Source organism: Cinclus cinclus, chromosome 6 (assembly GCF_963662255.1).
Source record: "Cinclus cinclus chromosome 6, bCinCin1.1, whole genome shotgun sequence".
In the NCBI taxonomy this organism is placed as follows: Eukaryota; Metazoa; Chordata; class Aves; order Passeriformes; family Cinclidae; genus Cinclus; species Cinclus cinclus.
This window is the reverse complement of record NC_085051.1, coordinates 55,697,124-55,818,813: the sequence shown is the minus strand read 5'-3', so window position 1 is coordinate 55,818,813 and position 121,690 is coordinate 55,697,124. Positions and strand designations below refer to the sequence as shown.

Below are 121,690 nucleotides of genomic sequence, written 5' to 3'. Positions count from 1 at the left end.
AGAAGCATCAGATTTGCCCCATCCCTTCAGGTCCAAAATGTTATTGTTATTTCTCCTTGGAAAGCCTGAGGAAGCTGAGCTGTTCACTCACACACAGAGGCACCAGCCTGACAAGGAAAACACTTCAGCTGTCTTCCACTAGCCCTGCGTTACAGTCACTGTGCCTGCAAAATTCAAGTTAAATCTTATTTTAAAAGGTGCAGGAAAGTTCCGAAAAGAAAGCTAAAAGGAGGACAGCCACAGAGGAATGCTTGAACTTTGTTCACAAACAGAAAGAAGAATTCTAATAAAGTTCTCAAAGGCCAAATAAAAGTTCTAAAGCTTTAAATCAGAAATACAACTTGTATTTTTTGCTTCAGTAAAAGCACCAGTCTTAGAATTCTCCCCCTCTTGTGGGGACAACAGATGAGCAAGGAATTTCAAGGATATGGATGAGGAAACAGATTACTGGTAACACCAAGCCCATCAGAAGCAAATGATAAATGACTTTATATTCAAAAGCAGTTTCTCATATCACCCATAATCATATCAAAAGTTTCTCTACACACAAATAATAATTGTGTATCATTCTCCACATGACAAGGCTGAACCCTTTCCCAGAAAGAAATAGCACATTTACCAACCATTCCAAGGTATAAACTGCACAATTTGCTGTTTATCTCATCCTCTCTCTAGGCTGAAATTTATTTTCTCTAATAAAACCTTGATTATAAAGCATCCAAGATTAAAGACCAGATCATTTTGCCATTGCTAGCCAAAAGTCTTTTACGAGAATTCAGGCAAAGGTTCTGATGGGTTTGATGAAGATTTACACATGTGCTGTCCAATCTTTAGTTATTGTTAAATAAACCTTTTAGCAGTGCCAAAAGCAAACTTAAAAAACAGGCTTGGATCTCATTGTCTAATTAGGAAGATCCTTCTTAAAGCTGAAGGTCTTATTAAAGAAGTGTAAATCTATATCACCAACTTCAATGGGAAAACTACTTCAGAACTGTAAAAGCAAAACCTGAGATCTTTTATCAATGAGAGATTTGGAATTTCAAAAGTCAAGTCAAGAGACCTCCAGTAACCTAAATTTGGTTTGAATCAGGTTACACCAATTGCTCTGATGCTTAGAAGAGACAATTAACCTTTTATTAGTATATTTATTTGTGGAATTTCCCAAAAACCTTTAAACACCAATTTCTTAATATATGTTTTAAAATACTCCTTCTGCTCTCAGTACAGCAATCCTATTCTAACAAGATTCTTAAGCCAAAGACCTAAAATACAGCACACTTCCATCATTTTCTCTGTATTCACAAATATTTTAAAACCCCAAGCCTACTGGAAGATCACTTAATCTGCATAAACTGAGAGACTTTAAGAACAAATTTACACTGGAACCAAAATTAAAACTCTCGATAATTTAATTATCTCTTTTCTCTCACAGAGGCTTTTTTTCATAAATCAGAGACTATCAATTGCAGACCTTTGACAACATTTACAATAATAAATATTTCATTCAATATAGCACGTACCTGATTGACACTGAATGGGGTTTCTGCTCTTTATAAATGCTCTGACAGCATTACATGTCAGCAAGATTTTCTTATAGCAATTCTGGATTTGTTTTCCTTCTTTCCTTTATCTCTGATTCTAAAGCAGCTGTGCCCACCACCACTTAGTCATCAGATCTCAAATATGAATCTTTCCAAAGCAGTGTGGTGCCTGCTCATCAGTGTAAGGTTACAGGGATACTATCTGTGTTTCCTTTCCCTCTGAAGGCAAGACCTAAACAGAAGTTCCTCCTCCTCCTTTCTGACATAACAAGCCTCTGAATTTGTTGTTCACTGCAGTTAAGGCTCTTACATGATGGAATCATTTCACAAGCCAAGCATTCTCATATGTAGCAGAGAAAGGTGAAGTTTAATTAACCAGTGATTTCTGGCACCAAACACTGAGGTTTTTAAAAGGCTAAATAAAACTTTTTGTATCTTTGTCACAGGAAAACGTGAAGTATAATTAACATTTGCTCTGAAGCAGCAACGTACTCATCTTAGACATTTTGGGTAGCACAATAAATAAACTCCTTTGGCTTTGTTTTTTAAATACCAGATGCACAAACACAGACAAGGGGGGGGGGTATTTTTCTTTAATGTAACTATGTTCATTTGCAAGAAAAGCAAATAAACTGGAACCCATTTGGGACAATATCTTTGTTTTACTGCATGTTATGGTTTAACCCCAGCCTGCAACTAAGCACCACACAGCCACTCACACACTTCCCCTCAGTGAAACGGGGGAGACAATTGGAAGAGTAAAGTGAAAAAATTTGTGGGTTGAAATAAAAACAGTTGAATAGGTAAGGCAAAAGTCTCCCACACGAGCAAAGCAAAACAAGGAATTCATTCATCACTTCCCATGGGCAGGCAGGAAAGGAGGGCTACATCACATCTAACAGTGACTGGAGAAGACAAATGCCATCATTCCAAAACGCCCCTGTGCTTCCTTCTTCTTCCCCCAGTTTTATATGCTGAGCATGACACCCTGTGGTCTGGAATATAACTTTGGCCAGCTGAGATCAGCTGTCCTGGCTGTGTCCCTTCCTGGCTTCCTGTGCAGCCCCAGTTTCCTCACTGGTGAGGTGTTGAGAAGCTTGGACTCTGTGCAAGCACTGTCCAGTGGTTATAAAATCATCCCCTCTGTTATCAACACTGTTTCCAGCACAAATTCAATACACAGCCCCATACGAGCTGCTATGAAGAAAATTAACTCCACCCCAGCCCAAACCATCACAATCTCTACTTCTTATGGCATATCATTTACATCATGCTCAGGTCCTACACATCATCATCATTACCCACCGTCCTCACTCACACTCTTTGATATATTTCACACATAACATTCCCTTAGCCCATGGACCACCCCTGTGAAATGTCTGTACAATGCCTGTAAAAGACCACAGGAATCCACAAAATGCCCAATAGGTTCATTCAGCCCATGATTTTGTGCTCCATTTGGTATGGTGCTCACTCGGGACATGAGAGGTGCTGTGTTGTGGGAGTTACCAGACACCAAAGGCATCTCAGGTTGGGTGTCTGTCCTCCACTGCTTCTGGTGGCTCCAGCTGTAGCAACACCCATAACATGCAACTCAAGTAATGGATTACAGCAATTTAAAGGTATTTCCACTACCATTTCCAGTCCTGATCCCTTTGAGTGGGGTTTTATGGTTTAAAATTGCAACAGACTCCTCCCTCCACTCCTGTGCTCCAGCTTGTACTTATCCACAAACTGCAATCACTTAGGGCTGGACCTGCTCCAAGTGGAAGTGCTCCAGCATGGTCTCATGAACTGATGCTTCAAGATGTACCTTCTCCAGCACAAATTCAGAGCATAGCCCATGCTAGCCTGCTATGAAGAAAAATAGCTCTACCCTAGCCAAAACCAGCATACTGAGTTAGCAATTACCAAAAAATCACACAAAACCAAACCAAACTTAAAACCAAAACAACACAAAAAATTCTAAGATTTAACACAGTCATCTGGGTCAATTTCTCAGTTATACATTGCAATGTCTTTCAAAATCCTTGATTAGTTGCTAAACATTAATTTAATTCACTCAAGAGAAATTAATATGCTTATGAATTTGCTTGGATAAAGCCTCATGTTATTATTAATCCTTGCATTTTGGATGCCAAAACACCTTCAAGTCTACACAACTTTCCAAAACTACTTGTCAAAATTAGGAGCTGTAACAGCTCTACCCCCTTTGCTATCAATATCTTCTCTGCAAGCACAGCCAGAACCAGACTAAGGTAATATCATTGTCACTCAGTCAGCCCTTCTTATAATTACTTTTTGCTAATGCAATTTTTCTCAATATCAAATTTGTCTCTACCTTGTTTTTCTGTACTTTCCTTAAACCTCCTTGTTTCCTCACATCACTATTTTGCAGGTCCAAACACTGCTGTTTTGAATTTGTATTTCCTTTTTTTTTAACAGATAAAGTCTTTCACAAGCTAGAGGGGATTTAAATGCTAGTGCTTTTGGATGATTAGTTCTTATATGGACTGTGACCCGTGTCTATGTAATCCTATTTATGTCTGTTTAAGGACAAGGTCATGTTCCCTGCCAGATAGCAAAGATTTTCTGCTAAACACTATAGAACTGCACTTTAGATTTTTGCATATAAAAGGGCTGATGCAGCCCCTCAACAATCTGTCCCAGACCCTGGTCCTGTAAGTCTTTTACTTGAGATACCTGGGAACCAAATAAGCTTTGGGAGCAGCATGAAGGGGTTACCTGTGGGTTGCATCATTCCATTCAGATCTCCACTCACTTAGGAGCCACAACTACTTTGGGTAATATAAACAAAACCCTTCAATCAAGGAAAATTTAGATTGTTTTAAAAATGTTATGTGTTACATAACCAAATGGAATGAAGAGTATCTAAGTAAATGATCAGGAACAGATAGCAGACAAAGAAAAATAAATCATGATCTCTTCTGTCTCTTTTATATACATAATGTAAATTAGTATTTCCTAAAACAATATAAAATGAAGGCCTTAATTAATGTATTTTCTACCTGGGGCTTTTGAGGGGGGAGTTGTCAAGATGGGAGTTTCCACACCTTCCTTGCAGACATGGGGAGCAGGTACGAAGAGCCTTGAGGCAACACACAAGAAAAAAAATCATCCAAATCAGATTTAGTTCAGGATGTTACACTCCCCTGTGTGTCCAGGTACATGAAGGAAAATACATTAGTGCCAATGGATTCAAAAAGCAGATCCTTTAGACAAAGGTGGTGTAGAGAATAAAATGGGTACTTGACAATGCAGGCTCATCTCTGATGACTGAGTTGTCCCAGACAGAAAAATTTACTTATGTCATTATCACCTAAAATTACTGAAGGCTGAGCAGCTCCTGGGACCACAGGACACACTGTGCCCATTCCATGATGTGTACTGTCCATATAATCCCCAGAAAAGCACTAAGTTTTCTCCTCAGCACTCCCACTATATTTAGCACCAGGTCTCACAGTCACGACTTGGCTGTCCAGCAAATTCACGCTATGTAAGCAATTTGAAGGGTGGCTTAACTTGAGGACTCACTTAACAAAGAACATTTTTACCACCTCTCACACGTTTTAGAGGTGTTATAGTAAAAAGGATCACTCTGAAGGAGGAGTGAAGAAGCAGGGCCAGAGCAGAACTGAAGAAAGAAACTTCCCAAATGCTGTTCATCACTGGTTCACAATCCTGTTCATTACAGGTTCTTACTTAGCTCATTAAATTCCTGTGGCATTTTTCCTTAAGGACACTTGCTCATAGCTGTAAAATGGCTCCACGTTTTCTCACATTTCCATAAAATTATGCAGATTTTAAGGAAAAGAAGGATCAAGATTACATTTGGAGAAATAAATAACACAACTATGCCTAAAAGAATTTGAAGGAAACTACTCATCTCTGTGTTGCTTTGTGCAGTTATATTCTCCTCATTCCCTGTGAGTACCCAGTGAGTGAATACCTTGTTTTGTTACCACAGGTTCTACCCCAGTACCACACAGAAGAAAACAGCTGAAGTTTAAAATTCTTTAATATTAAATTAAAGAATTACAACATTCATTAGGATTGCAACACTCATTAGGATTGAAGATTGCTGCAGTATTTTATTAACTTCTCAATTAGTTGCAAGTCATTGGCTGAGAATGTGGAACTTGTGTTTCTCGATTCTGCACGACTTTCTCTTCCTCCAATTTACCCTAAATTCATATTCAACATAGGTTATTTTGAATTCAAGCTGGTTTTTAAATGTGGAAAACTTGGGTTTCCAGACACTCAACATGGATCTAAAACATCTATATAAATCATAAATGAAAAACCCAGTACTCTCCATATCACATATAGAGTACAGGGTACTAAAATAGGAGGCTTGGTCTCTTGGGTCCAAAGGATATTCCCCCACCCCCACCACCACCACCACCACCACTGCTCAAACTCCCTTCTGCCCTCTTTTAAATCTTTCCAGACACAGCTCCCAGCCATGGCTCATGGCTTTACAGCAGATTCTATCTTCCCTTGGTCTCCTGTATGTAGACAGATCAGTCCTGAAGTACCAATTAAATTAATACATTATAATAAACTATTACAAACAAATACTGCTTTTCTTCTGAGATCTTAGCTTACTGGCAGGTGTTATGGAGGAGGCAACTCTGCTGCCTCAAAATCAAAAGCAAACTTTGTTTCTCCAGCTTTTCTGCTCCCAGAGAAATTGGGGCATAGAGGTGACAGAAACTAAGCCCTTTTATACAAACATTTCAAACATAAGCTGTTTATTGCCAATGCAGAACCATGGTCAGGTCATGGGGAAGAACTTTTTTCCCTCCTGTCCGGGAAATTAATATTTATTTCCTTTTCCTCCTTTCCACCTACCTCATATACCCTCCAGGGTCCCAACCTGCTACTTTATCCCTGAAGAAATTCCTCCCCATACACTGCAGGACTAATGATTCATTTCCCACCTATCCTACAGTTACACTAGTCAAAAGTACTTTTTGAGGAGGCTTTTAGTCATTCCTCTTCATTTAATTTAGTTGCATTTAGTCTACTAGACAAGTTTAAGAAATAAACCCCAAAAACCTACATTATAGCAAAGGAGTCCTTGGAGAAGGCTGCTCTTTCCATAAAGCCACAAAAAACCAGCAGAGAGAATTAACAGCCTTACAGACAGCTGACAGGTTATACAGAACGTGAACCATGCAATTCCAGAAGTTAACAGCTAATGTCATATGCCTGTTCATGAGATCTGCTCCATCTAGACTTGCAAATGATTGCTGCCTCCTCTGTTTGCAATGAGTTTACCAGAAATGAGACTATGGGAGGGGAGAGAATAGTTGGGCAGGACAGATAAGGCTTGCTGGAGTAAAGCAGTCACTAATGAAGTGGTTTTGGCATGGGGGTGAAATGTAGCTGGTCACACTCACTGCTCTTCAGTAGTTCTTCAACAGACATCCAGAGCAGCTGCTCTGAATTCAGCCTCTCTTACAAAAGAACAAACATACTCAAGTAAGCTGAAATACATTTTCTGTCCACAGCAGGTAACCCAAATCTAACTAGCAAAGCAAAGTTCAAACACAGAAGATGATGCCACAGAACAAGAGAAGAGAGTTACAAAGGTACTTGGAGTGGCTGAGAGGTTCCCAAAGTTTTTACAGCAATTGAAGCTACTAAACTTTGGTTTTTGATCTTTGTAGGTACTTAAGGACAGCCTGCCACCTGAAAGATCACAGTGGTGAGCTACTGTTTCTCTTTTGAATGTCACCACAAAGAGGTAGATAAAGAACCTGGCAGATCTAACCAGGTATCTTTTTCATATACAGTTTTCTAAATCAGATCTCATTTGGCAGCAAGTCTAGTTCAATTTTCCCTCAAAATCAATGTCCTCGATGGCAGCAGCTACTGACAGAGGTTGGTTTGGACACCTGCTCCTGTCTGACAGTTTTCTGCCATCAGCAGCAGCAGTGTCTCTCTCTTGCCTTCTCAGGACCACACGGTCCTTCCCTGTCCCTCATCCTGGCCTGGAGCTCCCCTGATCCAGAAGAATCCACTTCAGCTTGGGAATTTCACAGGAAGCTCTCCCAGAAAAAGAAGAGGGAGGGAGAGAGGGGTGTGTTTTCTCCAGAATCACTAGGAATTTAGGCAAAGTCCTCAATGTAAATAGGCTTTAAATGTAATAGAACATTCTAGAGACAATATGCTGCCAATATACTAGCAGAGAACGTGTCACCTATTACTTTGCCAAAGGAAACAGAAGATACACAGCACATAAATGAACTCTGACCAGGGTGAACTCAGTTCCAATCTACCATAGTTTAAATCCAAATGCTCATTAAACCATTTTTTGATGAGTGTTTATGGTCTAGCTGTTCTAAGCCCATGCTTCTATACTGTGTGGGGTCAGTCATCTCTCTCTGGCTGTTTATTTGCAGAATGCATGTAAACCACTTGTTCTCTGATCAGGGAAATAATAATTTAGAAGTTCATTTTATTATTCCAGAAATATTTTTTTACAAAAGCTCCAAGCAATTTTTGTTCTTCTCTCAGGTTCATACTAGAAGCTCTCCTCTTTTTAGTTGACTCTTTCCTTGCTTATTTTGATCACCCACCCACTCACAAGGAGATCAACAGTTCCAGGTTTTACTGGCATTCAGAGTGGTCTCTGAAGTAGCTTCCCATGTTCCAATTATAGTTAAACAAAGGGGCTCACCATTGTTCCCACTTTCTGCTAGAATGGAAAGCAACCAGAACACCCATCAGCTTAAAGAGATTTTTAACAAGAAGAATGTAGAAAGCAAGATGCAACAATGGCTAGTTTTCAAAGGGCAGCTTCCATCTGAGATTCCAATAATGCAGAGTGCACTTGAAAGGATTGGGGCCTGGACACATAAAATCAACACCTAAGAATGAGAGAAACCTGACATTTTAACCCTAATCTCTTTCTGACACTTTCCTCATGTACAAGATGAAGAGCAGAGCTCTGAGGGATCCTCACATGAAGCAAGTAGGCAGGAAGAAAGTCAGGAAAGGATATTCACAGAATCCACAGGGCTGTGAATACTGAACACAGCAGAAGCTGCAGTCACTTACTTCTGCTGCACCAGTGACAAATGTCATAAAAAAGATGTCAAAAACTAGAAATGGTTGGTGCAGTTGAATGCAAACATCATTTCTACTTATGCCTCAATGCTATTTTATCTTGAATAGCCAAAAAAATAATGAACATTAGAGATATATCACTAATTAATTTTCTATTTTGTCAATCTCTGCCTGGGCACTATTGTGAAGAGATGTAGTAATAGTAATGGTAGGAATTAGGAAAGAATAGAATAATCTCTCAAGAGTGGTCCATGCCTGAACAAATTTTACACATAAAATAATGATTCTATTCTATTATTCTATACAGATTACATCTATCTAGTATGCAAACTAAAACCATGTAGCTAATACACCTCTTTTGAGAGATTTAGAGGGGGAAAAACCCCAGAGTTGTGCACATACAAAAACACAGTCAAAAGAAACAAGATAAGATATATGCAGTCTAAGGCTAGTGGGAAACTGCCAAGAAGACAACATCAGAGCCTGATGCCTGATGAGATCTCAAATAGATTAGGGGAGAAATATGAGGATGAAAGGCACAGATTTTCTTTTTGGTGATTCTGTGCATGAACTAGAAAACAAAACTCTCAGTTTTCTCAGCTCACTGTTACATGTGATGGAGCCCAGCTCTCCTGGGACAGCTGAACACCTGCCAGACTATGGGAATCAATGAAGTTTGCTTGTTTTGCTTTACTTGTGTGGGTGTCTCTTGCTTTCCCTATCAAACTGTCTTTATCTGAACCCACAGGTTTTCTCACTACTACTTTTCTGATTCTCTCCCCATCCCACCAGCTGGGGGGAAGAAAGAGTGAGCATGTGGGGATGTTCTGGCTGCAATTAAACCCCAGTTCTGCTGAGATTTCAGCAGGTGCAGGAACCGGGAGATCTCTCTTTGGTGCAGGAACTGGGAGATCTCTCTTTGTCACAGCTGACTTTCTGTTGGTGCTGTGCACTTGTCACAAATCCAAACAGGACCCACACCAGGGCTCAGATGCCTCAGGGACATTCTCACAAGCCAAGGTGGCAGATCTTCCCTACAAACACTTCCAAAGGCACCAGCCTGTCTTTGGCAGATACCCCTCGAGACTGATGACTATTACATGAGTACCAGAGTGAACTGATGAATATTCCTGGTTAATCCACTCTCTTTCAAACCCTAAACTCTATTTTTTTTTTTTTTGAGTGCGCTCAGCACTGAAAGAAGAGCCTGTAATTCTGGAGCAGACAGATTTCTATACAATTTATTTGCTCAAATTATTCCTGCCAGTGTCTTCTGCACTCTTGGAAGAAGGAGAAAGGGCTTGCACAATGCAGGATCCTTTTGTGTAATTCACATAGTTAGTTTCTAGTTGATATTTAAACTATTTCTTGCACATGCATTATATATTCTGCATCACTGACTAGCAAATTGCCTTCAGCATCTAATTTGTTAAATGGTTTCCACTGTCAGGAGAATGTTCCAACTGTAATAGTGATATTTTAACCTGTAAAAAAAAAGATTAGACTAAAACATCTTAGTAAATAACATGAACTACCCAATAACATCAAAAATTGAAGATGTACAAAGGCTATCCAATTACTTGGGAAACTTCTAAATTTTCAGGTAACAGAACTCATTTTCTGCTTGAATGAGTAATCAAGGAAATATAATTTTCTTTTATATTGATCATGGTATAAGGCATAGCCTAAGGACAGGAGCATAAAATGGTCTATTACATTTTCTTTATTAGTGTTGGAAAAATCATTTTCAAAACTATTTCAGTGATTCTTTTCCGGGAATGTGACCTCCTTTCTATATATTTTTATGACCTGCCTCTAAATTCTTAGCTGCGTGAAGCTGTTACTGGTGGAAGGGCATGGTCTCTCTGAGAAGTCGTGTCCTTGCTGAAGTCAGTGGAATTCTTGCCATTTAAATTCACCAGGGCCGGGATTACTACTTCCATATGGGATTAAAATGAAGGAAAACCAGCATTCAAAACCCAGAATCATCCCAAGACTCCATCGCCCAAGCTTTTCTTGCATTCTGTGCCAGCATGCTGTAGTGAACCACTGAACATGAATTCTTCCCCAGCAATAATAATAGCAGTGGTATGAAAGCAGTGAGACTGTTAGTAAAATAATTTTTAATAAAAGATCAAAGTTGTTTTTAATTAAACTTGCAAAATTGTTCTTAGTTCATTTTTTAAACTCTCGCTAAACCAACTCCTGATTGCTTTTTAAAGGAGCAAGATAGTTCTTGTGACTCCTCTCTTACAAACAGTTCTTTTGTTCAGTTCCTGCAGTGTATTCTATCTCTTTTTGTGACAAAACTCATTCTTTCAGGTTGCAGAAGTAGTCTCTTAAAAACTCCTTAAGCTACCATCATTCGAACAGAGAGCCAGCTTGCATTAACTAGAGCACCCAAAACCTGTTTAATAAGGTTTTAAAGAGGGTCTTAAGAGACCTTAATGATTCACTGTAATAGCAATGTAGAGGAAAAAAGGTACCTGGCTCTTTTTTTTCCTCATCTTGCTATTTCTTCAAGTGCTCTTTTGGCCAAGTGCAGCTCATCAGTGACTGCTTCCAACATATGCTGTCTTCATCTTTTCCTATTTCATAGCCTGTGGAGCCTTGATCTGTTTTCAATCTGACCACCTTTCCAGATACTTCTTTTTCTCTAGCCCTCTAAAATCCTTCCAAAACACTTAGAGCTCTGCTGTGATTATTTTTCTCCAAAATACATTTACTAAATAAAGGAAATAAATCAGAAATTGCATTCAAGCATTCAAATTGTGAACAAGGACCCAAGTTCCCCAAGCTAGTGATTTTGTCAGACAGATCCATGGTGTAATTAATCCAATAAGCTGTTTATTGCGGAAGGAACAGGATGGGGCAAATCTGCAAATGATTATCTAAATTTTGTGAAATATGTAGGTGCTGAAAGAAATAGCTGTACCTACTGATTTGCTTGAAGCACCTGTGGTCAAATGGTAACATCTTGTTCCAGCTAATACCGATTTGGGTTAAAATGTTAAAACTGCATCAGCTGCTAACTTTTGTGCATTGCTCTAACTTGGGTAACTTTGTGCTCAGCCATCTGACTTAAGAAAAAACTGTAAAAAACTGCCTTGGTGCCTCTGTGCTAGCAATCTGCAGCAATATCCTCTACCTGATCAGTAAAATAGGACTGCTGTACTTAATGTTCAGATTGTAAATTGAGGCTGTAGCTGTGGATTTGACAGCACCCTTTCACTGAGCTCTTCCTGAAGGTTTCTCAGCACCATGGAGAGTTTTGAGGTTCTGAGAAACTTTCAGCAATGAAACAAGCTTGTTTCCCTCTGCCTCTCTCAGGCTGATTAAATTTCCTCTGGTACTTGTTTCAACTCTAGTCACCAGATTTTTCATCTGAAGTTTGCTTCAAGGAAACTTGCATTAATATATGGAACATATTGTTGCCTTTACTAGTACTTTGTGGCCCAATATTGTATCTGAAGTACTTGCAGAATAAATTTACAGATTTCTGTACCCTGCAGGAAAAGTTTGTAGTGGAAAGGGGGATACATATTTGTATTTTTAATGTTAAATAACGAGTATTCATCTCAATGGATTATGTTTCTGCTCATTCAGTTATTGCACGGCATGCCATGGAATCACAGCAACAGAGACAAGATTGCAACCTCCTGATAACAGTAATTCAACATCCTAAGATAGGACGAATCAATCACACTGAATTTTGCGTGTGAACTTGAAGATTTACACTGACTTTCCCTGTAGGTTAGATATGCAATTAGTAGTGGCAGGCAGAGTCTGGTCTTGTTCATTAAGGTGTTATACTTTTTCCAGAAGAACCCAGAGCACTGATAAACTCAACTTGCTTGTCTTCAGCTTCCACCACATTTCTTCTACTTTGTGTTCTGCACAAATCATAACAGTACACAGCCAAATCTTTCCATTGTTGTAGCCAAGGTTACTAAGAAATCAGCAATCTTTTTAGAATCTATCTTTTAGAAATCTGTTAAGAATCCCCTTTCCTTTAAGGCATATTTTCTCAGATTCCATGTACAAAGACACAGATGGTGTTTTCTGTATCTATAAGAAATGTCATCACAGCTCTAATCCCAAAACATTACACAAGAAACAGAAATGCCTCAATTCTATTTGATTATTCAATTAAATTAAGAACTGTACCTAGGCATAAAGAATATAATCAGATGTTTCTTTATACTCTGTACAGCAGCAAAGCAAACAGACAAGATGGATACTGCCAGAAGAATCCTGAAATCAACCTAAGCACCACATGTATTTATTTCTTGTCTTCTCACAGACCACATGTAACATCCCAGAGGAAATGGATGTATGTGATTGGAGGAAACATTGGAAAAATTAATAGGCAAGAGAAATTAGAAGAATCATAAATAATAATTAAAAGAAGCACTAAGGGAAAGAACATAATGAAAGGAAATAGTAACTTCCCAAGTTATTTGCTCACTGGGCTCTTCTTCTGCCTTGTTAAAATCTGTCACTTCTCCGTGGAAGTGTTGAGTATTTTTAAAGCCCTGGGAAATCTGAGAGCTTTAGAAATCTGAGCCTTAAGAGCTGGTCCCTTCCTGCTTTATTCCCAGTGTTACTGCCTCATCAAGGCTAAATAAAGTTCAAATTAGTCAGCAGGGTGTCAGGGCTGCTATTGCCAGAATTAGACAGTGCCTTTAACACAGCCTACTATTCTTACTTTTCAGTCTTGTTCTCTCATTTCAGTTTTGTTCTTGTATGCAAATTTTCTTCTTCGAGCTTTCTTTTCCCAGCATTTTGAATTTTTGAAGTACGTCTGGTGCTTTACACGTTCTCAGAGTGCTGTGGTAGGGATGTCACTGTTATCATAGGTATCAGGTTAGTGATGGATTTTTTTTTTTTTTTTTAGAAAAACTGAATAATGTAGGTCATCTGGTCCAACTTCACTGCTTAAAGCAGTTACATTGGGTTGCTCAGCACAGTCAAATTTTGAGTATCTCCAAAGAGGTTCCAGAACCCCTCTGGGATACTTGTAACAGTTCTGGTTGGGTCTCATGATGAATTTTTCTCTTTATATCTGATTGGAGTTTGTCATGTTGCAATTTTTTCTGTTGCTTCTTATCCTTTCCATATTCACATGAATGTCTAGCTGTGTTCTCTAGTGGGTGACCATAGATGCATTTGAATTGAAAAGATCATTCCTTTCTCCAGGCTGAACAAATTCCTGCCCAGCTGGCTTTTCTTCATGCACCAAGACCAGGTTGGATGGGGCTCTGAGCAGCCTGGTCTAGTGGAAAGTGTCCCTGCCCATCATTGGAATTAGAAGATCTTGAATGTCTCTTCCAATCCAACTCATTCCAGGATTCTGTGATCATTTGCTCCATCCTTTTAATCATCTTGGTGACTATTTGCTGGGCTCAGTGTAGGGTCACTACAGGGCTGCAGCAATTCCTCAGTTCTCTCTGGTATACTGGACACTGGTTCCTTTGTGTCTTCCCTCTTTCGGGCTGTTCACCTCTAAGAGCATTTACAAACTATGTTCCTTGTAAACAAATCCATGCAGGAAATGCTATCATGGAAGCTTTTTGCCACCACTGATAATATTTCAACAGGGTAGTGCAGAGGATGCTCTGCAGAAGGGTCAGTCTGTGTGAGCCTGCATCCAGCTTTTGCTCACAAAACTGGGCAGCTCAGTGACTGAGGGATTACAACACTTGCCAGCTAACTAAAAATTTCTTACCTGAGACTATATTTCATGAGGCAATTTGGTAGTCATTTACTTTCTGATGCTCATGAGAAGCCAAGTGAGAATGCTGTCCTGCAAAAACTCTGGATAAAATAACTGTGCTCTGCCTTTAAAAATCTGCATTTACAAGGTGGGCTAGAGAATATCCAAACTACTCTTGTATTGCTCTAGAAGTCATGGAGTTCAGGAACAGTGGACTGCTGTAGTGAGGAAAATCAATTACCCATTATTTCATTTATTCTCCCTCAAAACAGTAATCATTTCATCAAATTGTTTGCCTGTACTATATATCCAAAACAGCTTTAGCAAGTGCAAGTTCCAGGGACATGTAACTGTGACAACCTGGTACTTCACACAGCCCTCACCACCAAGAAGCTCCAACCTCTCTGATGCCAAGGCCAGTTGGTTTCCAGTAGGTCTGTATGAACCTCTCATGCGCAGTTCAGACAAACCCCAAGGAAAATAAAACCATTCACAATGTTGCAGGCTGGCTGTCCAACATTTAATACTATAGGCAGTATCTTCCTGGTTACCAACAACTTACACTGCACATTCTGAAGATAATTTTTTTTAATTAAGGGACAGCAGACATTATGTTAATTTATGTAGGAGTGCATTTTATTCACCATTTTCACAGAAAAGTGGCCATGAGTTGTTTTTAATATGAAACTTTTGGGAACAACAGCAAATGCAGTAGATTAAATGGCAAAAATATTTCTAAATGTCTTATCTCTAGCATGGTTTCATCAAATTTATATTACATAATTACTCATCTGTTTGTTTCATAATAGAGTGTGGAAGAGGAGACAAAGAACTCAAAGAAATCATTGAGAAAAATGTTATTTAAGTACTTTCAGGAAAAATATAATTAGTTAAAGGATCTATCAGTGCTCTGATAGAACTAAAATAAAATCAGTGACATTTCACCAACTGGGAACATTATTATTCTAGACTCACAAAATATTTTTTAAAGAGACCTTCTTAATTTAAGGCAAAGAGATTCCATTACATGCTTATGTCTATCCCTTCCCTAATGTAAGGAATATATAATTTGAGAGCAAAAAGTATCTCAACTGACCTAATGATTGTATTCTATAAAATGTTTTTAACCCAGAAACTGCAAGGAAAGGGAATAAAATATTTTTAAGGACACTATAGGAAAGTAACAAGGGGTAAAAATTGAGGGTAGGAAAGGAAAGAAAGGGAATTTCCTGACTTCTAAGAAAAAACAAGAAGACTGAATCATTTTCTATGAAAGGAACTAACTTATTGCAATATTTTTATCAAGGGTTTTCAGGAAAAATTAAGCCATCATACCTTTTCTTCATAATCCGTGAAATTTCACTATAGATTAATTTAGTCTGTTGTTATGCAGGGTCAGTCCAAAAAACTAGTAGGGTAGACAAGTGGAGACTAAGGATTTTTAACAGAATCATGTATCATGCAGGATATATTGCTTTCAGATTTATCAGAAAGGCTGAAGAGCAGCAGGGATCTGCCACATCTGTGTACAGTCGTTACGTTCAATCCAAATCTCATATATGGAGACAAAGCAAATAAGGACTGCTGTAGAAGGTATAAAGGAAGGCTGAAAAGGAAGAAATCTTCACTGAAGTAAATATCTCATATTCTACCCAAAGCCTGCCTTTAGTTTTTCTCAACAACACAGGGTTATGAAACAGGTCAAACCTGCCCACTGCTCATATGCAAATCCTGTAAACAAGTGGAAGTTTGTTCTTCCAAAGTTCGGGGTCCCGACTCTGCTCCTCAACAGGCCCACAGGTCCTGTTCCTCAGGACCACAAACTCCTCCAGGGCACAGTCACTACAGCCCAGGCTGCTGCACTCAACTTCTGATGAGCTTATTTGTGCATGTGAGCACCAGGTGCAGTAACACTTCTCCTCTGGCAGTAGCTGCACCAAGAAGTTGTCCTTGACACTCTCCAGGAGTCTCCTGGATTGCTCACAGCCCTCCCAGCAGACAACTTGGAAGATTGAAACCCTCACCAGGATGAGAGCTTGGGAGCAAGATGCTGCTGTCGCTGAAAGAAGAGAACCGAAAGGGTGTAGAGGAGGATCCCTCTGCAGATACCCTTGTGAGGCCCCCTTGGTATTCTCTCTGAGATAAGAAAAAAGTACTTCGAAATGACTAATGCTAGAAAAATGTAGAACCCTTGATATCTTTCTAGGAGATTATTGGTCAGAACTGATTCTTTATAATTGGTTGTTTTTACACAAAGAACACTGTATCTTATGGGTTTACTTTTGATCCTCCCAAAACATATAAATAGTACATTTAATACCCCATGTATTTGGATTCCTGCATGACTACCCTTCACAGAATAAAGCCTGTGGAAAAGTCTGAGTGGTTTCCCAGTCTTTTCATATCTGCTGAAGGTCCCTGTAAGTGAAGATGAAATCACAACAGAGCTAATTGTGCTTACAAACCTTGCAGCTGAAACCTGCCCGTGAAGAGGGGGGCAGAGAAAAAGCTACACTGCAGGTCATAGCCCTGGAGCAGACCCCAGGCATAAGGTGTCCTCTGTTGTTCTGCTATTTGATTTGTGAACACCAAATCAAATCTCAACCTGTTCCTGGCTGCTCCTCAGACACAGCAGTACACCTATTTACAGGTATTTCCCTGTTGCTTCCAAAATGTTGGTGTTTCCTGGCTCCATTCTGACACTTGGGAGCACATGTGCTTTCCCTGCCAAATCTGATTTAAAGGTCTGCTTCTAAGTCCAGCAGGGAGGTTGTAACCAGGTGGCAGGGGGTTGGCCTCTTCTCCTAGGTAACAAGTGATAGGACAAGGAAAGAGCTTCAAGTTGCACCAGGAGAGATTTCAGCTGGACACAAGGAAAAATTTCTTCCCCAGAAGGGTTATCAAGCACTGAAGAACAGGCTGTCCAGGGAAGTGATGGAGTCACTATCCCTGGAGGAATTTAAAAGACATAGGGCACTTGGGGACATGTATCTTTTACACTTGCTCCAGGGACACAACTAGCATTTTGTTTCATTTACAGCTTTGTGGGGGTCTGCCCACTTTGTGCAGAGAGCCCCTGGCACCTCATTTCTCAGAAGGGTTTGCACTTGGTGTGATGATGCCCTAGACCCACTGTACTGGGCAGGACAAAGGCTAGGGCTTCCAGCAGGGTGATGTCACTCTGATGGCTATGACATCACTGGGGACCGCTCACAATGGGAGCTGTCAGCAGGGCCATCATCATCTTGTCAGCCAGGAAATGAGGCTCTGGTGGTTGTGACATCATCCAGGATGGGGCACAATGGGACCTGTCACCAGGGGTACCCACAGGCAGCCTCAGCCCCACTGCAACTGGACTTGGGCAACTGGCAAGTTGTCATGCAGGGGAAAGGCTGGGATGGACGGGGGACCAGGGTGATGCCCAGGGGTACTTCTAACCCAGAGGGAGAGCTGAGTGCCCAGAGAGACTTTGAGATTGTGCTGGGTGCCCTCAACTCCATACTCCCTCCCACCCTGCTGAGCCCCCTTTCCTCTCACCTCCTTCAGGCCATGTCCTTGCTAACAACGCTGTTTCTGCTTCTGCTGGCTGTCCAGCCTGTCCTGAAGGATAACCCAAACGACCTGGCCATAGCCAGGAAGATGCTGGAGCGTGAGGTGTATCTGCATGAGGAGATGATTCGCCTGCTCCAGGAGATTGAACAGAGCACAGAGGAAGACACACTCCTTTCCACATTGCACTGGCAGTGTCTGTTTTGGACAGCCCTAGCAGCCCTGGTCCTGGTCACTGTGGTCCTCTGGCCATCCAGGCCAGGGATTCTTCATGAGCCTCCTCAATTAATCACAGCCTGCTGTTCTGGTCTCCCACAGAATGTCTCTGAGTTTGAAATCAAGCTGATATTTGGTGAGCAAAATGCTTCCAGGAGCTGGAAGCAAGAAAGTGTTGTCAAAGGCCTCTAGTCCATGGATCTTTGAATCATTTGTGCACCTTCACAAGGTTAAATAGATCTGTGCAGAGCCAGAAGGCACAAGTTTCTATGTGGTGGCAGTGGCAATCTGCCAACAGACTCCTCTTTGGAATAATACAACCCTATGGATGCCTCTCTTTTTACAAGTGTCATCATGGCGTCATCTCTTTCCCATCTCTGCAGTCTCCCCATCTCTACTGTCATAATGTATGTGTGAACCTGGAGATTTTCACTTTTCAAGGGATATCATTATATGAGGAAAAACACTTGTGAAACCCAGGGTGGGTATTTAGGCACACAGAAGTATCAGCATTGCAGACTATGAGCAATGCAGATCTGGGACTCCAGTGTAGTTTTCTGCTGGCTTTTGGCACATTGTTCTGCAGGCATGGCATTGCCACTTCCAGCAAAGCCAGAATGATTCCACAGGGACCAATGTGGAGATCTGTAGAGCTGCAGCTCCTGGTTACAGCAATGCTTTTGGGCAGCAGGAGATGAACTGCAGGAGGTGGCAGCAAGGATGTAGCCACGCTGCACATCAGGCTGCTCTCATGCTGGCTCAGGTCAGGATGTGCCCAGCGAGGTTTCCACTCATCACCTCAGAATGGTGCCTCAAGGAAGCTGCCCCCAGCTCCTCTTGCAGCCCTAAAAAGGTGCTGTCAGACTCAAGAATGTGGGGATTTGCTCTTCTCTTACCTCCTCTTTTTCCTCAGGCCCTCAGAAGCAGGATGATGCTTCAAGACGATGAAAGAAAAGGGTTTGGACTGCTGTGTAAATAAAGAGCTACCTACTGGAAACCTGAATTAAGGGTTTTCATTAAGAAATCTTCATGAAGAAATCTTCACAAAGAAATTTTCCCTAAGGGAGAGTGCTGCTGTAATGAGAAAGTATCTTAAAGGACAACCTGACTAGTGCAGGGTATAACAGATGTCTGCAACACCAAACAGCAAGAAACCTAGGCAAAAATCCCAGGCTGTGTTAATCCATCCCTTTAACACCTTTAACCTTGCTGCTGGAAAAGGATCAGATTCCTTTTCCACCCCAGAATACACATCTCAATGGAGATATTTTGGTTTTGAGACAGAATGTGCACTGTGGGTACAGGACTGTTTGTGAGCAAACTCAAATGTTGGTAACAGCCTTTCCAAAGACAGCAGATCCATTCCCCTGCTCAGATTTAATGTGGAATCTTGTCCAGCATCTCCAGCTCCATAGCCCTGGTGCAGATGTGGGAGCAACCCATGAAGGGGTGCTGTGACCCAGGAGGGACTGCTGCAGCTCATGAAGTGGTGCTGTGACCCATGAAGGGGTGCTGCAGCTCATGAAGTGGTGCTGTAACCCAGGAAGGGATGCTGCAGCTCATGAAGGGATGCTGCCTGCTCCTGGCAGCAAGTTGCCATGGCTACAAGGTGAGGTGCTTTGGAGGGAAAAAGGAAAAGATGAACTCTGGCAGGCCTGCCAGTTTGCAGCCTGCCCTGGGAGCTGCCGTGATGCCTTGTGTGGACAGGACAAGAGTAGAAGCTCTAATTCCTCAAAATGCCACTGCACATGTCAGGGCTCCCAGCTTTGCTGTCAGATGCAAATTGAGAAGAGGAAAAAATTATTAATTCAAACCTGATTAGTTCATTTTCTCATTCCTCACATACACTCCTCAGCCTTTCAAGCTTAATTAAAAAGAGGCAGAAAGATTATGCTGGCAAGGAGAACCCACAGCATCCTCCTCACAGCAAACACCAGATTTTGTGCTACAAACAGGGGAAAACAGCCTGTGCGTCATGAGACAGCAAAGCGTCTGCTCCTTCCTTATGCTGGGTGTCCAAACCTTGTGCTGCTGATCTTCAGTGACACATATTCAAGACTATCATACTTTGGTTTTGTTTGTTTGTTGTTTGTCTAGAGTTTTGTGTTTGTTTTGGTTTTTTATTAATATTGCATTTTAGAATATTTTGAGTCCTCAATAGTATTCCCCCTCCAGGGGAGTGGAATACTAAAAAAAAATTCTGCACTTGAAAGAGTGGTTATGGACTGAAACAGCCTCTCCAGGGAAATGGCTGAGTCACCATCCTTGGAAGCATTCAAAGAATGAGTAGACATAGCACTTCACAAAATGGATTAATGGGCACAATTATATTTGGTTTAAGGCTGGCCCTGATAATCTTGGAGGTCTTTTCCAACCTTAAGGATTCCATGATTTTATGACTGGCTTGTGCTTACATCAGTTGACAGCGCGGCTGGCCATGTCCTGACTTGTTTGCTTTTGAAAATTCTTTGGCCATGCCTTCACTGCAGGACTAGCTATTCCTGCTCCCCAGAAGTCCTTCCTAGGGGCACATTCTGGGAATGGCCAGTTTTCCCCAGATCTATGATAAAGGATAATGGAGAAAATATTATTTTCTAGAAAAAGGTATATGGTTCTCTATGCCCTAGTTTTCAAACTCATGTAACTGCAGCACTTAAAATCCTATTGGAAATTATTTATACAGTAAAATTGCAGAAGAGTTATGTATCCACAGTTCAAACGGAATATTAAAAGTCTGTGTTTGGGAACTTACTATGAATCCTAAGGGAAATGGCATTTTAAATTGGACAGATCCATCTTGCAAATTTCTGGAATATTCATTGCCACAGAACTATTGTATCTTTTTTCTTGGCATTTTTTGTCTTAATTTGTCAATAATCTGTGGCTCATAAATGTAGCCAACCAAGGTAAGATCAGAATTTTAAGTAAGTTAGGGGGTTCTTTTCTTTTCCTCTTAATGTGAAATTTTGAAGAATTAAACCTTGGGAAATATTTTACCTGTCTCTGTAAAAATATTACTGTTCCATGCAGTATTTTGCATGGTCAGTACAGCCTCATGTCTGTCAGCAGGACTAAACTACATCAAGGCATTGCTTCTCAGGCTGTGAAGGTGGTCATGATCAACTAACACCAACTACCAGCTTCACTCAGAAAAACAGCAATTATTTTCTCCTGGCTATTAACTACTGCATGTTACTTTGTGTTTCTAAGGGAAAGATTGTGACTTTGTGCATTTTTGCTCAATCTTTTTATGACTCCTAAATACACCAGTATTCCCACAATGCAATTTTCATAAAGGTACTGTTTTCTTGCAAGTTGTGCATCTCCAAAGAGGATAAAAACCCTTTTACATTTCTCAGTATTTGTATGGGGTTTTTTTTGTTTGTTTGTTTCATTTTGTTTTGTTTGTTTTATTTGAGAAAACCAGAACAGTTTGCTCCTGTCTGTGGCAAGGTTGATACCTGTTCTTTGTGTTCCTTCCTGAAGGATTGGTTTCAGGTCCTGCATCATCCAGTACCCCAATAACTTTCTAACCAGGAAGTATTTGAGCACTAAAACCCAACAACAGTGGGAAGTCACCTACTTTTAAACTTGAGAAGAGCAAGTACTTTGCCCTTGATAAGTACTTCCTTGAACATCAACTAGTAGGAGTCCAAGGTGTCATAAATTAATGCTATTTTTCTCACAAGGAAAAAAGGGCATCATGCTTTCCTTTTATTGCTAAATAACATAGTTCTTCACAATGAGGTAGCCAACTGATAGCAATTAGGAGAGATCAATGAGAAGAATTTGCTACCTTTTCATTGTATCACTTGTTCAATGAAGCCAGCTGCTGATGCTTGTTCCTTTACTGTATTTCTCTTCTAAAGCTACACTTCAGCTTCTCTACTAACTTTAGGTTTAATTTCCTGAATAGTCAATGCCTTTTAAAGAGCATAGTGCTGCTCTTCCCCAGCCAATGTTCTTTTCAAGGTATTGTGAATCACAGAGCTAGAAAAGGCAGATGTGCAGGAAAAGCAACACATTTTGCTGTCCTACTTATGGCTCAAGTCAGAGAATAAAAGTAATGAACAGGATATAATGCAATATGGGACTCATTGTCACTCAACAGCAAACTCCTTTCATTATTTACAAAAAGCTTTAATGTACTTATGGGTATAAAAAGTGAGTGGCAAGCTAACAAAGGAGTTATTTTGTACCTCTGAGATGCCATTGATTACTCTGACCTGGAGCAGCTGGTGAGAATGTATTTTCTAGGAACATTTCACCCGCTGGAAATTACTGGACAGGAACATGTCAGCTGCAGTGAGGAATCCATGCACATAATGCTTCAAAAGTTTTCCTAGAACCTTTTATTTCAGCACAAAAAATGTGTACCATGGATAGCCTACCAGCATTGCCATTTTTTTCAGCTAGAGTTCACCTCTGGCAAGAAGTGAGACATATTGCTTCAAATTTATAGAGGAGATACTACTGGTTTCTTGGAGGAGCTGCTGACTCTCATCACACCTCCTGAGATCTTGGTTCCAGACTCCACAGGTACAAGAAGATTTGGAATGCTAACCCACAGCTAAATCCCTTGTGCACTCTTAGGAAGCACTGGCCTCAGGTGGGAGTTGGCACTAATAGCTGAGAGATGATGAGGAGCATGTTTTCACATTTCCATTCAGCTGTTACTGCCTACGAGTGTGTTTACTGTCACTGCAAAGCTGGAGCATGAGCCTTTAAATTCACCTGTGACTTAACTTGTATGACACTCACAGCTGGCTATCACAAGTCACCCCCTCAATTTCCAAGCTTCTAGACTTCAAAACCCCACAGCAAGGAGCATGTGCTCAGTCCTTGTCACCCTGAAGAATCATTATTTCAGCTGAAAGTCAATTGCATCCAGTGACAGAAATAAACTCTACATCTGCAGGCATTTTTGAGCTGGGCACAAAAATTCCCTCGTTATCTATTAAGTGAGTGGTGGATCTGACCAGAGACAATAACAAAAGCATATCCTCTCTGGACAGAGTTGTTCAATGGACAAAGGTTTCTTTCCTTTGGCAGTACAGAAGAGCACAGCTATGAAAACTACCACAAGCAAGTCACTGCAATGCTTCCCCTCATAATCTCTGCAAATAAAGAGGGACTTGAATACCCTCACCTTTATTAGCAGAAATCCCAGCAGATCCTCTTGTCATTAACGTCATGTAAGAGGATAACCTGCCTCTGGCTTCTCAGATTCTTCTAAGGCTATTGCTGCTCTTCTTTTCCTCCCTCTACAGGGATATCAAGAATAAAATATGAATGAGCACTCTTCAGAACAAAATTGGCTGAAAATGACAGCTAGGGATAAGCAAATATCAAGAAAAAAAAATTGCACATCTCTTAGATATTTATTGGCTTCTCATGGTTAGGAAAGCTGAATTAAGTTAGGAAAACTTATCAAGGAATAATTACTTTTTTTTATAATGAGCTGCAGCATAGCCTGCGTGTGAGGCCTAGAATATCTTTGTAGCCTAGATCTTCCCAAAGATAATGAATATTCTTATATTGGACATGAGACTATATATAACAGTCCATAGTAGTTATTTTTTAATTAAAATATTTGACAATGCATGTTAATATACTGCTTTGGTTAGTGTTGTGAGTTTAACATTGTTTTAATTTCATCTCCTTAGAGGAAACGGGAAATTAAACTGTTCATATATTGTTCTCACAGTCACTTCTATTAGTCAGAGGTAATCCATTAATATTTTGGTAGCATAACAGTCCTTAAATGCACATGATACCACTCAATATCAAATTATGAGGTATCCATACTCTGAAAATATTTGAAAGACTATTCTTATATACCTCCTGTGCTGCATTCCATGGTGTAGCCTGGCTCTAACCAGTACCATCCTGTCACATTTTCTCTTCATGTGTCCTGCTCTTAGAGGCTGCCAGCATTATTTGTGTTGATGTACCACTCCAGGGGAAGGGAAAGGGGCAAGAGAGGCTGTGATCAGGTAAAGAATCAAAAAGAAAGGCAGGGTTCCAGTGCCTCCAGTCCAACCTCATGGTGCAGCTTCCAATGCAGCATGAAGTCCCCAGGAAGGGTCCCAGACTTCTACTGAAAGGGAGTCTCTAACCCACCATCATCTGCTCTGAACCACCACTGAAACCTGCCTAGTGGCACTGTGACACTGTCTGAAAGAATAAAAATGTCACTGATTATTAGTGGCACCACATATTACTGTCTGGCTTTTTTTTTCCTCTGCCTTTAGCTAGAGTTAAGATTGAAGCATGAGAGACAGGATTTTTGTGTTTGGGCTTAGTTGTTTATTAATTTTTAATTACAGTATAGTGAGTTTTACAGTACTTTTAGCTGACAAGCTAAAAATGACAAAATGGAGCTGTATTGTGTTCGTTACACGGTCTTTTAAGACCTAACTATCTAATTAAAAACTAACATCTGTATTATTTATACTTTTGACCCAATGACCAAACACCTGTGACACACACTGCGAGATTTTCTATCTAACCAAAAACTATTACCTGAAATCAAGAAGAAAGAACAAGAAGGAAGAAAAGCCAACGCCCAAGAACCTCCATCTTGTCCCATATCTATCATTATATTCTAAAACTCCAAATTTCAAACCCTTCACCATGTGATATTACATACTTCTACTCAAACTACACACCAGTGATTCCAACTCCATCACCCAATTTTGGAAGCTTTCTCCAAGGCCTCAAGTCAAAAGCAGTGTTCTCTTGGGGGTCAGTGTCAGAAAGCACAGAAAGTTCAAAACTCCCAGGCTTCAGGGTTCCAACAACTGATTATGATTATTACTCATGGCATTTAAGATACTTATCACAGGAAAAGCTTGGATGATCCACATCTTGTCACTCCAGGGGTAACCCTACTCCAAATCCCATTATTGTGCCAATTCCTCAGCCACTTCCTGCAGCCCCATAGCATCTGCACTGGGGCTGAGTGAGGCCTGAGCTCTGTCCTATCTCCCAGCAGACACATCATGGGTGAGCTGGATCCAGACAGGTTCTGATGGCTCCCCTTCATTTGGAGCACTACCTGTAACCACTTGGTGCAACTGAATTGCTAACAACTGTAATAGCAATAAAAATTATCAATAAAAGGTCAGGAATTATTTGTTACTGCAGGGAATTGCATCAGTTACAAGTTGTCAAATCTCTCCCTGCAAAAGCAGCATGAGCACAAGCTACTTGCAACCTCAAGGCTTTGTTCCTTTTTTTCCTAAGGGTTTTTCCCTTTAGGAAAAAAAAAATGCCAATTAACTCAACTCTGTTAACTGTGGCATGCAGCAATTTATTGAAGAATGAGCTTAGGAAAAAAGACTGCACAATTTAGTACCTGTAACCAGATACAGGAAAAAATGGGTTTATAACCTTCACACAAAAACTAAATTTAGTTTACTGACTGCCAGAAGTAGTCATAGCAAGGAAGGATCACTCCATGCAGGAACCTTTTCCCATACTTTTTCTTGGACATCAATTATTGATCAACATTAAAAACAAGATATCTTTCTAAGTAGAACTTTATTCTGTACTACGTATTAAGTCACGTGTTATGACTCATAAATTATGTTTTTAAATACACTTTCAGGATGAAGGAATGGTCTATATTTCTTAGGAGAGACAGAGAATTTGTGGAAGAAACAAGAAGCTATCATGCTTAGCTCAGGACTGCTCAGATCTGATATTTGCAAACATTAAGAAATTTTGCACAAATGGCCCACAGCTCCACTTTACATGGAAGACATCTGAACAACAACTTCTACAGAAGTAGAACACTCCATCACACTGATGGTGGTTCTTTCTAGATTTTACAGTATTGGCCAACTAAATAGGAAATCATGCCTAAGTTTTCCATTGCAAATCACTTCTGGTCCAAGAAAATATTTAGGCAAATCACATAGAAAAATAAGACTGTTCACTGTAACAAACTCCAAGTAAATATATGATTCAGCAACACACAAAAATATATTTTGCCATCACATATTGAAATTAGATGTAATGCAATACCATTAAGGAAAGGATGTGATAAAAAGCAAGTAAGTGTCTATCAGACAGTTTTAGAGGCACAGAACAATACAATAATATTGTTACATTAAGTGTTTCTTTTCCAAGCTTCATGTTATTATCTGTTTGAGAGGGGCAGTTTTTCCAGGCAAAATGTATTTCTCACTGATAATTTTAGCTTTAAATTGGAAATTACCTTTTTTTTTTTTTAAAGAATAACAATAATATTAGCTGTAGGAAGTCCTCATAAGTGTGTTAAGGGATTTTAACACACCATGAAACCTTCCACTTCTCCTGACAACACTCTCCTGAATGGTCCCAATGCCTGTATACGATATCTCCAGTTTCCTGTGCCAGTGCAACCAACAAGAACTCCAAGGATGCCATTTCTAGCTGCTCCTCCTGTTGTCATGGAAACAGGTGTCAAAAGCAGGTACTTTTAAACTAATCACAGTTTCATGTAAAAAAATTAGAAACTGTGACTGTGTATGAGTGTTCCCCTCCTCTATTTTTTTTATACAATATTTAATAGATGTTTTCCCTCCACTGATTATTTGCTATACTTTGGGTGCACTCATTGGAGTGAGAGCTAATGAGCTCCAATCCATGCATGTGTGAGGTGCTAGGTACAGTCTCCAGGTAACAAATTACCAGTCCTTATCATATCTTTGTATAATTGATGTAGTATGAACCTACTAGAGCTACTGCAATTGTTTTGAACTTCTAATGTATTTTAGCACATTATTGAACCCAAAATCCAATCAGTCACTCCTAGTTATTTCCAGGCTGCTTTTTTATGAAGTAAGTCCAGTGTCATACCATAATAGATTGGTGTGACAATCTTGGCATGACAATATGACAGTCATACCATAATAGATTGGTATGGCAATCTTTCCTCACTTGCTGAATAGCTGAAACTCACTTTTTTTGGATCAGGGTCCCACCAGCCTCCGCCAGTCTGGTAATATCCACTGGCCAATGGAAAGAAGAGCAACTGTAGATGATCCATAATTTTTTTGGCCCAAAAGGCAACACTGGTCCCAGTTTCAAAAACAAATGTGCTTCTCTGTGGGATCCTTTTCAATAAGCTGATCTAGCAGAGGAGACAACCAGCTAGGCAGAAAGAAAAACAGTGAAATTCTGACTTCTGTGATGATATACAAATTTAATCTGGGGGACTGTGGGTGTGAAATTGTCCATCTTAATGTAGCTACATACCTATGAAGAGCATGATTAATTTGCAGAAAACCCAAAATCACAAGGTGAAATGAAGCATCTGAATTACTAAGTGGGCTGGCACAATCCATATAACAGGAGCACATAATCATGGCTTAGCATCAGAAATAAGAGGTGTGCCACTGGAAATGCAGGATATCTAAAACAGGAAGGACACAAGCAACCTAATTCATAGGTAAAATTCTTATTTGCCAGAAGAACTAACCAGGTTTTCATGCAGACACCATTATTTCTCTACCTGATACCTGCCCAATCACACAGTTTCACCTGACAAAATATGAGGATTATGAGACCCACAGGAAAATGTCAGAGACCTCCTAGATGTGATGAAGGCAGTACCAGCTAAACAAGAAACCATCACATCTTGTTGAATACAGGCTCTAGAAATGTCTTCCACAGATAAAAACTTTTGGTGAGACCCTTACACTGAGCAGTATCTTCCTTAAACAACCTGGACAGTCAGAGGAGAGAATTGCCACTGGACTGAGGTACAATAACATAACAGACAACAGAAACTGTGTAAGTTCACAACAAATAATCTGCATAGCAAGAGGTAAACTCCTTAATATCTTGCTCAAACCTCTCCAGATGCTGCAGGAAGTGTGCAGTTACAATAAACTGCCTTCTGTAAAAGAACTAAGTCCTACTTCTTCAAAAAACATAAGACTTTGTTTCTCATGAATTGGGCTCTTTGGATGAATAGTAAAAGAGAAGTATTAAGCAAGTTATAATTTGGGGGTAAATGAGGAGATAATTTCTGGCATTCAGGTTGCTGCTAGGGAAAGTCTGCAATGCAGATTGCAATGCTTTAAAAGCCCAATGACAAAAACCCAGAAGAGGTATAATTAATAATAATTTTTCACTATCATGACTACAACTAATCTTACAGAAGGCCCAAATGATGATTTTTGCCCCCACTTCACCAAGTCTCTGAAGAATCTGTAATCCCTAATGCAGCATATCAATATTTATTTTATAGCTCTCCCTCTGAAGGCAGTGTGTTTTTAGCAGCCAGACAGACTATTCATTACATGCTGTGCTGGTGGCTGTCCCACAGCGTGGGCAGGAGCCTCTCCCATGGCAGCTCTGAGGGAAGGGGAGGCTGCTGGCCCTGCACCACACCTGAACAGTCCTGACCAGGCCCATCAGGGGCTGCAGCCCCTCCCCAAACCGAGTTATGCTCAAACATGTCCCCAGTCCAATCTCTGGCCAGTGTCCTGGACAGGCCATGGAGCTGTGCCATACACATTTTAGCTTGTCCCCAGCCTGCCTTTGTCCCTGGATCCTGGATGGACTTTGGATCCATGGACTAGCCCTGTCAATAACCCTGTCTCCGTTTGCTCCAGAAGTGAGTTTGGACCCTGGATTTGGTTCATTACTTGCCTGGTCTGGGACTGTTGATGAACTCTGTTATCATCATCCATCTCTGTCCACCACATTCAGAAAGGACATGAAGACATGAAGACATTCTTCTTACAAAGACAGGCTGAGAGAGCTGGGATTATCCAGCCTGGAGAAGGCTCCAGGGTGAATTTCGAGCATATTCCAGTACCTAAACGATGTATTAAAAATAAGGAAGGGTGACCTTTTACACAGACAGATCATTATAGGATAGGGGGCAATAGTTTTAAACTAAAGAGAAGAGATTTAGATTAGGTTAGGAAGGAATTCTTTACTCAGAGGGTGGTGAAGCACTAGAACAGGTTGCCCAGAGAAGCTGTGGATGCCCTAACCCTGGATTCAAAGGTTGGATGGGGCTTTGAGCAACCTGGTCTAGAAAAAGTTGTCCCTGCCCATTGCAGGGGGTTTGGGACAGGATTTCTTTAAGGTCTCTTCCAACCCAAACCATTCTGGGATTCTAAGTTCAGCCATCAGTGAGGACACTGACCAGACTGGAATCACCCTCTGCTCTTGGCTCACCTTTCCTTATGGAGCAACCAGCACTTGCTGCTCCCTGACAATTATTTTGCAGTGCCCAAAAATGTATTTAGTTTTAAATTTTCCTTCTGCCTTTATTCTACCCATAGAAAAACAGAAAATAATTAATTAAATGATATTATTTTGTTTCCTTTTTTAAGAACAACGGGACAATACATGAGATAATTTTACAACAGGACCTTCATAAAGTATGTACCCTGTTTTTCAGACTTAGCACAAACCAAGGAGTCATAGGGACTGAACTAGTAGTCAGTAGAACTGAGGCTGAAACCTAAAAGATGAGAAAGACAAAAAAGAAATCTTTTGTCTTCATCCAGACAGGCAGGAGTACTGTAGCACACAGACACAGGCGATTATCTCACCAGCTGTAGAGGCTTTAGCTGCCTGCACAAAAGGAGCTCTTTATTAGCAAATGAGATAAATACACTTAGGTTTTGCAAATAAAGCCGTAGGACCAGACTAATGCTGGGAGCAGCCTTACACCATCCTTTCCTGTTCAGTGCCCGCGGATGATGCAGGGCAAGTTTCTCTTCTCTGTTACCAGAGCTCCCCTTTGTGTCGAGCATTTGAATAACAGCTTTAGCAGCACAATTTCCTGAGATCTACCTCGGGTCCAGTCTCTCAGGTTCTGGCACGCAAGGGCCATGTGATCACTAAACATAGTGTACAGTGGAGCATATTTATTATATGTTGGAGTGCAAACGCAGTACTGAAATACTCTGATAGAAAAGTGTGTAACCTATTTTATTCTTATAGCTATAGGAGGGGTTCTGAGGAGAAAACCAAAGGCAGGTTACCTGGCAAGAAAACCACTCTATTGTCGATTCTCAGTCTAAAGATCTCACAACAGGTATTGGGAAACCGCTTTGCCTTTTACCATTTTTTATTTTACCAGGTTAATTCCATGAATGGTTTTGATACTAGGGCAAATGGCAGAATAAACAGATCCACGAAACTGTTGTTCAAGTTAATGGAAACTAAATATTCATAATGCAGGCTTGAGTGGCAGGTTGTTGAACTCAGTCTAACATGTTTCCCTTTTGTTTTGAATGGTGTAGAGGACTCTCCAAATAAGCCATAGGATATCTAGACTCTTCCAAGAGAGACTCCTGACAATATTACCACTTGCAGGACACAGCACTGGAAATATTTCTTGAAGAGCAATGGTTTGCAAGGAAGAGACCGATACTGGAGAACTCACATTCCTTTCTCTAAATAACTGGCTCTCTCCAAGTAGAATTGGGAGCAGGGCAAAATTCCTGGGCAAAATTCTGTCTGGACCAGCCAGTTCCACTCCTGAAGCTCAGGGAAGCATGTGCTTTGCTGGGAATACTGCCACTGTCTGAATGTCTTCAGCATGTGCTGTCACTGCCACTTGTCATGAGAGAGTGGGGGAAGGTTCCGTTCATACCCATTGCTCCCTCAGAAGTGGAAGCAAAAGCACTGCCTTTTACCAAGAGAGTCCTTCAGGACTGTTTAAACACAGCTGTTAGTGTTTTGTGTAAAGGCACAGAGACAGTGAGCTTGTGACATTTGTTACACAGCTTAAAATGTCCTTTCTGCTCTGTGCAGATTTTCAGCTTGTGTTGACCTTAACCATTACCAAATGCAGTATCTACCATACCTGTGCAGTCAGGGACATATTCAGAAAGTCTAAAACTACATTTGAAGTGATTGCTTTCAGCTGGCCTCTCGACTTTCAGAGGGCTCAGCCCATAGAGAATAACCTATGGACATAGCTGACAAGTAACCCCCCTCTAGACCTCACAGAAATTAAAGAAGTTCTTAGTGAAATTTATATTTCTTCAGGAAAGAAGGACTGATTCCTGCTCTTGCTGAGTGAGGAGCATTTACTTTGAACTTGTGGTATAACCAAAATGTTTCTCACTATTTAAGAAAAGATGACTAATTCTTCTTAAGAGTTATTTAACAAGAATAGAAATGCTGTGTGCATGCAGAACACTCTGTAAAAGTTTAAAAAAATCCTGAGCAACTTACTTTCCTCCAAGTTTCATTTGCCTTGGCTGGCAGCTACTATTACTGTTTGTTTGCTTTTTTTTCCCCACTGGGTCAAGTACCTACATTGTGACGTTTGTATCACTGTACCACAGACGTTGCATCACCTGTGATAACAGAAGTCACTGACAGTCACAGAACAAATGACAAGATTCCCACCCACTTCAGTGGGCTGGGATGTCACAGCGTGTTTCATCACAACACCACAGCAGGAACAGCACTATCCTAGGATCCTGCCATAGCAGAGTGAAACCCAAAACAAAACAAGGGACTTTTTAGTCTGTTATCTTGGTCAAAGCTTGAATAGTTGGCCCAAGAATTGGGTTTGGTGTGGGTACTCCTCGCATCACTCAGCTCTTTATTTGTTAATTTCTTAACCTGCCACAAGGAAGTATTTGAGATCTGCTAATTCTGGTGCATGGGACAATTTGTTTTTATGTCAGTATTGTCATGAGCAGTGTTTGCTGGCACCCAGACAGAGCCACCCACTACACCTGTGTAATGCTGTTCACTCTAAGCCAGTCTGTTCAGCTTTAAACCCAAATTCATCTTGCAGTCAAGGTGCCTGGTTTCCAGCCCAAGCTCAGAAGAACACGTTTATGTCATGGTGATATTTGGGACAATCAGAAAGAAAGCCTGAGCTCATCCAGCTGCTCAGCACACGCTCTGCCACATGTACCCTGTAGTGCAGTTTGGCAGGACACCAGCAGCCCACCAGACTCCATTCCCTACCTCCCAGAGCTTTCAGGAGAAGTCGTTTGGCCAATGGCAAGCAGACAAATTGGCCAATTCTCCTTCACAGAAGCCCTCTGTTATAACATGATATAAATCTTCCAGGTCTAAGCCTGCATGGGTACTGGTGGGAAATAGCCAGGATAAAAGCCAAGCACCATATCCCAGCTGTTTTTACAGCTGATTGAGCAGCACTGAGGTGATTGAAAATGGTAAATCACAGAGACTAAAAGGAAGTGTGAGTGTATGTTGGTGTTTGTAAGCAACCTTAGCTCTAACTGGATGTTTTTCCCCTCGTAAAAATCACACTTAAAGAAGAGATCATAAACATCACACTGAGAGCTACAAGCATCCTTCTTACATTTAAAAGGTAATTGAGGAATGTTTCACACTGGGTGCAGTGAGGTGGGGAAGGAGCTTTAAGATGCCAGAATACAATCTGAGGGCAGTGAAGGTACACACACACCTCCTCTTGCCTGGACTCTTGCCTGCAACCACACAGACCCCTGACCTCTCAGGATGCACAAAGCTTCTCCATATGCAACAAAGAGAAAGCACCCCAAATGAATCCTTTCCTGTGTGATAAGCACCTGAGGTTATTGACAGATTGGTCAATTCAATTCCAGCATAGATTCACTTTTATCTTGAATATATGCTGCTTCAGCTGCAGCTGTGAGAGATATCAATGCCATAGGAGTGGAAAGGCTTCCCCCAACTCCCAGTAATCCAGCCCTGATGTACAGCAGTAGCACAGCTGACTAAGCTGAGTTTAAAGAGCTTAAGTCTGTTACTGGTTCAAATCAAAAAGTTATCTATATAAAATCAACTGAAATATATATGTTAATAATGCCACTGACAGACTTCTTTTCAACAAAATCTATTGTCTCAGCCTGGGTGAGGATGGTGGTTTCTCTTTATAGGATAACCAATTATTATGTTTTGTACTTTTCACTCTTAAAATACCATTAAAGTTGCTAACATCAATGATGATGATCAATAATGTCACACCTCAAGAGAAATCCATGGATTAGGGGATGGAGACATGATGACACACAGATTTCCTGAATCAACATTCACAGAATTACCCTCACTGATTTCAACAGCACTTGGATCCAGCTAGGCCAGAATTGCTTGAGAGGGACTTTGGACAAAAAACACATTACAAAGTGTTTTCCCAAACCAGAAAAGTATTCCTTTACAAGCAACAAAAACAGAAGGACCCATGTTCCATCCAACAGATTCTGGGATGCTCCCCTTCTCACTGAACTGTGGATCTCCATGGAAAGCAGGAGATGGAACAGTACTGCAGCCATACCTGGGAAGGTGACATGGGGGCACAAACCACCCCACAGAGTAACAAATGGCTGTAGAAGCAAAGGTCTTTCCTCCACTCCATCCTCAAGGCCTGATCCTTTGAACTCACAGCCTTTTTTGGGCTCCCATGACTGTGGATGCAGATTGTGAGCTTAATATTTTTTCCAAAGCTGAGGAAAAGAAATAAGAAATTTTCTTCACTGTTCTAAGTCTCAGTATGTTTTGTGCCCCCTGCCATCCAGAAACACCAGATAGTAAGCACATTTCAAATTAAACTGCTCTAAACTGTGGCAGCATCTCAGACCAAACTGCTTATCCCTATTCTGACATCCCACCATGAATGTCCAGAGTCAACGCTTGCACTGGTGTCGATGTTACACTGCAGGAGACCTCTCAGGGCACAATCTGATTGCCTTGCTGACTTGTTGCTACAATATTGTCCTTGCTGATCCTGTATGATCCTCCAGAATCTGCCTTCCAATCCTACATTGCTCTCTCTGGCAGGCACAAGGGACACCAGCAACATCCCAGAGTGGCACAGCTCCTCTTGGAAGGATTATTCATTTTTTTCTCATGCCTTCTAGGCCATAAAGAGGTATCACAGGCCAAGAAGCCTTCTCTCCGCTGACCTCACCATATTTCCATTCCACTGCAAGTCTACAGGCTCTGAATCTTCCTCTGGCCCAGGCAGCACCAGTCACTGTCTCTGTCTCAGGAACACTTTGGAGCACAGGCTCATCACATTTTTATCTGCAAAACACTGGGGCTTCAGAACAGAATTACTACATATGCAAGCATCTGCACTGGAGTGCTCGGGCTACAGATGTCCAAAATCCAAATCTTCAACACAACAGAGAGGACCAGAAAGGTCTTTATTGAGCTTCTTGTCAGCTATGGCTGACAAAGGACAAGCCAGTACCACTGCCTTGCTAGATTATTTAAAGGTTTGGAAACAGGAGTAAAGGATGGACTGTTTCATGGGACAGACTTCCTAACAAGATCTCCATCTGGTTTATGAATCAGGAAGCTCAAAGCAGACATGAGCAAGCCTTACTGTTCTTTTGAGAAATCTTTCTCCCAGAGATGTGCAGGACAGGCACTAGAGCTCTTCAGATTTTTGAGATCAAATCACTGGAATCACTGTTTTTCTTCGCTGATGCAGCTGAGCATGAGGGAAGAGACATACTCCACAGCTTCAGGGCAAACATTAGCAGTGTGTGTCTGAACAATGTGCCTCACCAGGCTCTGCCTCATTTATTAATGGAGCAGTTCTTGGTGCAAATACCAAATTACTCAGCTCTTAGGCAAAAGAAGGGAGAAGTCCTCCTTAGGCACACACTGTTAACTAAAAAATTTTAGCCAAAGAGAATTAGGAGGAGGTGGAAATGTCAAGGCAGTTAATCACAGCTCCATTGCTTCAGTTTGTATTCTGCTTTAGGCAATCATTATTTCCTTCTTTCTCAGCTACCTTATCTGAAAAATGTGGTAATACACAACTCACAGGCAGGTTGGGACAGCGAATTAGGCTTTTGTTTACTGCATGGGGTGCCCCAACATGCTGTAGAAGCATTAGGAATGGTTACTATGTGAGAAAGGCAGCTACTTAGAAAAAGTGTGACACAAAATTCTTTAAACTGTTACCAAGACCGTATGCAGGATCCCTAGGAGGTCATTGGGAACTGTTGGATTTCTGTGTGAAGGTAAGATGATATAGGTAAAGGAAGCTTAGCTGGAAGAATAAGAAAAACAGCCCATGGAAAATTCACTCAACTACATACAAATTTGTGTCATTGGCATAGTAACACAAGTTGGAATTCAGAGATAATCTGAACTGTTATTGCTGTCTTTAGAGTGGCAGATAAACAATGGTCAATACAAAACCCCTGCATGGTAGGCAAGTGATCAGCAAGCTGGAGACAGGGTCAGGAAAGCATTTGAGAGGTCTGTTACTGCAACTTTGTGGGGCACAACCAGCTCTACCTCCCTGACAGAAATACTTACAATGAAAGTACTCTTCATAGGTTTCACAGAAAAAAAAGTTTGTTGGAGTTAAATCTGTGTTTTAAAATTATTTGGTTAATTTGTATGCCTTTGCACTGAAATGGACAAAGAGCACTCCAATTATCTGTTCTGCTGGTTCAGCCACCAGACCAGGAACCATGAGGAAGCCAGAGAGGAAACATCATCCTAACCCAGGAGAGCAACTTCTGTAGTGACTGTCCAACAGCTGGCTGTGTCACCACCTTCTTACTTCAGTGATGGAACACATGATATGGCTAAACAGACTAGGAGACAACTACACTCAGGAAACACTTCATGATGGAACAAATCAGAGCTCAAGCCACCTACTGTTTCATCAACACAGCTTAGCTATGTTCCAAAGACTCTACATTGAGATCAATCTCAAGCCTCACGTCAAAGTTCAGTCATCCTCTGACCAAAGGGAGAGTGGACCAATAGCATGTGTTTAAATGTGTCACTGTTACCCAGTAACAAAGTTGTGTCCCTCATCATAACAGATAAAGGTACATTCTTGGGTAATGTCATTAGTTGTTCAGTGGGACATCTTTAAGCACAAAAAAATTCCCCATAAACATTTGAAGTATCAAAGTATAACACTGGTTTTCTGGTGTGCTCCTAAGAACAGATTTCCTCAAAAACCCTTTTCTGATCAAGGTTTATAAAACTAATCTAACTTGTCTGTTCCTCCCCTTTACTAGAAACAATATCCTACCCTAGCCATCCCACCTCATGAGTAAAGCAAAGCTAGAAGTTCTTCCTCTCTTTGATGGTTTGAGATCAGTTTCTTATGACAAATCACAGGTTCTGGGGCCCTGTCATCAGAGGCACAGCTGTTGGCTCACCAGTAACACTGCAAGTCTTTCTGGAATGTATTTTGCAGCCTTCAGGGTTTTTTTAAAGAGCAAGCTTCATAACTTTTGACATGTTGGGTAAGAGGGGGTGGATGCAAAGGTAAACAGTCACACTGTGGGAGTTGCCAAATCAAACCCAGGGATCCTGGCAGGGAGGTGAGGGGAGGGAGAACGACTGCTGGAGCAACACTCAGAGCAGAGAGTTTACTCTTACACTGAGGCTTCAGCCTATTCCAAAGTAACTGTTTTTATCTCTCTTTATCCTAACAACCACTAAGTAGTAAGCCTGCCTTGATAATGAATGCAAAAAATATTGATTTTGCTGTCAACTTTGTAAATATTTTCACAATATTTGTCTCCTTCACACTGTGTTTCTCTGAGAGTTCCTATACGTGAATAGGAACTTTAACTTTTTTACTGCATTTCAGGGCTGGATATGGCTCTGAGCTAGGCAGAAAGATCTGTTCTGCCATTTCTCATCACATAATCCCTTTTCTATTCCTTTCCCTCTCATTTTCCAGCATTTTGATCACAGGATGAAAATTAAGAATAAATGTTAAAGAACATATTCTTACTTAGAGACATGATGGACACAACTTCTGAGGAAAAATCCCATCTTGACTGCCACATCAGACAAGTTAGAAATACAAAAGGATTTCCTGCTCTGAAAAAAGAAAGTTAGTCTGATTTTCTGGCATAAGTGTATTTAAAATTCATGAGTCTGTCCCTCCTGAAAATTAGAATCTGGATCAAAACTAAAGAAGTAATAGAGGAAGTATTGTTTGGAAGTATTCTTGGTTCCTTTACTGCAATAAATTTGGGTAATATTCAAAGTTTTATCTGTCATCCTGATATAGGTATTATTCAAAAGCTGAGGCATTAGGAAAAGCAAGAAGGGAGATTTATTGCTCACACACACATGTAAATCATGCAAGTTAGCAGCTCTGGGTAGGAATCTCCAGCTCCTGATGGCTACAGTGTCTTCTGCTCACTCTGCAAGTGAAGTCACCTGAATATTTTAAACAAAAGGGTTTTCTTATTTTTCTTCTCCTGCCTGATATTTTTACACTGCAATCCTGAGTGTTAGGTCTATTTTTGGCAAAAGTTGTTTTTGTGAGCTTTTCCTTAGCCTTAAGTCCTTAGCTGAAGGAGTTCATATTTTGTGGTGTTTTTTTTTTTTTTCTTAACACTGGGTCATTTCCCCCTCCAAGAGTTCATTCAGGCCTCTGATAAAGGCAACAGAAGAAATAACTAAGGCACAGAATCTTAAGCAGCCTAGAAAAATCCCTCCTCTTTTGTGTAATCTTAGTTTTGCCTGTATAATACTGCCAGTGCCTGTTGCTGCATTCCAGGAAATACAGGGAATACCTAATGAAGGAAAAAAAGAAGTTTCTTCTAGCTTTTTTTTTTATTTATTCCTATGGAATTTCTTATTTAACATGTAAAAACTTTAAACTACAATGTTTTCTCTCTTTTTCAAGTCACTCCTAAAGAAAAATTTCTGAGCTTTTATCCTACAATTACAATATGTTGGTAATTTAATCATTCAAGGTAGCAATCTCTAGCCTCAATGGAAAAAAAAAAAGAAAGCTGAAAAAAACAGAAAAGATATCACTTTTTAGTGTACAAAAGGAAACTCGGATAAGTTTTGAATTATGTACGGTTTATATTCCCCTCCTAAAATGCCAAAGAAGCAACCTTAAAACCTCTGAAACAGAAAGGCTGTATATTTCTATCCTTGCAGTTCTGTGCCCCAGATGGAAGCTGCAAGACCTGCATTTCTCCCTTCTCAAAATCCAAGAGCTCTCCAAATCCCTTTGTGAGCTGATTACATTATGGAGTAGAAGGATTGAAAGTTTTCTCAGCAAACTCTTTGGAACAGATACTTTATTTTTTCCAAACCTATGCATTTTAAAAAACAAAAGTCTGCGTGAAAGCACTTCACACAGGCCTTTTAAGCCTCAAATTCTCAGCAGGAACACTGCTGTTCTAACATCCAGTCCTGATTCTCCATAGCTTGATGATTTGCAGTGACATTATCCCATTTCTTTGCTGTACTGCCAACATTTGGCAGATGTTGCTAAGTCCCAAAACAGTAAGCACTGATATACTGGAGGAACAGGAATGTGCTAGTATTCCCCAACAGCAATCTAACACTGTGTGGTCAGCCCAGCATCAATCCCCATCTGACAGTTCTCTGCCCCAGAACTTTACCACCAGTTTCTTGAGTCATGGACCTGCTCTCTAACTGTGTGCTAGACGGTAGCAGGGAACACTGATGAGTTCCTTAACAGTTCTCTGGGTCACAGCATTATCTTGCCTGGGCAAGTTTGTCTCAGTCATATTTAACTGTTTTTTCCATCCCGAGCTCTGGCTGGATGCTAATCACTTATTTGCCATACCTGTGAGAAAACCACCGACAACCAACTCTCCAAGAAAGGTCCTAAAACACATGCACTGTGTGCAGAGTAAGGAAAAGCACTGGTTATGCAAATAACAGTATCTGTGCACAACTGCATGGATCTGACAGGAAACTATCACCTTCACCAGTTTTAATGGGATTACTTAGTGCAAATACATTCCCTGGAGGCCACTGTTAGGAACCTGTTTCTCACTCTTGAGAACTTCTATTAATTTAGGCCACAAAAAAATCCCACCCTCTTCTTCATTGCTCTCTTTCCAGTCAGCCACTAGTTTGGCAACCTTATGACAAATGTGCTGAAATCCTAAAAACTGAAATTACTTATTTTTATGCAAGTAAGAACGAGGGATGCTTTACAAAGGCATGTAGCAAGAGGACAAGGGGGAATGGCTTCGAGCTGAAAAATGGGTAGATTTAGATACTGGGAAGAAGTTCTTTGCTGTGAGGGTGATGAGGCACTGGCACAGGTTGCCCAGAGAAGTTGTGGATGCCTCATCCCTGGGAGTGTCCAAGGCCAAGCTGGACAGGGCTTGGAGCAACCTGCTCCGGTGGAAGGTGTCCCTGCCCACGGCTAGGGGTTGAAACTAGGTAACTTTTAAGTCCCTTCCAACCTAAACCATTCTATGAATCTGCGATTTTACTCCTAACTTCCACTCTTGGCGTAAAGCGTTACGAGAACCACAAGACAAGAAACACAGATTATCCCTACGCCGATGCGGGATTTTCCTATGAATTCGCTGAGCGCAGCCCAGCACCCTTCACCCTCAGCTCCTTCTGGGGCTGCCCTCTCCCTCCCGCCGGCCCCGCTTTCCGTGGAGCGGGGGCCGGGCAGGCCCGGGAGCGCTGCCTGCCTCGGAGACGTTCTGAAGGCCGCGTGTGACCTCGGCGCCGCTTCCCGCGCTCCGGCCGGGCCGCGGGGGGAGCGGAAGCGGCGCCCGCGCTGAGGGAGCCGCGGGACGGGGCGGGACGGGGCGGGACGGGGGCAGCGCTTGCGCGGCGGGGCCGGGGCTGGGGCCGCCGAAAGTTCAGGGACACGTGGGGCGGGAGTGGGGCAGGAGTAGGGACAGCGCATCCCACAGACGGTCCGGGAGCTCGCTGTGCTCGGCTCTGCAGGCCCGCTGCTCGCCCGTTCTCCAGCCCTCGCCATGGCCCCCGCCGAGATCCTCAGCGGCAAGATTGTCTCCGGGTACGTAGCGGGGCCGCCCTTCCCGCAGCGCTCGGCCGGGTTCCCTGGGACGGGAAAGTCTGGGAGCCGCGGGGCTTTTGCCTTTCGGGAAGGCGCCGGGGAGCTGAGGGATACCCTGGGTGTCCCCCGGGTGTGCTGGCAGCGGGATGGGGCTGTGGGGGGCTTTCACTCTGGCTCTGTGGACGAAGCAGGTTTGGAGACACCCTAAAGCATTTTCAATACGTTGCAGCCAAAGCTCGCTTCTTCCTGGCTGTAAACTGGGATGAGATGAGAGCCCAGGCAGGTGTGAAGCCACCGGCTGACCTACAGCTTCTGTGCTTGTAAACTGGCCTCTTGGAATGCTTTATGAGCAGGAGTTGGGAATATGTGCTTTAGGTATGGGCTCTGTTTTCATACTCTACAAGTATTGGCTGTTCCTCTTTAAAGCAAAATAAGTTTATCTGCATGGTGGATAACACGTAGCTGAATTTTCACGGGTGTTCTGCCAAAGCTATTGAAAAGATTTGGGAGACCTTGAAGGAGAAAGGTGTATTCCTGTACTTCAAACAGCATTTACTTAGCTGGCAAGCCCTGGGTATAGGTGAACATACGTTGTGTCTTTTAATTTGTTTGTTTTTCCTGCTGCCACTCAACATACACATTTGATAAGAAAGCCAAATAAATTTCCCTAATCCAGGGGGAAAATGCAGTGTAATGGTTCTGTTATACTCTGTGGACGTAGGGTTTGGTTAGGTAGGTTCATTGGGTATCTCCTGTTGATGTAATCAGGGAATTCAGACAGAAAGGTTGCATTTGGAAAGGTATAAAGTAATCTCAGCAAAGCAGTTAGTCCTTCTCTTAACTATTGCTGCGTATGACACATCTACATCTAACCAACGGTGGAGCAGTTCTGAAAAGTAGGCCTAAAATGCCTTAAATCTGAATATCCATGAGGAAAGAATGCTTGCATGTCTTCTACCTGGTAATTTTGGAGCTAGTACCAGCTGTGTGTTGCAGTCTCTCAGTCTTACATGCTTCATTCCACCTGATCCTTTTGGCAGTGTTGGGGCCCGCACACTGTGCAAAGCCTGTGCTTACTGCTGGTGGGACTTCATGATTTGCCTGTTGTAGGGTTTCTTTCCTGTCACAGAAAGTCACCCTGAAGTGCATAGATCCTGGAAAGATGCCAGTCTGGGTACAATTATCATTCACATTAAAACTTCTAGCTTCCTTTGCATGGCATGTTGCTTTTCTTACTTAGTTTTAAAGTTATAGAGGTGATTTTTTTTATTATTTCTGTTTGTTTTCTGTACTATAGTAGCAGATATAAACTAGCAGTTCTCAGAGGATATTCATGATGTGCAAATACCTGGAAAGAGGCATGAGCTTTTAATAGGCGCATACAGGAGAAATGTTTGATTAGCTTCCAATAAATCTCTTAAGGTGTTTGGCTGAAGTCTGTTGTCCAGAGTCATCAAATCTTGACCTGAAGACATCACAAAGTGCAAAAACAGTTGCAGTTGTTCAGCTGTCCTTCAGTTCCTTTATTTGTGCTGTATTTATGTTCAATATAGCAAAAGCATCACCTGCTCCCCGTGGGCCTTGGGTAGTTCTGCCTTTTTCTATTGGAGTACTTGAAGGAGTCATGAGGAATTGGGCTGGCTACCCTGAAGACAGCTGTCCCTTTCTTCCAGACCCCTAGAGAAGTACTAGTCCAAAGGATTCTCACTGTCTAGAATTCACCTCCAGGCCAAGAGTCTGGCAGCAGCAGAAGTGATAGGCATGTGGTTTTTCTAGGAATTTTCAACGGAACTGCCTGTTGTAGAAAGGGAATGTCCCTGACTTTACATCAACTGCAGAACCTTTTCTGTTACTGTCTTGTAGGGGGTGGATTTTGTTACTTTACCCTTTAATCAAGAAAAATGTTTATTTGTAAGTCAGTCAAATATTGACAGATGAGTTGAATCAAGCAAGTAGTGTTCCAGCTATTTAGTGCTGGGTTTCTGTGTGTGTTTTAAATCAAAGCTCATAAATATTGTGAACTTTCTCCTCCGGCCACCAAGCACCCCTTCCTCAAAATAGATGAAAAATAATACCTAATTTACAATCATGCCAGCTATTTAAACAAAAAATCAGGTAGATACTGGCATTCTTATTCTTGTGAAACATGTAAAGGGAATAAACACTTTGAGAGAGTTTCCGTCCCTCTATAAATAAGGGAAACTTGAGGTGACTAAGCTAGTTCACCCCTTTGGAAAGCTCAGAAGAGGTACAATGGAAAATTGACATTCTCAGTGGCTTTAAGTATTACCTGTGAGGATGGAAAATGTGGTTAAGCTGGGCATGGGAAGGAGACCACAGCAGACATTGTTTTCTCTGTAGGATTTTGGTGTTGATGTTAATGCATCAACATGAAAATGCATCTAAGTCAGCTTCTGTCAGTACAAACAAGAAGCCTGCACAGTTTGTGAAATATATTAAATATTGGATGGGTTCTGCATCAATCTGAGCTGGCTGAGTTGGCTCAGAGTAGCTTTCCTCTACTTCTCTGAGTGGCTGTTTAGTAATTCTGCGTTAGATTTTGCTCCAAGTTAAATTTGCCTCATTGGCAAATGAGTTACAAAATATGAGTTATTGTATAACAGTACAGTAAACAAATGACTAATGGGAGGAAGAGAAGCAGTGCTTTAAGTGTGCAGGATATGGTGGGTTTAAGGTAATAAAAATACAGTATTCTCCACCTTTTATTGCTGGTATTCCCTGAAAAAAAATCAATCTCTGTTTCTGTGTCTAAAGAGATAATCAGAGCAAAATATGGTAGTGGCTCTTCTTTACAGTTTATGTCCACTGCAGTGAGCTGTGTGTTTAGGCTTTGCCATGTGAAAGAGCCCAGGTTTGGAAACCTCTGGCTTGGCCCAAATTGTTTGGTAGGACCAGGAGTGGACCAACATTTCTGCTCTGGAAGAGTGGCTGTTGAGTTGTGATGGCCGGGTAGAGTTAGCACCCCTCAGAGCCCCTAGGGGTGGGCCAGGTAGTGCTTTGGGTTTAGAGTGCTCAATAGACTGGTCATCAGGCTGAACTTAAAACTGGAGGTAACAGTGCAGTAAACAACTCCTCAGCCTTTTCAGTCTGGGCCTTATATAGTTTGTGGTTGTTTTTTTGTTTGTTTGTTTTTTGTTTTGTTTTGGGAGGGGTTGTTTTTCGTTGTTTTGGTTTTTTTTTTTTTTTTGGTGGTCCTGTTGTAACTCCAGGAAAATCTAGTCTGAAATGGAAAAAAATTCCCTGATCTCTGAGCTCTCTTTTACCAGATCCTACTCACAGTGTTTCAGGCTTGCACTGAAGGGTCCCATGCTGTGGATGGGCTGAGTTAAAGTGAACTTCCAGTGCTATTGGGTGGCCCCAAAAATGAACAAGAACCCCTTGTGCTCAGTGCTGGGCAGACACAGTTTTAAAAACTGGGACCCTGCTCTGAAGAGTTGATAAGAGAGGAGAAGACATTGTCTGGTGGACAACAGGGCTACAGATCTGTGATCTGTGCACATCAGCACCAGCTTACAGGGAAGGCAAAGAACCTGTGGGGACTGCCATGTCCTCTTTGTGGAATGATTAAAATCTCAATATCATTCCTTCAGAAGGCAAGCTTTGTAGATAGGGCCTAGAATATTGTCTGGAGTGCTTGCAGCCACCCAAAGGTGGATTGAGTCCTTACCTATTGCTCTTGTGTTTTCCTCTTATTAAATCACCTGATAGTAGGGTATTAAATGCAGTATCCATTTTGGGAAGCAGATAGATGTTGCAGCAACATAGATATTGCAGCATGGGAACATGGTATCATAACTCCTGTTTGGGGCAAACTCTTGTAAGTTTTAAAGATTCAGCTTTGTGTTAAACTCGAATTTTCTGTTGTCAGTCACAGTTGCAAAGTGCCTCAGTTGCTGCCTGTCTCTCAGACCCACCTTGGAATGAAATTATGGACATGATGAAAAAGCATCTAAAAAAGCAGAAATGGCTCTGTGTATTTATCTGGTCTGAAGAGAGTTCATGCTTGTATTTGTGCTGATAAATGAGTGTAGCCTCAGCCAGGCTCTTGCACTGTGTATCCTTTCAATAAATACCTGTTTTATTCCTTTTGCTCTGCCTAGTCTCTGTTCCAGGTCAGCCTTTCCAGGCATTAACACAACTTAAAAGGTGGTTAAAAACCCTGTGAGTGTGGAAGTGGTAGAAAGTAGCAGGCATTTTTTTTCTAGGAGATAATGACAGTGTGCCAGGAGCATACAGCAGTGGAGCATGAGACAAGAGGGTGGGAGACATGTGAACTGATTCCAGCTGTAAATGATGTCTTTCTGCAACTGGAGCCATATGTTGAATTGCCAGCAGTGTTCAGATGGTCTTTCCCAAGGTATTTCCTATCCCAGTGCCACTCACTGAGCCAACCTGTGACTTCCCTCAGAAGAGGCTCCTCTGTGCCTCCTTTGGGTGCAAGTGGGATGTTCTGTGACATTCTTCTTTGCAGCCCCCTCACAGCATGTTAAGATAATGCAGTTGTCCTGAGCTAGGACGTGGTGCCATGGTGGTTTGGAGATGGGAAAGCTTGTTTTTGCACATTATGGTGTTGGTCATGGGAGCAATGGGAGGTGAGCAGTGGCAGTGCTGCAGGCTGTAAGAAGGAATGGCTGCAGGGACAGCAGCTCTGAGCAGGATGATACAGAATCTGGGAAGGACCATCAGCCTCATGCAGCTGTTGCTGCAGGGCTGTAGCAGGAGCATTTCTGCTGCATGTTTATGAAACCTTTGGAGACTCTGTGATCCAGGCAGTAAAGCCAAACCCTCCCCTCTGGGGACGGGTGTCTTCTGGAGCATCACTGTCTCCGAGGAGGTGTTTGCCAGGTCCTGTGTTTGGCACTGTTTGCATAAACCTTGGACCCTGTTACTCACAGAAGGGACAGAAACACAGTGTGGTGCCATCTTCAGTGTGGTGCTGTGTGTCCTCACCAGCTGAGCACTGTGTCCATAATCCCACAGGAGGGTGTGGGGTTCTGCTGACGTGGGAGCCATGTTCTCTGCATTTCCAGCAGAGCTGAAAGAGTGTGGCTTGTCCTTTGTTTAATTTCTGGGAAATCCACTTAATAAATTTAAATTCAGCTCACTATTGCAGTCTACAGAAAGAAATTCTAACAAGTTCTTTAATCTTTGGAGCTGGCTGTTGCATTGTATGCTTAGAACCATGTGCTGTCCTTAACCTTTGTGGACCCTGGACTTTTGTTTACTGCATGAGTTTGTTTGTGGAAGGGCACATGGGCACAGGAGGGGGCATAGAGTCAGAGAAAAGGCTTTTGGGGAAGCAGCTGCATAGAATTGAAAATTTTTACTTAAAAGAGTAAAAAAACACCAAAATTTAAGAGTTTTCATACAGCTAGTAAAAAGTGGTATTGATTTATCAATATGAACTTTTATCTTTGGGAAGGCCTGAGGTCCACAATAGAATTTTGCAGACTATATAAGTAAATAGCTGTTAGTTTGCAAAGGTTATTTTTTTGGCCTTTGTAAGTCTGTGGAGTTAAAACAAAGTTTTCTTTTTTCTTGAATTTTCTCTCAAATTTTGCCCCTGTGGTTTCTGTGACCACTGGAGAACAGTGGTACCCAACGCTAGATGGCTGTCTAACAAGTGATTTCTTCATTCAAGGCTCCTAAAGAAAAGTGCACTAACAGCACCACATTTGTATGTTTGTGGGTGTTACCTTTCTTCTGGAGTTGAAGGGGAAGTAACCTAGTGCCTAATTACAAAAAATGACAACAATGTAATGTGTGAATAGTTGTGGCTGCTGGAGGTAAAAGCACACCACAGCCCTGCTTCACCGAGGAAATTGGGTGGACTCCTTTCACTTCAGCTGAGAAGACTGGAATCAAAGTAATACCTAAACCTGGGACCCTTTCTAATATTTCATGTTTGTTTGCATTTCTTTTTGTTTGCTGGCGACAAACCAGTGGTGCCTTTTCCTTACTGGAACACCAGAGACCTCAGAAATAGTTCCCTTGGAAAGTTGCCCACAGCCCCCGCTCAGAGGCTACATGCAGGGGGTTTCTGATGCTCCTTGAGATTGTTGTGCTGTTATTAGAGGCTGCTCATGAGCCAGCTCAGGTACCTCCCTAGGGGCTTACAGCTGGACTGTAAGGAGAGGCAGTTGGGATTTTGCTACCCAGCAGATGAATTTTTGTCACTTAAGCACAAAGAATTGCTGGGGTGAGGTTTGCTATGAGACTGTTCTCCGAACTCATCAGCTGGTCTTCATGTCAAGTCTTCTACAGAGGTGACAGGTGAAGGAAGGCTCAGAACTACTGTTTCTTAAGTAAGGCTCTAAACAGTTGCTTCTGCTGAAGTTTGTTAAGAGGCTTTGAACCACTTGGCTAGATGCAAACACCTATAAATACTCTGAACCCACTCCTCAGGTGCAGCAGAGCTCTGACCATGTGATTCAGGATACAGCAGGAGAGATGCATGATTTGGGATGTAGCTGGAGGCTGTGGCTCCCTCTGAGATGAGACTTAAAATAGCCTTAGGGCTGCTTCTAGCTGGGCCAGCTGCAGCTGTCCCCTGGGATCAGTGCTGCTGGGTCGAGAGCTGTGTGCTGCTCCCATTTCTCTGTCTTCCTGCCTCTGGCACTTCTAATTTGGAGCCCATAGTTGCAGGGTAGAGTTGCCTCACTGGCTTTCAGTTTTCCTGGAGTTTCCCTCTGTGCAGGCATAACAGGCTCCCATCTGGCATCATCTATGTACCCTGTCCCTGTACCCTTGCTGTTCACATTTTTAATGGACTGGCACCAACAGTGCCTGCTCCAGTCTGGGAAGTGTGGTCCCACTTGGGACGTAGCAGACCTGGTGATGCTGATCTGAGGGTGGATGAGCACAAGGAGACCTGTGTTTTAAACAGAAGGGTGTTTGGTGCAGGGTAGATTTGCTGAGTGTGGTGGTAGCACCTTCTCATCTCTGAGAAAGGGGGTGTGACACGGGATGGAGATCACATGGAGGACAGACCTGTCAAGCCTCTCATGTCCTGGCTTTTGGTTCTGAGTGTCTCTTACATTTGCAGTGCAGTGCCACAGCCTCTTTTCAGTGCCATGAGCCCCTGAGGTGGACAGAACTGGCCAGTTCTTTCAGAATCCTGACTGCCGGTGGTGAGGAGATGGAGCAGTTGGGCCTGGCACCTTCCCTGGTGAAGGATTATGTGTGTGGAGCCAGAGTGGCTGAGAAATTAGAGAGGAGTGCAAGGCTGGGGAGAGGTGGTAACGGTGGCTTTCAAGCTGTCTGTGCCCAATTTTAGTGCTGGGTATTTGTTATTAAAACATTCCATGGTAAACTGGGTGTGAGTTCACATCTGAACTAGAACAACTAATCAATGCTCTGTTTCAAAGTTGTGTTTTTTTCAGTTGTATCCTTAAACTTGCCTTTGCTGAAGGGTTGACCTGAGCTGTGTACAAGGGTTTGGTGACTTTTCTTCATGTCTGTCCACCTCCCATTCTCATCCCTGCTTTACCTTTGGGTACCTGCTGCTTGTTTAGTTATTTCCCAGAATTTTGCCATTGTATATCCATAATCCTTTACCAGGACAGCTTGTGTGACAGTGACGACTGGTGCCTCTGGGATTCAGGTAATTTTATTACAGCATAGGTGGAAAGAGGATTTCCTTTTGGGAAAGAAGTTTGAAATCCCAGGAGTTTCCATTTTTGGAGCTTGTTGTTGTTGTTTGTTTTTTGGTTGTTTTTTGTTTGTTTGTTTTGGTGGGGTTTTTTTGTTTGTTTGTTTTTTGGGGTTTTTTGTTTGTTTGTTAGGTTGGGTTTTTTTACCCTTGTGTCCTGTGAGAGCATGAAGAAGCACAAATGTGGACTTTAAAAAAAAAAATTATTTAAATAAGTTAGAATGAACCTGGTTGCAGAGTGTCTTAGTGATTTATGGACATCAGTCTTATTTGGAGATTGCTGGGAGCTGTGTACTTGTACAAGCATAAGTACTTGTTTGCCAGTCTGCCCATGTGTCACCTTTACAGTTCCTGACTATATCAGAACAACTCCATCACTGTATCAGAATTGAGCCCTGTGATTAACTTCTACCTTGTATTTGTTTTCCTTTTCCCCGCCCCCTCTTCAGACAAGTGAGAGACAGACTAAAGCAGCAAGTTGTTGAGATGACTGAGAAATTTCCAGGCTTCAGACCAGGACTTGCCATTTTGCAGGTATTGTTTTCTCTAATGACAATTACAGAAAATACAAGTTGCTTTGCAGTGGTAGGGACACAGCTGATGAGCTTCATCAAAGCTGCCTTGTAGTTGGTAGCATTTTATTAGGAACAGTGTTCTCTGTGGGATGGTAACACAGTCCTGTTATGTCTTTTCTCCAAGTGTCAGGGTCCAAATTTTTTTATTATTTTTCAGTTGTTTTATTTCTTTTTTCAGACCCTGTTCTCTGTTGGAGTGCTATGTTTGTGAAATGGTGAAATCAAGCTGTTTGCCTATTAAGAGCAAGCAGTGCTTGCAGACTCCATTCCAAATTGCTGCACTTGAGTGAGCCCTGAATTTTGGCAGCTTTCAGAGATGTGTTTCTACCAGAAATCCTCCACATGGGATGTTTATTAGGTGATTTGGTCTGCTGTTATGTCAAAACATGGACAGAAAAGAGGAGCAGAGGAGGGGAGGGAACCCAAACAAAACTAAAGCTACCTTTGGCCAAGATGACTTTGAGTGCAAGGGATGGAACAACATCCTGTTGCTGAATTGGATAACTCTCAGAAGTGAGCAAGTGTTAAAGTCTACACAGAAAGGCTTGCAGAAGTAAAAAGCACATGTCAAGTATGGGGGTTTCACCTGTTTGGCAGAATTTTTTTCCTTTGCAGCTATAAAAAATGGTAACTCTTTGTGCTTAGGACAAAAGGTGACTAGCAGTAGCAAGTGTCATGCTACAGGAAGGAACTGTGTGTCCACGAAGGATAGAGGGAATCTAAGTGGCTGCTTAGAGAAGTGACTTTTGTCCTTATTCATTATTTTATGCTCCTGCAGAGCCTTTGGTGCCTGTCTATGGATTCCAGTGCTAATGCCACGATACCACACAAAGGCCATGCTCCTCTCAAATGCCAGCAACAAATCTGTGCTTGTGTTTCTGGTTTTCCTTTCTGTTAGCTTTAAGCAGATTGTCTGCAGATGCCTAGAAGGAAGGAAGGAGGATCTAAAAATTTAGTCATGCTTTGATGAAAGCTGCTGTACTGTTGACCTCATAAACCGTCTTCAAAAATTGCTGTCTTGTGGAATTACTGGATTGTTTTCATGGTGGGCCTTTATTCAGTGCTGGATTGTCTCAGAGTCCTTTACAACCTGTTTTCTCTTTGGCTTTCTGACACTTCTGTAAGCTGCCAAACAGTCTGGGCTTGGAGTTCATCTCCTAATACTGATATTTGCAGCTGTCTTTTCCAGTGAAGTCAGGACAATGAGCTGTTTCTTATTTGTAGCACACCATACATTATGTGCTCTGCTCTTGGGAGGTATCTGGTGTCCTCTGAGCTCAAAGAATAAGTCAGTTAATCTTTATTTTTTGTCCTGTAGTCAGTAATTCCTTATTCACAAAACATATGTTTGCTGACATCTCCTGCTTCTCTGCCCTGTATGAAGCAAACTTTTTCCTAAACCCAGCAGACTTTACAGGGGAGACAGCCCCTTTATCTGTACCTGGGGAGGAAGAACCAATGTGTTCTGGGTGATCAGGTAATGCAGTTACCTCTGCGGCTTGTAGTCTATGTGAGAACCAGGGATGGCTCCCAGGTAACAGGATTTCAAGAGCTTGCTTATCAGCTTTTCCTTATTTGACACCTATTTTCTTAAAATTGGAAGGAGTACTACCTTTAACAAAACACTGGATGATGCAAGTGGTCTCCTGAAATGCAGTTGTACTGTGAGCACCCAGTACTGCCAAAATCTGCAGGCATTTGTTCCATTTGCTGCTTTCGCTTTGTGCATCACTTTGTCTTCGTTTTGTTTGTTTTTTTTTTTTTTGGCAGGAAAATTATCAAGGTTCAAAACAGCAGTGGAAGAAATGTCTCCATCAAAGCACATATGTACATAAAATTAAGATTCCTAGCTTTCAAAGAGGCCCACTGTTTCTGAAAGCCTTAGTCAGATAATTGAATGTTATCAGCACCTGCTGATCATGTTAATTAGCTAAGGATTTAATTTTCTCAGATCAGAAGGCGTGCAATATTTTCTGCTTTGGAGACCACTGTACTTTTAAGGTTTTTCAACAGGTGCAAATGGTGTTTGTGCAGGAGATCAGACAACTTATCTTCAGCTGCCTTGTACTTGAAAGAGCTTTCCTGTTAGCTCCAGCTGCTTATGTCCTCTATCAATGTGTTTTACAGTAATTCAGGAATACCTCTGTCTCCTTGATGTAGATCCAAGGAAGCTGATGGTTAAGCCTATGTCAGCCTGTGTCTGGGTCTCTCTATTCTGTGCTGTAATTCAACTATCTTTTCATTCTTAGGTTGGAAATCGGGATGATTCAAACCTCTACATTAATATGAAGCTGAAGGCTGCTGCTGAGGTAATGCCTGGACTTCAGGACTACTTTTACCCTCCTGCAGTTGGTCAGATCTGAATATGAAAAACCAGACACAAATCAATAGTTTTGTCTAAGCTTTGCCAGTATTGGAGAAAGCAGTGCTGGCCTGAGTCTCAGTTGCAAGAATGTAGTGTAAGTGTGTAACCTGAGAGTCAAGTGGGGTTCTCTAGTCATAGCAGTGTGGGTTGGTGGCGCTTTTTGTGTGATCATCACAGATTACATTTGTCTGAAGTGTTATGTCTTTCCTGATCAGTGGCCTTGTCCTTATCTTCCCTGAATGTCTTGTACCTGCAGTTGCCTTGTGCTTGTCACAAGTAGAACATTACATCTGAACACCGATGAGTGCCTTTTTCCCTGGGTGATACCTGGCATTTGAAGACAGTGTGCTGTCAAGCAAAGTTGATATTGTTCATGTCAAAAGGTGAATAGAACAGTTAAAGGACAGACTTAGTAGGCAAAGCACTAATCTTTCTTTGATGGTATTTCTAAATCGTAGGACACAAAGCTTTAGGAACAGGAGATAGACTTGGGAAATGTGGCAGAATGCAGATGTGATTTAGCTGGATAGAGAGATTAGCTAGATCAATTGGATGTCAATTCAGAAATCAGATGATTTGTTGTTATTCTTATTTGCAGATTGGGATCAGTGCCAACCACATAAAATTGCCAAACACAGCAACAGAAGCTGATGTAAGTAATATAGCCAGTGATGAAAAAACACATAACTTCGGTGTTGAGCTCAAGATACCTCTGCCCTGTCATTGTATAAAAAAGGACTACTTGTCTATTGATACTAACTCACGCAAAAAGAATTGGAGTCGTCTGAGGTGTTTTTGTGTTTTTTTAAAGAAAACTAAAACACTACAATGTAACATTTGGAGACTTTAGGAGTTATTTTTTTTAAATAAAAAATGTAAGTGGTTTATACTTTCTGGTGGAAAAAACTAAATATGAAGTTTTTATCTTTTAATCCAGATAGGATTATGTTTTTTCCTTTGCATCAGTTGTATTTCAGTTCATCAGCCATTCGTTTTTTGGTGTTTGTTATTGTAGGTACTGAAGTGCATTGCCTCTTTGAATGCAGACCCAGCTGTTCATGGCTTTATAGTGCAGCTGCCTCTTGACTCCAATAAACCCATCAACACAGAAAAAATAACCAATGCTGTTGCACCTGAGAAGGATGTGGATGGGTAAACTGACTTTACCCCTGGAGAGCATGACAGCTGCTCCAGAAGGAAACCTTTTTTCTTTATTTTCTCTTGAACAGTGAGGCTGGGTATCTTACTTGGCCTTTATTCTTTCAAAAAACAGCTTAAGTAGCATCAATGCTGGGAAACTCTCTAGAGGGGACCTTGGAGACTGCTTTATTCCGTGTACGCCAAAGGGATGCATGGAACTTATCAGGCAGACAGGTAAGGAGGTTTTCATACATGATTCATGAGTGCAGTAGTCTTCAATAAGAGTAGAAATTACACACATTGCAAGGCTCTGCTTCACAACTTCTGCTGAGATATCACATTTCATCTCTGCTGTCTTAGAGAGTAAAAGGACTAGGTTGAAATGGTCTTTCCTTCCTCCCTCCCTGCTGTAATTCCCTACCACACACAACAAACGATATTATTCTGAAGTACCAGTGCCAGACTTAAACTGACCAAGACTTCAGAGCAGTGTGAATTAGTGTGTACCAGGCTGCACAGTGACCTCTTTTTTGCTCTCTCCTGACTCTCTGTGGTGCAGGTGTCCAGGTGGCAGGGAAAAGAGCCGTGGTGATCGGTCGCAGTAAGATCGTGGGTGCTCCCATGCACGACCTGCTGCTCTGGAATAACGCAACAGTCACCACATGCCATTCCAAGACCTCCACCCTGGCTGAGGAGGTAAGGACAGGCTGTAGTTATTTGTTCTGGGCCGCTGCTGCTCCATGCTCATTGTTGCTCAGTGTGTTGCTGCTGATCTGCTGATCATTAGATCTGGGGTGTCTTTTCATCTGCATTGATTTCCCAGTCCTGCTCATTGCATGGTTGTGTAAATACTTCCGCTGGAATAGGCTCTTGATTATTTTTGGCACTTAATTAGAGGGGTTTAATTATAACAATAAAATTACTATTTTTGTTGTCTTTGAGCAAGTGCTGAGAATTTAATCATCCCTTCTTAATGTCCATGTAAGTGCTTGGCAAAACAGCATATGTTTTTGTTGTTTTGATATTTTTTTTTTTTACCAAAAAGACCAGTTGGTCGTTTTCTCTAATGGCTGAGAAATGTTAGGCCAAATGATTTCTCAGCTGGTTTATTTTTTAGTCGATTTTCTGTGACAGGGAGTTGGTACCATTTTCCTCTTCAGCAGTGAGAGTGACAGAAATAGTGTTTTGCTGTGCTGCCACCTACTTGGATTTCGTAGAGCCATCAGCACTGCCAGGCTCTGTAGGCAAGTATTAAAGCTGAAAAGGGAGTAGGAGTGTTTGAATGTAACTTGCAAAGTAGATCAGAAACACTGCAATGCCTCACGCCGTTAAGTTGCTGTTCAGTAAGACTGTCATTACGTTGATTAAAAATTGAAGTGCTAATACTTAATGATATCTTAAAAATACTTTATGTCCCTTGAAGATTAAAAGAAAAAAAAATCCAAGGGATAGCAGCTTCCTAAGCAAATATGAATGAAGCCATGCAGGAACTGACAGCGAGCTTTAGTCAGAGTCTTTAACACCAGCTTCATTACTGGATCTGTCAAATTTAGTGAGTAGTCCCTGACTGCATATTAATGCTGAAATACAGTCAGCTTCCCCTGGAGTTGTGTGATATGTAGTCCTGGACATGAAAAGCACAAGACAGTGCTATCACAAGTGAACTGCTGCTTAGTTCTGTGCAGGGGTTATTCTTGGCTGAGCAAGATGAGTTCTTGCTGTCTGATGAGTGCTGGGTATATTTCTAGCACTGAATGTGCAGGGATATTTGAAGGAAGAGAAGAATATTCAGAAGGCTTTAAATTTATCTAAATGTAGCCTTTATGATCCACTTGGGAATCATGGAGGAGTTCAGAGGAGGTTGTGAAGTGTTGACTAGCAATATTTTAGGGTAGGAGTGTGAAAATAGGCCATTATTTCTAGCTGTAGGAATTTGTCCTTGCCGAGAAGCTGGCAGCTACCTTTAATTGCTGAGAGTGCCCTTCCATGCCTCCAATGGTAATGGGTGAGCACAGTTTTCACTGCAGCTGAAACTGATTTAACTTGCTGCAGAAGTAGCTCTGCATTTTTCACTGCCAGTGTGATACACAGTTGTTTGTTGTATTTGAATTTTTTTATAGGTTGGCAAAGCTGACATCCTGGTGGTTGCAGCTGGTAGAGCTGAAATGGTAAAAGGTGAATGGATCAAGCCTGGTGCAATCGTAATAGACTGTGGAATTAACCATGTGCCAGGTGCGTGGGGATGTGTTTGTATATAAATGCATTTGCTAAGTTCATTAATACTGCTTCCGTGGTGTCTCTGGTCCACATGGACTTCTTTTTCCTGTTAGTCTGTCTAAAATAGTGATGGCAACATCTGACAATGCCACAGTAAAGAAAACACTGGCCTGAGGTACTCTCCTAAAGCAGGTTGGTGGCAGTTTTGATTCTGCCTTCGATGAGGTTGGTGATTAATGGAGGAAAGAGGAGGCCCATGGAATATTGCAACAGCATATCCATTTAATTTGCCCCAGCTACATAGTGGAGTCTTGTCGCTGTTGTCACTTCAGAGCACAGAGCTTTGAGAGCTTTGCTGTCATTACTTCGTGGTTGGATCTGATGAAGCTGTTCCCTTTGAAATACAGAAATGACAAGCAGTCTCTTAAAGTAGCTGTGGATTTGTTGAATCACAGCATTAACTTCTTAGGCTTGAATGGCTGTTGTCTTGAAACAAAGCAGACTGTGCAAGAGTATTGGTGACAATGGCTCAGGCATAGAATAAAGTGCTTTAACATAATGGATTTTAGGGTAGGGTTTCACTTAGGTGCTCCTTCCTTATAAAGATGGTACAGACAGTCTGGCAATTTCTGTTTTCATCTCATTTTAAATCCAAATTGCAGATATTGAATGATATGGAAAATTAGTCACACTTTCTGTGCTACACCCACAAGGCTTTTAAAAGGTAGTTTTCATAATTAATCAGTCATTTTGTTGCCATTATTTAACAGAATGTAAAGAAATTTCTGTTCAGTGGTTTTGTTACTCAAAGTTGACATTAGACTGCTTTTAAAAACATTAGTTCTCTATCTAATTAAAATTAAAAGTCATTTGCTGTTGCTGTTTGTTGCTTGATGTTTTTGTTCCAAGCTACCCAAACTTAGGCCATTTGCCAAAACCCACAGGGTCACTGCTGATGGGCATGAAGCAGAATAGGTTGGAGTCTCCTCAGCTGACATGTGTTTATGATATATGATGATATGACCTTTTTTTCAGGCTGTAGGAACAGCATCTCTGAGGACACATCATGTTCCTTTGCAATTAGCCTGCCTTGAGCAGTGCATTGACATCTGAGTTTCTTGTGCACCCAACCCAGTCAGTGTCACATGGAATACATTTAATGGCATTGAGATAGAGCATTATGGAACTGTCACGTTTTGAAATTATGGATGCTACAGGCTCTCTTTTTTTTCTTTCCTGTGGTTTTCTGAAGCTGCTGAGTTTTCCTGATTTTTTTTCCCCTTTGATACGTTGCAAAAAAGTTTTCAGATTAATCTTTTGGGAAATGAGTACTAGAATTATGGGAATTGCAGTGCTACAGAAAGAACAGCAGCCAGCTTGCTGGCTTCTCCAGCTAAGTCACTGTACAGAGAAAATATTGCTGCTAGCTGTGACGATGCTTTGAATTGTGATAGGGAGAGAGCACATACATCTTACCACAGGTGTAAGTGCACCCAGCTAGGTGCCTCCCAGCACACAGCTAGGTGCAGCTGTGAGTTGCAGATGGAGGACATGGCAGTCTCTGGATATGCCTTTGGTTTGCTGGTCAGGATACAGGCAGATCCCAAACTGGTTTGGTATATCAGGACATGATTTCATGCAGTCTTGCCAAGGTGGAGTTAGGTCAAGTTATAGCCATGCAGTACCATACAAATTGTGCTTTTGTATGGAGGGTGACCTGAATGCTCCAAGGGTGCCAGTTTGGAGGCTGGAGGAGACACTTCAGCCATATCTGGCTTTGTGTACTGCAATGAACAGAATTTCCTCCAGGTAGACAGAGAGGAAAAAGCAATCTCCTGAAACCTCTACTAGAGCAGACAAGTGCCTCTTTCCAAACTGGGTTGTATTTGTCTCTCCCCACTGCTGCAGTTGGAGGGCTGGTCCAGCAAATACTCTGCATACCTTATTCCAGCCCTGTAGAAATTGCTTTGCTACAGGAAGGGAAAGCAGTGCAGGTAGAGGATATTCCCAGAGATGGCAGTCCCTGGAACGTCCCTTTCTGAGTCCTGATGGAGGAAGCAACTCTGCTCAAAGTCCCCTGCTATGGGATTTTGCAGCCCTTGCTACCAAGGAGCCATGAGAGTGGAGTATCAGAGCAGTTTTTTTACAATGTGGTTTTAGTGTCACTGATACTCCCTGTAACTAGTTTTTATTTTTTAAGATGATGAATATTGATGATATTAAGATGATGAATATTGAGAAGATTAAATTATTGGGAGAAATGGCAAGTATTGTGTGTGAGCTTTCTTTCAAAAGAACATTTTGCAGGTAATTGAATAGCTCCTAGGCTGTGCTCAGCAGTGCTTGGCGTGAGGTGCAGATGCAGAAGCAGGGACTGGGGGATTGTTTGGCATGTGCTCATCTCTGTGTCTGTGGAACAGATGAGGCAGTTTGAAGTGCCAGCTTGTTTTCCTCATTCTTGGGCCGAGAGCCTTCCTGGCCAGGATAGCTGATGAGCCTGCTTGGCATCCTTGGAAGAAAATAAAATTACATTATTTATCGTTTGCAGCCTTAATTAAATTGGTCTCTAGGGGGGAAGGCCAGACTGGTCTGCAGTTCAGGCAGCAAACTGACAGCGGCTGCAGAAACATTGGTTACCAGCTGTGATGTTCAGGCTTTGAGCTTTAGGGAGAAGTAGTGTTGCTTAAAATACACAGTAAAGCATCCAAGCTGCTAATTGTCAGTAACAATGCAACTGAAAAATAATGTTGGCAGGAGCTGCTTTTGTTCTGTCTTTGGTATTAACATAATCAGCTGTTGAGGGGTTTGATTTCTCTTCCACTCTTCCCCCTCACCAGATGTATATGAAAGTTATTGATTGTGTTCTGTTCAAACATACACTTATTGTATACAATATAATGTTTCAATATAACAACATTAAAATCTATTTTCAGATTTTCATGCTGGTTAGAAGCTCCCTGGAGTCCTTTATCTGAAGTGAGAATCTGCCATTCCAGGAGCACCTTGAATTTTCTGGTTTTATGTGCTGTAATCAGTGACTTCCTTAGATGACTGTGCTACTTTACTAATTTATTTTGTCTCTTCCTCTCTTTATGGGTGAATTTAAAGGTCACCACTGGAAAAAAGGATTGTCTGCTTCTGAATTGTCAGGTCATGGAGTGCAGCAGGATATAGCAAAATACGTTGCCTGAGAGAAAGATTATCCTACTGATGCTTTCTTAAGCAACCTGTGAAGTTTGTTTTGACAAGACTGATCTCTGTGAACTGCAGTATATACTGGTCCATCATTAAACTAGCAGTGATAATTGAAAAGCTCAGCACTTTCTGCCTTCAGTTTCTGTAAAAGCAGGTGATTTTATTCAATAGTAAGGCCCAGATGCCTTCCAAAATGGAACAGAGCAAATGTAAACATGGGGTTTGGAACGAGTCAGCTGTGTTTCATCTCTCACCTCTTCCTGACTGTTGGTTTATATCTCATTCAAACTGCCCTATGGGCCATGAGCCACAAAGAAAAGACTTGCATCCTCCAAGAGAGGGAGATTTGTCTAGCTGAGGATAAATGGTGCTTAATGGGAGGATGTGTTGCATGAGCTGTTGACACTCTGCAAGTGAAGTATGATAACAGCTTCATCTAGTGATGTTGTCTTAGCTTTTTTATCTTTCTTTGCAGCTTCCTGGGTACTCAGCTTCTATTTTGTTTGCTCCAGCAGATTTGAAGACTTCAGCTTCAGCGAGTGCTGTCTTCTCTGTTGCTGTAGTGAAATGTGATGTGTAACTTACTTTTCTCTTTAAATCCCCAGACAGCACAAAGGCCAGTGGAAAAAGAGTTGTGGGAGATGTGGCATACAGTTCAGCAAAGGAAAAAGCTTCCTTCATCACCCCAGTTCCTGGTGGTGTTGGACCTATGACTGTGGCCATGCTAATGCAGGTACTGAGCAGACTGTGGTCATCTCCTCTGTGTTTGCTTTGGGGGGTGTTGCTGCTGACCATCAGCACACTGCCAAAGCATCTGGTGCTCCCTTCTTGCTCTTGAAAAATCTAGTTAGGATTTCCAACTTCTCGTCCAGATAATTTGTGTTCAGTTAACTGAGGAAGAAGATGGACTCTGAGGAAATGTTAGAACACAGATTTCTGGTTGGTCAGTTTTGAGGGGGTTTTGTGTGGTTTTTGAGTGCAGTCAGTGAAAACTGTAAGAAATGGTCTTGACTTAAAATGCTCTGGCTGTAATTCTGAAATTATCCTTAGGGTGATTGGATAAAAAGGAGAGTAACAGTATAAACCAGCTCCCTCTGTTTGCATGCTTTGCTTAAGAAACCTTGCTGGCACAGAACACTCAAAAAATCCAGCACTAGAAGATTGGTCGAGATATAGATGTGGGATTTTTTTTTCTTTTTAAGAAAACAGCAAGCAGAATCTCATTCTGGATTATTAGCAAATGCTTTAATGCAAGTACTTTGGTTTAATCCCAAACTGAGACATATAAGAGGGGCAGAACTTTCTGGTCTCTTCATTAAACAGTGCAGTTCATGCAGTGGTGGTTGCTTTAGTGCATTCACTTGCTCATTTTAGAGCACTGTGGAGAGTGCGCAGCGTTTTCTGGAGAAGTTCCAGCCTGGAAAATGGACCATCCAATACAACCAGCTTACCCTAAAGATGCCTGTTCCAAGGTAATACTTTCACATGAAGGCACTCTAAGGTCTTCCTGAGAAAGCAGAGCTAAGTTACAGTGGTGCTGTGGTATGTCTTGAAGTGTAGTCTCCTTGGACTTTGACAGACTTCAGGCCAGCTAGATTGTTGCTGATTCAGGAAATAGAGATGAACTTGTATTTTGGAAGAAAATTCAGTCTGGCATGCCAGAGCCCTAGCATCTTCAAATGGGAGTTGCTGGTGTCATGTCCCCAAGGAGCAGATGAAAATATGCAAAATACCATATGGGATCATAACACATTGCCTACAAAAGGCATTCAGGAAAATGGGGAGGTTGAAGAGAGGGGTTGTGGTTTGTTTTGGGTTTGGCCTTTTTTTTATTTTTTATTTTTAAAAAAAGCAACTAATGTACCTGATATTGGTGGGATTGATTCCTTTAACTAGGGGAGTTTAAGAATTGACTTCTAAAATACAGATTAGGTGTTTGTAGTTTATTCCATCCAGAAGCAGGGAATTTGTGGGAAGTCTTTGATTTATAAACTCATCTTGCTCTTTTTCTTTAAGTGATATTGAAATCTCAAAGTCTTGCATGCCCAAGCCCATTGATCAAGTTGCAAAAGAAGTTGGCCTCTTCCCTGATGAGGTGGAGCTCTATGGCCAAACTAAAGCCAAGATTCAGCTCTCAGTTCTGAAACGTCTGCAGAACCAGCCAGATGGCAAATACGTCGTTGTTACTGGGTAGGTGCTTCCTGAGCTGAGGCTTCACTTACAAGATGAAAAGAAATTTTATTTAACATGGCTTCTTGTTGAATAGTCTTTTGGTGGGGAGACTGTATGGGGTACTCTGTGTTTTAGTAAATCACACTGAAAATCTAATAGTTTGGGAAGTAGATTGATCACTTGTGGCAAACAGTGGGAGTGTAGCTTAACATTTATCTCCAGCAGATTATTTGTTTTGGTCTGCACGTCGGGGTTATGAAGGGTAGGCTGGTTCCAAGCCCAGCTTCTCCTGGTCTAGTAGCCTGCCTTCAGTAGGAACTAGCAAATTGTTTCAGAGGAAAGTGGTCAGCAGTTACATGATAATTTCCCAGTCTCTTTCCAGTCTTCAATTCATGAAGATGAGCTCAAGTGTGAGCCAATTCAGAATTTGATTCTCATTAACTGCAATCACTGGGTGACTGTTTTATCCCTGGGATTTGATTCTCGCCCACTACAGAAGTGTAATTGTGTCTCTTCTGCTTTGTTGCTGCAGAATAACTCCCACTCCCCTGGGAGAGGGGAAGAGCACCACCACTGTTGGCCTTGTCCAAGCCTTAGGAGCACACCTTCACCACAATGTCTTTGCATGTGTTCGGCAGCCTTCTCAGGGGCCAACTTTTGGCATAAAAGGTATGATTGTTCTGTTGCTTGTCGTTGGTCTAAATGGACAAAGATGGCATTCAGAAACTCTGTTGCACTGTAGCTTTACCATTATTTCTAGTTACAAGTGCATTTATTTTAAGAAAAAAGCGCTTTGGGTAAGTTCTTCAGTTTTGACTTCAAGGTACTGTGTTGGGACTTAAACTCAGCTGCTCAGTGGTAGCTGCTCTCCTGGAGGCATTAAGGAAACAGATGTAATAGAATTCAGGGCTGAAGACACCTGGATTGGTGTGGTCTGACTGTTGTCTCTCTGCAGGTGGAGCTGCAGGTGGTGGCTATTGTCAAGTTGTCCCAATGGAAGAGGTAATTCTTTTTAAAAAGCCTCATTGCACTCACAGCTCACAGACCTTGAAGAGATACTGCAGTCAGATAATTTAGAAAATGTATGGGTTTATGACCTAGTGTAGCACTTGAAAGAACTGGGTGCTTGATTTCAGCAAAGGTTTGTTGTTTTGTTTGTTTGTTTGGGTTTTTTTAGCAAACAACCATCCTTGTGTTGTTTCAGAAGTGTGCCTTCATGGTCAGGGAACTTCATAGAGCTAGGAATTCCCAGTTCCTCTCTTCCCTCCCCTTCTCTGCCTTGAATTGCTGTGTACCCTGGAGCAAAGTACATCCTGTGCCTCATTTTCCCATCGCTGAAATGAAGATGATAATGGCTTAATGCATTTTGGAAGAATATTGCATAGTTCTGTCAGCTGTGGTCGCCACTGACTCTTTCCGTGAGCTATTTTGGTGTACTTGTGTTTTAGATTACTAACATGAACTGGGAAAAGGGAATTTGGGAATCAGCAATGCCAAGACCTCAGCCTGTGGGGGGCTGGCACTGGAGCATATTTCTAGTGTGACTTGGCAACAAGTAAAATTCTGTGTCTGGAGGCAGGGAATTAAAAAGCACGTGTAGCATGTGCTCTCTGCCTCTCTCAGCTCTCAGAGTAATTGCCTGTAGAATTCTACCTTTGTCTTATGCTTTGTAGATTGACACAGGACAATTTCAGGAAGAAAAGCAGAAACAATCAAAAGGGCTATTTGCTGTAATTGATGCAGCAAGTCCATAAAAGATAAAGATGTTCAGGAGGCAGAATACTGATTTAGTCACGTGCCAAGAACGTGTGTGAAGGATAGATGTGACAGGAAAAATAACCTCCTCCTCTTTGTGAGTGTTAATAAGATAAGTCAAAATACCTTACTGTGTGCTGCTGTGGGAAACAGCCACACTCTAGGAACCAAACTGGCTGGAATGACTTTAAGTGTGACCCACGTGATACAAATACACATAGTTAATGGGGGCATTTTAGTCAATGCATGTCTGGTAAAATTAAAGTATCTGGAGTCACTAGTTACAATATTGACCTTGATACATCATTTAATAATTCTGCATGCAGCTTTCATCCTATGAAAAAAAAAAGCAAGTGAAAAACTTTTGAGTTGGTACTACAGAACAAAGGTAGTAATAATTGCTTCTTGTTGCATGTATGCAGAATGAGGCAGCATAATTAGGATTTATAATTGGTATGTGACTAGCTGCATTCTGTTTTACCTTTGTGGGTTTTGAGACCACAGTAACAAGACTTCAATAAAATGATGTTGTAAGGTAATCTTGTCATACCGCCTTTCTCAATTTTTATCTTCTTCCTTTGCTGCTTTGCTAGAGATGAAGAGGATTGTTTTAACCACACCTTTTACTCACCTGCCATAATCATAGGATCATTTAGGTTGGAAAAGACCTTTAAGACCACCAAGTCCAACCATTCCTCCAGCACTGCCAAGTCTACCACTAAACTGTGTCCCTGATTGCTACTGCATGTTTCTGAAATATCTCCAGGGATGGTGACCCCACCACTTCCCTGGAAAGCCTGTTTCTGTGCTTGATAACCCTTTCCATGAAGAAATCTTCCCTCTTGCCCAATCTAGGTCTTTCACCAGCTTCACAGCTACAGTGCAGCCAGATAACTCATGTAGGAAACCCACTCAAACTATGTTTTAATGAGATAAAACTAAGAAAACTATTAGCAGTGTCACTCCATAATATGTGGTCTACAAGTTCTGCCTGTGATTCTGTGTTTGGGTGGTTACCTTAAGCAGAGCTCTATGCAGCCACAGCTCCACTGCTAGTGCTGCACAAGGTTGCTAGTTCCAGTATAGCTCAGATTCCCTTGTGGGAGCAGCAGCCACTTCAGCTAATGTATGTGTGAAACCTGCTGTGCAAGTGAGGGGGTCAGTAGGAAGGTGAAGGAAGATCAATGCAGAACACAGAGTGTGCTGAGTTGGGCCTTTTAAGTGCCAGGGAGCCTGTGAGAACTGTCCTGGTGGAAGGGAAAAGAAAAAAACAAACTTTTTATTTGGGAGCTTTGCTTTAGAAGTTTGTAAAATGACACGAATGTGGGGGAGGCATTTTTATGTTTTAGAGAAATTCTTTCCTCTCTTCCACATACTGCACTGAGCAATCTCTCCACCCTCACCCACTTTAACATTACTATTAATACTCCTCTTTCCATCTGTCTACGGTGAGTTGGAATAAATGAAAATTGCAGGAGGATGAGGTAACTGATATGTTTTATGTCCTGTAGTTTAACCTTCACCTCACTGGTGACATCCATGCCATCACTGCAGCCAACAACCTGGTCGCTGCTGCTATTGACGCCCGTATATTCCATGAGCTGACTCAGTCTGACCAGGTACAATCCTTTCTTACCCCGTGTTTGATCCCAGCCCACTTTGGTCAGGCTGTTTTGGGTGTGCCAGCAGTGCTGATTGTCGGCTTGTTTTCATTTTGCAAGGCTCTCTACAACCGTTTGGTGCCATCTGTCAATGGTGTCAGGAAGTTCTCAGACATTCAGGTCCGAAGGCTACAGGTGAGCTCACTGGTTTCTGGTTCTGTTCCATTTACTTATCCTTTAGGTAGGCAGAGCTATGTTACAGAAACACTTGTGTTGTCCCTTAGGTCGTTCTGCTGGCATTTACTTTTTACATGAAGTGTGCAAAAGTGTGGTAATCCTTCATACACCATGGAAAACAGATGCAGCCCTAAGAGGAGGAATCACTGATATAACTCTGTCAAATACTCTGTGATTAGCACAGTGGGAAGAGACAGAGATTAGTGTCCTTTATTAGTGGTGTCAGTTCAGTGTCCTTAATGCAGTTTAAGAAAAGACCAGAATCAGTCTCCGTACCTAACACACAGTTACAGCTAGAGATTAGTGGTTCCCATGTGACATCTCTGTAGATAATGCAGCACAAAAAAAGGCAATTTGTAGAATTCAGCAAAAAGAGAACATACAGAATTTTCTTTGTCTTACCCAGGTTGGGAAAACAAAGGAAAAAAAAAAAAAAAAAACTTGTTCCCTACATGGCAAATTTCTCCTCTGCAAAAAAAAAGAAAGAATTCCCAGTTTAGAAAATTGAATGTCAGACCCTGAGCAGCCCACAGCTCTTCTGATCCTTAAAACTTAAGGGCTTGTGCAAGTTCACATTGACTTCTGCAAATATGAGGATTAGCAGATGAATAGTTTTGTGCTGGGCTTGAACCTTGCAGTTAGGAGGACAGACTGAGCTTTGCTGAGCTCCTTCAAGGTACAAGCCTATTTTGTGGAGTATTCGTGCTGGCTAAATTTGGAAGTCAGGAGTAATAGTCAGACTACTTAGGAAGGTAAAACTCTGACATATTAATTGGCTATAGTGTCTTAACCATTAGAGAATACATGGTTTGCTTCCACTGCTGAGCAAGAAATGATGTCATACTGCTTGGTGTTCCTGATGGACTGCTGAGGGAACTCTACCCTAACTACTCTTCTGGTTATTACATGTCAAGATGTGAACAGGATACTAATACTTCAGAAAGATGATCTCTCTGTCATTGTTGTTGTTTATTTCCTTTTCTAAATTATATGCTTGAAGAGGAAAAGAACAGACTTTCTTCTTCCCTGCTGTTCTTCAGGAGAAAAATGCAACTTAACTGTCTAGTTAATTAAAAAAACCTTGCTCGTTCATAAATCAACTGAATTGTTTCCCTCATGCCTAAGCTTGCACTCGTATCAGGCTTCTTGAGATAATTCTTCTCTCAATTAAGCAACTTGGCAAACTGCCCATCCTCTCAGTGTGTTCAAGATCAGCTTTCTGGGATGCTGACAGCCTTGTGACTGAATTGTTTAATTCCTCCTTTGTGCTGCTTTAACCAGCATGCTGAAAGCAGTGGCTTTAGATATGCGTGGCTGTGTGCAGTGACCCCAGGCAAACTAATGAGAAATGGATGTAAGCATGTGAGACTAATGACAAGAACAAGGCGTGGAAGGAACTGCAGAGCTGTCTCTTACTCTTTCTGTAGGTGCCTTGCACAAATCATGGTGACAGCCTGCCCTAATGAGCTCCATTGTTTGCCTTGCCCTTTCCAAGCTGGACAGCAGCAAGCTCTGTCCAGTATGTGCTGATAGGGATCATGTTATGTTGTTGAGAGGTCTGGAAGAAAGGGTCCCAAAAAGGCAGACTCTCCTTATTTCTGACTATGCAGATGCTGCCAAAGCCTCAATGCTGCAGTAAAAGGTTCATTTATGTTAATCTTTTCACTATACCTCTTATTTGTCTTCCCATAGAAACTCGGCATTAACAAAACGGATCCTGTGGCTTTGACAAAGGAAGAAATAAATGCATTCGTGAGACTGGACATTGACCCAGGCACCATAACATGGCAAAGAGGTATTAGAGACATTAAATCAAAGAAAATGTGTCAAAAGAGGTATTTGCAGTTGGAGCTGAAACTGTGTTTCCTGGAAAAGTGGGAAAGAGGCAGAGCTGGTTCCTCCTTCCTTAAGTTTGGTGGGATAGTTGTCTGCAGCTGAGATCCCATTTCTATAGGGTCTAACACAGGGGCTTGAATCTCCTCTGAATTCACAAACATTAGGAGTGTGCTAATGCGTGCAAGTTTGTGTTTCTGGATCAGTGCTGAGAGAGTTGAATTTGGCAACTGTAGCCAACTGCCTTTTTGCCTTACTGCTCTGTGAGTAAGGAGAGGGTTCTGCTCTGGGATTAAACTTGGATTTAATCTGCCCACTTGCACTGTTGGGGATTGACAGCAAATGAAGACCAGATTTTTTAAAGGGATAGTTGAAGGTTAAATCATTCTCTGGTGTGGCAGATTTAGTATTTCACTATCAAAAAAATTTTAAAAGTAGGCTTTTTTCCTGAGTTAGGCTCCTAGAGTATTGCTTTTTCTTCTTTCTTTTAAAATACAGTATGAAATGTATTCTCCAGAATTTGCTTCATAACCTGTAATGAGACTTAAGTAGTCTGCCTCATGGGAAATACTTCATAAAACACTTGGAATATTTCAAGCATGTAGAAAGAAACAGCAATTTAAGCCAGCGTTTCATAGTTTGTGTTTCCAAGGTAATTTGACTTAATAGAGCTATGTGAAACAATTCTCACTAAATTATAGTATCTGACCATTTTATCACTTAAGTGATAAAGTGTTTATTTCTTTTTGACTGCAAGAATTTCCTGGATTCATATTGGTTAACGATGGTGAAAAATCAATTAGAATAATATTATCAGTTCTGCTCTTCACAGAAACTTTGGTCTGATGGTTAATGCCCACAAAGGGATGCAGCCTCCCTCTGGATGCAGTGCTGGCTCTGGTGTATTTTGGGTATCTTAATTTCATTGCAGTCTTTGTGTAAGAATCATGTTGGGAAGAACTTGCCATCCTTTAGGAGAGGACGGTTTCTCAAACTGCCATCTTCTCTTCATTGGTGACCTGGCTGGGTATTTGTCACAGAGCAAAGATGTGAATTTATGACTTGGCAATGTGACATCGTACCTCTCTGCATTCCTTGCAGTACTGGATACAAATGACAGATTCCTTAGGAAAATCACTATTGGACAGTCTGTGACAGAGAAAGGCTTCACACGGACGGTAATTTTTCCCTTTTCGCACATGTTTTAAAAAGTACTTTGAAAAAGGTGTTCCTAAAGGAAGTTTTTGTAACTCCAGCTATTTTTTTTCATCTTTTACCATTATCTTGTAAGAAAGCAGAAAGTCTTCTCAACCAAACAGTTAAATTTGCTACCGGTGCTGTGTTTATTTTATTGTCTCTTCTCTCCTTCCCTGTTGTCTCCTTCCCAAACTGGGATAGCTGTGGCATAAGTGGTGCATGAGTGCCCTTTCTAAAGGTGGAGAGTGGTTCATCTTCACTACTGCAGGTGTTTTGGGTGGGGTTTAACTGGCCAAAACTAGACACAGTATCTGAGCTTTTCTAGATTCATTGTATAATCAGTAGAGTAAAAGAAGCAATTTGGCTGTGACTCCCCTCATCCATTAAGCAACTATCAAATTTATAGTTCAAATGAGTTGTGCTCAGAAAAGCCTCTTTCTTTTGACTTGAAATGTCTTTAGGGTGCTTAACTGCCCTAAGGTAGAAGTGTCTGCATTATGTCAGATGAATTCTACCCTTGGTATAGAATCTGGTTTTTCTGTTGGTGGGCTTTTTTTCTTTTACTGTATTGTTCAGCAATGATCAGATGAGTTAGTAAGCTCAGCCTTCAAAAATATAATTTGTTAGTGTTACGTGTTCTTCCATGAATCACTAATGTATGTGCCAGGAGAGACACGTAATAGCAACAGAATGAGTAACTTTTATTTAATTTTGCAGAAAAAAGAATCCAGTTTAAAATGGCCAAATTAAATGAAGCGTTCTGAGAGCAGTGCTTTGGATTTCTTGTATATTGTATATCTGTATTTTTTTCTTTCTTTTTTTTATTACAATGGTGATGATTTGCCTTGTATCAATAATTGAACAGAGGTAAGAATTGCTGGGAGGGAATCTTAATGAGTTCACATCCTTCGTTCATCTCTTGCAGGCTCAGTTTGACATCACAGTGAGCAGTGAAATCATGGCAGTCCTAGCCCTGGCTGATGGGTTGGATGATATGAAAAAGCGATTTGGCAGAATGGTGGTCGCTTCCAGCAAAAAAGGACAACCAGTTACAGTAGATGACCTTGTAAGAGTCATTGCCATTAAATCCTTTTTCCTCTTATTTCTGAAAGTCCTTGGATTAAAAGGCAGAGAGACAGTTCCGTGGAAAAAAAAAATAAACGTATAGAAGATGAAAGATTAAAATCCCAGCCCCTGCAGTTAATGAGGGTTTTTGTCCTTCAGTGTGGCTGCCACGGTATCCAGAGAGGGTGTGTGTGACCTGGGCAGGGACAAGGGTCCTGTGTGATGTGCTGTGTGTCATGTTGAAACTGGCACCATAGGAGTTATGGGGGAAATACGTGGTGGCTTCTACGTAAAAAAGCTGTTTATGAATCAGAAGAACTCAAAATGCATCCTTCTGGCCATCCTGTTTCTTAGGCTCCCTGGTGTGAGGAAAACATTGGGCAGGAACAAATGGTTGTGCAAATTCAATTACAGGCAATGAAATATCTTCTTCTGGGTGTCTGTGAATGCTGTAAAAATCAAAACATTTGCAAAAAAGTGTGTATTCTCTTTGCATTCTCAAAGGCAGCTTTTGATGAGGAACACAAATATTTAATTTCCCTTCGTGAAATGCTGAATGTCATAGTGCTGGTGATGTCTGTTATCAGCGTGTAAAGCAGCCCTAAGCAGCAGTTGTAAACTGTAGCACTGTTTTCCAGCTGTCCCTCCAATAATTGTTTGTTCTTAACAGGTCTGTGGAGTGTGTCAAATAGTGTTTTCCCAAATGGTGCTTCAGTGTGGTTTCAGGGCAATGCCAGGCACTCCCTCCTGACCTGTGTTTCCAGCTAGGTGGAACCAGGCACTAAGGCTTACCTAGCTCTTGCTGTCTTGCTGCATGTTTTTTGTTTCCTTATGTTTTAGGGGAATGTGGGAGTGTTGTTTATTTGTTGTACTTCCTCCCAGGATAAGGCTAAGAAACAGTAGATTGATGGCCTGACTCTGGCCTTGCAGGAAAAGGGCTGGCTGGAACAATTTATCTGTAAATCCCTATGTGAGACATTTGTTGGGGATGAGAAAGAGTGTGTGCCAAAGTTCTGTAGGCAGCTTTGAGATTTTAATTCCTACACCTAGCATACTGCCAGTTGAACTTAAGTAACTGAGTTAAACCCTTCTGGAAAACAGGAGTGTTTCTTACTCCCCATCAGCCGTGTATACAGATGGTGCTTGGCTTGGGAGTTACTTTGACTTTTCTGTAGAGTCCAGGTGATAAACTATTTAGTCTCTTTTTTTTTACTTCAAAAAAAATCTATTTATATTCAGTTCTGTCCATTCCAACTGCAGAATGGAGGGTGGTATCAGACATGCAACAGGTTCTTTTGTCTGTTATATGTTTGCACTTTTTGCCAGCCAAGTGGTTCATGTTGTTGGGACCATGTTACCCACTCTTCATGCAGGCAGAAATTTGATTGCAGAGACCAGGCTGGGTCCTGCTGCTGTGAAGCAACCAGTGTCATGAGTGTGCTATCAGGAAGTGCAAAAAGATTAGTGGAATCAAAAACTGACTACAGGTTTTCAGAGATGGGATGCATCAAAGTGCCGCTGCGTGACACGGGTCTAAAATGTCGCCATGGAAATCTTGCTGTGCAGTTTTCATTATTGTGGAGATGACTGAAGTTTAAAGCTTATCCATTAAATGTTAAATAAGCTTTCATGTGGCAAGATTGAAACTAATGAAACAAAGCAGTGAATGTCTTATCAAGAAATAGTCTTTCATATCTTTGAGTGCTGCAATTCACTTGACATTGAAAGGGAAGAAGACGAGATTAATGGGTCAGAGTTTTCATAACTGCTGTGAGCATTTGGCTCAGGACTCATGACAGCAATTTTAGTTACTTTTTCAAGTGCTGGATAACAGCTGGTTTCGTTTCCACTGGGCAGTCAATCACAAAAATGACCAAACCCACATCTTCTCTTCCCAAAGCACATGGGGATGAAATCACAAGCTTTCATTACACAGGATGCAGAATTCAGCAGGGTAAATGACTGCACCCGGGAGGAAACATGGGCTCCAGTGTTTGCCTTTCATGTCAGCCTGGTTATTCTCGTCAGCACAGAGGTTAATTTTAAAAGTTATTTCTTCACAAGAGACTTGGGCAGGATGTAGCAGGTTATGACATTTTCAGGCCAGCATGTAGACCAAGTTGCTGAAAAGAAGGAAGAAAATCCAAGATAAATGCACCTACAAAATCTAAGAATGTTGTTTTGTGCTGCTGAATGGGCTGCAGTAAACCATATTTACTGAGAGGTTGCTCCCTTGCTGCTCTTACCTGCTAACCTTGTCATAGCATTGAAACATTAATTAATTGTTCTTTATGCCTTTGCTACAAAGTGATGGCCAGCAAGGTCACAACGAAGAGGTTGCTCCCACCAGAAATCACAGATCCTCTTACAGGAATGTAAAGGTCATTTTTTCTGCTTTGCCCTGACTAGAGTTAGTTCTTTGTTGAGCAACTTCTCGTTCAAAAGCTCACCAGGACAAAATCAGAGCCTTTACACTGCATAGGAACCGTCTCAAGGTCTTGGCACATCTGGAAACTGATTGTCCTTTTTTCTTTTAGGGAGTAACTGGCGCTCTGGCCGTCTTGATGAAAGATGCTGTAAAACCAAACCTCATGCAGACACTGGAGGTGAGCACAAATGATTTTCTGCTTGGCTCTGAGAAGGCACTTAGAGCAACTGGTTTAGTTCATTCATCACAGTCAGTGGGGGTCTGCTCAGCTCAGAGTTGGGGGTTTACTGTGGTTTTGTGCTCAGGGCTAGGGCAGAGGGCTGGGTTCCTTCTAGGTCTGCCACTGGCATGTGGGATGACCCTGAGGAAATGCACTAAACTTTGCTGTGTCTTTGGTCTGTTGTCTTTAATGTCAAGAAGTGTTTTGGGAATTTAAATGGTGTGGATGAAGGAGAATGACAGAGTTGCTGGGATTTAGCCATCCTTTTCCTAAGCGGATTAATACCTCCACTTGTGGAGATTATAATAATCCTGTTTGCCCTGTAGTCCTTACTGCTGATAACAAATGTCTGATCAGAAGGCTTTAAGATCTGTCTTCTAAAAGTGTTTTTCTTTACTTTCAGATACCACAGTACTTAGCTCCTAACATGCTGCATATTTGCAAAATTGCACTTTCTGATTTTCTCTTTCTCTCTCTTGCATCTCCCTTGTTACAGGGAACACCAGTGTTTGTTCATGCTGGACCTTTTGCCAATATTGCACATGGGAATTCCTCTGTGTTGGCAGACAAAATAGCATTGAAACTTGTGGGTAAAGACGGCTTTGTTGGTAAGTGTGTGGAGTGTGGGTATTTTTGTTTGCTTTTTATTTTGGAGGGATCTGCCTTTTTTATCATTACTGTCTTTAGGCTTTTAAATCTTTTTTTTCCTTTGGAAGAAGTTTCTGATTTATATAACCAGAGTATGATTTGTCCACCCAGAAATCTTTCACAAACTTATTTTTATTTCCTACTCTAGTTACAGAGGCAGGATTTGGTGCAGATATAGGCATGGAGAAATTTTTTAACATTAAGTGCCGCTATTCTGGTCTCCGGCCTCACGTGGTGGTGTTGGTTGCTACTGTCCGAGCTCTGAAAATGCATGGGGGAGGACCTGCAGTAAGTACTGGGAAGGCTTTCAGTAGGCCTGAGGGTCTGTTCCTGCTGTTCTGTTCCAGTCACTTAAAGCCCTGTAGCATTTGATCAGCTTGAAATTCAGAGTTGTAAAAGGAATTGATATTTCCCTGTTTGTCAATAGCTTAATTTTAGAATGTTACAGGTTCATAACTGCTTGTTTTATTGCCCTAGTAAAGTGCCTGCATGCTGAGCCCCTTGTAACCGTCCCAGAGTGAGTCATGTATTTTATCATGCAGTCTCTTTTTTTTCTTCCTTTTATTTTTTTCTTAGAAATTCAAAAGATGAGCATAGAGTAGAATGTTATATCTTGATACCATTTAATAAGAATCAAGCGGGGATTGCTGTCATGGATAAAAGTCTTATGGGATTCCATCTCTTTCCCTTTTTCCACAGGTCACTGCTGGGGTACCTTTGCCAAAGGAATACACAGAAGAGGTAATCTTTAAGCTGTTGTGACAGTGGACCAGCTAACTGTGGTCATGATATGATGGTGTCATGCAGTGCATGCCTGGATTACTAGTGTGTCACTTGGCTGCCACAGAAAGGCTTCTTCATACAACCTGTAATGTTCTTTTCTTTTTAATGATGTTACTTTGGCTCTGCTTTTTCAAACATTTATTGTCCTTGACCTAGCCAATGTTCAGAGCCTTTTTCTTCTCCTTAACTCAAGCAGTTGTCTATGTGTTCAGTTTTTCATAGTAATATCTACTCTGTTTCTCCAGCCCTCTCAATGTGGAGTAATTGCTTAGCTGAAATATTGTCTCTGAAAATATCCAGAGTGCCTCTCTAATTACTCTCTTCTTAGCAACAGTTTTTGTTTTTATCCCCCCTCATTTGCAAGTGAGGAAAGTGAAGTCTCTCTTTCCATCCTTATGCCTTGAATGGTTGTGTACCCTTGGATAATTGATCAGGCTCTTTGCTCTGCTACAGCTCTTTCACTTGTGGAGCTTCTGTATATATTATCCTTTGCATAGGAAGGAATGAAATGTCTGAATTTCCAGGAATAGTCTCTGCTGCAAAATGTAAATATATGTAAACTGAAAGCTCTTGCCACAGACTTCAAATGGATGTCATGAAATTCACTGCTGATGATACTTACTATATTAAGAGAAATGTATCTGAGGAAACTGAGGCTTTACTGAGGGGAGTTAATGAGAACAGATAACTTTTTAAGCATAGTAGAAAGTGGTTTCTCTTACCTTGACTTGGGAGCTGAAACCAGTGATCATTAGAAATAGTCACTCTTTTTTTCCTGTCTCCTGTCCAAGAGCTTGCAGTGGTCTGGACTGTTCTGAAAGCAGCACTGGGGATTTGCCTTTGTGGTTTCATTCCCATTTTGACATTTTTGCCATTAGCTTCTGGATTCAGGGGTTTGGAACACAAGTTTCCCTGCCCCCGATAAAATATGCTTCCTGCCTTCTGTACAGAATCTTCAGCTGGTGGCAAAAGGCTGCAGCAACCTAAACAAGCAAATCCAGAACGCACGGATGTTCGGTGTCCCAGTGGTCGTGGCTGTCAATGCTTTCAAGTGAGTGAGCTGGGATGGGGAGGTGATGCAGGAGTGTAACGTTGTGCCACTTCACATCCTGTGTTTAACACAAACCCTTCTTTTCAGCACTGATGTGTTGTTGGCAGCATTTCCATAGAGTCATAAAACCATAGGATGGCCTGGATTGGAAAGAACCTTAAAGATCATCCAGTTCCACTCCCCTGCCATGAGTAGGTGTATCTTTCACTTGACCAGATTACTCAGAGCCTCATCCAACCTGGACTTGAATACTTTCAGGAGCACTTTCAACACCTGGGCAACCTGTTGAAGTGTCTCAGCACCCTCACAGTAAAGAATTTTTTCCTAGTATCCATGTCAGTTTGAAACCATTCCCCCTTGCCCTCTCACTGCATGCTCTTGTAGGAAGTTTTTCTCCAGCTCTCTTGTAGGCTCCCTTCAGATACTGGAAAGCCACAGTTTTGCTTTGTTGGAAAATGCATGAACTGGGCTCTGCACGTTGTTCTGCACAGCAAACAACCACTGCGGGGTCTTTTTATACAACAGAAGTACTTTGAGCTATGGTCTTAAAGCTGATGCCAGCCAAGGAGGAGGCTGTGGTGGATAACTCCCTGGGTAGCTTTCTGGTAGCTGTGATTTCTTTGGACACATTTTGGATCTTGACAAGAACAAACTTATATTTGCTGTGTGTGCATTCTGATGCAAACATCCAAGCTTTCTCCTTGCAGGACAGATACAAAGGCTGAACTGGCCCTTGTAGTACAACATGCAAAGGAGGCAGGAGCATTTGATGCTGTGGAGTGCACCCACTGGGCAGAGGGAGGAAAAGGAGCCCTAGCCCTGGCCCAAGCTGTTCAGAGAGCATCCCAGGCACCTAACAACTTCAGGTTCCTCTATAATGTGGAGGTAGGAACTTGCACTATTACAGAGATGCTTTGTTTTTATCAGTTGGTTTCACTAACTTAAATTGCTTAGGGCTATCTAAAGGGCTGCTTGAGAAGTTGAGAAGAAACATGGTGTTAAAATTGAAACATTGATTCCAGGAGTCTCAAAGACCTAGTTAATCAGTTCTTACTGTTTTGGCTACCCATTGAAATATTTAAATATGTTTTGAAAACCCTCAAATTCCTTTGTGTTTTGTTCTACAGCAAATGGAATTAAGCCTTATGTCTATAGATGTGAACTTGACAGCACATGGGGAGGATCTGAAACTGCTGTGATGTTGCAGGTCTTTGTACTTTGGCCATGCTGACTTGCCTATCTTTTTTGTTTTTCTAGCTGCCTGTTGTAGATAAGATCAGGCTTATTGCCCAGCAGGTCTACGGGGCAAGAGACATTGAGCTACTTCCAGAGGCACAGGAGAAAGTTGCTGTGTACACCAAGCAGGTGAGTTTTCCACATCACCTGGTAGCAGTGGTGCTTTTCATTCAAAATTATCCTGAATGTGTTCAAGCTGTATTTGAAGGGAATCCTCACTCAAATCATGTCCTTATCCAGGACTCATTAAATGCTGCTATGGCAGAGGAAGAAAAGTATGTGGGAAAGGAGAAACTGACTTTGTCTTCCAGTGAGGAAGACAGAACTCACTCATGTAGCCCTGTACCACCTGGTACCCATCTGTGATAGTTTTGGGGAGAAAGGGTAGGAGGATTTAATGATCTTTCCCTACTAAATTCTCCAGTCTTTCAGCATTTAGAGAATTAGGGAATTGCAAGTCATTACGCTGGTTTTAAATAGTCTCTGATTATTTTTTCATGTTGTTCCATTGAGATCAAGTTCCACTAATCAGTTTTTGAGTCCATGTGGATTTTTGCAGTCACAATTATGTTGGGGAAAGAGTTCTGTGGATTATACAAGACTTGCTGTGGAAAGTTTTTAAAGTTTTGAACCTGCCATCTGGTTGTTGAATTCAATGTTTTCTGGTGGCTGTGTTGTTTTTGCTCTTCTTTAGCATGACATTGTTGTGAATTTACCTGCTTCTGCACTATCAAAGGTCTTTGAAGAGAAAAGCAGTGTGAGGACTGTCAATTCGTTGGTTGCAGGGTGCTGTAACCAATTTTCCTTTTGCAGTCTATTTACTACTGGCATATATAGCTTCTCACTTTTGTGCTTCTTATATATTCCTTTACAAGTCCATTAAAATCCCAAAGGCATGTAATTGCCACTTCCTCACATCTGCAATTGTATTGATCAAACATTTCTAATTAACTGACTTCATCTGAACAAAAATTTAACTCTGAGCTGTTTAACATTTTGGGAAGAGAGTAGGAAGTAAGTTGACTGTCAAGGTTGTATATCCTGCACTTCCATACCATTAATTTTTTTCCTCAGCTGGATATGCCAAGGGACATGCTGGTTCTTTCTTTAGTATTGAATGGGGAGGTGGGAAGAGAATTTGAGAGAGAAGGAATGGGGATGTAGAAATTATCAGTGGATCTGATAGGCTGTGGATGAAGTACTTGTAGGGGAATAAAATGCCTGATGTCTGCAGAGAATGGCACAATAGAGCAATTACATTTTTCTACTGGAAAAATTATTGTTTTTTCCACTTATGTCATTCCTTTTCTTTCTCTTTTCCCAGGGATTTGGAAACCTGCCAATCTGCATGGCTAAAACTCACTTGTCATTGTCTCATGACCCTGAACAAAAAGGAGCACCTACAGGTTTTGTTCTGCCTATCCGAGACATTCGAGCCAGCGTTGGGGCTGGATTCTTGTATCCACTGGTGGGGACGGTATGTGATAGCTGTGGGGTGAGGAAAAAAACTTCATGTGCAATCCAGGAATCACTTACTCTTAAGTATCTTAAATTAGGAGAGTCCTTGTCATTTACAGTTGGTGTTTTAACAGTCCAGTGTATCAGATGCCTTAACAGGGGTTTTTCTCAGGGGGAAGAGGGAGGCTGAAATAGACTGACATTTGAATAGTTAGCAAGCCCCTGCTGTATCCCTCAGGTCCCAAATCTCTCTTTTCCTCAATTTTGAGAAAAGTGTGAGCTCTGTTAGCTAGTGAATTGTAGGAACAGCAGTCTGGTAGAGGGAGAAATCCTTGGCCCACCCGATTGCTGGTGTGACTTTGCATTCCTGGTGAAAGCCCTTTGCAGGTGACCTTTGTGTACACCTGTGGATCAGGGCAGAACAAGGCAACCCCTCCTAAGCTTACAGAGCAGATGCCTCTGGATGAGATACCTCCAAAGCAAAGCTGAGCTGTGCTATCAATCATTTATCAGGCTCCCCTCCACTTCGGTTCTCATGGTTTTGCTGACCATCTGTTTGCTGTTCAGCCTGCAACAATTCCAATAACTCATTTCACTGTGCCCTTGAGTTTTTAGTTTCTGTTCTTTGATATGATTGGCATAATTTCAGCTGAGAGGGAAGGGAGTAGCAACAATGGAAACAGGATCCTGGAACAGCTTTGATATGAATTGCCTGGCAGAAAGAGGAGCTATCTGCAAAATGAACCCACGTTCAGGTTTGCATCCGTAGAAACAACACTAGGATGAAAGGATCCACTGGAAATCTTACCTGGGGAACCTCTTCTGGGCAAGTGTTGAGTATCTAGTTAGATTACCTTAGGGCATGAGGCAGTTGGAGCAAGCAGCTCTTTTTCTTGTTTACTAGGCTGAACTTTTTTCTGAGGTCTTCATGGCAACATGTTTGTCATAATAAAGTTTCAGGAGTATTAGGGGTGCATGACTCAGTTGATGAAGTTTGCTGATTTAATAGTTGGATCCTCTCTTCTTTCAAATGCTAGCTAGATCCAAATATTGGCTGCCTTTTTCTTTTAATTCTTAAAAAAGGAAAAGGTAGTTAGGGTTTCCAGATTATCCAGTATAAATAAGGTAACCACATCCTGATTAAAGTCTGGTTCGTCTATGTTCTAAAGACTAATGTGTGTTTTGGGACAGAATGAAAGATAGCATGTGTGTTCCTGTTACAAATGGCATTTTTTGCAAGCCAAGATTTAGTCCAAGTAGTGATTTATTTTATTATTTATTTCATAAGCATTGGAGAAGGGTACACTGCATTAATGAGTAAACAAGAGAGAGATGTTTTCAGACATCAAAACTAACATTTTGGCTCTTTTTCTGTTGTCTTTAGTTTCTATGGAGTTGGACTTTTTCCTTTCTGCTCCCATACCCATTTCCTAATGTTTTCTTGGCCATGTAGCAAATCAGGGTGTTAATTCTGCCAGAGTTAACAATAAGTCTTCTGGCTGGGATGTGATCACTCTTCTGTGGTGTCTAAAACCCAGGGAATGGATGTCCTTTGGAGAAGCAATCTGGGGCATTTTGAATCAGATCACTATTTTAAACCCATTCAGCAGGGGATATGTTAGCCTCAGAATAAATTTTTGGCAGCAGCCACTGAACTGTGAGCTGAAAATGCAACAAATATGTAGCTCTATGCAGAAGCTTTTAGGATAAATGTGAGGTGAAATTAATCACCGATGTGTGCCTATTCTTGTTATCTGAAGTTAATCACAAAGGCACGTCACACTTTTTTTTTTTCTCAGCTTCTGAATTTTTGAATTTTTCTTTCTGGCTTAAAGTTGAAACTGTTTAACTCCATGAAATACTGTGAGATTTTAAAGGAAATATAATTTCAAAAGTTATCTAGATTTAAAGTGAAATAAATAATTGGACTCAGATTGATTTGGTTTCTTTTCTGGTGCTGCTGCTGAATTGAAAGCAATTCTGTTATTCAGCTCTGGTTTTTTAGATCCTAAATGGCATTTATTTTGAAAGATCCACAAGAGCAACAAATAATACATGTTTGGCTGGTATTAGTTTTATTTGAAATCTTGCAAGGGGTTTGATTATACCCATGTGGTCTAAGTTGTTCTTGTAAGTAAATAGTGTGAATTGCCCTGTGTTCTTTTTGAGCACATGTGGTATTAAAGGGGAGGATGATAAATGAGAAAAAGTTCATTCCTTCAGCTTCGAAAATAACTGAGTGTGTGAAGCATTGTAGACACTTGTACAGAAAATTAGTAGCCTGGATGGAAATTATTCTGCACTGCATGGAAATTTGGGGTTTAAGCAGACTGCCTTGAAGTAATAGATAGCAGAGTAGCCACTGTGGGCTGTCCTCTGGATAGGAAAGGAGGAAAAATTGACTGTTCATTTCAAATTAGAAAGTGCAAGAAATGGCAAAGTCAGGCACATTTTCACCACCTCCTACTCTATTGAATGTCACTCTCTCAGCTCCTGCTGTGGCCCTCTGAACCTGGAGGTGGAGATCTGCAAAGCTCCATGATTCTCCAGTGGTACATAAATAAATAGGAAGTTTCTTGCTCTTCGTGGCCAGAAGCTGGGAGCTGAGATCAGGAAAACCCCTCTGGGCACTTTGAACCTCTTAATACCTTCCTAAGATGTTCTTGAGAGAAAAATATTTATACAGCTGAACACAAAGACAAGGAATGGGGGCCCTCTTTGTGGACCCCTTATTCTCTGTCTGAGAAGGCAGTGGCTCTCATGAAAAGCTAGTGCAGCCCTAGAATTCATTACAAAGAGGGGACTTCAAGTGATGTTTACCTCTGCATAACCCGTGAAAGACTTGCAGTGGTACAGTACGTGTAGGACTGGTGTTAGCACTTGTAAATGGCCAAGGAAAATGGGCTGGGACTTCAAAAGCTCCCTGAACAGTTCTGAGAACTGCAGAGAAGACCTCAGCAGCAGAGCTTTGCCTTCTTGCTGCTCAGCTTATTATCCAAAGGAAGATGGGGAGGTAATTTGATTAGCGTGCAAAATACTTGCTCAGGGAGAAAATACCGGGTTGCCAAAGAGATCTTCAATCTAATGGAGAGAGGCATAACAATACTGACTGTGAAAACTGAGGCAGGGTGATGCAGGTAGAAAATTAGACCTTTCAAGTTCTCCCTTTTTATAAAAGCACTTAATGACCACTGACACAAACTACCAAACATGGTCACAAGTTGTCCACCTGTGTAGAGTCTGTGTTCAGCCTGTGTGTGCTGCTGGGCTAAATGCTGAGTTAAGGGAGGGGAAATGCTGACAGCTGCAAGAATAAATCAGGCCAAGTGTAGTTCCTGCCAGCCTTGTGTTCTGCATCCCTGAAACTGAGTACTCGGCAGTGGGACAAGTGCAGAGGACTGGCCTGAGGCAGTAGGGCTGGGCAGCTGCTTTGTGAGCTTCAGTTCTGCTCCTGCACAGCCCTTCTGAGCATGTTCCAGTCAGAACTGACTTCTTCATCTCTGCTTCATCCAAGTTTAGAAAAAGCAAAACAAACCCCAAACTATTTAAAATGTCTTCTCAACAGTAGCTATTCCTAATAACTTATCAAGTCTAGTTCTAGATTCTCAAAATATTGTAATCAACTGAGACTTACTTTACAGCTGGCAAAGTTGTATTAAAATTTGTATCTTCACTTTAGTACCCAGAAAACTGCTGGAAGTAATTGTCTCATCACAGCAAAGTCCATGAGTACTCATCTAATAGTGAACTGGCCAGCTGCATAGCCAAGCACTTTGCCAAATCTTGGGCTCAGTTACTTGCAGCTGCAGAAACCAAACTTAATATCTGTCTACTGAGCCAGGAGTTCCTGGTTCTGATGGGGTGCTTCAAAACACCAGAGAATGATGGCCATCATTCTCTGGTCTGTTGGTGTTCAGGGAGCTGTTGCCACCCCAGTGTTCAGTATTGGATCTTGTGCACAGAATGCTTCTGCTGCTACTTTAACTTTTAATTGTCTCTTGTTGTCCAGATGAGCACTATGCCAGGACTTCCTACAAGACCCTGCTTCTACGATATAGATCTGGACTCCGTGTCAGGAGAAGTAAATGGGCTCTTCTGAAATGATTGATTATCAAAGGTTGGTGCCTTCTTGAAGACCTCCAATATCTGGGCTTTATTTTTCAAAGATCTTGAGATAATGGAGTTATGCCAATCCAATATTATGCCATATGTTTCCAAATGACGTTTGATTATAATTCAGCCTGAAAAGTTGCCTACAGTACTATATGAGTAATTAAATTTTATGTTTGTTTTTAGCTCCCAGAAGAACACCTGATGAGTCATGTAAATGGAACCGTGCTCTGATCTTTTTTTTTTTTTTTTTTTTTTTAAGTCAGAAAAAGATATCAGTGAGAATATAGTGCAAGAAGTGACCGGAAGGAGGAGTGTCGAAGAATCAACTGCTAAATTTTAATCTGTAATAATTTTTAAACTGCTGTGTTCCAAGCTAGTTGACATGGAGCATGTAGAACATACTTCATAATCATAGCTGAAGCAGAATACAGAAGCTTGGGTTTAATGACCTCTTTTGATTCAGTGACATGATTTTAATAATTAAAAATCCTAAAGCTGGAGCTGTTTGAAACAGTCTTGGGACTTAATTGTCTTAACCATCGGGGGTATGCAGCATGTATTATCTTTAAAAGTCTTGTTGGCTGCAGTTTCCCATTTGCCACATGGAATTCTCTGTTCCACTTCTTGTGCTATGGGAGAACCTGCTGTGCCCTGACACTGCACCAGTGGCATTTCAAAGGAGCAAGGAGCTGCCCCTTCACTTCCCAGGCTCTCCAGAAGTGCTTACACTGCATTCTGCTATGAATTATTCCTGCAGGCACCTGAGCCATGTCAGATACAACAGGCCCACCTGCAACTACTGCATTCTTCTGTCAGTGGAATGAAACCCCTGGATATTAGGTCTGGAGGGACTGGGGTTCTGGCCCATATCTGTGGCTTCTATCAAATGTGTCCTTTGAAAAATTTTCTGCTCAGCCCACAAGTGCAGTTACACCACTGACAAGCCTTGTTTCTGAAGGTACCTTTTTGGTCAATAGAGAAAACATGAATAGTGATCAAGTGACTTGTAGCAGGTTTTGTCAGCAGGCCAAAAATCATTTTGTAACATGAAGATAGTGTTGCTGCCAATTTTTTAACTAATACAAATAAACTATCAAATACTTTGACTGCTTTTTGGGTTTTAATGTATGCACTGAAATTACTGAATTATAATTTATTTCTGTGATTAACTGCACATAACAACAATCCTTGCATTGACGAGTAGGATGATTATTGCCTGCAATGCACCAGGGTGTGTGTGTTTTATTCTGGTTTCCTTCCCTAGATGATGTATGTCATCTGTAGAAAATAAACTACCTGAATTATTCTGTGAATGTGAGATACTTGCATCTGACTGCAGAATATCTGAATTAACAGTCGTGAGGCCCATCTGCTTGTATCAGAACTGAATCTAAAACCATTCTGAATTTGGTGAGAACTAGGAGGATCAGGATGTAGGTTTGCACCAACGTAGGGGAGCATCTGTAGTACACAGATACTGTGTGTGAATGCATATATATATATATATATAGAGAGAGAGAGAGAGAGAGAAAGAGATCTCTATCTCTTCAGTTATTCAGGAGGGGAGTATAATTATGTAAAAGTTACCTGGTTGTGACACAAGCAAACAGAACACTTTAAATAGTCATAAGAGCATTTGAGATGCATCCACAGCCTCTTGAAACGTTTCGTTTGATGTTATCCAGCCACGGCAGCCAGGAGAGCAGGCTCAGTCCCCTCATGGTTCCCCTTGGAACTTCCCTCAGGGGCAGTTCCCCATTGCTGCCCAGCCCCCCAGCCTGGCTGAGGGTGCCTCTTCACCTGCAGCTCCTGGGCCCAGCCTTCCCTGGAAGCAGGGTGCCAGAGTGGATGCTGCCAAGTCTGCTGTCAGCTCCTACGTTTAATCTTCCCCGCTACACTGCTTTCCTGTGAGTGCTCTGTGTTCCACCTTCGTTTTATGCTTATGAAAGATGGGATAAGTGCAAATTTATGCTAAGATTAGCCTCCTTTTAGTTTAGCATGAGCTCATAGCCATGTGCTTGAGAGAGATGGTTCAAGAGGTTGCTAGTCCCCCTCCTGCAGTGAGGCACAGTGCTGGATCAGGCACGAGCTGTTGAAGGGTTTGCTGCAAAACAACAAAGCACAAGAGCCAAAAAATAGCCCCAAGTATCTCCAGAGATTAATGGGGAATGTTTTCTAACCCGCACTTCCACCCTCTCTCTTCTCTTACAGGATGGATACATAAACAGGTTATTTTTTTCATACTCTCCTTTGCAGCTAAGGGTGCCGGCTAGGTCTTGTCCTATCAAATAGGACACAGAGGACACTTTATTTCTTCTAGCTAAGTACTCAATGGTTCTCTCCTCCTGTTGCTTAGAGAAAAAACGAATTATGTACAAATTTGTTCTCAGTGGGCTATTTGTGGGCCTGGTCCTTAGCTGGTGTTATGGCCATCCGTCCCCTGCTCTGTGCTGTTGTGAGAGCACTGCATCACAACCTGTAAGAAGTAACACAGATTCATGTTTTTAAGTGTAGTGCTGGGGACAAGAAGGAGATGATGTTGCTTGGTTGACTTGTTACATGCCACCAGCACCACAGAAAGAAAACAGGATTCATCTTGGCCAGGATCTTCTGTCCAGCTTACTCAGCTTCTGACCTTTGCTGACCCTGCCTCTAATTTCCCTTTCACCACAGCCATTGGTGCTAACAGCTGCCCCTGGAGCATCAGGAATAATTGGATTCCATGTAAAGTGCTCCCAAGGGAATTCATGGAAGCTTGCCTCTATCACACCACTGCATTCCCCAGCCTTACATTAGCCACCCTTGTTGTCTGCTTCCCTCCCTCCTACCTCCAACTGCAAGGAGGGAAAAGCTTGCATTGTAGGGCCTCACTTGGCTTTAATAAAGCAGTGGATCACAATTAGAACCACCACCCACCTCAGGAAAGAAGCTGTTTCCAAATGAAGTTTATTATCCTGAGTGAATGCAAGCAAACACATCTCAGAGGGGAGCTTTGAAAAAGGCAATTCCTTGTGATGCTCAATGCACTTTTTTCTGCCCTCCTGGCTGGCACTTCAGCCCAACTAACCCATTTTGTACCTTTTTTCCCATGAAGCAGCTGAGGAGGGGGGAGGCCATGTGTGTTTTTCTAAGACTGGCCTACACTGGAAGCCACTTGCAAGTTCAGAGTGCTGCTTTGCTCAGTTTCTCATGTGCAGACATGCTGTGAAGCAGTTAATGTCTGTAAAGCCTTTGTGGGCGTCAGCTCCCCGTGGAGATGAATGGGGACGTTCGGGCATCTCAACTCCAGTTTCCCGTAGTTCATCAGCTGCATGGGGTAGTCCTTTTTCTGAAGGCTCTCCCATCAATCATCACAGCTGGAGATGTGATTTTCTTTAAAGTCAGATCTCAGCTGCTTTGGAGAGAAGAAAGGCTCCGATGAAAGGGGCACTTTCTCTGGTGTTTCGGGCATGGATTAGTTTGAAGCCAGGAGCTGGCTGTCCTTATCTCCACCTCCAAAGGTGTAGCTCCTGCAGCGCCTCCAGCAGCGAGTGCTAAAAGCTGTGAAGGTTTCAAGTGGGACACAGAAAACAGCTGCCGAGAGCAGGACCCCCTCCCTTCCCACAAAGCCAGGAAAACCCCAGCGGTGCCTCCTCCCTGCGGGGTGTGCTCCGGGCTCCCTTACAGTGCCTCCTGCTGCCGCTGGGATCCAAACTACAAACCGCAGTTCGATTTCTAGGAGGACCTTTACCTCGAGCTGAAGTTCATGGTTTTCGGTTCTGCAGCTGCTGTGCACAGCCTAGGAGGGGACGGAAGGTTACTCTGCCCCACCGGGAGGGCTGCTACCCGCCCGAAGAGCGGGATGCTCCCCCGCGATCGGAAAGGGATGCTGATCGGCGAGCAAGGAGCGATGCTTTCCCGCGGGAGGAAAGAGGCGGCGAGCAGGTGCCGGCAGAGCCGGGCCGGGGCGGGGGGCGGGCCGGGGGCTGGCGGCGGGGGGCGGGGGGCTGCAGGCAGCGCCCTCCCCGCCGGCCCGGGGGGCGCGGCTGCGGCGGAGGCGGCGGCGGCGGCAGCGCAGCCGCGCGGAGCGGAGCGGAGCCGAGCGGGGCCGAGCGGGGCCGGCCCGGGCTGCAGGTGAGAGCGCGGGGGGCGCGGGGGGCGCGGGACCGGGGGCGGCTCCGCCTCGGGGGAACCTCCACGAGCGGGGTCCCGGGGCCGCCTCCGCGGTCGCTGCCCTCGGAGGGGTCCGGCCGTGGGGCGCTCCCCGTGCCCGGGCGGGTCCCGCTGCGCACCCGCGAACGCCCCCAAAACTTGCCGGGCGCGGGGGTGGCGGAGCCGGGCTGCGGGAGGTGCGCTCGGGGCACCGCTGCTGCGGGTGCGCGCTCACACGGCTCTGACAGCTCTGCTCGGCTTCCCCTTAAAATAGCCTAATTAAAATAATAATAATTTTTTTTAAAACCCAGATGTGCTGTGGGGGAAGCGTGCCCCGGAACCCCCTTTTAATCACGTTACTCCGGAAAAGCAGAGCACGAAATGCCGTGTAAAGCCCTGCCCGGAGCCCCCGAGCCCGTCCTGCAGAAGTTGGTCTGTTTGTGGTAACACCTTTTTGCATCGTTCTGTCTAAAAGGTTCTGATGATGTTTCCAGGCAGAGCTTTTTTCTTTTTTCCTTTTTTTTTTTTTCTTGCTAAGGTTGACACACATCTTACAACATCGCGTCTTTGATGAGCACACGCGGTGTTAATTGAGGTTGCCATGGGAGGTATGCACGTAGTATAAATAAGCTCCCTTCCTGCCATGTGATTCCGCTTTTGTATTCCTCAGGCCTCCTTTTTGTATTCTCTGGTTTTGCATATTGTCATATGGTGCATTAAAGATAAAAATATCTGCTGTCTCAGGGTGTAATTTCCCTAGCTGGAACTATAAGTGCATATGGAGCAGTGGGGAAAGGATTTAGCAAACCGTAGGAGAAGGAAATATGTGTGTGCCTGTAGAATAAGTATTCACCGTAATATGGGCAGTTACATTAAAAAGTCCCTTTTTACCACATAAAACAGCAAAACAGTACTTTCTGTGATGGAACATCACTGGGTTGACATCTTGTGGCCTTATTTTGCCTTTGGATATTGTTGCTAATTAGTCAAAAAAAACCCCTGCTGTAGTGCATCCAGCTCTGGTCTGCCTCCCAAAATGGAATGTTTAGGGAGAAAAAAATCTTTCAAGTACTTTAAAAAAATTTCTCTACGGGTCTTATCACTCATTTATTGTGTTCCAGATAAAAAGATGAAAGCCTCGGTCATGCTTTGCAGCAAATTTCATGTAACACGTGAGGGGAACTGAAGCAGAAACAAAAGCCAAGGCAAAGCAGCATCTGACCTTGTCACTGGGGGGCAGAAAACAGCCGCTGGTTCCACTGGTGCTTCAATCAAGTTCCCTGGGCAATGTGGAATTGCAGAGAGCTCACAAAGTGCAAGTTCCTTCCAGGTCTGTGGGGTGAATAAAAATTGTTAACTCGTGGCTTGATTTGTCATCCTTTGGGGGAAAGAAAAGGTATGTCAGACTGGCCATAATACAGTTAGACCAAGCACAACTGGAAGTGGGTTGCTCTGGAGATGAGAGTGACTGAGGCCAGCAAAGCCAAGGAGAAGCCTGTTCAGCTCCACATCTACCCGGGATTCCTTGGAGAGGTGATAAAGTGAGTAATAAGGCGAAGTGGGAGTTATAAAGTGGATACGACAGCTACAGCAGAACTTCTTCTCACTGCCACATACGCTCGTTACAAAGCAGCTATCGTTATTTGGAAATCTATTTGAGGAAAAAATGCACTTTGAGCATCTCTGAAGTTGTTGTGTCTGAAGCATTGATCAGGAAAATCGGCAGCACAACGCCAACGAAGGGGAAGATAATATGGTGAAGGCAGCTAAGGAAATTCAAATGGAGAACCCAAGAGAGGCAGAGAGTCCCAGCACAGGGGCCACATGTTCCCCACCAGAGGAACAAGCAAGAAAACCCTCCATGCTCTGTTTTAAGAAGCGGAAGAAGTCCTGTAAGAAGGGGCTGACTGTGAAGGATGAGTGCGAAGGAACCTCAGAGGAGAAAAGCCAATATGTCAGCACTGACCAAGAGGAGGCAAAAGCTTCCAATCCATCACGATCCTCCAAAGGAACCTGGGCAGCCATCAAAAACCTTGCCAGACCTCGGAAAAGGCAGAAGTCCTCCTCACGGAAGAAGGTGCCCTCTGATTCCCAAGTGCAGCTGGAAGTGGATGCTGAGGAGAGCTGTGCGCAAGACCTCCCAAAGAAACGGGCGGGCTCTGGGGTGAAGATGCCCTGTGTGAGGTTCTCCAGAGGCAAGAAAAAACCCAGCGCCTCAGAAGCAGTGGAGGAGTCAGAGGGTAGTGTTCAAGCAAATGAAGTGATGGGTATTGTGAATAAGGCTAGCGAGGAGCCAGAGGACTTGGTCCCTATGGACAAATCTGAATCCTTCAGCCCAGTCTCTGCACAGGAGGAGCAGGATACTGTGAAGGAGGAGCAGCATAGAATGAAAGATGACCAGGATGCAGTGAAGGCGGACCAAGATGCAATGAAGAAGGACCAAGATGCAGTGAAGGAGGACCAGGATACAGTGAAAGAGGACCACGATACAGCAAAGGAAAGTGACACTTCTGTTGGGAAGAGTGAACCCTTGACAGAGCCCACACGTGATGCAGAGGAACATTCAGAGTGCGCTGTTCACTTGGAGAAAATCACTTTAGAGACAGTTGATGAAACAGCCCAGGACAAACTGCAGGAAGGGAGCCTACCCCAAACCACCAACAATGTGGAGGGCAGGGAAGCTGCTCCCGAAGCACCTGAAATCACAGAGTGGCAGGAAATCCCTAATACCTGCAAAGAGATGCCTGAAAGGGATGAATTGGAAAAGAGCATAAATCTTCCTGAGGAGTGCAAGGCCGAGGAGACTGTAACTGGTTTCAGTGAGTTGGCATCTGGAGGTGATGCAGCAAGTGTGCAGGAGGCAGCAAGTGTGCAGAGTGCAGGAAGCATGCAGGAGGCAGCGAGTGTACAGGATACAGTGAGTGTGCAAGATACAGCAAGTGTACAGGATACAGTGAGTGTGCAGAGTGCAGAAAGCATGCAGGAGGCAGTGAGTGTACAAGATACAGCAAGTGTACAGGATACAGTGAGTGTGCAGAGTGCAGAAAGCATGCAGGAGGCAGTGAGTGTGCAAGATACAACAAGTGTACAGGATACAGTGAGTGTGCAGAGTGCAGAAAGCATGCAGGAGGCAGTGAGTGTGCAAGATACAGCAAGTGTACAGGATACAGTGAGTGTGCAGAGTGCAGAAAGCATGCAGGAGGCAGTGAGTGTACAGGATACAGCGAGTGTGCAGGATGCAGCAAGAGTCCAGGATGCCATGAGTGTGCAAGAGGCAGAGAGTGCCCCAGATGCCATGAGTGTGCAGGATGCCATGAGTGTGCAAGAGGCAGAGAGTGTGCCAGCTGCTATGAGTGTGCAGGATGCCATGAGTGTGCAAGAGGCAGAGAGTGTGCAGGATGCAGTGACTGTGAAGGATGCAGTGAGTGTGAAGGATACAGCAAGCATGCAGGATGACGCAGGTGTGCAGGATGCAGTGACTGCACAGGATGTAGCAAGCCTGAAGGATGCAGCAAGTGTGCAAGAGGCAGCAAGTGTGCAGGAATGCTCCAGCCATCAGGTATTAGAAGCAAATGCAGGCGCTGGTGTCAGCATTGTCATCACCATCACCGAAGCTGAGGACTCTGACAACACCGACTCTGACCAGGCCTATGAGCCATCCCCAGTTTTGCACCAAAAAAAGCAAAAAGGGAATAAAAAATCAAACAGGAATGCTGATGTTGGTCAAAAAGAGGGCCCCGAGGCTGGTGGTGGTCCCCAGGCAGAGGAGAAAGGTCTGGGTGACCAGGGGCACAGAACTGGGGAGCAGTACGAGTTGCTCCTCATAGAAACTGCCTCTTCCCTAGTGAAGGCGGCCATTCAGTCATCCATAGAGCAGCTGGTCAACGAAATGGCCCTGGAACAGAATAAACACAACAGCTTTCTGTGATGGCAGCCTTGCCCCAGAGAGAAAGAGTAGAGGGAATGATTTCAAGCTGCATTTGGCCTGCGGAGTGTGTGGAGAAGTCAGAGAGCTCCCGAGGCCGAGGTGTAGTTAATTCTGCATGCCTGTTCAGTTGTGTGTCTATGTGAAACAGATCCTGGGATGTGGGCAGACCCTGCTGAGTGCAGCGTGTCCCCTGGGGCTTCAGCGACACTGACCACAACTGCGGAAAAATTAAGGTGTTACAATGACTGTATTTTCATTCATTGGCACATTTGTTTCAAGAACCACATTTCTGCCATCACCCATGCCCTGTTTCCTCGCTGTTCATGCTGTAGATCTGTACATTCCTTGTGTTTAAAGAAAGGTCCTGAGAGGCAGTGAGTGCCCGACCTGCTGCTGGGCTGGATTCGGGGCACACTGAAACAGCTGGAGCTTTATTGCAGATGAGAAAGAGGGAAGTGTCTGCAATATTAACATGAAAACATCAGTGCCAGGCTGTGTTTTGTGCTGTGAACAGGCCCTCGCTGAGCACAGGCGCCAGGAGCTGCGGTCACTGCTGTCGCACGAAGCCGGCGGGTCCCAGCGAGCTCTGTCCTTCACTCAGCCTCTCTCTCCCCCTGTCACGACACACGAGCAGCCTGCGCATCTCCAGACACGTCAAAGCTCAGCATCGGCCTCGCCTTGCTGACCCCGGGCTGTGCGAAAAGAAAGCGGCAGCGCCTCTTTTTCTGGGGGAGCCTTTCTCGCACCATTGAACTCGACGGGCAGAATTCCCAGCACTGGGCATCCCGGGAGTGGGAGCAGCCCTGCCGCAGGCAGCCAGCCCCTCTCCTCCCTCCCCTCCCTCCATCTCCATCCCAGTGTCGTGTTGAAGCTCTCCTCAGATGTAGCATATCTTTTATACATGGCATGTGATATAAATAGCAGTGAGCTGCATGCGTGTTAGCAGTGAACATAGTTTGGGAAGCTGCAATGTGCTGCCGGCGCTGGGATAGCTTTGATTTCGTCTGAGTGCCGCTGGCATCCCTGGCTGCTGGCACAGCCTGTCCTGCACCACTCCCCGCTCACCACAAAGCCCTCCTGCATCCATCCATCCATCCATCCATCCATCCATCCATCCATCCATCCATCCATCCATCCATCCATCCATCCTTCCATCCATCCATCCACCCCTTGGGAATCCTGCATTATGCCCGGCTTGCTGCCACCAGGCTCTGGCACGCCATGTAGCTTGCTCTGAAACATGTAGGGAAATGCTGGAGCAATCTTAGCAAAGTCCTCAGGGAAAAAAAAAATAAAAATCCAGACATGAGGGCCTGAGGACATGGCTGGAAAATTCCTGGACAAGCCTACTGCTGTCAGACCCCCCCGAACTGCCCTGCCCCGAGGGGCTTTGCACCGGCTAGCAGCGTGTGTGCGAGCACCGAGCATCAACCCCAGCTACCTGCTCTCCGGGAGAAAGGGGCCTTTTCATAACACGGGATTGCATCTGCGTGGCTGGGATTTGTGTCCAGCTGTGACCATTTTCCTCTGGGAAAATTCTCCTGCGTGTTCCTCAGCCAGCACAGAAATAGCAATTGCTCACTGACCATGCGCTGAGATTCCCCTTCCCAGCGTAGACTTTTGGATTCCTGCTAAAACACAAGGGCTGTACTTGTCCCTCGTACCGGGTGCACAACATTGTTTTAAACCTCCATAAAACATCTCCTCAATATCACGAGAGGATGGCAAGCAGCAAGAGCCACAGCTCATCTCTGTGCAAGTAAAACTTAAAAAAACCCAGAGGATGGTAAAGAAAAAAAAAAGTGTCTTTTTATTTCCTGTGAATTTGTTTATCAAGTTATCAGCTATTTATAATTCAGTGTGTACAATTTTAATGGCTTTGTACTTCATACTGGTCCTTCCAGGTATTTTGCCCCAGTTCAGGAAAAGGGACTTTTAAAGGATTTTTAGATGTACCTTTGGAGCTGCCGCAGCACCAGGGAACAGCCATCCTGGGAGTGGTTTATGGGATTACACTGGGCACTCTGGCAGGCTCAGCAGGTGCTGAGCAAAGGGCTGCAGCATTGCTGTGGGATCCCACTGGAGTCAGCTGCAGAGGAGGATATTCAAGCTTTAGTAAATAAACACAAAATTCTCCCATAGGGCCAGGCTGTCTTCCTCTGTCAGCCTGCTAAGCTGTTTTGGGAGGATTTCGTGTTATTTCAATATTGCCTTTGAGGCAAAGCACATCTTCAAAAACAGGAGGAGAATGGAAGAAATGCTTGGTCCAGTGACTTGCTCCGTGTCAGGGGGTTGAGTTTGCATCCTCTCTTGTAGCTGTTTTTCCCTCTGTTACAGCTGTACATAGAACTGATTATTATTTCATTAAAGCTGAATGTACCTGTTGTTTTCTTGCCTTGTGATTGAGTGGGCAGCTATGGAGAGATTTCATATGTGAAAGGATTAACTCACAGTGGTGCTCCATTGTGTCCAGCTTTTTCAGGCAGTCATACAGTGAGCAGAGAGAAATCTTAATGCTGGTAGCAGATCCAAATTCTTTGGAGGTTTGCTCCTCCTCTGCCCTTTCTATGACATTTCCTTTTGGTTGCTGGTCAATGATTTCTACTACAGAGTCTTGGCTGCCCAGGAACTGCTATAAGGAATTTGTGAAGGATCACAAATCTCTCACAGCTAAGAAAAGTCATCCTGCTGCCCCATGAGTAAATTCCCTATTGGATACCCCGTGGAATAAGAGGAAAATGTTTGAGTCTCTGCAGACTGACAAGGGTCAAACCCCACTGCCCATGGAATGGCACAGCTCTGATTACATGCAGGAGCTTTCGTTTTCTCTGCGAGCTGCTGGCTCCTGCTCCCAAGGCTTGGGATTGCTGTTTCCAGGTGCACAGTTTGGTGCTGACAGCATTCAGGTTGGGGCTGGCATTTTGGGAGGGGGAGCAGCACATCTGGTGTTTGGCACTTATCAGTCCCACACCTTAATTGTTTTTTCTGTTTGTTTTTTGTTGTTGTTGTTGTTTGTTTGGGGGTTTTTTGTTTGTTTTTTGTTTTTTGGGTTTTTTTTGGTTTTTTTGTGGGTTTTTTTTGTTTGGTTTTTTTTTTGCATAATGTCCTTCATGTAATTTCTTGAGACACTTTAAAACATGCACAAAATACGGGGAAAATAAGTTATACATTTTTAATAGTATTGATACTATTTTATCTTTCAGGTTTACAGAACAAAATATAGGCTCATAACAGCCACTAAGGACTTAATTAAGATTCTCTACTCCTTCCATATGATTATAGAATAGAACATTAATAAAACATTTATTCTTTCATAGAAGGAATGATAAATTTACTATTGTGAAAGAGTGCTGGGCCAGGGAACCTGTGAGGATGTGGCTGCATGGCTGTGCCAGAGCACCAAAGGGTGGCCTGACTTTAGGACCATCATCCTCACCAACAGCTAAAATAATCTGTAATTGTCATAGAATCACAGGATCATTCAGGTTGGAAAAGACCTCTAAGATCACCAAGCACTGCCAAGGCCACCACTAAACTATGTCCCCAGGTGCCACATCTGCATACTTTTTAAACCACTCAAGGGATGATGACTCCACCACTGCCCTGGGCAGTCTGTGCCAGTGCTGGACACTCCTCTCAGGGAAGTTTTTTTTTCCTGATATCCAATAATTTTTATAGCCCTATTCGGCTTGCCTGTGAGCTGTCTGGCTTCTTACCCAGAAATTCATTGCTTGCTGCCCTCTGAATTATGGAAGTGGTTCTTCTGCTCACCCCACAGCCTGTGCTGCTGCTTTTGTCCCAGATGTTCCCAGTGCTCTCCTCAGTGGGGACAAAATTTAGCTCTATATCCAACAAGTTCCCTACCCCTGCTTTTCTGTGTCATCTTGAATATTTTCATCTCCCCACAGCCTTTTTATATTAGCAGCAAAGAAAAGGGTGTTTAAATAGTATAACTCATACCCAGAAAGTCTTCCAGGGGGATAAAAAGCTTTTCTGTTAAGTCAACACTGAGCCCAGCAGAAAACAAGTGTATCCATTGAAAAGTTCCTTGTGGAAACTGCCAGTAGACAATGATGGCACAAACAAATATTGTATTTTCTTTCCTGCCCTGGGACACCAGAAGTGGATTAGAAATGCACAGGGCTGGATCTCTAGCTGCTGAAGGTCACAGCACCTCCTTAGGCTTAAAAGAACTGACTCCACAGCATCCAGGAACCTGGTGTTTGAATCCAAGGTGCAATCCCTGCATAAATCATGGACATTCTCATGTGCAATATGTATAAAAACAGAGATGCAGTTGTGGGGGGTTTTGTTGTTGTTTTTGTGAGGTTTGGGTTGGTTGTTGTTTTTATTTTTTTTTCACAAATGTATGTAAAAAATTGAGTAAATTCACAAAATACACTGGTTTGCACTTGGGATGGATGGATGGATGGATGGATGGATGGATGGATGGATGGATGGATGGATGGATGGATGGATGGATGCCTGACCCACGTTACAGGCAGTGAAGCCCTAGTGTTTCCTGTGTTATAGATAGAACTTTCAACATGAGTAACTCAAAATGAACTGCTCCAAGGAAACAGATTGATTTAAATAATTGCTTTAATATGATTTTACCTCTGCAGTTTTATTTCCCAGAGAAATGGTTCTTGTCAGCTCTTGTTGGGTAGTACTAAAATAATGAAATACTTTTCATTTGCAAACAGACAAAATCTTAACATTAAATGTGACTTCAAAAAGAAAAACTAATCAGAAGATGTTATTCCTTACAGAGTTATTTAAGCTACAATATAGGCTAACGTTTTTAGGAGGCACAGCTTTCATATGTCTTTCTTTTTGCAGAGAATTGTGTAGAGTGCAGGTCTCTGCCAAATGATGGGATTTTTATGCTGTGGAGTTAAAGTCCACTTAGCCAAAAAAGTGGATTTCTGCAAAAAAATACCCAAACCCAGCATTTTAAAGTAGGTTTTGTTATATAAAAACTGACAAACAGGCTGGGTACAAAAGGGAGGGAGATGGCAAGAAAACATGTTTTGCAATTCAGATTGTTAAGATGAAAGTATCATCTGCAGCTTGAGCTGGCAGTCGCCCTGTCAGTCCTCAAGTTAGACCTCGCAGAGATCTGCCTTCCAAACCTCTTTAATCTGGGAGAGGTGACACCCCCTGCCACGACGGGTGTGCCCCGGCAGGGTCCCTTCTGTGGGTACCGCTGTCCTTTCGGGAGGTGCTTTCCAATGCCAGGCCCTCACGGGTGCACGGACACACCAAGCATCACTTTGCCGTTGTCCGTGAGAGAAGATTTCCATCTGGAGAGGGGTAGATGTCACTTCTGTCACTCGCGTCTCATTCGCTCTCAGCGTTTGCCATTTTAATGAAGGCTCGGGGCCGCTGTCAGGGCTCAGCTCGGCGTGACGAGAGCCTGGTGAGACGGCAGCTGGGTGGGAAGCGCAAGGACTGCGGCTCCTACGGAGCTGCCGAGCATCCCCCGGGAAGGGGGAGCGGCGCGGCCCCGCTGCTGCCGGCAGCAAAACCTGCCAAACCTCCAGAACGCGTCGGGCTCCGGCTCAGCCCAGACAGCCTGAAATTCAATTTGCATTCCATTTCCTAGCTGGAGCAAGGCAGGGGAGGCCGAGGCGCTGGAGAGTCCGGTGCCGAAGCTCCCTGCCGTGTGCGGGGCAGCCTGCGGGCAGCAGCAGCCGGAACAACAGGAAGGGCTGCCCGCGCCCCCATCATTAGCGCCGTGAGTAAGCGAATCACGAAAACAGCCCGGTGGGGGATGCTCGGCCCTAATGACAGGCTGGGGCTCCTGCCCTGCTGGCTCCGGCGGTGCTGCGGGCGGCGGAGGCGAGCGCTGCCGGAGCGGGTCCGTCCCGGGATGGCCGCGGGCAAAGGGGTGGCGGGCAGCTCCCGGTGCTTCGGCCGGAGCCCGGAGAGGCTGCACGCCCACCGCTGGATCCTGTCTCGATGGCTGACACCACTGTCTGCCCGCCACGAGGTTCTTCTCCTGCATCCATCCATCCATCACCCCCCTCGATGGCTCGCCGCCCTGGTTTCCCTGCCCTAGCGCCTATAGCTGGCTTTATGTCCTAAAACCCATGGGCTGCAAACCCCAGGGATTGCCAGGAGGGACAGAGGGGTTTTAGACAGTGTTTGTGCCAGTAACAGGAGGATTCACATCGCTGCACTGCGCTGTGCAGCCCTGGAGGTACCCCCAAGGCAAGGGCTGCCTGGAACCCCCAAAACTTCCCAGGGCCACCTTCACTCAGCAGAAACCCAGAGCGGCAGAGAAGGTGGAGAGCTTTGCCCCACCTTTGTTCCGAGGGTGCAGCCTCTGGTTTAGAATAGTTGGTGGAGAACACTTCCTCTCGTAGGCTGGTTTTGAAGTTGTGTCATTACGTTTTCTTAATGAAACATGCAAATCCCGTAGATGCTGCGATTGCATCTCAGGGAACTCAGTCTTGACACAGCTCTGGTTGTAAATATTTGACTGGCATGTAATTTAGGGTACATCCATCCTCATTACCTTTTCCCTCACGATCTCTTATTGCTCATAATATATTTTCCTAGTGCTGGATTGCTGGAAAGCCCACTCTGTTGCAATATTTTTTGGCAATTCTGGACAAGAAGGGAAGAGACTGAGTTTTATTAAACAGGGAATCTGAAGATCATCCTATAGGTACGGGAGGGCTTCCATAAGCCATGAAGTTTGGACACTGACAGCCCATGGTCCCCATTCAATGATGCTGAATTACTTATGCTGAGGTCACTTTTCACTGCAGTTCTGAAGGCTTCACTTACACAGGATAAACACTTTCTGCCTCCAAAATACCAGAAAACTATTCAGTATCAGCATGACACTGAAGAAATGAAATTTCATTATAGCAGTATTTCATGGTCTTATTTTTAACTGTAATGCTCACTGCTTCAGGTTTACATCCCAACAGCAAGTTTTATTTCCCTATTCAACCTTCTCAGTGTGCACAAAAGCAAGATTTTCAGTAAAAAAAAAAAAACAGACCCCACACTGCAAGGGGGGATAAATACACTTTTCTCCACACACTTTACTGCACGTTAAGAAGCCTGAGAAACATAGACCCTGTTGGGCACAGCAGCATCAGAGCACTAGATATATTTCAAAATATTTCAAATTACCTATCTTGAAATTGTTCCTCATACTCTGGTGGTTGAGCCAGCTAATGTACATTCAGCATTTTGGGCCCAGCACCCAGATACATGATGACAGCCACTGCTGCACTTAGTGGCATTTCAGAGGTTCACTTGAGCTGGCTGAAGAGTCTGATCATGCTCAAGAGCTTTGGCGGGGGGGGGGGGGGTCTGAGCCAAAATCATCCCATCTTTTCATAAAATGTGAGCTGCAGAGCTCACAGATACTTCAATGAAGGCACTTCAATGACTGTGGTTCATCAGCTCAGTACCCCTAATGATGGGACCCCTCCAGAGCACAAGACACATCTCCAAGGATGCCCTGGAGCTTTGGGACTTCCAGCCTTGAAGTATTCCCACCCTGGGGCTTTCTTTGCCTAAGCTCATGTGTGTCTATCAACCAATCACAGATATCTGGAAGGAATCACTAGTATAATTATTCTGTACACTGTGACAATTTTTTTTAGATTTTTTATTAAAAAAAATCAAATCCCAACAAGTAATGAGTATTTGTCAAACCCAGCAGTGCAAGTCAGGCAGATTTCCAAGCATGTACCGGCATAAAGGTTAAGCACTCAGTAATTCAAGTGTCTTCCACATACAGTAATAAAACTTCTCATTATTTGTCCAGGGGCAGCTGCTGACCTTGCTTAGCAATTGTAACTGCCCTGTAAAATTATTTTCTATTCATAAGACTTGGGGAGAATGATGTTTTTATGCTAACGTAACTCAGAGCTGATGACTTCTGTCTCCAGCTTTTCCTTCTGCTTTAATTATAACAGAGCTTTAACACTTGCACTAAGAAACTGCTGAAAATGCACTTCTCGTATTGCAAATTATGAAAAAAAAAAGCCTTTAGCAGATGTTTGATGTCACAGATGTTCAGCCCCACAAAGGTTAACCAAAGTACACCTCTGAAAGGGGGTGTGAGGATAACAGAAAATAATCGCTTGAGTTGTATCTTTTCAAGGATATGTGGGACATGAACACAGCTCTGGTTTATGTCTCATTTCTGCTTTGCTGGTGTGGTTGCAGTCAGTGCCATGGAGTCACTCCTACAGCACATACAGCTGAGTGACGTTTGGCTTTTACCCGAGATCATAGCTTTTTATAAAAAGCTTCCTTTTTAATGGGCAAGAAATGAACAACATATTCCAGCCCACACACCTGAGGATGAGCAGCATGTCCCAGAGATGCCTTGGGCACTGCTGCCTGCTGTCCCCAATACTGAGCTCTGTTACCACTACCCTGTTACCTCTGCAGACATCAAGAGCCCATTGACTTTCAACACCAATTACTTCAGGCAAGTTAGGCACCTATTTGATGATCTGAGGTGCTTATCTACTGACTGAATAGCAGATATTTAGTCCCTCTACAGCTCATCTCTACAGATCCAGCCACCCCAGCAAATGCTTCTGTTTTTAAATTAAATGTAGGAAGCCAAGGGAAGCACGTAGCACCCAGAGAAGCCAGCCCACTCAATAAAGTCCCACATAAATAGGGAATGACCATAAAATACTTTTTTTTTCCTTTTTTTTTTAACCTGTCATGTGGAAATAGAGGTCAGTGGAAGCCTGAGGGTATTTGTCCAGACTGTGGTAGATGTGATGTAGCTGATGCTACTAGACTGGGAGGGAGGCAGAAGGCTCTCTTCTAGGAAATGCTGTGTGAATGGCTTCATGCTCAGATGCAGCATTCACAGCCCTAGACCTCGGCTGGGTTCCGTTTGTTTGCTTGTTTTAAAGAAGAACTCTGTTTTTTAAGCAGAGTTCAAATGTGTTCACACCAGAGCAGCTTTAATGGTTACACGCAGCAAAAGGAGCACTGGGGATTGCAGGGAAGCACATCCCAAACCACAGCCTGCATTTTGCAACACCATCTCGGCAGGCTCAGGGACTGGTTGTTTTGCCCCTTTGTCTTGAAACACAACTTGGCAGCTCTCAGTGGCCAATCCATCCCCTGGAGTGTGCAGCTCCCTGCCCAGGGGAAGCAGCAGCCACCCTTACAAAGACCTCAGATGGTCTTTTAATTCAGCAGTGATTTAATTGCAGCTCTTGCTCCAGGACAATATCAAAGACAGCTCAAGAGTCCTGACTACAAAGAGCTTTGGAGCAGGCGTTGTGAGAGCAAAATGTTCTCACCATCATTCAGGCTCCCCCTTTCCACAGGCAATGACTCGGCTCCACCAGGACTGGCAGCAAGCCTCCAGTTTCTCAGAAACTGGGTAATGAGATTATGGGAGCAGCTCACGAGGCTTTTGCTCTGCACTGTGGAAGAGACCTCTGCTCTCTAAGAACTCGGTGTGCCTCTCAGGGCCTTCTGATTAACAGCATCTCTGAGGGGTGAGCTGCAGCCCATCTGGTGGGAAGCCTGGGATATTTCAGTTGAAACACTAGAGGGACAAACGTTGAATTCAAGAGGCATGTGTGTAATTTTAACCTCTTCTTGGATATTACCCTTCAGATAACAAATAATGATAAAGGAAAAGCTGGATGGGGCTTTGAGCAACCTGGTCTAGTGGAAGGTGTCCCTGCCCATGGTAAGGGGGCTGCAGCTAGATTATCTTAAATGCCCTTTCCAGCCCAAACCATTCTATGATTATATGAAAGGCAAAAAATGTGCATGTTACCATTTCACAGTGGCTCTGCAAACAGAGAAAAAAAACGCACACTGTGTATTTGCTCTGAGCAAATATACAGATTATAATATTTAAGAATGTGTTTACTCCAAGCTTTATAAAGTCAGAAATAATTTTCACTCAGAAAATACGTGTGTGGCATTTAGTACTGTAAAGACTTAAGTTAGGGTATGTCTCCTCTCAGAGAGGACACTCCTTTGCATCTTTCCTTCCTCTCTGCAGAGAAAACAGTCCAATAATGGAACATGGTCCTAGAGAGGCATCAAATTCTGTCCTTGCTTATGCAGTAGTGGTGAACAAGGGAGGACTAGGAAGAAAGAAAAACACATGCAAATCCCTAGAGTTTAAAAGTAAATTTAGAAGATAGATGAGGACTCCAGGGCTTGTCAAAATGAAGGTTGCCACCCCTACATCAATACTGCCAATTCCCTTGAAAAGAGCAGCCTTATGGCTCCTACAAATATTTATGCAGAGATTTATTAACTGCAGTTACATGAACAACATGAACTTCAGGATTCATCTCAAGATATTTATTTTCATTAAAAACAAACTGTTTGGGAAACACAATACGTATTTCCCTCTACACTTCCACCCATCTGGTTTCAGAAGAGCAATTCTATGGGATACAAAGAGTCCTAGGCACCACACAGAGTACTAGACAATGTTTAAACCTCACACCCAGCAATACAGCTTTAACTCCAGTAAAGCAGAGTAGGACTAAGTCCACATTTCAGGAAAAACATAACTGAGTTACACGGAGGCTTCCAAGAAGGACTTAGATGGGAATTAGCTTGAGTTTAAAAGTTAGAGAAGTAAAAAAAAGCAAGTACAGAAATCAAACTATACAGTCCTTCACAGTTAACCTCAGCAGTGACGGGAATGGTGGTTCAAGAAAATCAGCTGCACAGAGCTCCCTAGGTGGAGAATGCCAAAATACCCAGTTTCAGCATCTGAAGGGGGATAATTACTCTACCAGGATCGTGTCAACGCTTTCTTGGATGAGATCTGACTCCAGTATACACTCATCTAAATGGTCTTGGGACAAGCTGGAGCTCTTACCCACACTGCCGCCGTCACAGTAAGGGTGGAACCTGGGGGTGGCGGGGCTCTCCAGCCGCTGGCAGCGGCCGTACTTGTGCTGCTTCCCTCTGTGCGTGTACATGTGCTCCAGCAGCTGGCTCTTCCGGAAAAACGTGCGGCCGCACACGGTGCAGCTGATCTTTCTCTTTCTTGAGAAAGAAAAGTTACAGTTCAACTCCACCGGCTCGTGGTCCTTGGAGATGAGGGAGAGCTGCCCGATCTGCAGAGGTTCCAGGTCGCTGCAGCTCGGGTGCTCCAGCTGATGCTCATCCTCCTTGAGGAGGAAGGCCCCGAGGCGATGCCCATCCCCGGGATCCCTGTCCTCAGCCAGAGGCTGCACCTCCCCCAGGTCGCTGCTCTCCAGGATGGAGGCCGGCACACCGAAGGGCAGCGAGCCCGAGACGTGGGTGTGCAGGTGCTGCCGCAGCCCCTCGCGCGACTCGAAGCGCTCCCCGCAGTAGTGGCACAAGTGCACCCTGAGGCTGCCCTTGGCAAGGATGGGGCTCGCTACCTCGGGAGAGGGAGGCGTGCAGCTCTGGGACACCACGGGCTCCGAGTCGCACCTCTCCTGCTTTATGGAAACCGAGAGCTTCGGGCGCTCCTCTGCCGGCTTGGCCAGAGCCACGGGCTGGGCCGAGGGGCGAGCGACCTGCTGGTCCAGGGGGCCGTCGTCCAGGCCGATGGCCAGGGACAGCTGCAGCTGGGGGGGATCGCCCTGGGCCGCAGCCCTGCCGCCCGCCTTGGGCAGGCTCTCCTTCGCTCCCAGGCGCTCCTTTGCCAGCTTGTGTGCCGTAGAGATCTGGATCCCGTACAGGTTGGAGGACTGGACCGGCTCTGGGGAGAAGGCCTGGTTCATCTCGACGGCGATGTGGGACAGGTGGTCTGCATGCAGAAAGCGGATGCCCTCCTCCAGTCGGCTCTGGCTGACAGTCTGCTTTGGCCCTTTCCCAGTGTACATGATATGTAACAAGTAACTAAATATGTCAGGCTGGATGTCCGTAGGCTGAATTTTTATGCACTCGCTGAAACAAAACAGATGATTAAATACATACAGGGATCCAAATCCTCATCCGTTACCTGCCCATTTGCTGTGAGAGCGCTTTTACAAGCGGCGCTCCCTGCCAAGCCCTGCAGAAGTGCAGAAGCCCTGTTTGCAAAGCCAAGTGCCTGAGTCTGCGTTTATCCCTGTGATTCTGAAGACCATGTGCTCAACTGCAACCGAGGTTGGTGCAGGTGACCAGCCCTGGCCACCCTGTCCCTCCCATGCAGAGCCAGCTGCAGCCACACGGCACCGCAGCGATGCCATGCAAGCTGTGCATCACTCGTGTGTGCCACCCCATTTATTTAAGTAATAAATTCAGCTGCCAGTACTGTGTAATCTTTATGAGCATTGCACTTAAGTGTCAGCAAACAACATCCACAAGGAAAAGCAGTTAACTCCTCTCACTTCCAGCCAAGGGGCGATGCAGCTGATCCTAAAGATTGTCTTGCAGAACTGCTGGAGGCCACGACCCTCAGAAAGGAAGAGCAATGAAGTAGGGTTTAATCCATCACAAGCAGCCAGCCCCAGGTCAGAGGCCAGACCTTGGCACTGCTGTTGTTATACCTGCAGAACCACTCCTGACCTGGCCAGGTGAAGCATGCGAACAACAGGTTGAAATGAATTGATGATCTCCATCTCAGCCCTTATCTGCAAGAGCCTGAAGCGCAGAACTTTGATAAGGCCACAGCTTATCGATTGTTTCAAGCCTGTGGATCCTGCCAGAAAGGACAATCTCACCCAGCAAGCTTGACTACAGCCTAAGGCAAAGTACTGGACATATTGCACAAGGGCAGGAGGTACCAGGATATCCCCAGATTCCAAGTCTGCAAGGTTCTCACTGCAGGAAGATGGTGGTAGCTACATGCTTTATTTATCTGGTCACACAAATGTCTCATCTCCAAAATGCATGGTCTCATGTTGCCATATGCTGATTAAGAAAGTGGTTTTAAAGGGCAGCACGCTCTGGACTGGGATTGTTAAAAGAGCCAAGGCCTGAGCTGGGTTAGGAAAATAATCTCAGGCCATGTAGCATCCCCACTTATACTCTTTCAGACTTCATACCTTTAGAAAGCAGAAAAAGCAGAATCTTGAGAGCGGTAAAAGGACAGAACATGAGCTGTGTGTTCTTACCTCGTCTGGTGAATAAATATCATCTTAAAATAGTTTGAAAAAGCAGCGAGCACCGCTCTGTGGGCTTTGAAGTAAACATCTCCAATGGCAACTGTGCAGTCACACAGAAAGCCAAACTCCCGCTGCATGTTCAGCTGCTGGAGGAGGAGGACGCTGTGGCCAGTGGTATCCATGGTGTGCCTGGGAGCAAGGGAACGAGATGTTCATCTCATTAAGAAATCAGAGCGCTCCCAAAGGCTCAAATGTTCACTTCTCACCACCGAAACGAGATGGACGCCTGGCACGGAGCCTCTTCCCTCCTCCAGATGGTCCCTGCACCCCAATTTAACAGATTCCCCTTCCGATACCACCGCTGGTGCTCAGACCCACGACCAATGAGCCCAAGACCTCTCTCGGGGACTTTTCCATCTGCCAGCTACACTCAGAGATGCTTCTTCCCGCTGATTAACTACGCTCCGTGGGGTGTCGGCACTAAGTTTAAACCTGGCTCGCGTTTTCCCTGTGACCTGACGGCGCTTTCTGCCGCCCTGGCGCGGCGGCGGGGGCACGGGGGAGCTGCGCTGAGCGGGGCCGAGCGCGGTGGCTCCGGCACAGAAGAGCGCTGTGCACCCAACAAAGCCCCCATTGTGCCGGCCGAGCCGCCCTCGCCCCGCCTCCGCCCCGCCAGCGGCCCCTGCGCAAATAAACGCTGATATTTGCTATTGTTTCCGCAGAAAACTACTGGGGGGGAGGGGGGAGAGGAATGGAGACAGGACACGCAGAGGGAGGTGATGCACTCAACCTCCCCTCCCCGGCCCGGCCCGGCCCGCGGCTCCCCGCGCCCGCGCAGCCGCTTACCCGCGCGGAAGCGCCGCCACCGCCCGCCCCCGCGACCCGCCCGGCGGATGGGGTGGGCGCTGCCTCCCCCGCGCTTCCTGCCGGGCCGGCCAGCGATGGGCAGGGACGGGCAGGGATGGGCTTCTCCCGGGAAACGCGAGCGCGGCCCCCGCGCTTCGGTGGGCGCGGCCCCTGCGCGGCTGCGGGCGGCTCTGCCCGCCTGTGCGGTGGAGGAAGCATCGCCCTGAGCTGGGGGACTTGGCTTCTTCGTCGCCCAGTGGGGATGTGTGTGCTGTCTGCTGAGTGTCTCAGCTTTCGGCATAAAGTGGGTGGGTGGGTGGGTGGGGGGGGTGTTGGTTTGATTTAGGTTTGGTTTTTTTAACAGAAAAAAAAAGTTAAAAGGAGCTCCCCCGGTCTGGCCGCTCGTGAGAATGGATGAGAAGATACGATCTGGCTTCCTCACCAATGTCTGCGGCCTCTGTGCTGCTTTAACCACCGCGGGTCCTCAGGACGCACCCTCGCTCTGCCAGGCCTCCTCCAGTGATGTTAAACCAGGGTTACTTTAGGTGAGAGCTGCTGTGCCGGGTGAGGTGCCAGGCAGAGGAGGAGGCGCTGGCGGCGCTCCCAAGCTCGCCGCGATTGCCCGGCCACCAGCAGCCCCTCCCGAGGGTCCCCCTGAGCCCCACCCCTCCGCTCTGGCACTCGGCACAACATCCGAGTGCTCCTTCCCATGAATCTTACCAAACTGCATTCTGAACCTGTTCAAACCACCGCTCCGTACAGCGTCCTGCTGCCACCAGATTCAACTGATGTTCACGCGTTGTTTTTCCACCTGGAAAAGGCAGCGAAAAATCACTACTTGAGTGTTTTTGTTATGATTTTGGTGCAGTTTCCAAGATCTATCACTCCCATCTCCTCCATGGCATCTCTGCTGACTCAGGGCCTCTGCAGAAAATATTCAGTGCCTTGGATCATCCCTCTTGGTTTCCTCTCAGCATTTGATAGTTTGTAGTCCATTTTCTTACTGCATCCCCATAACTGCAATTCTTCAATATTTAAGGCAAATAATGCCCCCACCACCAGAATGCATCAACTTACGGGGCTGTTTCCAGGCAGACTGAACCTGGGTGCATGATGAAGATGGGCTGAGAGAGGACAGAGATTCGGCTCCAAAGCATTTTCATCCATGCGTTTGCTGCTTATCCCACTGACCAGCACAGGTGGTTTAAAAACCACCTTGAAAGCATTGGGTGGGGGATCATTCAAGAATTGGGAGCAGCATTGAGCAAAGGCCACCTGGTTAGTTAACACCCCAGGTTCCACCAACAGAGCAGGCCCTGCCCAGTCTGAGTCCCTGCACAAAGTGGACGGAGATAAAGTCCCAGTGGTGCATGCCAGAGGTTTGTTAGGGAGCACAGTTTAGATCCATTCTGCTTTGAGTACAGACAAACCCATTCATGGGATGGTCTTTGCTCAGGGACCAGGTTGCACATGGTGGATAATGCAGAAAGATGGGACAATACCATGTGTACCTCAGGGAGATCTGATTGTTGGGTGAGAACCGTATGTAAATATTACTATTGGATGTCACTGTCATTGTCTCTATATAGCTGTATACTATATATATATGTATAATGTATGTGTTTATAGAATTAGAAATACATTAGATATGGTAGTAAGCTGACAATATGGGGATAAGGGGTGGATGGAATGTCTTGGGGTGACTTTATGATGCTTTTATCCCCAGTCGTCTCTTCTGTTGGTGTTGAATATTGAGTTCTGCAGCTTTAAGGCTGGTTCCAGGAATGAAGGGGGAGAGAAGAAGTGCAGAGTTTGTTATCAGAGACTGCACTCGATCCCCTGCATCCTTCACACAGACTCTGTTGTCTGCAATGGACAGCAGGAGAGAGCTCTCCTTTGCTTTTGATTGAATCTTTCTGGGTAGCTGAGGCAAAGTTTCCGGGACTGTGGATTTTCTTTCCTTTTTCTTGGGATTATTCGAACCTGCTCTGGACTGAAAACCCAGAGGAGCACCAGGAGCTCACACCTGTGTCCCACCAGGCCTGGCGTGGGCTATGACATTTCCCAGCTCTGGAGGGACTGAGAACAGCCTGAGCGAGCCGGGCTGCAACCCACAGAAGGGACTCTGCTGAATTTGTCATCTCTTCAGAGGGGTGAGTGGTTCTGCTGTCTAGTATTGCTCATATTTTTGCTGGGGAGTGCTTTGCCTGTTAAATAAACGGGTTTTTTCCCCACTTCTCTCCGAATAAATATTTTTCCCTGAACCAGTTGTGGGAGGGACTGCTTGAATCTGTTTCCTAGAGGGACCCCATTCAGAGGCTTCCTCCCAAATTTCCCCTAAACCAGGACAATTGCCTTAGGTTTTATTTCTTTTATTTTAAATATAAAGTTCACAGGAATCAGGGACCATCTTTCCCTCCCATGTTTGCACAGCAGCAGAATTGAGAGATCAAGGAGCTATAATCCTACTCCCATAAATATCAGTAGCCACTTTTCTTCCCCAAAGAAGGCTGGCACTAGGTGGCTCAAGGTTTTGTACTCTCTTTTGGGTTATTTAACATATTTATTAACCTGCATACAGAGTGAGTTGCTATTTGCAGATGGCATGTTATTTATTTAAATGATTAATTATTTACATGTTATTTAGGTTGACTCTGGTCCAAAGAGGACTTTGAAGAGCTTCAGAGAAACCAGAGCCAAACTGATGAAAGCAGTGGTGAGGAATGAAATTTGGTGTTTTGCTGTAAAACACAGGCGATGATATCACTCATCTCAGCCAATACAAAGTGACACAGCCTATGCTGGTGGGTCAGAAAGACATCAGGACATAACCACAGTTCTCTTCATGGGTGTTTCTGCTCCCTCCTTCTCTGTGGTCAGAAAATAATTTTTTTAAAAAGTAAATTGGAAATTTAAGTGTGGTGGGACGGCAGTAAGAACGGGGGTGGTGAGAAAGGGGAACTGCCTTGTGCCCCACCTTGCTGGAGGTGGCAGGAGCTCCTGGTGTGACACACATGGGACAGAGCAAGAGGATGCACAAGCCCCTCATGAGTGGTCTTGGCTTGTGCTGCCCTGAGGTGTGTAAAGAGGTGGGGAGAAAAAGACTCTTGAACCATAAGAGTAGCAACTTTACAGTGTGATTTGAAAACCACGACTCTGTTGGCTTATGGAGGCCGTTTATTTAACTTCCTATAAAACAGGAAAACCTACAAAGTAGCTGTAATGTGAGGGGGTCCCTCCACCTTCTGTGGGAGCAGGTGTCTTTACAGCCACAGAGTTTTTTTTTTTCCTTTGGCACTGCTACACACTCCTGAGGCAAGGCTGAAGCACAGTGAGAGGAGAAACAGGGATTTTTTAGACACATTCTGAAAGACATATTTTGAAAGCTCCGCTTTTATTCTGTAGTTAGAAAATCCCCAGACAGACCCACAAGGAAGGGTTGATCCTCCACTCGGACACTTGGATTGTGTTACTTGGGTTTGTCCTGTTTGCTTAGACAGTGGAGGGATGCTTCAGGAAAACCTTCGGGGTCACTGAAGCAGGGATGGATGCTGGTACATTTTAACTTTGTGGCTTTTCATTTTGTTGCCTTTTTTTTTTCTGGTTACTTTTGCCATCTTCAAATTTGTAATAAATTCTCTTAGTTTTGCTATGATTACGTTTTCCCCTTTGGCTCATCAGATACTTACAGGGGTCTCGGTTGCAGCAACATAAAAACAATGGTATCTCCAGAAACTGAATGATGGAGCTGTGCGGATTAAACACTTAAAATGCTTGTGTTGAAGGACAAATACCATTTTGGGGGTGGAAAAGTCAAGTGGTGAGACCTGGAGGAAAGCCTGACCTGGCTTATGTTTTCTCTCAGATCAGTGGCAGATAGCAGGGGGGCCGGAAATCCCACTTACTCACATGGGATAGTTCCGGAGAAGCTGGATGTTGTCAGACCGGAGAGGTCCAGACGCTGGTGGGAAGAGGGCCTGGGACAGCTCCTGGAAGGATGAAAAAAAGCGGGATCTGTGACAGAGCGTGGCGGTGGCTGCCAGCCCTGTGTTCCTGCATCACCGTGAAGCTCCAGGAGGGAGGGCGGAGGTATTAACGTGTGAAATAGCAGCGAGAAGGAAATACTTTCTGACGCAGCTCGCAGTGGTTTTCTCGCACCTGAAGTGTCCCACGCGGGGGCCGTGGGGCTGCGGGAGCAGCACTCCATCGCCGGACACCCACACGGGTGACCGGAGCCTTCCCGCCAGCACCGGCCGCGGCTGCTTCGGGGGGACAGCAGGGACTTCCCTTCCGCTGCGGCGAGCCCGGGTGCGCGGGGAAGGGGCGGATTGGGGGGCCGGGAGAGCAGCGAGGCGGCACGGCCCGGCCGCGGGGTCCCGGTGGGCGCCAGCCGGCGGACACTGCCCCCGCCGCGGGCCCGGGGGGGCTCGGCCGGGGTCGGGGAGGAGCCGGGCAGAGGGGGCTCCGGCAGCGCCAGCCCGCGCCGCGCCGCGGCCCCGGCGGCATGGGAGGAGAGCGGAGCGCGGCAGGGAGCCGCCCGCCGGGCCCCGGCATTGGCGGCGGCGCAGCAGCGCTGGCAGCGGCGGCGCCGGGAGCCGCGGCCGCCGAGGGGAGGGGTCCGGCTCCGTGCGGTCGCGGCGGAGCCGGCGCTGCGGCAGCGGCAGCGCGGCGGGGCGGAAGTCCTTTGTTGCAGCCGCGGCGGCAGCGGCAGCAGCAGCGGCGGGAGCGGCGCGGGCACAGCTCCCCGTCGGCGGCCGCCGCCTCTCCCCGCGCCGCGGTAAGCGGGGCCCGGGAGCCGCCGCCGGGACCCGGGGAGGAGGAGGCGGGAGGCGGCCGCAGCTCCGCCGGCGGCGGGAGGTGGGAAGTGCCGAGCGGCGGCGTGGCCCGGCGCGGCCCGCCATAGTGGCGGCGGCGCTGCCAGGTAGGGGCTTTCCAGCCGCGGCCGGTCCCTGGCCCGCGGCCGGCGCGGTGACCTTGCGCCCGGCGGCCGGGCAAGGCGCGGCGCGGAGCGGAGCGGCGCCGCGGGGACCGCGCGGGTGTTGAGCGGCGGCGCCGCGGCGGCGGCTCCGGCTCCGGCTCGCTCTTTCCCTCCGTCCTGCCCTCCCTCCTTCTCTCCGGGGGTCGCGGCGGGCGCGCCCCACCTTCGGAGCGGGGGTCGGGGGATGCCGAGCTGGTGAGCGAGAAGCGGCCTAGGGAGGTGCAGGGGCGAGAGGCGGGGAAGGGAAGGGCACCGCGCCGCCCGCGTGGCTCCGGGGCTCGAAGTCGCGGTAAACATCTCGAGTGCCGCTATCGCGCCTGGCCCCGGCCCCCGCCGCGGGTCCCGCCGCTTCTCTTCCTTTTGTCTTCACAAAATAAACGCCCCAAAACTTCGAGTGAGTTGCGGTAGTTTAGCGAAAAACGGAGCGGAGCTGCAACCCGGAGGGAATGCTCCACCCTGCCAGGCGAGAGACTTGGGTTTCACTCGGGGCTTGGCAGTGCGCTGGATCGCCGTGGAGGCAGCTGGAAGGGAAGGGGAATACTTTTGTCACACAAAAAACAAGCCCTGTACCGCCCCGGGAGCGGTGTCGAAAGTCTCGTTCTTCAAAGGACGCCTCTCTTCTGCTCGGATAGAAAGGTAGTTGAAGAGAGTAGAGGAAATGGGACTGAAAACGCTGTGAATTTGGGGCTGGGATTTTATTCCTCTGTATTTTTTTCAGGATTTTTTTGTAACTCAGTTTCTCAAGTTTACCCTGTTTCAGCTGTTACAGGGGTGCCGGTTCCTCTTGACGTGTAGGCGTTGGTAAACGGGTAGCATGGCTTGGATGATGCTTAATATTTGGGTGTTTACTGCCAGGTTGTCATTTGCTTGCATTATTTCCCTCGCACTCGAGTATCGCAAGGTACAACACGCACTGCAAAACTATCTGGGGTTGCAACAGTGCGGTGTTCCTTAGGCATTTAATTACACTAAACAAACATTCCTTTAATTAAAGGTGTTTGTTTAACATTCCTCATTACAGCTCTTGGAAAAACCCACAGAGCAGCCGTGAACAGGGGGATGCGGGCTTCTCGTTTTTGCCGAATTACAAGTTAAGCTTTCATGGCGAGCGGGGGAGAGGCGTTGGGACCATATGGCCGTGGGGAAAACCGGCCAAACGCGAGCGGCTGCAGAGATTTTCCTAGGCAGCAGCAGCACAGTGAGTTGATATGATGGTGGAGAGATTTTTGGATAACTGGCCAGAAAACCTGAGGAGTAACAAGTAGTATTAGTTGCACTCTGCTGATGTCTGAGGTTGTAGGGAACCAGCAGGCACCCACTGGGGGGGTTGGATGCAGGTAATGAAGATGTGGGTTGGTGCTGCGTGGGAAGGTCTGAGAAATAATAGAAGCCACTTCTTCCTAGTAGCCAGAAAGATTTGTGTGGAATAAGATCACAGACTTAACAGATACTTCAGCTCTGCTTGCACAAGTCTTTCCCTTCATCACACTCAACCACTGTTGTCACCGGCCCAGGAATTAGCAGTGATTACATTGAGAGTGCTCATGCCAACCAGGGATTTGGGTTTTTAGATGCTTTCTTACTTGAATGTGAACGGCTGCTTCTTTCACAGATTTCTGTTCTTGCTGACAGTGGAGAGCTGTGAATATCCAGGATGGACAAAGCCGCAATAGCTACTTACCTGCTGGATGGAAATAAAATAGCTGCTCAGAACTGAGATAGTGAAAGTTTCCTGATACAAGCCCAGAGTCCTTTCTCTTAGTTGTTACTAAGAGCTGAGGCTCTTACTAGAGTTGTTCTGGACCTCACACACATGTAGAGTGAGAAGCCACGTGTTCATTTTTCAGTTCAGTTCAGTTTGGGCATGGTTCTCCAGAAGTTGGGCTATTCTGCCCTGCCTTTGCTTGGGAATGGTAAACACCCTCACCCAAAGAGTTCTGCTGTGGACACAGTGTGTGGGCATGACAGCTGACATAATTTGCATGAGGACCATTTATATCCTCAGACTGGTCTGGTAATTTTTAATTTGTGCACACATTGTCACTCCAAAACTCCAGAATTGGAGGTGCCTTTTCTCCCCCATATTAGACTCATTTCATTGGGTGGAGACTTTAGTAGCCTTGTTTTTTAGTATGCTGAAAGGAAAATGTGAAACATTTAAGACCAGGAAGAGTCAAGAAAACCTACAGTTTGATCTGTGTGTCACAAGTTACTGTGCTTCATTCATGTGCATCCAGCAGCTTGTTACACTGAAGTGCAACCTGTATTTATCCAAGGATCCTTTCGCAGAAGGCACCTGTACCTTCATCTGAGGGTCTCAAGACATGGTTAAACCACCAAGATGCCTTCAGAAGTTGAAAGCTGGTGTAACACAGAGAGCCAAGCTGACAAGGCTCATCTTTCTGCTGCAAAGCATAAATTGGGTGTCATTTTCCCCACTAATTGTTTCTTTTAAACATATTATTACCGTGTTGCCTGACAACTGTAAAGGTGCTGGATAAAAGATAACTGTGACTTTCTAGAGTCAACCTTTGTGGCTAGCAAGTTACTTTAAAGGACTGCATAAGGTCTCTCTAGGACTTCTACTCTTTCGATCTGATCTAAAGTTGTTTGAAGTTGTTATGGGGCTTTAGCACAAATTCAGTTTTCTTATTTTTTTTCTGTCAAGCTGTATTCCTTGTCCTTTAAGGAATGTTTGGATCTAAGACCATGTAAGGTATCTTAACTATCTTTCAGTTAGCAGTTGAGAAGCATAACTTGCTGAAATTTGACGTCTGTTTCTCATTTGTGGGCATTGATGCTGAATCAGCAGAGAGCTGCTGGCTGAGCAGTGGAGAAAAGGGCATCCAGGAGCTCTGACAGCTCTTGCTGGAGGCTTTGGAGCATCTTCCCTTCCCCTGGTTCAAATTTAGCCCAAGTGCCATGAAACTTGTTCCTGTTCATTGTCCAGGAGTCATGTTTAAAATGAGTTGGTTCAGCCATCAGGATGTGTCTGAAGATGAGGCTGATCTGCCTCATTGGAATCATCTTCCCAACTGGCATGCCTGAAAGTCAGGTGATTGGAAGGGCTGGGAGAGGAGGATAAATTACACCTTTAGTCCTTCATAGCCTGAATAATGTTGCTTAATTACGTTTTCCCTGCCTGTACATGGAATTCCCATAGCTGTTTTAATTTATGATCAAGGCTGTGCTTGCAATGCAAACTGATCCATACTCACTGTTGAGATGGAAAGTTATCACCTGGCCCCAAGTTCTTTGCGGTTTTTTCAGTGTTTGTGTAAACTGAGACACTCAGAGCAATCTCTGTGGCTTCTCATTGAGTATTCCATCTAGGTGGAAGTTGTAGCCTTTCAGCAGCTCTGTGGTCAGTGCAATAGCCAAACACATAAAATTCTTGGGCATTGTGTGGAGAATTTCTACATGTTCTGTAGGATTTTCTGCAGCATGTCAATGCTGTCATTTAGGAATCCAGGCTTTTTGGTAGATCTGACCCACAATGGCAAAATTAGGGGGAAGAATTCTTGGGAACCCACACCAGGGTGGGGTTTGGAGACAGATGGTGATGGGGGATTTGCTTTCTGATCCTCGTGTGCTTGTGTTTTGGATAACTGAGCATTGTTTGCTTGAGGTTTTCCCATCTCATTTTCTATTAGCACCAAATTCCCCACTCATTTATTACACTTTTGTCCAGCCTGTTCTTGGTTTCCAAAGAAAAGCAGCCAGTAACTAAGCATGTAAGTGCAATGTTTTTGCCTGCTCAGCAGTGGAAATGCTGGGTTTTGGAAACCACCTACTAATTTTAGGAGCCGAAAGGCTCCTGAATTCTGAACCTTGTGGTATGTCTGTTTTAAAGACAGAGAAGTTAGCAAAAGAACTTTCCTACTTCTTTGCTTGAAGACTGCTTTTACTTCTTTTGTTTTAAAATGTTTCAGAAAACTGAGTGTGAGGAAATGACAGCATGGAGCTGTAGTAAATATACTACCTTTTCTTGTTAGCAGACTACAAACAATGTAATTGGTTAGTGTAGTAGTGCAACTTAACCTTGTTCATGGTCACATCTGAATAATATCTAAGTGGTGCTTCAAAAGAAAAGTCTTGTGGCAGACAAGTAGCTTGAATCAGAGATTGGCTGTGTAAAAATAAATATTTACTGGGGAAATAAAAAGCATATGGAGACTTGGAGTTTGAAAATCAGAGTGAAAATACCCAAGTCAGATACCTTCAGTTTTCATTTTCATATCAGGTGCTTTTCTAGCACAGTTTTTCATAACACCTGTGCATCATTCAGTATTGCTTACCACGTGGCCTGTGCTGCATTTACTGCACAAATCAATCACTGCTGAATATGGGAGTTACTTGGATTCCTTGTGGACTTGTGGAGTTGGTGCCTCCAGGGTCTGGATGCTTCACAAAGTGTGCTAGTCCACTGGGCAAGTGGCTGGTGATTCTCCTCTCTTTGAAAAAGAGGATCAGAAATAATTAAAAGCTTTGGATTGACAAACTCACCTGCATGGAGCTTTAATTTTCCAAGGTACTCAGTGTTTCATACAGAGGATAGCTCTCACTGGCCTCTGTTGCCAACAGTGGTGTTTACTTGTGTGAATAAATTGACATCCAAAAAACGCAAGCCAGGTTTATTAAAAGAACCAAAACAGAAGGGTTGAAATTACTTGTCCTGGCATTGACAGGAGTGGGATGATGCTCCAAGCAGTGTTCATTGCTGGGAGATCCTCCTTTTTGTCCCTTACCTTTCATTCACTTCACATCCACCAAATGCTTGGTCAAATGAGCAGGGATCTTGTACTGCTCAGATCAAGGCCTGGACAGATCCAGAGGATGTGCTGAGTAAGGTAACTTTTGGTAAAAGGGGTGGAAGAATACACTATGATTTATACATTATATATATGTATACCTTACATTTTCTGTAAAAAGTCCTGGTTTTTTTTCTAAAGCAAACTTCAAAAATAGTTTGCAGTACTTGATCCTCCCACATGAGTGATAAATGCAGACTGCTGCCATTTTAGCAATTAAAATAATGATAAATTACCATTTTCTGAGAGCTTGCTCTTGTTGGGAAGGAGTTTGTCAGCAAGCCTGTCATGCTTGTTGATGGCAAAGGGATGGCAGGATTGGGAATTTGGGGTGCAGTCCCTGCTCTGAAGGCGTGAATGCTGTAATTGTTTTTTACCCATTCCCCTGAAAAAGCTTGTCTGTGTTTTTTACCCCTTCTGCCCTAGTCCCTGCAGCCTGGCTCTTCCCCAAGTGGCCCCTTGCCCAAGTGGCTTCTTCCCTCCACTGTTGAGACTCTCATTGCACCCATTTTTAATTCCCACTGCTGCTTCCTAATTCCCAGTGCCTTTCTCCTGGCTCAGCACTGTGCTCCCAGCCTGCCCTTTTTTTCTCTCCAGATTTCCAGAGGTTTTCCATCACATCCTTCTTACATTTCCCAATCTCCCTGTGTTCTCCCTACATCCCCTCCTGGCTCTGTCTCTCCCTTGGCCAGAACTGGGCATCTTCTTCATGATCTACCACAAGGGAAGTTAAGACCCTGTGGTGAACCTCTCCAGGAGGCTTTGCTATCAGCTATGACATTGTGGAGGTGGCACATGGAATCATGGAATGGTTTGGGTTGGAAGGGATCTTTAAATGCCATCTAGTCCAAGACCTCTGCAATGGGCAGGGATATCAACAAAATCAGCCTGGCCTTGAGTGTTTCCAGGGATGGGGCATCCACCACCTCTGTGGGCAACCTGTGCCAGTGTCTCAATAAAAAATTTCTTCCCTATTTCTGAATCAACCCTTTTGTAGTTTAAAACCATGGCAGAGCTCTGTGCAAAAGGGGATTTCATTGTGGATGGCTCAGGTAGACCCCTGTGTACTAAGCAGCTGCAAAAAGATGAAATGTTCTCAGCAAGGCTGTAATCTGAAGTTTTAATAACTAATAAAAGTCTTTAAGTGTGAATAAACTGATAATTTGTATCTTCTCCCTCTCAAGCATATAGCTTGGCCAAATTTGGGCAGATTTTTATATTGTGACAACATATCTAAGCCATAACGCTTTCTCCCACATAACGTGTCTCCTCAAAGATTTTGGAAGAGAAACTTCTAATTTCTAAATTAAAAAATAATAATCTGCATACATGAAAGATTTTTCTTAGCCTCATTTTTGGAACCGTTTTGGCTGAGCTTTTCTGTGGAGGAGGGGAAAAAAGTAATCAGTCCAAGGTTTCAGAAGGAAAGTTTTGCCATTGCTGGTTGAAATGTGTTGAAGTTTTAAATAGCCCGACACAGGCTCTCGTGGTGGGAAGTGACATCCAGCAGGTTAGTACAGCATCCAGAGGGAGGATGCCAGGACTTGCATTAACATAAATAACCTTATACACTCTGTTTCAATACCTACATGTAGTACTGCTGTGGTAGAGACCAAGTGCATGTCAAATCCAAAACCCTGCCATCCTGGTCGAGCAGCCTCGTGCCTCACCTTTTTTTCCTGAGAGGTGGCATTGCCAGTGGGTCATTGTTTCATGTCAGGATCCATGTTCTGAAAGCTTTGCAGGAGTTCATGTGTCAAAAGGAGAAATATCTTTTATCATTTTCAAAGAGGAAGACTTGAAAAAGGCGAGTTTGTGTGCTGTCACTCATTGTTCCCACCATCTGGAAATGACCCCATCTGCAGGTGCCTGCAGATAGCTTGTGACCACCTGTTTTAGTGGCTTGCTGCTTGTATTGCTGTTATTCTATTGGAGGACACAATGGAGTAATCTAGTGGAAAAACCCCACAATTAAATAAAACATTTAGAACTTGCCACTTTATGAGAATGGGGAAGTTCACATGAGCTGTCCTGAACCTTTTCTCAGTTGGCAGCTCACACCAAGAGGTCAGTGGTGCCTTAGACAGCATCTAATTTTTTCGTTGGTTTTCACTCTTGGAATGTGGAAGTTGAAGTTAATTCTTTATCATTATGCAGCTGCCATTCTTAATACAGTAGATTGAGTTACATTTAAGCATCTAATGAATTGCCTCAAATCCAAAACACGTTACCACTTGGAAGAATGTGAAGTGCACTTTCATTATTACTTGATGTCAAGAGCTTTGCTATTCTTCATAGACACATCTGAAATCACCCAGTGACACAGACAATAATCAGTTTCTGTAGAAAAGATGAGTTGTTTCAGAGGTTCTCCTACTTTCAAAGCCACTGCCTTGCAAGTTAATAAAAAAAGAGAAATGAATTCCATGCAACGAGTTGCATTTCTGCAGTGGACATCACTGGGCCAAACCAGCCTGAGAATTATTATGGCAGGGTGCTAGCCTGGAGTTCTGGGTGTGGAGGGTTGGCTTGAGAGGAGAGGAGTAGCTGCCATTCAGATGCTCATCATCAGTGCAGTTCAACCCAAATCTCAAGCTTGCTGTTGCCAGACTAGATCTTATACTGGTGGTGATCCATAGAAACTGCTGTGTGAGTTGGCAGTAGGGAATATTGCTGGGTGGGGTGAGCACGTTCTTTTCTCGAGAGCTTGGGAGCCTTTCCGCCCTGGCAGTGCTTTCTGGAATGAAGAACGGGGACTTAATGCTAGGTTTGCTGCTTAACAAGCCAGGCAACGCCTATGACTTGTGAATTCAACACCAATTGTGGAATTTAATTTCTCTACCCATTTTTACCCCTAGGAGATGTAAGCTGTTAGGAAAATAAGAAGAAAAATGGAGCATAGTGTGTGTGCATTATGTTTAAATTTTGGATAGTTGAAAGAGTGGTTGCAAATCAATCCATGCATTTCATTGAGTCGTAAAAATGCCCTTTAGTATATGTTATTTGCTAGCCTGTACTTTATTTGTACAAACCTCTTACAGTTATTTGCATTGTTTGCAATAACCTTTCAAAACGTTAAGAATCTTCATTACTGCTTTATGTTTTTCATTTCAGTTAGGGTGTTCTCTATACCCTCTTCTGGTTCCTCACCCCCTCAGCCTGTGCAGTTGGAACAGCTTATGTGTATCAGTAAAGGTTTTCCAAAGTGAGTCATGACTAGGCATTGGCCACACTTGGTGAAGTTTGTTTTTAATCAAGCGCACACCTCCTGTATATACAGCGCATTACTTCTGGATATTTTTGGTTAACATAAACCATGATGTTTTCTTCCTCTTTTCTCTTGAAGACGAGTTAGTCCTTTTACATAGAGCAGCCCTCAGCACTGGCAGACCTTTTTCTCCAGTCTTTGCCGAGGCTTCATTTCACCATGGCTCCACCTCTGGCTTGCTGGCTCTCTCAGTTCTCCATTGCTGAGTTTTTCTTTGTCCGGTTTCCAATCTACGTGTTTTGGTTGCATTTCAGCGCTCTGAACGAGTGGTTTTGAGAGCAGTTGGAGGCACGGCGTGCACCACTTCCTGCCTCTGCAGTCCCTGTGGCTGTCACGCAGCTCGCCTGGTCACCATCTGCAGCGGGCTCGAACGTGGGACGTGCCACCACAGCCCGGCTGCCCTCTGCTTCAGAGAAGGCGTTGGAGTTTGCAGTTCCTGGTTTGTAGGACGCCTTGCAGAAAAGGTTGAGATGGCCCCTCAGCTGCCACGAAGAGCAAAATGCGTGGAGTAGCTTGTGTGGGTGCTCTGTTGTCTCTTAATTTTCTTTAATGGGGAGGGAAAGACCAGTTTGAGCCTGGCCTGGTTTCCAGTGTGTGTTGCATCATGGGCCTGTTGGACTGGCAGGTAAAAAGGCAAGTTGAGACTGAAGAGTGGTTTCTGACAGCCAGCTTACCTTGTAGAGGTGTTGTCCTGGGGCCATCTTACAGAAGTCTACCCTGTGAAGTTTTTGAAGTTCGGCATTCTGAATTCATATCTGAAAACCTTAGCTGTAGGACTCTGAGATATATTTGCTAATTTATATTCTAGCAGCTCTGATTGACATGTGTGCTGGTTATGTTTATTAGTTTACTAGTCTTGTAAGTCTAGTGGTGAGCACATGGAATTATGGATGTTTTCACTGGCATCAATATTCATGAGTAGTTACCAGCAGAGATCTCCAGACAGGAAGCTGTACCGCAGACTGGCAGAATAGGAAGATCTAGAGAGAAAAGAGATGGCAGTTCCTCCCTGTGTTTAAGTAGGCTTTGGGTTTTGTGCTCATGATTTAACAGATACCTTTTTCTTTATGCAGGGCTGTAATCGAAGTACAAGATGGCAAAAACCAGCCATAGCAACTATGTCCTTCAGCAGCTAAACAAGCAAAGAGAGTGGGGCTTTCTGTGCGACTGCTGCATCGCTATCGATGATATTTATTTTCAAGCACATAAAGCAGTCCTTGCTGCCTGCAGCGCCTATTTTAGGATGTTTTTTATGAACCATCAAAACACTACAGCCCAGCTGAATCTAAGCAACATGAAGATTAGCGCTGAATGCTTTGATCTTATTTTACAGTTCATGTATTTAGGAAAAATTATGACAGCCCCTGCCAATTTTGAGCAATTTAAAGTGGCCATGAACTATTTACAGCTATATAACGTACCTGAGTGTCTAGAAGATATACAGGATACAGACTCATCTAGTTTAAAATGTTCATCTCCTGCTTCTAGCACCCAGACTAGTAAAATGATATTTGGTGTGAGAATGTATGAAGACGCACTTGCCAGAAATGGCAGCGAAGCAAACAGGTGGGGCATGGAGCCACCAAGTTCAACGGTAAATACATCCCATCATAAAGAGCCTGAGGAAGAAACTTTGCAGCTTAACAGCTTCCCTGAGCAACTGTTTGATGTCTGCAAAAAAAGCACCACGTCCAAATTCTCTCACACAAAAGAGCGCGTGTCACACTCGCGCCGGTTTGGAAGGAGCTTCACCTGCGACAGCTGCGGGTTTAGTTTTAGCTGTGAAAAGCTACTGGATGAGCACGTGTTAACATGCACCAACAGGCATTCCTACCAAAGTGCCAGGTACTACAGTGCTGAGAAAATAGACTTTAGTGAAAAGAACTCTACTTCTAAAATGATCTCCACACAAACAGAAAAATACAAGGGGGACTCAAACCATGCTGCGGACGATTCATCGTCTCCTGTGTCAAACGTCACGAGCAGAAAAAGCAGCACGATTGCCTCTGAGACATCAGGTGAAGAAGGAAGTAGAGCCTCTGAGAGGAAGAGGATTATCATCAAGGTGGAGCCAGAGGACAATCCTACAGATGAGCTGAAGGATTTTAATATTATCAAGGTGGCAGATAAAGACTGCAATGAGTCTTCTGACAATGACGACCTAGATGATGAGCAGGAAGAGCCACTTTACAGATACTACGTCGAGGAAGAGATGAGAGAGAAGAGAAATGCTCGGAAGACTCTAAAGCCTCGTTTATCCATGGATGAGGATGAAAGAAAGTGTTTAAAAAGTCCACGGCACCTTAACAGCAAGGCTCCTTCAGTGCAGGAAGATGTGGAGAATACTCCCTGTGAACTTTGTGGGCTAACAATCACTGAGGAAGATTTGTCCTCTCATTATTTATCCAAACACATAGAAAATATATGTGCTTGTGGCAAGTGTGGTCAAATACTGGTCAAAGGCAAGCAGCTACAGGATCATGCACAGACCTGTGGAGAACCCCAGGATCTGACCATGAACGGGATCAGAAATTCTGAGGAGAAAATGGACTTGGAAGAAAACCCCGAGGAGCAGTCTGAAATAAGGGACATGATGTTTGCAGAGATGCTAGAGGACTTCAGGGACAGTCACTTCCAAATGAACAGCCTTCAAAAAAACCAGTTGTACAAGCATTCTGCCTGTCCTTTCCGATGCCCTAATTGTGGCCAGCGTTTTGATACTGAAAACCTAGTGGTTGAACATATGCCAAACTGCCTGGAGCAAGATCTGTTCAAGAACTCCATGCTGGAAGAGAACGAGAGGGATCACAGACGTAAGCATTTCTGCAACCTTTGCGGGAAAGGATTTTATCAGCGTTGCCACTTGCGGGAACACTATACCGTTCATACCAAGGAAAAACAGTTTGTTTGTCAGACATGTGGGAAGCAGTTCTTAAGAGAGCGCCAGTTGCGGCTCCACAATGATATGCACAAAGGCATGGCCAGGTATGTCTGTTCCATTTGTGATCAAGGAAACTTCCGAAAACATGACCATGTACGGCATATGATATCTCACTTATCAGCTGGAGAGACTATATGCCAGGTCTGCTTTCAGATATTCCCAAATAATGAGCAACTGGAGCAGCACAGGGATGTTCATCTGTATACATGTGGAGTATGTGGAGCAAAATTTAATTTGAGGAAAGATATGAGATCTCACTATAATGCCAAGCATTTGAAAAGAACATAAGCATAAACATACTGTTAAAGCATTAAGTTGGCAGCAGAGAGAACACCAAAGCAAACCATAAGTATAGTATAAAAATTTGAAAAGGAAAAAAAAAAATTGAAAATAAGTCTCTTTTTTATTATTTTTTTAAGACCCTCCTAACCATAGGTGTCTGTTTAGGCTCATTAAGTATAAAGCTTTGAAAAGCATCATGTGTTTAATTATTACATTTTCACTGTTTCCTAATACCAGTTTCTGTTCTTAATTTTATTGTTTTACTACGTAGATATACCAATCATTATTTTTAAACTGTAGATTAAAAGCACAATGTTACCCCTTCACTGACTGCTATTAAACAGTTCTCGGATCTTCCGTAAGATGAGTGCTTTAATATTTCCATGTGTTGTTTCTTCATGTGAAAATTTTAGATCCCAGCGATTAATGTGCAAGAGCATAATTGTTCGTAATCCCCAAATTAATTTTCAAAATGAAAAAACGAAAAACAACAAACCAAACCCAAACCAACAATGCCAAGAAATAATCCTTTGGGCTCTGACTCTGCTGCAGGGGCAGAGCTGGCTGTTCTGTCCCTGCTTCTTGGCTTTGTTGGAGGGTGCTTCCCAGGGGTGAGAGCACATAGGCTCAGTTAACCCTTGCAGGCCCGGGCTGCTGTGCACCAGGGGGAAGGGAGTTAATGACTGTTGGGATAACTGAGGGGTTCCAGCACAGTGGTCGTTTTCCAGATGGGAAGTCCTAGCAGGACTGTTCGACTGATGTTGGCCTTTCTTTGACTGTCTGTACCTCTGTGGGTATATTTAACCTACTTATCCTAACATACAAGGGAGGAGTGGCCATGGTGGGTTGCTAGGAATGCAGTATGGCCATGTGTACTGAAGACTGCATTTTCAGCCTAGCTATGAACCGTGCCTTGCTGCTTGTGTTGCAAAAGTTAAAAGCAGGGTGGGTGTGGAGGTAGTCCCATTGCTTGGGACCTTAAGGGTTTTTTTTGCTTCTTGTTTTCATGATATTTTATGAATGTTCTGTTTCTCAACAAGAATATAACAAGAAAAGACTGCAGAGTTTGCTTAATAAATGTGAATATATTTTATGCCTTTTAAGATTCCTTTCTGATTCTAGCAAGAGTCTATGTAGCTTGTCTCTTAATTTAATTGAATTTAAAAATCCTACTAAGTACCAGCTGACATCAATTCAGTGAGGCACTTTGGCCTTTGACAGAGCAACTGGCTTTGACTCTTAGGCACCAGCTGTCTAAACGTTTGTTAAGTGTGTGATTTGTGATGGGGTGGAGGAAAGGATCCTAATATGCAATTGTGGAGAAAATAATTTAAAAATAAAACCTACTTGTACTTTCTCCCAGCAGATCTCACTTTATCAAAGAGGGTGGTAATGCTATTTCCTCCTGAGCTGTGGAGGGAGGAAAATAATTTAGATCAGCAATTAAGGCAGTTGGAGCAGATGATCATTGCAGGTCCCTTCCAAGTGAAATGTTCTATCACCTCATGTGCCAGTGGTGGGGTTGAGAATAGGAGCCAGGAGCTGATGGTCTAGTCCAGGGCTTTCATGTGCTTGTTTCTCTCAGAGTTAAGTTTCATTCCTGTTTTCTTGGGGATTTTGAGGGGTATGGAGTTTTAATTTTAGACTATTCAGAGGAGTGAATGCAGTTCAGAATCTCCACTTTAACTATTAAAAGTAGTGTGAGTTGCCTTGCATTTATTCAGTTTTAAATGTGTATTAGGATTTCTCTTGGTTGGCACACATGTGCATTTCTGCAGTGATGGAGAAGGCTCCCCCACCAGCCCTTGGTCCTGAGCCAGCAGCTGCTCCAAGGCACCAGCTGCTTTGGGTGCAGTTTAGTGGGCTTTTAGTGTTTTGCTTTAACTGCTCAGTCCTTTGTTTTCCTGTATGATGCTGAAGTCAGCTGAGTCCTCGATAGCACTGGGGCCAAAAGAGCACAGGCATGAATACACTCCAGCACTCCAGAGCTGGGGGGTTCATACACTGCACACGGTGATTCCCTGACATGCAGGTTATCCCTCACAGTATCAGCTGGGTTGGGAAAAGCAGTGAAGGGAAGTGAAGGAGAACTGGAGAGCACTGGGGGAGCTGGCAGGAGGGTCTCATGGTACTGTAGGAGTGGGAGGACTGAGTGGGAGAAGAGATCCTAAGTGGGAGGGAGTGGCAAAGGCAGGCAGGCAGGATCAGAGCTGTGCGGTGGGAAGCAAGTCCCAAAGGTGGCATGGAGGGGGTGTCTGAGGAGTGGATAATATGTCCCGGCTGTGAGAGCAGAGTGAGGATGACTCAGCTTGGCTGGGGAACCGTGGGCCTGAGCCATGAGCTCAGGGACAAACGCGGGTTGTGTACCAAGCGCGGCCGGCCCCGCTGCCCGCAGCGCTGCGGGCACAGCTCAGCCCGCAATAAACACCTTGCTGGAAAGCAGGAGTGACCTCTGCCATGTAAAGGATCAGCCCTGAATTCGGTGAAGGGATAAGGGTAATTTATAGAGCCTCCTGCTCAGGATCAGGAGCCCTTGTTTACAGCCTACTGGTCTGAACTTGACCCAAAAATGTTTCTTAAAAAATGTGACTTCCTAGTGTAAGTAGACCTGCCAACTGCAGAAGTTAAATGGAGAAACTGGGAATGATGGTATTTACGTGTACTATCTAACTTTATATAAACACGCTGAGTACCTCTGTTTTTCAATTATAAGCTATGTTGTAGTAGCCTTTCAAAGTAAAGTTTGTTAAACCTTTCCAACTGAACTTGAATTGATGTTTTTTCCTGTTCTAGTGAAACAAAACCCAGTGCCCTGGAGTTCACATGTATGAAAGTCCATGCTAAGGCTCACAGAGAGCATGAATTGCACTGCAGGGAAGCTTAAAAGTGGCTCTACTTAAATGTAGGCAGAAAAAATCAGAATGACTGAAGTAGCCTGAGAAGTGATCAAGGGGAGTATAGGACAACATAAACAAGTTAGCCTGGCTTGCAAGTAGATGGGTATTTAAATAGATGAGTATTTAAGATGACATGTAAAAGCGTGCAGGGAACAGCATGGGACTGTTAGAGAAAAAGCCTGGAGTGACAGGAGGAATTTAGCTGCTGTGAAAGGGGAGAAGGTCTGGGTGCTGGGGAAGCCTGGGGCTGGCCACTCCTGAATGTTCTCCCCAGAATGGGACAACATCTGCAGGAGGGTGAAATGATGGTGTTTCAGTGCTCCTGCCATGACAAAAATTATTTAATGCGGAGACAGAACAAAGCAGACATGAAAAAAAATCAACACTAGTTATCCTAGAAGTTTTGCTGTTATTTGAAAGATCGTGAAGGAGAAGCAAAAATATTTAAGAGTTCTTTTCCTCCAATTTGTACTTTTCTGTTGCCATAACATTGTTCCTTTGCATCTCCTTAGTGAATATTAGCATGTAAAAGCACTTAAGGATCTTTAAAACTGGAGATCTAAGCATTGCACAAGGCTTAGCCAGAAAGAAAAAGATTTGCTGGATGCCATCAGTTATATTTTTAAGTGATTTGCTATTCTTATTTTTGGAGGACCTCTCTCTGCTCTCTTGTTTTTCTCATTTTGGTAGTGCTATGGGCTGCAGTCCTGAGAATTTATAAGTGGTCAGCCTAGCTCTTAGCTTTCAAGATTTACTGAAAGTTAAAAAGTGGGAATTCATGAAGACCCGGTATGAGCTTTAAAATACGACAAAAGCTGTTGAGCTACTTTTTCAGTTTCAGAGGAAATGTTTAAAATGTTTATATATATATATATATATATATATATATATATATATATTTGTAAATGCTTCCTGCTGACTTGTTAGTTCAAAGTATTTGCATTTGTGTATAATGATATTTGTAGCCAACAGGTCTGTGGAGATACCTTGATTTCAATAAATAGAGTATCATGGAATTATAAGAATTTAATTAGGGGACTCCTCTATGTAATATTTTCAGTTGGTGTAAAACATATAATTTGGCTTATTTTTTATTCAAAGCTGAAGACAGAAAATATATTGCCCTGGAGAATGTATTAAAAATACATTGTTATAAAAGTGAATAGTTTGACTACAATTGTATTTGAATACTCTAGTGGAAAACCATCAAGAGTCTCAGAGCTATTGGTGAGGACACAAATTTGCTCCTGGAGGCTGTAACTCCTTGAGCCCTGGCAGCCCTTTACTGCTCCCCATGAGTTTCAGCTCTCCTCTCCCGTGTGCCACCCTCTCCATTGTCAAAAAGCACAGATCTATGTAGCTTCACAATGAACTGAATCAAACAACGGGCGTTTTTCTATTCCCTGTGGGGCTGGTTTTTGGCTGGATCAGTTCCCTGCTGTGCTTCCCTCTCCATCTCTGTGTCAGATCTTGTGCAAGCACAATAGAAGGGGTGGCAGGAGACGAGGAATGAGTGGCTGGGAGGGGGCTCATTTGCTTAAACGAGCTGTACCAGAACTCACAGCATATCCCAAATTTAAGTCAGTCTCTGTCTCCCCCAAGCATCCTCGGGGAAGCTGAACTCTTACATTCATCTCCTATTTCCTGATAAGGAAAAAGGCAGCCCAACCTCTTACAAGTGAGACACATCTCTGCTATCTGCCCTCTTCGTGAGAACTGGAAACCTTCCTGCATTC

The 121,690-nt window shown here is 43.8% G+C and overlaps 4 protein-coding genes across 6 annotated transcripts; 3 read left to right on the top strand and 1 right to left on the bottom strand.

Annotated features, from left to right (window-relative positions):
* The first annotated feature begins 39,824 nt into the window (after positions 1-39,824).
* On the top strand, positions 39,825-79,814 carry MTHFD1 (methylenetetrahydrofolate dehydrogenase, cyclohydrolase and formyltetrahydrofolate synthetase 1). Of its 3 annotated transcripts, XM_062494824.1 has the most exons (28): positions 39,825-39,865; positions 47,987-48,071; positions 50,362-50,421; positions 51,076-51,129; positions 51,493-51,629; positions 51,751-51,851; positions 52,177-52,313; positions 53,738-53,849; positions 57,635-57,762; positions 58,404-58,501; positions 59,046-59,219; positions 59,734-59,870; positions 60,157-60,203; positions 62,468-62,575; positions 62,678-62,752; positions 64,487-64,589; positions 65,729-65,805; positions 66,750-66,890; positions 69,427-69,495; positions 70,034-70,145; positions 70,334-70,473; positions 70,885-70,926; positions 71,919-72,019; positions 72,727-72,904; positions 73,277-73,384; positions 74,580-74,732; positions 78,723-78,830; positions 79,010-79,814. In XM_062494824.1, the coding sequence occupies exons 1-27, from the start codon at positions 39,825-39,827 to the stop codon at positions 78,810-78,812; spliced, it is 2,808 nt and encodes a 935-aa protein (XP_062350808.1). In that variant the 3' UTR covers positions 78,813-78,830; positions 79,010-79,814. The 3 variants fall into 3 exon arrangements, with proteins under 3 accessions (XP_062350808.1, XP_062350807.1, XP_062350809.1); XM_062494823.1 differs by having other exon boundaries at positions 78,723-79,814; XM_062494825.1 differs by having other exon boundaries at positions 70,034-70,151; positions 78,723-79,814.
* Positions 79,815-84,710: 4,896 nt separating this feature from the next.
* On the top strand, positions 84,711-86,885 carry AKAP5 (A-kinase anchoring protein 5). The gene has a single exon (XM_062494394.1). The coding sequence runs from the start codon at positions 84,711-84,713 to the stop codon at positions 86,883-86,885; it is 2,175 nt and encodes a 724-aa protein (XP_062350378.1).
* A 10,766-nt stretch (positions 86,886-97,651) lies between these two features.
* Positions 97,652-100,113, bottom strand: ZBTB25 (zinc finger and BTB domain containing 25). The gene is made up of 2 exons (XM_062495246.1): positions 99,941-100,113; positions 97,652-98,789 (listed from the first exon to the last, which is right to left on the bottom strand). Exons 1-2 carry the CDS (start codon positions 100,111-100,113, stop codon positions 97,652-97,654), a joined length of 1,311 nt encoding a protein of 436 aa, XP_062351230.1.
* Positions 100,114-105,504: 5,391 nt separating this feature from the next.
* Positions 105,505-117,063, top strand: ZBTB1 (zinc finger and BTB domain containing 1). The gene is made up of 2 exons (XM_062495165.1): positions 105,505-105,554; positions 114,908-117,063. The coding sequence occupies exon 2, from the start codon at positions 114,928-114,930 to the stop codon at positions 117,061-117,063; it is 2,136 nt and encodes a 711-aa protein (XP_062351149.1). The 5' UTR covers positions 105,505-105,554; positions 114,908-114,927.
* The last annotated feature ends 4,627 nt before the right edge of the window (positions 117,064-121,690 follow it).

What these genes read in the sequence shown, in the direction of transcription:
- MTHFD1 (XM_062494825.1), top strand. Translation starts at nt 39,825, where the DNA reads ATGGCCCCCGCCGAGATCCTCAGCGGCAAGATTGTCTCCGG. An exon ending in ACCTCATGCAGACACTGGAG is followed by an intron (nt 69,496 to 70,033) that starts GTGAGCACAAAT and finishes CCCTTGTTACAG; the next exon opens with GGAACACCAGTGTTTGTTCA. An exon ending in TTGCTGTGTACACCAAGCAG is followed by an intron (nt 73,385 to 74,579) that starts GTGAGTTTTCCA and finishes CTCTTTTCCCAG; the next exon opens with GGATTTGGAAACCTGCCAAT.
- AKAP5 (XM_062494394.1), top strand. Translation starts at nt 84,711, where the DNA reads ATGGTGAAGGCAGCTAAGGAAATTCAAATGGAGAACCCAAGAGAGGCA.
- ZBTB25 (XM_062495246.1), bottom strand. Translation starts at nt 100,113, where the DNA reads ATGGATACCACTGGCCACAGCGTCCTCCTCCTCCAGCAGCTGAACATG. An exon ending in ATATTTATTCACCAGACGAG is followed by an intron (nt 98,790 to 99,940) that starts GTAAGAACACAC and finishes GTTTTGTTTCAG; the next exon opens with CGAGTGCATAAAAATTCAGC.
- ZBTB1 (XM_062495165.1), top strand. Translation starts at nt 114,928, where the DNA reads ATGGCAAAAACCAGCCATAGCAACTATGTCCTTCAGCAGCTAAACAAG.